This window comes from Coffea arabica, chromosome 6c (assembly GCF_036785885.1).
Source record: "Coffea arabica cultivar ET-39 chromosome 6c, Coffea Arabica ET-39 HiFi, whole genome shotgun sequence".
Classification (NCBI taxonomy): Eukaryota; Viridiplantae; Streptophyta; class Magnoliopsida; order Gentianales; family Rubiaceae; genus Coffea; species Coffea arabica.
Window position 1 is genome coordinate 59,622,462 of NC_092320.1, and position 144,179 is coordinate 59,766,640.

The following is a 144,179-nucleotide window of genomic DNA, read 5'->3' on the forward strand; positions in this document are numbered from 1 at the left end:
TAAGCAGCAAGGTAGAAGTTTCTCGTGTTATTGGTCAAAACAAAGAGACCAATGAGCTTAAAACTGCATCGAGACACTGATAAACTACAAAGATGCAATGCTACTGATATTACATAAGTTAATAGAAAACTAATGGTTGGGGGCAGTGCACAGCAACTAGCAAGGATCAAGGTCATAATGTACAGAAACATTCTACTTACTAGCTTCTATACCATTATAGCTATATACACATTCAAAAAAGAACTCCTCAATTAATGACAAGGAAAAGATGAATTCCTAACTACCAACGTCGACTAAAGCCTGAAGCACCATTCATCAATTGCCAATCAAGAACCATAAGAAAGAAACAGCGACAACAATTTTTAGGAGATAAACTGCAACATTCACTCATTCACAATTGCCTAAAATGACATCACATTTACCAATACATGCAATTCTCCATACCTTACAATGTTCAGGTAATAACAATCAAAAAGCACATCGAGCCACTAGCTAGAGTGCAAGAAGATTTTACGAACACAATTAAAGAGTAGCAAGTGTCTCCATGTGTCTGTAGGTGTCCCTCCAACGAAAACAACTATCCCACCAGTCACCATCAGTATCCTTGGGCACTACTTCAGCAAGCTCCTTGACAATCTTATCGTTGATGTCATACAATATTATCTTGCCACAGAGAGATATCAGCAGCCTCATTCTGTTCTCTTTCTCATCCTCAAGAAAATAAAGTATATGAAAATTAAATCTAAAATCGGTTGCGGGATTACAGTCTGCATCAATCATTGACGGATATAAAGTAGTCACAGGAGTAAGATCCACATGACACTTCAAAACCCATTGAGAATAGTCCCTTGCCATCTCAAAAATATCAAACAACATTGCTTCAGGGTCATTTATCTCAATGCCATACAAACACCCACCAGACTCCCCAAAGGACCAAAAATACCATCGGGCTAGAGGCATTGTCAAGTTAAAGAACTCTTTATCTGGATCAAAGCATAAACAATACTCAAAATCACTAACCCAGTGAAAATTACCATTCCACAGCACCCCGTTCCTAAAATAATTAGGTAAATATAAATCTTCCATCTCTAGTATATCCTCACTGTCCCTCCAACTCCCCTTTTCGGATGCATACACAGAAAAACCATGAAAGTCACTAGGCACCAACTGTCCAAAATTATTCGTGATCATTTCTTGTTCGCACCATGCACACACTAATTTGTAATGTTCAGATTTTAGAGGATCAAACACGATATTCAGAGCCAGAAATTCGCGGCCTCCTTCCTGAAAATCGAGCCGCGGAACAAGCCTATGCTGTCGAGTAGTCGGGTTACACACAACGAATTCCCTAGCATAGTCATCTAACATAAATGCAAGAGCTAAAAGGCCATTGCATGAATGTATATCAGTGAACTTGCCATAATTACTCAAGTGGCAAACGATGTTACCCATGGAATTAACATAATCTTCGGAGAAAGAGATGAAATTGAGATCGGGGATATCCGTCCACGTCCGGCGGCGGAACAAAAAGAGGCCTTTTGTGGCGGCGGAACTGCTGGTGGTGGTGGGATAAACTCGCGAATGTAAACTGCGGAAAGAGGGGCTGGAAATGATAGAGAGCCATCCTTTCGAGACACACTGGAAGCGAAGGAGTGATTTTGGGGGTAAATAAAGTAAAATCTGAGTCAACAGATCTTCATTGTTGGCTATAACAAACGCTGCTGCTGATGGAGCTGACGATAGAGAGGTGGAGGAGGAGGAGGAGGAGGAGGTTTCATGGCGCGGATTCTTGTGCGGTTGATTTGTTTCCTCTGGACTTGATTGTGACGGTGGGAGGTTGTTGAATCTTGATTTTCCGGCTAGTGGCTGAGCTGTTGCAGCAGGGGAGCAGACGGAAATCACTCTAGCTTTTGTAAGGTGTTTGATAGAGGGCCCATTAGCTGTAGATTTTTGAGCTGAGGATTCGGCTGAAGACATTTGCCGGGATGAGTCGCCGGGGAAGCGTTCCGATTTGCGGGCGACTGAAAATTAGGAGCTTTGCCCTACAATGAAGCGCCATGGGAAGGACAGATATGTATTGAATAAAAGGCTTAATTATAAATTGCCCCTTGTAATCACATCTCAGTACCAAATCACCCGCTGTATTCTAAAAATTTACAACTTGCCCCCTGATAAGTAAAGCCAGATGCAAATACATAGGGAAAAGCCAAATGCATGTTTACATCTTTTTCTTCCCTTTCTTCGTTCCTAAGGCTAAGTTTGGGAGTTTAGGATAGAAAAGAAAAGAAGGGAAAACTTAAGTTATGAGAGAAGAGAAGAGAAGAGAAGGGATTGTTATGTTGTTTGGGAGTTTTGAGAATTAGTGGAATGATTTTGGATATGAAAGTCATTAAATATTTGTTCAAAACATTTTTAAGGATAAAATGGGTATTTTAAAAAACTTTCATAAGCTTCCTCCAACTTTCTCTCCATTTCTCTCCAATTTGGAAGGAAAAATTTTGCATACTATTCATCCTCTTAAATCATTCCATTTCCCTTCTTTTCTTTCCTACTAAAAACTAACAAATGAAAGAAAAGCTAACTTTCTCTTCTTTCCCTTTCTTTTCTGTCCGAATCCTCCACTCCCAAACGAAGCCTAACTCTGTATACCAATTTTAATAATAATATATTAAAGAATTGAATAAATCTTTCTATGCACACTGACAGGTTGGATAAATATGACAACATTCAAATTTGACTTTAAACATCAAATTTTTATATATGTCATGCATCTAGATTCACTAGTGTATACACTATCAGTGTATAAAAGGTTTATCCGAAAGAATTTTGTTTTATAGTCAAATATATAGTGAGTTTATTTGGACAAAGATAATTTGATTTGCAAAATTTATTCTCACAAATTCCAATCACCTTTTTATCTTCCCAATCACCTTTTTATCTCATATACATCACATCACAAAAAGTGCTACAGTAAATATCTCAAATAAATCATCCAAATAAACTCTTATCCAAACAAACTCAGTGTAACTTGCTTACTAAAAATAGTTGGTCTTGTTAGTTATCACAAGAAATTGAATGGCATATACTAACAAATTTAAGTAGTTTCTATTGATATTAATTACTTATTATGCATTAACTGTTAACTATTATTAGGATGCATCAAATTTTAATAAAAATAGAAATTACGTAAAATTAGGATGCAATGACTATTTTCAGCAACGCAGCACAGATGTCTACGAATAACAGTCTTTACATCCTTATGAGACCACCAAATTATTGACCTTTTTGATCTGCAAAGATCCATTGATATCGAAATCTCCCCTGTGTATAGACACTGGTTCTTGTATTGCCAAGAAACAACAACTTCTCTTTTGAAGGTTACCCTTACAATTTTGTTGTGGTTGGTAAAAATCTGAAGGCATCTTATATTAAAGAAAATTGTACCATCACCAGAAGAGTTCCCATACAGTTGGAGCCCATTCAGTCTTAAAAAGGGGATATTTCATTTCTATATCTCCACAAATATCTGCTGGCAAATGGCTTTAACTTCTCATGGCCTGGACTTGCATTTTACTCCCATGGTTCAAAGTCGCGGTCGTAATCGAGGTTTGGACTTTTGCACATCGGTCTCGGCATATCGGTCACGATCCTGACAAAGCATAAATTTTAAATCATTTAATATTTTAAAAATTGTGAATAATATTCAAAAATAAAAAAAAATAGCAAAAGAAAATCTGTAAAATATAAATTTGCAAGTTAATACGGGATGACTCAAACCGACTCGGCCGAGATTATTCGTATCAGAGATTTCTCGGCGACTCAATCGAATTCTTGGCGAGTCAAGTATCTCGAAGTCGTCTGGTCCCAATATCGTATCGGAGGAATCCGGTCCGGTGACTTTGAACCATGTTTACTCCCCAAAGAAATCGTCATTCTGTAAGTTCATTACTTTCTCTCAGTGCGATTTCTCCAATTGAATGCAACATATTGTGTTCTTTTTGCACGTGGAGTGCTTTCATTTTGTTAACTTATGATTTGTTTGTAATTATTATGTTTTATCTTATCAATTCTCACTTCAATCCCTGATAGTGGTCCAGTTGTTTGCAATTTTTTTGCTGAATTCGACAACTGTGTCATTACGGGAAAGTTTAGCTAATGTCAAATTTCATTCTTGGAGAATGTAGGCCACTTGGTATCGATGTCCTACTACTTATTCGACTTCTTTAATATTTCCAAGCTGCGGAATTCTCCACAGCTTGTGGGTGAGTGGATCAAATGTTAGTATTTGCATACAGTCTTCTAAGTTTGTTTTATACTTTCTTCCTCATCTATATAAATCCTCTGTTGTCTGCAGAAGTTGCGGGAACGGGATTAGGTAAGGAGTTAAATCTGTAAATTGAAATGAAATTCCAATCGTTAATGTATACTACTACTACTACTATAGACATAGTAATTTGTCTTTCTTCTTGATCTATTGCAGAACTAACCATTGTAGCAAGAATTTCATTGGCGTTATACTTTTACTAGGTTTTCTGATTTGTAGGTGGAATCGGAGGCATTTATCAATGTATGATACAATGGAAGAATTCCTACAAACGAACAATGGCCTTGTGCCAATTACGTACTCATACAAAGAAATAAAGGCAATGACCAACAATTTTAAGGAGAAATTAGGTGAAGGCGGCTATGGTTCAGTATACAAAGGAAGACTGCGAAGTGTTCATTTAGCTGCTGTGAAGATGCTAAACAAATCAAAAGCTAATGGACAAGAATTCATAGATGAAGTTGCAACAATTGAAAGAATTCACCATGTGAACGTGGCTCGACTAGTGGGATTTTGTGTGATCGCCTCAAAGGGTGCTCTAGTCTATGATTACATGTCAAATGGCTCCCTAGATAAGTTAATTTTCTCAGATGGTCCAGATGGTTCTCCATTAAGTTGGAAGCAAGCTTGTGAGATTGCAAAGGGTGTTGCTCGTGGGATTGACTACTTGCATCAAGGCTGTAACATGCAAATTCTGCATTTTGACATTAAACCGCACAACATCTTACTCGACGAGAACTTTGTTCCAAAAGTTTCGGACTTTGGACTTGCAAAACTTTACCCGATGCAGAAGAGTGTTTCAACTCTTACTACTGTGAGAGGAATATTAGGTTACATGGCTCCAGAATTGTTCTACAAAAGGGTTGGAAGAGTCTCGCATAAGGCGAACGTTTACAGCTATGGAATGTTACTAATGGAGATGGCAGGAAGGTGAAGAAATGCAAATGAGCATGCTGAGCATTCAAGTCAAATATACTTCCCTTCATGGATATATGATAGATTTGACCAAGGAGAGGACATAGAAATCAGAGATAATGCAACTGAAGATGAAAAAATAGTTACAAGAAAATTGATTTTGATAGCATTGTGGTGCACACAGATGACACTGGATAATCGTCCTTCAATGAGAGGAGTCTTAGAAATGCTTGAAGGTGATCTTAGGAGCCTAAAATTGCCCCCTAAACAGTTGTTTTATCCTCCAGATTCACCCATATCCATGCAAAGAAGCAGTCATACTAGTCCTTCCGTTGAGTCAACAGAACCACTGTGTAGCTCTGTTGCTTTAGAAATAGAGCAGATGGATGACTATACTCCTACATTCACTGAAAGCTTTGTATGGTAGATTTGTATTTCAGACTCCTAATATGCCACCTAGTACCATTTGGCAGTTAACAGGTAAGCCGAACCCTCAAGTTTGGCACCAATAAAAACTGAAAGGTAGCACCATGATAGATGCTTCATATGCAGTAGCAGGACCAACCTTTGTGTCTAACTTGAAAATTTTCCTCCAATAATTTATATAAGTGGGATCGAATATCCGATCTTTCTAAAATAATTATGCTATTTATAACAAGAAGCAGTATATCAGTCTTTTTCCAGTAGTGTTGGTGTTACTGGGCAAATTTTTGACTTAAACTAGACCTGTAGCCTTTCTATTACTTTGATCCTTGGAGTTTTCCTTAAAACCAGTCTTTCCTCAATGTGCCCCAGCAACACATTTTATGTTTAATGCATGCTAGCATTGACAGTGGAGGTGAACAATCCATGGCATACCTGATAGACTTTTCAACAAATCATGAAGAAGAAACAGACTAATGTTCGTTGATGGTGCCTTATTCTTTATTGTTCATGTATTTATGTTGTGTTTAATCTAAGGAATTTGACACTTCAGATTATTGAAGTAACCAAGAATTTCTGTTATATCCAATCTTAGATCTAAAGAATATGAATGCCGTATGATTTGCAGTAAATGTAACTTGATCTACTAGCTAGTAGACAATTGTTCTACAGAAGGAAAACTTAGCTATAATGTGGACTTACCAAGATCTCTAACTTTGTTATCCAACAAGACTGCTTACAAGAAAAGAAAAAGCCTGATATGACAACCCATCCAATTCAGGGGGTGAATGACTTTATAATTGGTCAAATTATGACAAGTGAATAATCTCATTAACTTTTCATAGCCAGGCACTCTCAGAAAGTTCAATTCCCATCACAAAACAGAACTAATATGCTATCTCATGTGCAAATTGAAAATATCAAGAATGTAGTAGTTCATTGATGAGGGTATGTGAACCCTACAAACATATGAGGATGGATTTTATCAAAAAGGGATACATCGCAATAACATCACATCCACTACATTTGACAACTAGAGTGCAAAGGCTTTACACTCGAGAATGTCACCTAAGAAACAAGAATCACCAATATGATGCCAACAAATTTCTTAACTGATACATGGAAAATTACAATTGAGCTCCATATATATTTTCCAAAATTAAGTCTCCATAGAGCATGATTGCATGAACGGTTTCAAGAACTCTATCTTTCTCCATCAACTCAATGAAACAACATCTTCTGCATATTAGAATGCAAATGTTCTAGTTTCTTTTGTTTCTTTAAGCTAATAATCTACCTCCACAAAACACCAAGTACAAAATGTAAGCAATTTATAGAAGAATTTTGATGTAAAGAGTCAACCATGTATAAGAAGAGAGCTTATGAGCTTAAGAGCTCATGGAAATGAATCTGTTGATTCAATTATTATGAACGGATGCATCAGGATACAGGATATGAAGTTTTAACTCCCTTACTCAGCCTTCAACTATGCGCAGAGTGCCTAATTCATTGAAACATTATGACTAAATAAGCAAACGACACAACATTTTCTGAACATTCGTCCCCAAAGAGGAAAAAGAAAAGCAAATCAGAAGCTCCTTAATATGTTCAGGATAAGATGAAATGCAGCTTCCTTTAGATTTGCTTGGACCCCCTTTCTGATTTAGTAACTACTGGTACATTCTCTAATGTTAGCAAAAACTTCATTGAATTCCACATCTATCCTCATTAATAGGACAAAGAAGCAATGTCATTGTTAGTAAAACATGGTAGAAGAATAGAGAAGACAGACAAATTTCAGAAAGCTGAAGGGGAAGTTAGTATAATCTCCAAGTCAGCGAGAAAAAGGTCAAAATAATTTACTTCCAAGCATATAGTCTGTTAGTTCACCTTTCATGTGTTCCACGACATTACAGCTCCATGTTGAAAAAACTTCCAATTAGATTAGAACCTCACAATGAATGAAGGTTTGCTTCTAAGAAAATACTCAAGAAAAGCTTCAGGTTTCTACTTTACTAAACATCCTGAGAAAAGAAGCAATGCTGGCTGAAGCTGATTCCTACAGGAGACAGCACAAGGAGGCATGTTGTGAACATGATTTCTAGTACATGTGTAAATATCCACTATGATATCTAGTACATGTTAAAATTAGCTTCCAAACTCAGCCAGTCAACACAATTTATTCTCATCCCACTAGTCTCTGGGGTTTCTACTCTTCTCTTCCAAAAGACTAGCGCAGATGATACCGTCACCGCTCTCCCTCTGCTTTCTTGCTCTTCCTGTTGGTGATCAAATTTCCAAACTCACGCCAGTCCTCTCATCCTCTTTAAGTCTCTTTTTCTTTGTATTCTGAATTCTTCTCTTTTTTTCTCATTCTCTCGTTCAATTGCTAATTTATTTGAACCACTTTTTCCCTTCGGAATCTCTTAAAACTTCAAAACCTAAAGACGATTGAAGAACCGCACAAGTGTAGATTCGTAGTTCATTCTGGAATCTCATTACTTGATTCAAGGCCACCCTGATTTTGTTTCTCTCAACTTTTGCAGTTGATTCTCCTTTTTCCCTTTGATTTTACTTTTCTTGCTAGCTTGTGAAAGTCACCGAATTTCTCATTTTCTCTTAAATGTGCTTTGATTGAGGTTTTCAGTGAAAATATAGGTTTTAGCAGAACAGAAATGTTAACGTCATGATTTTCTCGTGGCTACAACAGATACAGGAATCATCTTGTAAAAGCAGAATTTGCAATTCATAGGATTGACTACGTAGGCCATGGAAAGTCATTGGTTTTGTTAATTACTGCTTGGATCACTTCACCAATATCTGCGGTAAAAATGAAACAAATCCACTATTTCTTATTTATCAGAGGAGGATCCTATGGCTGAATCTCCTACTTTATCCGAGAGACAAGAAAGAAAACAGGAAGAAGATGAGAATATTACTGGGAGAAATCAATAGGAGGAGCAGTGGTTCTCCTCTTAAGCAAGAAAAAGTGGTTCAAGGGTTAGCCCAAGCAATTTTTGGACCAAAATCCACTGGTCCAAAATGGTTAATCTAAATCACTATGTAGTCTATGCACCCAAGTCCTTGAACCATTCTTTTGTGGGATACTATATTCTTCCCACTTGGTCCACTTGGTCATACTCGGATTCTAAAGGTGACTCATACGGGTTCTAGGGCACACTTAGATCTTTACATTCCTTTACATAGTCAGATCCATAACCCATTGACCCAGACTCACCCCATGCAGAAACAACTGTCACAACCCGAATCCAAGAGCTGGCCCAAACAATTTTTAGATCGAAATCCACTAGGCCAAAATGGTTAACTCAAATTACTATGTAGTCCAAGCACCCAAGTTCTTAAAGCATTCTTTTCTCCTTCATTCTACCGATGTAGGATGTTACAATTGGGATGGTAGCTCCAATATGTTTGTTTATCCAGATTGGCAGCAAAGCAGTTTTCTTGTTGCAGTGACAGGGTGTCGAGCCTATGCAATAATAATTACCTACTCGAGGAAAATACATATTTTGTATATAGTGGTGAGTAGGGTCGAATCCACAGGGATTGGGAAATAATTCGTTTCTTCTAAAGTTCAGTGCATGGGGGATTTTTGGAAAATATAAAATTAGTAATTAACTAACTAATGAGACAACTAAGAGAAATAAATAGGAAATAATCAATAACCAATACGACTCTAGCCAAAGGTGCAACTTTTCAGACACGGTCCATTCAACTGATCATCGATGCAAAGATAATTCAATTACTCATTAATAGATTGGTTATAGTTGTCGTAAACGCGATGAACAACCAGCTTTTCCTTAATTTCTCGATAGCTAAGGTACGACCGTTAATTATTTCTCTAACCAAGAAATAACCCTAGGTACAACCGTAGGATTTAATTACTTGATTGCATTAATAATTAGAAAAGCCCAACCCTAACCAACAAACACGTTACGAGGGTTTGTTTAAATTAGATCATACGTCTCCCTAACATGAAACCAATCACGCTAGTCGCCACTAGTATTAATCAATTGAATAATTACGGATTCAATCAATTAATTTGGCATTAGATCATTAAGTTAATTCGAATATCGGGCCCTTGACATTCAAATAACATAACAAGCATAAATAATTAAATCAGGAAACGTACAAATACCAGTGAATAAAAGAAATAAATAAAATTAATTCGATCTCACATATATCTGAAAGCGCGCCTTCAAGTTGGCCTTCGACTAGATGAGAGGCTTAGTTAATTTACATGGAGGAAACCCCATTTGAAATTGCAGAAGTAATTATTCTAAAACAAAGCTATGTTTCCCCATCGTCCCCATAGAAAAAAACGGCAAAGCTATATAAAAAGTAATGAATACGGAGGAACTAGCTAGAAGCAAAAACAAAACGAAGCTCTCGTATTCTAAAACAAAAACTACTTGTCTACTTATTTGTGTCCCTTGTCCATTCCTAATCAGTCCCTAATGGAAATGAAAAGAAAATGCACTCCCTCTGCCGCACTCTGTGGGCCAAGTTGTTGAAGCTCTTTGGAGTCTCCCATGTGTGGAGCAATTTTCTTCAACAGGTCCCCCTTTTTAGCATATTTTAATTCCATTTTCTGTAGATAGGTCCAAATACCAAATATAAGTATATATTAACAATTTAAAACAATATTTAGTAAGGACAAAGGGGAAATTAATAATAAAATAACTAACAATTAACACCCTATCATGCAGTATCCTTGGAGTTGATATTGATCGTGGTGAGTTTTACCAATTTAATCTTAGTGCCCCTCTATTGACTGTTGCATGCATTTTTGCTTCTAAATGTGAATGAGGAAGAGTTTACCACAATGCATGAAATTAAATTTCCGTAGGTAGTAGCTTATCATGATGTATTTGGCATTTCTTTATTTGATTAAGCTTTTCTTTTTGTAGAATCTTCCAGCAATTTGGTAAGAAATATAAATTTGATTGTTCTTTTAGTTGTTTTGAGGGAAAGATATAGCTTCTGAAGTATCTTTTGTGTGTAGATCCAAAATGTGTCGTTTAATTTCTTTAACTGATTGGTGCAGTCTAAATTCCAATTGGAATTTTTTTTTGGGTTGATTTATGCTATTTATCTCCTCTCTAAGGCTTCTGGCCTATGACTAGATTCCTTTCGAATTGAAAAATTAGATTTCCAGATGTATATCATTGAGCATGTACTTTTGTTTAGCTGTAGTGAACCTTCTGTTTGTTTGGTATGGCATTGAGATGAAACTTTAGTGATGTCTAGATGAGCCTCCTTTTGTCTCCGCCATGAGTTGGACAAAAAAATCAGCCACATTTAGTAGTTCGATGCTAGGCACCATTACCTTTTTATGCTTAACGTATTACCCATTAAGTAAGGTTGTAAATAAGTAGCGTATTTTTAAGAGTGGCATAGTTCTTGAAATGACTATGAATATCCAGTGTGCAATGGGAAAAGGATAGATTTGGTTATATGCTGGTCATGATTCACCGAGCCAAACAGCAGTAGTTAAAGGCACTTGAACATGTAGATCTCTTTGCTATGATTATGTTGTTATGTCTTTCTGAGTTGGTAACCTATTGTACAAACAATTTACTCCTCTGCAATTACAGATTTGTTGACAGTGATAGTGTGGATTGGTGGAGAAACATCAAGAACAGAACGAGTCTTAATCTTATCCTATTAGTGGGAACTCCCTCGTCTTTAACATCTCAGGCTTTGCAAACTATACCGGAAAGAAAAGTGTAGTTCACCATGTTGGAATCGTCATATTTGCACATGAATTTGATCACTGCAAGAACAGATGGTAATATTAGCTTGTGTAGAAGATTCAGTTTGTTTTGTTGCATCTTCTGCTCCTGACTTTTATGTCACCTAATAGGTACCCTAGAGTTCTTATGCTCATGATATTATATCTTTTACTGTAGACACAAGAAATTTGTCTCTGAAAGAACTGACTGATATCCTTGTTGAAAATGAGAACTATCTGGGGAATAGACTGATAGAGAAGATTAGTTCTGCATTGGCTGCTTGTATTTCCTAAGACGAGCTTATTGTTATTTTGGATGTAGCTGGATTATTCATGAGAACTACCCAAGCAACAATCTCTTTGCTAGGAGCAAATGGAGGCAGCACTTTTCTTGGATGAAAAGGAGAGCTCTTCGGTGATCTGGTGGACTAAATGGTGAAAGAATTAGGGGGCTCTTGGTTCATGCTCTGAAATTGGAAAGGGAAATGGAGTAATGGATAGAAAATCAGTATGGGTTTGAATGGGCGCTATCATTCCCACAGCCAATGCTTGGTGTGGGATGCGTATTAAAATTTATTCTTGCTTCTTCTTTTTTTCTCCTTTGGATTTTTTGTCTTCTTGGCTCGATGCCTCACAACCGCTACCAATCAAAACTTCTTCTTTTGTTCACTGTTGGAATTAAAATGAAGGTTTTGGTCAATTCCTCCCAATTTGGTTAGGAATCATGAATGGCCAAATTTTAAGACATAATTTCAATATTTCAATTCTCATTGCACTGGACCAAATGCGCAGTATTGAAATTATTGTAATTCCAAGTACCAAAACCCCTAAACCATGCGACCCCTTAGTATAGAAGAAAGCTAAATGATCATCTACAGCAGCAGCAAGAAGGGTCACTTTAGTCAAACATATACCCATTATGCAGACGGTCAATATCTAATGCCATCTTTTGCGTTGAAGAATTAATCTCCTTATGTAACTTATTTTTAATGATAGTCGTCAAATTTGCAAATCATTTTGTACTTTAAATTATTACAGTCTCTAATCTATTATCTATCTATATCTATATCTATATAAAAAGTATGATGTGCCTTTAGTGTGAGTGTAAATAAAAATTGATCTTAGTTTTTGTAATACCAATATTGCCCTTGATACTAATAAATGGACAGATTACATTGAGTTTGTTTAGATAAGAGTTTATTTGCATGATTTATTTGAGATAATTACTATAGCACTTTTTGTGATGTGATGTATGTAAGATAAAAAGGTGGTTGGAAAGATAAAAAAAAATGGTTGAAATTTGTAAAGTAAATTTTTTAATTTGAAATTAAGCCAATCCAAACAAACCCATTGTATTTCCTTAATAATTAATAAGAATTATGCTAACAATTACAAAAAAGCATTTATTGAATTGTGGTGATTCTGGTGAACTAAACCGAAAAAAGAACAACCAATTCATTGCATCTCATCCATAATTAATATCAATTATGCCAACAATTACAAGAATGAAAAACATTCCCTTGAGTTATAGTGAATTAAATCAAACAAAGAACAAATTTTATTTATAAATTATAAAAAAATGGTGAATCTTAGTAGTTAATAGTGTAAGCAAAAAATGATATTAGTTTTTGTGATGCCAAAATTACAATCCTCTCTAATAAATGGATAAATTGCATTGCATTTCATTATTAATAAATAATATCAAATATACTAACAGTTACTAAAATGAAAGATTCCTTACTTTTTTTATTTACCAAAAGAAAGAAGAACAAATTTTATTTACAAAATCCAAATTTCGAAAGTACTTCAAACATGAAACAAAACATAATAAATTGGTACTATGAGTCTCTTAAAAGGTATCATGAGTCTTTTTATTTTTTGGATACAAGTAAATTAAACCTTACGAGTACCTTTTTAATATGAGTATATTAGTATTGAGTAAAAAAATTTAATACAAAATATAATAGGAATGGAGTACCAACATAGGCAAAGAGTTTTATGTTGGGAATTTATTTATTTAAATTGCAATAAAAATTAAATTTAGGGAACTTTATAAATCATAATCTTGTAACAACTAATAGTATTAAACTACAATTAATGAATATTATATTCATTAATGCTAATCATAATAATAATTACAAAGGTGAAACATCCCTTTGAATTATGATGAATTAAGCTGAAAAAATATTTTTGTAATAAAATATCAATTTCAAGGAGTACTTCAAAGGTGAATAAAAATATATCCAAGTTCAGTTTGACTATTATATAATAAATAATCTTAATATCTTACAATTTTTAATCATATAAACTGTATAATCATAAAGCATATCATCAATGAGAAATACAAATAAGTTTCACCAAATCAAAACATTTCTCTTCAAAATTAAGCTATTTAAATTCAAAAAATAGAATTTCAATACATTTAGATACTATTATAATTAGGGTAAAATACAAAAAAAAAACCCCTTGTGGTAGACCTAATATACAAAAAAGCCCCTATGATTTCAAAATATACAACACGACACCCCATATTTTGAACTAAATTGTAAAGGTGATGGAATCCGCTAAATTTAACGGAAATGACTTATTGGAACCTAAAAAATTTTTTTTATACCTAATTTTTAACAAAAATACCTGTTCTATCCCTTACCCTTCAATTCTCTCTATCTAGAGAATAAAATAAATGATTTTTTTGAGTTGTCTTTTGTTTAATTATATCAGGGCATTTTGGTCATTTCCCCCATTTCCGTTAAGTTTAACGGATTTCGTCACCTTTACAATTTAGTTCAAAGTATGGGGTATTGTGTTGTATATTTTGAAACTATGGGGGGTTTTCTGTATATTAGATTTACTACACGAGGTTTTTTTTTTTTTTTTTTTTTACCCTTATAATTACAATAGCACCATAGATCATTTTGCAATCTATCGTTAACAAAAAAAAAATAATTAGAAAATCTCACTATAAATGATAAACAATTCATAGAATGACTTAAAGGGGAGCAAGAAATTGTTCAAAAAATAAAAAATTTAAATTCAAATGGCATAAAAAAGAACATTTAGGTAAACTAAATTTAACCAAATGACAAAAATATTGTGCTTTTGAGACAAAGAATGATTTATTACTTGTGCATTTGTATTGGTTATGACTAACAAAGTTCAAAAAAAAATATATGTATATATAATAATATAAATATTAAATATCAAATTTCTTTGTCTCAAATACATTTATTCCTTCGAAATAATAGATCTAGTAAAAACTTCAAAGGAAATAAAAATCTAAAAGCATCATTATACCTCACAATTGGGCGGATTGGACGGGTTGATATTGGATTTTCATTTAAATGGGTTACATCCAACCCGCACAAGTTTAGATTGGATTAATTTTGGGTTGGGTCATATTGGGTTATCTCAAAGCCATGACCCAAATATGACCCAATATATTAAATAATAGATTTTGATACATAAACTCTCTCAAATATATTTTCACATACAAAAAAAAAAAAATCACACACATAAATACATTTTCACATAGATAGATATATTTTCACACATTCACTTTTTAAGTTCTTTTGAAATACATTGTTATTTTTACACATACAAACACACTAAAATACACACTAATAGACTTTCACAAATACACACACATACTAACTGTTTAAAGTATTTGGACCCAATCACACTTTAAAGAAAGTTATAAACTGAAATTTTGACCCAAAAAATAAACACAAAAGAATCATGCATGATAACACATCTGAGTCGTTGTAAAATGGAGAAATGAGTAGTTGTAAAATGGAGAAATTAGAAACATCTAAACAATACATACATTAAGGCGCCTGTATCTCACCTTGGGCTGCCATTGGATTTGTATTGTGTAGCAATTGGACACCGTTATGATCTTATGTTCCCAGTGCACACAACTCACAAACACCAACATTTAATAGTCATTAGGTTGCATCCCATTGAGTCGTTACAAGACTTTAGCTAAAACTAAGAGCCGACATACGGATATGATCTTGTTTGGATGGTCAAGATTTCGTGCACTGGGGTTATACCTGATCATACGATCTGTGGGGCCCCACATATTGGGAAAGTCATTGACCTAATAGATCAACTCCTGTGTGCGTGATCATGCATTTTGTATTTAATTTGTTTATTTGTTTTTTAATTTAAGTTGGGCAATGGGTACCCAACATAAATACTCAAATTGTCCAAAATATGTATGAGTTTTTATTACCCAATCCAAAATTGACCCAATACCCAACTTACCCAAAATAGATCAACTGCTAGGGGCATATATGAGTTTAATCAAGTTAATATCCTATTATTCAAGTTTGTTTGATTATTTTAACGAGTTTGAAATTTTGTTTAAATATATCTTATTTATTTATCGAATCAAATTTTGATGAGTTTTTTTTATCAAGTTTGAATATTATAAAATATAAAACGCTGTTTAAATTTAATTTGACTAGCTAGACATCCAAGATTTAACGAGTTTTTATCAAGCCCAACTCAATTTGAGTATCAAACTCATCTTTTAGCCCTAATCACTATTCATTTTTGTTAGGAATTTTATATTTTGATGACTAACATTCTTAGTTTAAATACTTAATTCTTACGGGTTTACCAAATTTGATCCCAACTATTGAATTCGGACAATACCCAATTTCGGCCCCGAACACTACTCTTATTTCTTAGCAATTTGACTTTAGCTCCAATTAGATCCAAAACCAATACTCTGTATTTGCAACTCTTTTGAGGGGATACTACTTAGTCTGAACTACCTTAAAAGCCTAGTCAACTGATGATGTTCTCCTCCGGTGGCAACGACGGGGCCGGACCCAGCTCATCTTCTTCTGCCCCAGAAATCTCCGGGAACAACAAGAAGAACAAAGGGATCGCTACAGCTCCAAACAGAACCTCACTCCTATCATTGAATGACCTCATGACCTTCCGACCGCTTATTTCACCATCAAAATCAAACTCCCAAAACGGCGTCTGCTCTGATGACGACGATGATAACAGCCGCCCACCAGCTGTTCGACGTTATGCCTCCACGTCTTCTGCGGCTTTCATAAGCAATCATGAAGATCTCTTACTTCAGATTTTACTACCTTTACCCCCAAAGTCTCTTATTCGCTTCCAATGTGTCTCCAGACAATGGTTTTCTCTCATTTCCAGCTCCCATTTCTGTCGTCTTCATTCGGGGATGTATCGAGTATTTTCTCCGGAGGTCGGTCTGTTCTTGTTCCGAAGAATATATGGGACTTCAGAGTTCAAAGCTCTCTCTCTTCTTCAGCATGACAGCTCACATTCAATAGGTATTCTCGCGTCCCGTTTTGCTCATTTTCTTAATGCAGATGGGCAAGTTCTCGGTTTACATTGTTGTAATGGGTTGATGTGGGTTGATTTTTACTGGAATTATGAAGTAAGGAGGTATTATGTGTATAACCCGACTACCAATCAGTATAGGCAAATTCCCATACCCGAGATTGATAGATATTCAAGAAGGATTGAAGCTGTAAATATTGTTTTTGATCCTTTGACATACGACCAGTACAAACTTGTTTGTGTATTTGCAAAACAAATAGCTGGGGAGGAAGGGTGGGATGAATTTATCTTCTGGCAGTATTCATCTGAAACTCAGGCTTGGAAGGATTGTGGTGGTATTGATACTTGGGATGAATCGAATTACAGCTACTATTTCGAGGAGGGAGTGTTTTGGGATGGTAATTGGGATGAATCGAATGACAGTTACTATTTCGAGAAGGGAGTGTTTTGGGATGGTAATCTTTATTGGGTAAATTCTGCCAGGTCTTTACTTTGTTTTGATTTGGAGCTGGAATGTGTTAGAAGCTTGAATGTTATGAATACTTATCCACCATCACCTGATGGGGTTGTTTTCTACTTCGGCAATTCTGGGGGAAGTTTGTATCTCATTGATCTCTATAAGCCAAGAGATGATTTTCTTAATGTATTTGAATTGGAAGTGGATATGGGTTTGGGGAGATACCATTCAAGATGGTTGCTCAAGTATCGTGTTGATCTTGGTCTTTTGACAGCACGGTATCCATTAATGTCTGATGAGAAGTTTCTTAATTATCGGGAAAAGGAATTTCCCTTTGGTGTACTATGTTTTCAGGTGGATAAGAAAACAAATAAGGCAAAGCTTATAATTTCTTTACCAGGTAAAATTATTTCCTATGAGATTAGTGACATGATTTTTGAAGAGCTTGTTGAAATAGACCCTGCATATGTTAAATTTGTAAGGTATAATATGTCAATATACACATGGAAGGATGCCTTCAATCATTTTGAGACCCTTTCTTGTGTTTGATAACTGTTATCTATTGTTATTTTTCATTTTGAGACCCTTTCTCGTGTTTGATAACTGTTATCTATTGTTATTTTGTGCATTTGCCAAATGACTTGATCAATTGCTTCTTCATTACGGCATGAAGACTCGCTTTCTTGTGTGCTTTTCGTTATCCATTTTCTTGTTTGTTGAGGCCTAAAGACTCACTTGCCTGCTATTATGCTTCTTATTTTCTTTTGGGTTGACGGAGAACTTAGGAAGGCAAACCAACTTATCTTACCAACGTCATGATGAAGTAAGAGTTGGATGACCAGAACTGGGGAAAATCCACTTTTCGTCCCTAAACTTTGATGTTAGGACACATTTCGTTCCCAGACTTTTAGATGCACCACATTTAGTATATGAATTAATTATTTTTTACCACATTTAGTCTAAAACGGTAAATTGCTTAATTTGGATGGAGAAAGTCACGTGTTTGGCACGTGGCCTTTAAACAAAAAGAATTTTTCAGTCAAAATCAACGGTCACGTCAACCTTCTTCATCCAAATTGAATATTTTACCCGTTTTGGATTAAATGTAGCCCAAAATAATTAATTCATGTATTATATGTGGTGCGTCTAAAAGTTGGGGGTCGAAATGTGTCCCAAACTCAAAGTATAAGAATGAAAAGTGGATTTTTCCCTCCAGACTGGATAGCATGGAATAGAAGGGTCGAGAATTAAATCTGCTTCCTTGCACTACAGATTTGTGTTGCCCTCTGCCACTGGGTTACATTTGCAAGGAAGCCTTACTTTTTAAAGCTCTAAGGAGCATTGCAATTTCCCAGATCAATTTTTGATTAATTGAGCATTATTTTTCAATTTTCTTTTTCTTCTATGGCCTCTTGGATACAGAAGCAGTGATTTCATTTGATACTAATGAAACTCACATGGAGGAGAGTATTAGAAGTAAACTATAATAAGATAGTTGAGCGTGGTATGTTCTAAGTCTGTGGATATCAAAGCATAATTTTTTAGTAGGTTAAAAAAATGGTGTAAAAGTTCATAAATAGGAAAACTAATGTTGGTTATACGATGTATATTTACCTGAATATACACTTGATGCATAGAGCTTAAGTAAATACGATAAGAACCTTCAAAGTCTTATTATTAGTTGTTTGTTGAACTATAATGAGGCAATTCTGGGTAATCTGTCAAGCATGGCAATGTTGTGTGCTGCATTCTTGAGGCCTAATGGGGCCTTAAAAGCGGGGTTGGAGCTTGGATGGGGAAAAAATTCATGATTGTGCTAAATAAAGCAGGGGCTGGGGAAAGGTCCTCCTGCCTTCTGTTTATATGTTTACCATAAATATCCTGTATTTCATGTATTTTGAAGTTCTTATCTGATCGTGCATAAGTTAGTTATTTGAATTCTAGAATCCATCAGCCTAACATGCTGGCACACTGAGGAATCAATCATGGTAAGGTGCTTAGTTGCTGCGTTTTAGTTAATGACCTAACTAGAGACAAGTTCATTCAACTTGCATGCAGTATGATGCTAAATGGAATTATCCACAGAGCGGAAGGTGTTCAATTATATATAATTAATCAGTTGATCTCCAGAATCCTAGACTCGGTTTTGATACTTTAAACAACTAAAGCTTATGAGTAAATTAATTGGCAGATGATCGGAAGTTATGGAGCTTTGTTTTATTTGTTCTGATACCATCGTGAATAAGGTTACCTGCAGCAGTTTCTTTTCTCAATGGTTGTTTTCAAGTCTATCTTCATAAAACCCAAGTTCTATTTTGCCTCGTTGAGCTTTAAGAGTGAAGTCATGGCGAAGAAAATAGCTGTATGTGGTTCTTTCTGGGAATTGGATAGGGATAGGGATAAATATCCGAGCATTACCTAAAGAAATTCGGTTTGTCTTTTTAGTCATAATGCTTTTAGTGAGAAGAAAACTTCGGCCAATTGAAATGTTAAGATTTCAAATTAAGTACTCGTACTTTAATAGGTGAGTAAGACTATATAAGTCCTTTATTTTCTCCTCTATGGTTAAGCTATAACCATAATTAGTATGAATATTTTAGAAAAATCAAAAAAGTGAGAAACACCAAAATGTAAATCTTTAAGGGTACTTTTATTTATACTAGTAATAGTTCAAGTGCTTTACACGTGATTGTAATATCTTAAAATATGTTATTCTTTAGATACTAAATATTTTTTATGAAATTTTGATCATCAACATCATAATATAGTTTTTTTCATGTTATTTATTTTTTTAATCTAGTTACTTTTAAAATTTTTATTAAATGAAAAGAGACAGAAACCATTCCAATGTAATTGACATGTCCCTTAGGATTAAATTTGAAATCATGAATCAAACACTTTTTGATTTATAGCTTGAACTCTAACATATCAAATATTAATAATATCATGTTTTACCAAAATTATTGTATATTCATGATTCTATTGCATATAAACCATGACCATCACAATTTTTTACAAATGAAGAATATGATTATGTTAGTAAAATAAAAATACATGTAATTTGAATTCTTTGTATTATGTTAATTTTATTTTTGTCAATAATGGAGCAAAATGATTCATCACGTAAAGTTTTTTTGACTTGTACATTTTGACAATTGAAATTTTATAAATGGAGATAGTTGGAGTTTTTCTATTTTCCTTTTCTTTTATTCATATTTTTAGCACAATCCAATGCGAAGCAAAAGTAACAAGTCTACTTTTTTCATATGAGCACAATATTTTTGGTTTTAGTATCAGTTTTTTTTTTAAGATCATGGAATTGCAATGAGAATGGTGACTAATTAACAATCTTAATATTGATTGTTTGTATATTGCCGTGTTTTATTTTTTAATTACCAACTTTTAATCCATAATTGCTATTATTATTATTATTATCAATTATTGGAATGTACTAAATTCGTCTAATTACAATTGTCACCAGAAATGAAATTTACTTAATTTTAAAGCTTTTCATTTCATAATCGCTTCCATTATTCACTAATATTGCAATACAATAAATATATGTAATTATTAGAAAAATAAGGGTATTTTGGACATCACAAAAAATAATTTGGATATCTTTTTCATTTTATCATTCTTCATGTTAAATTTACTCTTATTAGAATTCTTATTTTATCATTGGAGATGGCTTCTAATTTGATGGATGGATTTGGTTTGCTCAAACTAATACAAATAAAACATTACTACATTATTATCAATAACAATGTTTGTCTTCCTCTGGATATCAGTGATTTGGATGTTGTTTTTGGAATTATTTGAATTGTATTCTAGTTTTTTAATTCATTTGCTACTTACTTTATGTCATTTTATAATTAGTTTTCAATTTTTTTTTTAGTTTTTCTTGTTTTGATTAGTTGTTATTAATGATAATAGTGGTTTGTATGGTATTATTTCAGATTTCTTTTTTCCAGTTTAATATGCTATTTTTGTTATAAATGTGTCATCATTTTTTCTGTGTTGAAATTCCATAAAGTGCAACATGAAAAATTCTTCTTATTGGTAAAAAGTGCATAATTGTAAAATTTACTCGTGATATTTGAATGAAGATATACAAATAAATAAGGGTTCTCTTCTCCTTATATGTTTCTTTGTTTTCCAGAGAATATCTATTTTTTGAATTTTTTTTTTTTTTACAATCTCAACTAATAACTATTGAGAAATTTTTCATGCTTCAATTAAGAAATTTTGATACGTATAATAATTGGAGATGGAGTCTAATAGGTAAATAGTTTTTAATGATTATACTATTAAGATGCAATCAATTGGAGTGTTTTACTTCTTTTAATTAGTGCTACATTAAAATGCAATAACTTTAATTAAAAGATATGAGGTTAATTTAGGACTAACAAAAATTAAGATAAAAAAGTGCTTACAGATACCCTCCAAATACCAAAATTTATACTTTTTGTATAGTAATGATAATGATAGAGTATAGATAATTATAGAGAAAATTGTATTAATTGTGAATATAACAATAATAAATATTGCTCAAACTTTTAGAGGTCAGTTATCAAATTTAATTGCAGCCAATGAACTCAAAAATTGTAATGGTATATACTATACATAAAGATAATAATTTATAAGTAAATCTTATATATACAGATAATGTATGCACTATCATCATTTGATTTATGATGTGTGTAAAATTTGAATTTTAAACTCAAATTTTACATAATTATCATTCGCTGACGATATATATACTGTCAATATAAAAAAAAGATTGATCCATTAATTAATGCCCTGTACGGTATGATGCAAAACAATAACAATCTTTTGGCTAAGTACCTTTTGCTTTGTTAGTTTATTTTTTACAAGCAGTGCCCAATTTCCGCCCTGAAGGCTACTCTTTCTTAGCAATTGGACTATAAACTCCGATCAGAACCAAAATCAGTACTCTGTATTTCCAACTCTTGAGGGGATACTACTTAGTACATAACTACTCTTTCTTAGTACAGAACTACCTTAAAAGCACAACCCTTAATCAACTGATTATGCTGTCCGCCGGTGGCAACGACGGGGCCGGACCCAGCTCATCTTCTTCTGCCCCAGAAATCTCCGGGAACAACAAGAAGAACAAAGGGATCGCTACAGCTCGAAACAGAACGTCACTCCTATCATTGAATGACCTCGTGACCTTCCGACCGCTTATTTCACCGTCAAAATCAAACTCCCAAAACGGCGTCTGCTCTGATGACGACGATGATAACAGCCGCCCGCCAGCTGTTCGACGTTATGCCTCCACGTCGTCTGGGGCTTGCATAAGCAATCATGAAGATCTCTTACTTCAGATTTTACTCCCTTTACCCCCAAAGTCTCTTGTTCGCTTCCAATGTGTCTCCAGACAATGGTTTTCTCTCATTTCTAGCTCCCATTTCTGTCGTCTTCATTCGGGGATGTATCAAGTATTTTCTCCGGAAGTCGGTCTGTTCTTGTACCGAAGAATATATGGGACTTCAGAGTTCAAAGCTATCTCTCTTCTTCAAGATGACAGCTCACATTCAATAGGTATTCTCGCGTCCCGTTTTGCTCATTTTCTTAATGCAGATGGCCAAGTTCTCGGTTTACATTGTTGTAATGGGTTGATGTGGGTTGATTTTTACTGGAATTATGAAGTAAGGAGGTATTATGTGTATAACCCGACTACCAATCAGTATAGGCAAATTCCCATACCCGAGATTGATAGATATTCAAGAAGGATTGAAGCTGTAAATATTGTTTTCGATCCTTTGACATACGACCAGTACAAACTTGTTTGTGTGTTTGCGAAATTGATAGCTGGGGAGGATGCGTGGGGAGAATTTATCTTCTGGCAGTATTCATCTGAAACTCAGGCTTGGAAGGATTGTGGTGGTATTGATATTTGGGATGAATCGAATTACAGTTACTATTTCAAGAAGGGAGTGTTTTGGGATGGAAATCTTTATTGGGTAAATTCTGCCAGGCGTTTGCTTTGTTTTGATTTGGATCTCGAATGTGTTAGAAGCTTGAATGTTATGAATACTTATCCAGCATCACCTGATGGGGTTGTTTTCTACTTCGGTAATTCTGGGGGAAGTTTGCATCTCATTGATCTCTATAAGCCAAGAGATGATTTTCTTAATGTATTTGAATTGGAAGTGGATATGGGGTTGGGGAGATATCATTCAAGATGGTTGCTCAAGTATCGTGTTGATCTTGGTCTTTTGACTGCACGGTATCCATTAATGTCCAATGAGCAGTTTGTTAATTATCGGGAAAAGGAATTTCCCTTTGGTATACTATGTTTTCGGGTGGATAAGAAAGCAAATAAGCCAAAGCTTATAATTTCTTTACCAGGTAAAATTATTTCCTATGAGATTAGTGACATGATTTTTGAAGACCTTGTTGAAATAGAGCCTGCATATGTTAAATTTGTGAGGTATAATATGTCAATATACACATGGAAGGATGCCTTCAATCATTTTGAGATCCTTTCTTGTGTCTGATAACTGCTATCTATTGTTATTTTTCATTTTGAGACCCTTTCTCGTGTTTGATAATTGTTATCTGTTATTATTTTGTGCATTTGTCAAATGACTTGATCAATTGCTTCTTCATTTGGGCATGAAGACTCACTCTCTTGTGTGCTTTTCATTAACCATTTTCTTGTTTGTTGAGGCATAAAGACTCGACTTGCCTGCCATTATGCTTCTTATTTTCTTTTTGGTTGACGGAGAACTTAGGAAGGCAAACCAACTTATCTTACCAACGTCTGGATGAAGAGTTGGATGACCAGAACTGGATAGCATGGAATAAAAGGATTGAGAATTAAATCTTCTTCCCTGCACTACAGATTTGTGTTGCCCTCTGCCACTAGGTTACCTTTTAAAGCTTTAAGGAGCGTTGCAATTTCCCAGATCAATTTTTGATTAATTGAGCATTATTTTTCAATTTTCTTTCCTTCTATGGCCTCTTGGATTCAGAAACAGTGATTTCATTTGATACTAATGAAACTCACCTGGGGGAAAGTATTAGAAGTAAACTATAATCAGATAGTTGAGTGTGGTATGTTCCAAGTCTGTGGATATCAAAGCAAAATTTTTTAAAAGGTTAAAAAAAACTGTGTAAAAGTTTGTAAATAGGAAAACTAATGTTGGTTATGGGATGTATATTTTCCTCAATATACCCATGATGCATGGAGCTCAAGTAAATACGATAAGAACCTTCAAAGTCTTATTATTAGTTGTTTGTTGAAATGTAACGAGGCAATCCTGGGTAATCTGTCTAGGATTGCAATGTTGTGTGCTTGCATTCTTGAGGCCTAGTGGGGCCTTAGAAGTTGGGGTTGGAGCTTGGATGGGGAAAAATTCACGATTGTGCTAAATAAAGCAGGGGCTGGGGAAAGGTTCTCCTGCCTCCTGTTTATATGTTTACCATAATATGTATTTCATGTATTTTGAAGTTCTTATCTGATCGTGCATAAGTTAGTTATTTGAATTCTAGAATCCATCAACCTAACATGCTGGTACGCTGAGGAATCAATCATGGTAAGGTGCTTAGTTGCTGCGTTTTAGTTAGTGAACTAACTAGAGATGAGTTCATTCAACTTGCATGCAGTATGATACTAAGTGGAATCATCCACAGAGCGGAAGGTGTTCAATTATATATAATTAATCAGTTGATTTCCAGAATCCTAGACTCGGTTTTGATACTTTAAATAACTAAAGCTTATCAGTAAATTAATTGGCAGATGATCGGAAGTTATGGAGCTTTGTTTTATTTGTTCTGATACCATCGTGAATAAGGTTACCTGCATAAGTTTCTTTTCTCAATGGTTGTTATCAAGTCTATCTTCATCAAACCCAAGTTCTATTTTTCCTCATTGAGCTTTAAGAGTGAAGTCATGACGAAGTAAATAGCTGTATGTGGTTCTTTTTGGGAATTGGATAGGAATAGGGATAAAGATGCGAGCATTACCTAAAGAAGTTCGGCTTTGTTTTTTTTAGTGAATGGATATGCTTTCAATCATTTCTAGGCGCTGAATTGTGTTTAATCTTCTGATATGTTTCCTTTGCCTATTTGTGAAATGACTTGATGGTGGGGTGATGTGGATGGTGTAGCAAAATTTCCCTGGGCTTTTTGGGTTTTCTCTTTTTTTTTTTTTGGGGGGGTGGGGGGGCATGGGGGTGTTTGGTGGAGTGTTGTCTCTAATTCCAAGCACTGGGGGTTGGGTAGGCTAGTGGCAGAGGGATGAAGGGAAGGGATGGAGGAAAAGGAAGAAGAAGAGAAAGTAAAATGTTAAACAAAACAATATATGGTCATTTAATTGTTGCCTAATCAGAGGAGGATTGGACACTAATCACACAGTTTTAGGGGATTATTACAAGAGAAATTAGCAGCCCAAATATAGACTTCAAAGCTAGTGGAGTTTACTGGAAATGACATGGAAAAATAGCGAAGGAAAGAGCATATTGCTTTAACGGGAGACCTGAGTTGTTTGGTGTAATGGAAATTGGCATATTGCCTTGGCAGTATCGCCATCCCAGCATCTGAATAAGAACATTTGATTGGGGCAATTACTTTAGCCAAATGGGAAAATCTGCTGAAATTTACCTTATTTGCGACCATCTCTGAAAACAAGCTCCCTCAGTCCCTGTGGCTCCTGCTTCGCCAAGCATCCTATGCAATGCAACCCTGGAAATCACTTTCACTCAATAATAGCAAAAGAGTAATACAAGAAAGGCTCGTGATGACGCTTCGTCTTTCAGGCTAAAAAGTCCGATCCCCGTTGTTCTTCATCAACTTCAAAACTTGCCCTAACTGATACGAACAAAGATATTGGTTAGACCTCCAAGCACGACTTCATTTTAATCACTTGCATACCTCCTCACTTTCAAATGAGAATGTCAAAAGGGTCGGGCGAGTCTGAAGTCTGAACTTGACCTGTCCCATTCAAAAAATGCTCATTGAGTTAAAACTTTAGTTGGGTCGGACAGAATCTGAACCTAAGTATTAGGCTCGAACTAAATGTGAGTTGAGATTGGGTTATATTAGGCTCAAACCTGATTAAAGTTCGGTCCATACATGAGTATAATTATATATGTAATATATATATATATATATATAATTTATAATTATACATATTACGACATAAAATGTTAATAATTTATATAAATTTGTATTAATTCATAAATATAAAATATATATTATATATAAGGGTTAAATGTATAAATCCCAATGAACTATTGTACTAGTTGCACTTTACATCCTAAAGTATTTTAATAGGCACTTTACATCCTTGGCCAACTAAAAAATAATTTAAAAATTAATTTTATCCAAGTAATTGATGAATGACCAATTTATTCTCCATTAAAAGCTTAAGGAACAAAAATACCATTTTGGTGGGAAAGATTACTATTTTAAATAGACTAATTTTCACTTTGCATCAAAAAGGCTAATTGTTAACATATTAAAAAAGAATACTGTTTTGCTTTGAATGAGAATTAAGACTATTGAGATCAAAATGGGTGCAAAATATGGAAATATTAAGCGACTATTGTGGTAATTTTAAAATATCATAATTTTCTTCAATGCATTATAATGCCATAACTTCATATAATCAGCAAAATTTCACTTGAAATCTTTACAAGAACAAAATTGGAGTAGAATCCAAAAATTTTCATATAAATTTAGCACAATAACTGCAATAAAGTTGCAATACTGAACTAAAATTGAAAACCACATATTAGTAACAAAATAGTGTACTCAGAAATTTCAATAAAACTCCTAAATTATTTACATTTCCTTGATAACAAACTTTTCTTACCTAGGCTAACTTGAAATATGTAGTAAAATAGGGTTACTGAGATTTTTGAATTGAATTTATTCCCTTTCTTCTTCTTTTTTTTTTCCCTTCGTCTTTTGTTTTAGTTGTCATTCAAATTGATCATATATTTTATTATTTTATGTTTTCAATTAGAATTTTATTATGAAGTGAAAATGAATCCATTTAAGGTGACAACTTTTTCCACCAAAGAAGTACTTTTGTCACTTTCAAGCTTTTAATGGAGGATAAATTGGTCATTTCATCAATTATTTGGATATGGAGTTAATTTTCTTACTATTTTCTAATTAATTGAGGGTGTAAAGTGCCTATTAAAATAGTTTAGGATGCAAAATGTAACTAGTGCAATAATTCGTGAGGGTTTTCTACATTTAACCCTCTATACAATTATGTATTTAATTATGAGTGTGGGCCAAATTCAATTTGAGTTCGAAACTCATATAATAGTGTGAGTTGAATTTGAACCTTTTAATATGAGCCAGAAATCCAAAAATTTGAAATCCAAAAATTCATATAATTTGTGAGTTGAGGTTGGACTTGTTAAAACTCAACTAAAAAAGCTTAATTGACATCCCTACTTTCAAATCTTGTACATGTGTCATGCCCATAAAACACACCCTACTTCATAGATTTAACTAACTAAGTACACAAGGCATCCAATATCAAAATAACTAGTAAAACCGTTTCAAACCATATATAAATCATGCAATTTACAATCAACTAATAATATGGGCAAATTTTTAAGGTACTCGAAGCTAAGAAAAGAGTATCCAAAAATATAAAATCGATATTTTAACGATAAAATCAGTATTTCTTTATGGCGAAAGCTCATGTAGACCCTCACCCACAGGTACTGCCCCTTAGCTTGCAATTATAGACCCTTACATGCCCCACTGCTAGGTAACTTTACGAGAAGGTGTTGGGTAATAAACCGGAGTGCACTAATACGGGTCAAGGAGATTTTTTTTTTTTTTTAAATACAGAAAGGGTCGTCGCGGGATGTTGGTCCGACGACTGACAAAATTTTTTGGGATAATTGCAGAAACCTCCCCTGAGATTTCTGACATTTGCACTGACCTCCCCTCTAGGTTTAAAAATTGCATTCACCTCCCCTAAACAGTAACAATTCATTGCAGAAACCTCCCTGACAGCTTTTGTAGAAGTGAGATAAGAAATTTCTTCCAATTTTGCCCTCTTCTTGCTTGACAATTATTATTTGCTTGACAATTGCTTAACTAATTAACTAATTAGTTAATAGTTAAACTAATTAACTATTAACTATGTGAGGACCAGTAAATTTTTCTTATTTTTATATTATTTTATTTTATTTTCTCGTATGCATTTTCTTCATTATACCTTATTATATTGATTTTTTTCAGATATTTTATAAGTGAATAGAGTTTTTAAATCATTTTCCTAGTTTAAGCTAGTTCATATTAAGTTTGAAGCGCATTATGGATGTGGGGCCCGCTAGTGTGCTAAGTGCGATAAAGTTTTGCCGATTAATTGAAGTTTTGTATAAAGAAATATTACTTTATAATAGCTTTACTACTCAATCACCCCGCAATAAGTGTAATGAACCCCACAATAAGTGTAAATGAACATAGAATTCAGGGTTTTCCCTTTTGTTTTCAAGATAGTGCGAATTAGGGTTTTTACGTCTATCCGTAGTGTGACTATCCGGTACGGAGTGTGGATCAAATTTGGTGATTAAGAGTGAATTTTAGATGATATTAAGTGTGTGATTAGAAGTGATAATAATAAGTTAGTGAATTATAAGTAAAAATCCTAATATACGCGATTTAAGGAAAATCGGGTTGAACCGACGGGTACCGTTTGTTACTGAATAAGTGCACCACTTGAGCACCACTTTATTACCTTAATCCCTTTGGTATTAATTGAACAAAATTAGCCCTAAATATCTTCTCCTTTTAGTCGAAAATGTGGAACAAAAAAACAAGAGAGAAAAGAAAATTTTGACTTCCAATTAAATTGTGACACTTGTCAAACCTTTGACCAAATTAACTCCAACCTTCTTATCTTTTCTAGAGCTTTGTTTCTTCTTCATTTCTGCATATTGCTGGCCGAAACTTGAGAGGGGGAAAGGGAGAGAAAACTTCATTTTTGCACTTCAATTTCAAGCCTCAATCTTGAGTTTCAACCGATAATCTTGCAAATTCCTCCACAAAAGTTAATCTCCAAGGAAGCTTAAGGGTTTTGGTGGAGTGATTTGGGAAGAGGAAGGTCTTGGCAGCTTCTTGACATAGGGATTAAGGTGAATTTGGTAAGAAACTTCCCTCTACTTCTTATATGTGTAAACTAGAAGCTTAAAGTTGTAGTTTTGATGGATTTATGGGGAAAATCTCATGGGTTAAAAGATATGTTGGGATGTTTAGCTAGGGTTTATATTGTCAGCCTTGATTATGGTTATCTACCTCTTAATTGATGTTATTGAGCTAGTAATTGGTGGGTTTGATGATAGAGCACTTGTTAGATATGAATTTATAGAGTAAAGGTGCAAATTTCAGAATTTGGAAACCAAGCTACCCTGTTCTGCCCGGTTCTGGTTGACCATGATGGAGGCCGAATTAGTCTTAGCACAAAACATAAAAGTTGTAGGAAATGATGTTTTATAGTTTCCTGTAAAATTTCAGCTCGATCGGAGCACTGTAGCATGTGAAATGACCGAAATACCCTTGACTGCCCATAAGCCCTGTTTCGCGGACAGTTTTCTGTCTTCGTGGATATTTCAATTTTTGACTCTAAAAATGCATGATTTAGCTTTGGAAGCCTTCATAAGAAATATAGGTACATGTCTTGGCTTCGAAACGCCATAAGATACACCTCAATCGGACTTCGGTACCCTCAGTTATTGTCGTTTAACCATAGTGCGGTTAGCTAACCTGTTTGTGAGATTCTGGTTTCGTATATTGCAATGTTGACCTAGCTACACTACGAACTGGACTGAGTGGTCTTCATCAAAGTTGTAGGCCTTTGTCTTAGCTTCGAAACAGTATAAATTGCATCCCAATCCGATAAGCGTAGCCTCAGTTGTGTCTGTTACGCAAAACAACGTCAAATCTGTCTCTTGTTTTCTGATTTAAACTTCATTTCCGGACATTTTCCTAGCTTGAATTTGTACTTGTACCACTTTGAGCCTATTGAACAGCTATTGAAATGAGATTATTTTGTGTGTGACTTTGGGATTGATTGAGAAAAACAATGAAGCTATAAATGGCTGGAAAATATGTAAATACAGAGGGCATGTTGCCCAAAATTTTAGGGCTATGCGATTCCTTCAAATTGTGTTGATCTTGGTAAAAATGATGGATTTTGGGAGTTGTTTGTAACCCTAGAACCAACTGTTATCTTTTTGCTCAAAAGTCATATTTTATTCTTTTGTACTAGTACTTAACTTGGGAAGGCATACGACTTGTAGTCCAGCCTCATTGATGCATTCCATTTACTAGGTTTGTGGATGTGCGAACTATAATTGTTTTATTTTGGTTATTTTAGGGTTTCTTAGCGATTAAAGCCACTTTGGGTAAAAACTTTTGAAGTATCTGTACTGGAACTGGTGAGTGTACTACTTCCCTAATTTGTTACTATCTGGCTATCTGTGACTTCTGTATATTCTGTATGAAACGAGGGTGTACTTTATCGCTCTCGTTTCTCTCATCTGTTACTTGTTTCTTGCATACTGTATAAGTCTGTATTTGCTCTCTGTATCTGTTATCTGTATCTGTTCTCTGTATAAGTCTGCGATCTCTGAGCTCAAAATCTGTGGCTAGTTACTCGAGTCGAGTCGACAAGAGTCTGGTCGATTAGATAACAAACCATGGTAGTCTGTTTCTGGGAATCTTTGGGTATTGAGACTCTTGATTCCGGTATAATCGAATATTACCATTTCTGTTTCTGTTGAGGTGTTCGGGCCCGGTAGGGGGTATGTTCGGTGGACGGAATCTGGTGTAAAGTGAGGTCTACGGACATGTTGGTTCAGTATACGTTGACGGAGAGTCAACGGGTTGGGATCAAACTCTGCAACGAAAATTTGGTTCCTGAGAGCCACCCGTATCCTTTCTATCTGCGGTGTTTGTTCATTTCCTTACTTGATTTGCATATGTGACTATTTGAATATGAAGTTCCATGATTCTTACCTGCTATTATTTTGGTACCTCATTGAGCGTAAGCTCACCTCCTTGCTGTTATCTTTGTTTTCCTTGCAGGAAACCAAACTTTGAATCCATGATTTTGGAAGAAAGGGTCGAGCTAGTGTAATTAGTATTTTGTTAAGCTCTTTTGCAACCGAAACCTGAATCGTATTTTTATGTGTATGAATACCTTGGCTTGTATTTTAGTTTAGTTAATTTGCCAAAGACTCTGATGTAAATATATGTATAAGTGTAAGGATCGAAAACAACCAAGTGAAAGAGATAAGCAGTGTAAAGATCACAAACGTAATAATAAATAAATAAAAAGGAAAGAATTGCAAACCAATTAACTACCCAACTCCTCTTGAGCTTGTAGATTAATTCAAATAAGTTTCTTCAAGTTGATGAATTACAATCACTCTTACGTACAAAGGAAGGTTCACCTCCTCCTTGCCCCAAACACCACTCGGTCAAGTCAGGAAGTTTTTACTATCCCTCAGGACAACCCTCACAGAGCTACACTTATAAAATATTCACTCACAAATGAAAAGTTTACAATGAACCTCACACCACTAAGACTACAAATCTTCTTCGAAGAGTATTTTCTCACTAAAATCACTTTAGATCTTTTGTATCTTCAGTGTGCAAAAGTTATTTTAAATATTTGACCAACCACTATTTATATAGGATCAAGAAAGTGGCTCATTAATGCTTCCAACGGATAGAAAGTAGTTGAACAGTCAACTAGCCGTTGGAGTATCGGACATCCGGTACTCCTGTTTTTTGTGTCCGACAGCAGGCAATGAGTTTGAGAAATTTTCTTCAATTCTATTGGACGTCCAGTGCAAACTCTTTGTGCGTCCGACAGTAAACAAAGAGATTTGAGAAATCATCTTGTTTCTATCGGACATCCGGTGGAGACATATTCAGCGTCCGATGGTTTCGTCGATTTTGAAGGATCCTATCGGACGTCCGATGCTTGCGTCCGATCGAGGTCAGTGATCCAGGGAGAATGTCTTATTTCCTTCGGACGTCCGGTGGTGGAGTTCTTCATACATCCGAAATTGCGCAATGATTATCGAACGTCCGATCCAAGCGTCCGACAGCTTTCAGCAGCTTTTGTCCCTTTCAATTGCACTTGATCTTTGAATTTGATTTGCTTCACAACTGAAAATATTTCTTGAAGAGATATTAGAATTATCCATTGTTTTGTAAATATCAAAAGCTAGGGACCAATGTCAACAATAAGTGTATAACCTGGTCTATTAAGTGTATTCAGTTGAGATCATGATTTTATGGTTTGGTAAGTATGTTCTCACCTTAGTAGTCTCCGATTGTTCGTTTTCTTTGGGTCCTATCACGCGCGTACCATATCGGGTTTGTGTGATTCAACTCCGTAATTCTGGCGAGAGTTGGGCAGGCGGTCCGCCGAACCATTTGGTTCGCCTTAGGGTGAGGTGGGGCTGTCACAAACTAATTATCTGATTAATTATTAACTAATTAACTAATTATCTAATTATCTAGTTATCTAATTAACTAATTAACTAATTAATTAATTAACTAATTAACTAATTTCTATTTATCTAATTAATTGCTTAACTAATTAACTAAACCTGTTGTCTGTCCGAAACTAACAAACTATTTGCATGTTAAACTCATTAACTAATTAACTGCCTAACTAATCAACTAATTAACTAACTAATTAACAGACTATTTGCATGTTAAACTATATGCAGTACGCATTACCTATTTAAAGTATCGGCTCTTTATGGGTATTTTACTTTCAAACATTTAATTTATAATAAAAACATCAATGTTTGTAAGTAAAATTCAAAAAGTGTTACAGTAATATTCTTACAAAAAGGGAGGGGCATAGGGCCATAAATTAAATGTTTGAAAGTAATATTCTTACAAAAAGGGATGGGCATAGGGCCATAAATTAAATGTTTGAAAGTAAAAATATTGATATTGTTTGTAACACTTTTTGAATTTTACTTACAAATATTGATATTTTCATCATTAATTAAATGTTTGAAAGTAAAATACCTATAGAGAGTCGATACTTTAAATAGGTAATACGTACTGCATATAGTTTAACATGCAAATAGTTTGTTAATTAGTTATTTAATTAATTAGTTAATTAGTTAAGCAGTTAATTAGTTAATTAGTTTAACATGCAAATAGTTTGTTAGTTTCGGACAGACAATAACTTTAGTTAATTAGTTAATTAGATAAATAGAAATTAGTTGATTAATTAATTAGATAATTAGTTAGTTAATTAGTTAAGCAGTTAATTAGTTAATTAGTTTAACATGCAAATAGTTTGTTAGTTTCGGATAGACAACAGCTTTAGTTAATTAGTTAATTAGATAAATAGAAATTAGTTAATTAGTTAATTAATTAATTAGATAATTAGTTAGTTAATTAGTTAAGTAGTTAATTAGTTAATTAGTTTAACATGCAAATAGTTCGTTAGTTTCGGACAAACAACAGCTTTAGTTAATTAGTTAATTAGTTAAGCAGTTAATTAATTAATTAGTTTAACATGCAAATAGTTTGTTAGTTTTGGATAGACAACAACTTTAGTTAATTAGTTAATTAGTTAATTAGATAAGCAAAAATTAGTTAATTAATTAATTGGATAATTAGTTAGTTAATTAGTTAAGCAGTTAATTAGTTTAACATGCAAATAGTTTGTTAGTTTAGGATAGACAACAACTTTAGTTAATTAGTTAATTAGTTAAGCAGTTAATTAGTTTAACATGCAAATAGTTTGTTAGTTTCGGATAGACAACAACTTTAGTTAATTAGATAAATAAAAATTTGTTAATTAATTAATTAATTAATTAGATAATTAGGTAGTTAATTAGTTAAGCAGCTAATTAGTTAATTAGTTTAACATGCAAATAGTTTATTAGTTTCGGACAGACAACAGCTTTAGTTAATTAGTTAATTAGATAATTAGTTAATTAATTAATTAATTAATTAGATAATTAGTTAATTAGATAAATAGAGATTAGTTAATTAGATAAACAGAAATTAGTTAATTAGTTAATTAATTAATTAGATAATTAGTTAATAGTTAATTAGTTTAATTATGTAGAAATAGTTTGATTAGTTAATAACTATTAACAATTAGATAATTAGTTAATAGTTAATTAGATAATTAGTTATTAATTAATTAGATTATTAGTTAATTAGTTAATTAGTTAAACTATTCAGAAATAGTTAATTTAGTGTAATTTTTATTAACAAATGTTTTGTTGGGTTTGATGAAAGTACTCATCACATTCATTTGGTAAAATTAAATCATGTTAGGGGTACTTTAGTAAATTGACCCACTTTTGCCTATTAAATTGCCTCCAACTTTTGATAGGGGAGGTCAGTGCTATTTCAAAATTGATAGGGGAGGTCAATGCTATTACTATAAAAGTCAGGGAAGGTTTCTGCAATTATCCCAAATTTTTTTTGAAAAGCAAACCTACCCAAAAAGTTAAAATTTTTTAAAGAACCGTGGCACTAGCATCTAGTTTGTTAATATGTCGTGTTTACTACCAACTTCTGTTTGTTAGTATTTCGTGTACGTATAATAGAGTTTTAAATTTGTTCTAATTACATTCTTTTACTTTTCTCTAACTTGTTTTCATTTTATTATTAATAATTCTTCATCAATATTATAATACAATAAATTTTATGTCTCTTAATTACATTTTCAAGCATAATATAATCTAACATCCAATAATTTAAATGCATAGAATATTGCAACTTACAATAAAGCAGATATGAATAGTAAAAGTGTTAAATAAGTTGTGACAAAAATAAGTTTCAATCAATTAGTAGCATTAAAAAGTATAAAGTAAACGAATTGTTTTAGCTAATCTATTTAAATGTACAATTTATTATCTAAAATTCACAATACAAGCAATATACAATATTATTCTATTTATGATGTGTTTCCAAGAAGATTAAAAAGTGAGTGTGTTAGTGTGTTAGTGTGTAAAAATATATTTATGTATGTGAAAATATATTTATGTGTGTGAAAAAAATCCTTTTGTGTGTTAAAATGTATGTAAGAAAGTTTATGTATCAAAATGTATTAATTAATATGTTGGATCATGGGTTTGAAATGACCCAAATATGACCCAACCCAAAATCAACCCAATTTAAAGTTGAATGGATTAAATATAAGTATAACCCAATATCAACTCGTCCATCGTCTGCCCAACCTGTCCAATTGCCAAGTATAAGAAAACCTCAGGGAGGTTTCTAAAACTATCCTTAAGATAAAAAGATAAGTATCCCAATTATAAACTGTCCTAATAAGCTAACGGACTTCACTAAAAATAATTAAGAGATAAACAAAGGAAAGGAAAGAGCATTTCACTATAGCGGGAGATTTTAGTTGTTTCGATGTGACGGGAATTGGCATATTGCTCTGGCAGTATTGCCATCCAGCATATGAATAAGAAAGTCCGCCGGAATTCATCGTACTTGCCAGCATTTTTAAAAGTAAGCTCCCTATTGATCCTGTCTCTCGTTGCATCTCGTGCAATGCTTTCACTGCATAGTAGTAACATCAGAAAGACTCGTGATGATGCTCTCTGCCTTCGGCGACAAGTCCGATCTCTGTTGTTCTTCATCAGCTTCAAATCTTCCTCTTAGTGATAAGAAGAAAGACATTGTTAGACCTCCAAACACAACTTCACTTCGATCGCTTGCAGAGCTCCTCAGTTTCAAATCCCTTATCTCATCATCAACAAAATCAATCCACCAAAACCTCCTGCCTCACGACGATGCTCTAGTGGCTCCACGTCGTGCCCCTTCCTCATCGTCATCCCCCTTCTCAGCTACAGTCATCAGCAACAATGAAGATCTCTTAATTCAGATTTTACTTTTCCTGCCACCAAAATCGCTTATTCGCTTTCAGTGCATTTCAAAGCAATGGCGTGCACTCATCTCAAGCCCCCGATTCTGTCGCCTTCACTTGCAGAAGAGTCGCACCACCTCATCTAGTGCTTCAGAAGCCGGTCTCTTCTTGTATCGAAGAATATACAAGAACTTTGAGCTGAATGCTATCTCTCTATGTCATGACAGATCAACTGCAATGGGTATGATATCTTCACGCTTCGTTAATTTTCTTGGCATGGAGGGTGAAATTTTAGGTTTTCATTCTTGTAACGGGCTAATCTTCATTGATTTTTGGTGGAATTATGATATTCGAAGATACTATGTCTATAATCCAACGACCAATCAATATCGGCTTATTCCACAGCCAGATATTGATGGAAAATTTCGAACAACCACAGCTGTGAACATTGTTTTTGATCCGCTCATGTCTGATGAGTACAGGTTAGTATGTGTGCTGTCAAAAGTAATAGACGAAGAAATGGAAATAGGTGAGTTTTATTTCTTGGTCTATTCCTCCGAAACTGCGGTTTGGAAGGAATGTACTGATGTCAAAACTGAGGGAACGGATTACTACCATTTCAAGCAGGGAGTCTATTGGAATGGTAATCTTTATTGGAATAATGCAATCAGTTCTTTACTATGTTTTGATTTCGAGCATAATTGCGTAAGGAAAATGAAAATGACAAGGACTCCATCACCACGGCCACCACCACCATATTTGATAAATTATTACTTCGGTGAATCAGGAGGGAACTTGCATCTGATCCATCAATTTGAGCCTCAACCTAATTTTTTTCATATAAGGGAGTTGGAATTGGAGCTGGGGTTAGGGAGATACAATTCAAGATGGTTGCTGAAGTATCGAGTTGATATTGGAGCTTTGACAGCAAGGTATCCATTACTTGTGAATGAGAGGTTTGCTGCTTATGGGAACCAATTTGTATTTGGGATACCATATTTTCTTGTGGACAAGAAAGAAAACAAGGCAAAGGTAATGATCTCTTTACGAGGTAAAATCATTCTTCATGAGATTATTAGTGGAAGTATTGAAGAGCTGGTTGAAATTGAGCCGGCTAATCTTCAATTTTTAGGGTATCACATGTCATTTTACGATTGGAATGCTGCATTCAAGCATTTCGAGACACTAGCTTGCGTTTAATGACTATATTTTGTGTTAAGAATATTCAGCAAAAGTTCAATTAGAGTATTGGGGGACTGGTTGTTATTCAAAGCCAGCAACAAGCTGTCGGATATCGTCCTAGAACAAGACCTTTTCGAGGATCGATCACTCGTGTTATAATTTTATGTAAAATAACTGTTTGCCTAATTATGATTTACCATTGCAATTTTTTTTTATCTTGCAGTGACATTAAGCGCACAAACTTTTATGGGAGGTTTCTAGCAATTACAAAGAGCTCTCCTCAAGTTTCAAAAATTACACCTACCTCTCTTGCTTTTCTAGTTTCAAAAATTACACATACCTTTTTTGCTTTTAAGGTTTATGTAACAATATAAACCCAATAGCCTATAATTTTTCACAAATATCTTAAACTGCCCTTCTTCTGAAAAACAAAACAAAATAAGATTTTAATTTTTAACTTCTTGTACGTGGCATACTCACTAAAGCAAACAGAGTCCAGTGACTCCAACTCATCTCAAAATTTATTACTTGCTCATTCTTACTTAATGCAACTCACTACCACCACTACCAATACTGAACAAAAAAAATGCCCCTAAGTCCCTAAGAACATAATTCATCATTGCTCTAGCACTCTTAAAAGTAGAGACAAAATTCTATCTTCATAGTTAAACCACAATCAATCGGTAAATTAAAGAGAAAACCAATGTGTTTTTTAATTGCTAGACTTTTTTGCTTAACAAACATAATAGTCACTTCTTTATCTTTCAACTCTCAATTTCATTTTTTTTCCCTATATTACTGCCACCTCTTTCATCTTCCCCTAATTTGACAATAAAATTCACAGTCTGTACCTAGTTAATTTGGTAACTTCAATTGGCTTACATTTGTAAAGAGTAAAACTATTGAAAAAAAAAAAAAGAAAGGGTCTAAAATTTTAATAGTAAGAAAGAGACAGGAAAACAAAAATATACAAATAAATTTTGAAAATAATAAAAAATTAATAGTGGTGTGGTTGGTAATAATGGAGTGCAGTATTTGGTGAGAGGGAAAAGCGATTGTAGGGGAAAAAAAGAGAAGAGTATGAAAGAGAGAGGGAGGAATGGAGGAAGAAATGAAAATTAGAAAATTGATGGAGATTGTTCTTTGAGATTAGGAAATTGCAAGTAGAATAATAAGAAGTAATTTTTGGCTTTAAATGTCCCTTTATGAATTAACTATCTAGTGGAGGACAATTTAGTCATTTGATTGGACCAAGGGATGTCTATGTAATTATTGAAACTTCAAGGGAGCTGAGTAAAATTGTCAAAACCTCAAGAAAGGTTTTTGAAATTATCCCAAATTTTATTTATGTACGTGTGTAAAAGGATTTGGATCTCTTCTCGAAATTTGTTTCGACCAAGATCAACAGTATATTTCACACACCACTGGGAATAACCCCTATCCATTTTCAAGACATCAAACTTCATGGCCCGAGGACCATATATCTCAATAAGATGTAAATGTCTCCCTACTACCCAAAATACTGAATATTTCGTTTATGTTGCCTCTCACCTATTAAACTACTAGGCATTGGTCAAAAACATTGGTGATCCAAACTAAAACACAAGAAATGCTCCCTTATTTAACTAACCTAATGAAGATTTCCACTCCAAAAAACCCCTTGCTTAAAGAAATAATCCCCTGACTCAATCAACATCGAGTCGCTAGATTCTTTCCACACACCAAATTTAGATAAATATACAAAAAATCGACAGCAATTTTCTCGTAATAAATCCACCCCTACGCACACAACCTTGTAATCGTCCGATTTTATTGGATCAAAAGCAATGCTCACTTCTCTAATATTGCAAGTCCTTTCAAGTATAGTAAGCTTACTTAGAAGAACTTAGAGGAGCCTGTGATGAAGAGACTAATAAGTTTTTTAAGTTGCTGAAGCATGCCGAAACAGAGTTATACCCTGGATGTAAAAATTTTACTCTTCTATCATTTGTCATCAAGTTGTTGCATGTCAAGTCTCTTTGTCGATGGAGCAACAACTCAATGACAATATTACTGGAGCTTCTCAAGGAAGTTTTTCCTGAGAATGAATTATTTCCAAGCTCTTATCGTGATGCTTGGAAAATTGTTAAAGACTTGGGTCTTAGCTACCATAAAATTCATGCATGCCCCAATGATTGCTTGATTTATTGGAAGGAGACAGAACATGAAACCTTTTGCAGAAAGTGTGGAACTCCTAGGTATAAGCAAATTGTAAAACAATCTGATGATTCAAGTGAACAAGCTAACAAAGTTCCAGCAAAGCTTGTTCGCTATTTTCCTTTGAAACCACGTCTCCAAAGGCTGTTCATGTCATCAAAGACTGCTTCATTAATGAGATGGCATGAAGAGGAGCGCATCAAGGATGGAAAATTGAGACATCCGGCAGACTCTTTAGCTTGGAAGCATTTTAATGACCGGCACCCAAGCTTTGCTAGTGATCCTCGCAATGTTCGTGTTGGACTTGCAGCGGATGGATTTAACCCATTCAAAGCAATGAACAATAAATACAGCACCTGGCCAGTGATTTTAGTGCCATATAATTTACCCTCATGGATGTGCATGAAGCAAACATCATTTATGTTGTGTTTGCTAATTGATGGGCCTAAAGCTCCAGGTAATGATATTCACGTATATCTTCAACCAGTAATTGATGAATTGAATGAGTTTTGGGATCCAGGGGTGCCTACTTATGATGCAGCTAGTAAGCAAATGTTTTACTTACGTGCTGCACTACTTTGGACTATCAATGATTTTCCAGCTTATGGAAATCTATCTGGTTGGAGTACCAAAGGGAAGTATGCATGCCCTTGTTGTAATAAAGATGTTCGAAGTCAATGGTTGATGCATAGCAAAAAACATTGCTATTTGGGTCATCGTCGATTTCTAGCTATTGATCATCCTTATCGTCTAAATCGAGCGCAGTTTGATGGGACAATTGAGAAACATTCTAGACCTGTTCGATTATATGGGTTTGAGATTTTAGAACAACTAAGAGATTTTAGAAATGAATTTGGAAAGGATCAACCAGTTTCCTCAGCTAGGAAAAGGAAAAGGAGGACTAAAGATAATAATGACTTTGAACAAAGTCCCATATGTAGGTATAATTGGAAAAGATTGAATGTATTCTTTCAGTTACCGTATTGGGTGGATAATTTGCTTCCACATAATCTGGATATAATGCATATTGAGAAGAATTTCTTGGAGAATCTCTTGTGGACACTGTTGGGGATGGGCAAGACAAATGATGACATTAATGCTCGATATGATCTAAAAGAAATGGGGATAAGAAAGGCACTTCACCCACAATCTAAGGGTGACAAAGTGTTTCTTCCACCTGCATGCTTCACAATGAGCAAAGATGAAAAAGAAATTTTTTGTAATGTGCTAAAAACTGTCAAGGTCCCTGATGGTTATGCATCAAACATTTCAAGGTGTGTGAATATTAAAGAACGACAAATCTCTGGGTTAAAGAGTCATGATTGTCACATATTAATGCAACAATTGTTATCCATTGCTGTGAGAAGAATATTGCCTAAACATGTTTGCAGAATTATCATTGAGTTACGAGATATATTTAGGCAATTATACTCGAAAGTGCTTACTGTAGCAGATTGTGAAACTTTGGAGGACCGTACTCCACTGGCCCTTTGTGAACTTGAGAAGATGTTTCCACCTCCATTTTTCAATATCATGGAGCATTTGCTTGTTCACTTGCTTGAAGAGGCGAAACTTGGTGGACCATTTCAATTTCGGTCTATGTATCCTATTGAGAGGTAAAAGATTATCAACTTAATCTATGTACATTGAAAAATCACCACCGATATTAATATAAATTCTATGCATAGGTATCTGTGTACTTTGAAAAATTATGTACGGAGTCGAAGTCACCCTGAAGGTTCAATAGCAGAGGGCTACTTGGCGGAAGAATGTATGACATTCTGTTCCATGTACTTGGACAATATTGAATCAAAGTTGAATCGCCCACCTAGGAACTATGAAGGTGAATATTTAAATAGACAGATTGGCCGTCCCTTAGGAAAAGAAGAGGTCATCTATTTAGATGATGTCTCTTGGGTTCAAGCTCATCGTTATGTTCTTGGAAATCTTGAAACTATTGATCCTTTTCGCAGGTAAGTTCACAGTTTATCAAACTTAATCAATAACTCATGAATTATTGCTTTCATTAAAGTATTTAATGACTAATGTAGGGACCATAAGCATTTGCTAAAACTAGAAAAACCACGCATGTCAAACTATGAAAGGGAGAAAATTCATAGTGAAACATTTTACAAGTGGTTTAAGAAGCATGTAAGTTTTAAATTCAGTAGTGAATTTAATTGAGCTTCATTTTCATATATTTAATATTCTCTAGAGTTAACATACAATAACAGTTTTTGTTCAAAACTTGTAGGTTGCAGATTTGGAAAAATCTAATAGTTGCCATGATTATTATAAAGAAATTGCTTATTTGGCTGCTGGTCCTGATAAGTGGGCAAAAAACTATTCTGGTTACATTGTTAATGGTTTTCGTTTCCATACTAAGAAGCGTGAGATGAGAAGGCAAACTCAAAATAGTGGTGTATTTGTGAATGCTAGTGCCAATAGTTTCGCTAGTACAAAGGATAAGAACCCTATATCTGGAATTTTAGAATACTATGGGGTCTTAGTGGATATTGTTGAGTTGAGATACTCAAATGACATTAAATTTGTGATGTTCAAGTGTGATTGGGTTGATAATGTCACTGGAATGAAACAAGATGAACACAACTTCACACTTGTTAACTTTGATCATATATTGTACAAGCAAAACACGAAGAATGATGAGCCTTTCATCCTGGCCTCTCAAGCACAGCAAGCTTGGTATGTTCGGGATGCATTGGAACCTGAATGGAATATAGTTGTCAAGATGACCCCTCGAGATCTTTTCATTATTGATCCAGAAATTAACATATGTGAAGATATCCAGGATGAGCATTCTGGATGGCAACATGTTAATAACAATAATTCTAAGGATAGTAACGTTTCATGGGTTAGGGAAGGTGTTGATGGAGTTATACTTGATGCACAAACTACAAAATCCAAGGCACACGTTGCTGAAGTTGATGATGGATTCTTCTCTGATGAGGATAATCTTGGGATTGACAATACGATTGATGATACAAGTGATGATGATGATTTTTTTGATAAAGCCCAACAAGGAGACAAGGCTGATGATTGACTCTAATTTTGGAATATAATCCTAACATTTTGTTATATGAAGTTTAGATATGCCAATATTAGATGAAGTTACTGATTAGTATGAAAAATATTAATTGTGGGATCATTTTCACTGCCTTGGATGTCAATTTATAATTCCTTATGTTCATATTAGTCTCCTTGATAACCTGCATTCTACTTCTTTTTTTAGCAGGTTGGTAATGCTGGATTTACCTTATGTTCAATTTATGATTCCTTATGTTCATATTAGCAAGTTGGTAATGTTGGTTTCATTGGGTTATAGTTCCTTAATATGTATATGTTCTTTGTGTTTGCAGATTTTAGAAACTTAAACTCCAAAAGTAAGATGATACAACACTCTCTTGCTGAATTATGTGATTGGTTTCTGAAAAAAGCCAGTAAAATTAATCATCTTACTTAACTTTGCCTTCAAAAATCAGAAGCTGCTTTTATAGGTTTTCCATGGCACCAAGTAAGAAGGGGCCCCGCAAAGTTGTTGGGCTAATGTCCGGAGCGCATATTGAGTCCACTAATAGTTTGAACCCTGCACTACAGTCAAGCTCTCAATCTTATCAGACTTGCCCCAGTCATTATTCAAAGCCTCCAGCACATAAATTCATTAGGGCAATGCCTGGAATACGCATAGACCCTACATCTAGCTCAAACTCTGTTTCTCGACCTAATTGTCAAGCGAAATGACATGACTGCAATTCAAATTCAAACTCAGCTTCTAGCTTTATTGCTGCTTCTCAGTTCAACTCTAAAGCCAATTCACATCAGTTGAACTCCAAGGCTGATTCTCAACTAAATTCCCATCCTAATTCACATATCGGTCAAGGCTTTCATTCTCAACCACTAGTAGACCATCGTGAGCAACCAGATTCCTTTGATAACAATGATTCTGAAGCTGGATCAGGTTCTTCATATGATTCAGAAGACATAGAGGATGTCTTTGATGGTACTTTTGATGATGATGATTCTAGTGAAGAAGGTCGGTTGGAAAAGAAAAGATTACCACAAATAGTTTTGAGTCTAGCATTCCTTATTATAAGCTTTGTATAATATTCATAAAAAAAATTATATGAATCACAATTTCTTCTTTTGTATGTGTATGTGTTTTTTGTACACAGGAGACAATAGTGGTAGAGGACTAGCCAGACGAAGTGCTGGTTGGGGTGGTGGAAAGAAATTGGAGTTAGTTTGGAATGCACGGGGCCAAGTAATTGGTCCTAATGCTACACAGTATATAAGTCAAGTAGGAATCTTAGTAAAGGATGGTAATAAATTACCACTCACATACACAGATTGGAGGGCCATGCCTGAAGGATCTAAGGAGAGATTTTGGGAAGATATTAAGGTATTTTGACTCACTATCAAAGTTAGCAACATTTTTTTTCTTTTTATTTCATACAATCTTGTAGCTTGTGAATGTTTAAACTTTTGTTTTGTAATTTTTGATAGAGAAATACAAATATTGATGATACATGCAAGAAAGTACAAATGATAAGGGTCAGCAAATTGTGGAGAAATTGGAAATCAAAAGTCAAGAGCATGTATTTCACTCCTTATAGGAGGCACAGGTCATGGCTATTAGCACACTGTCCTGCAAGAGTTGAGGAGGATCAATGGCCTATTTTGGTTGATTATTGGAGCTTAGAAGATGTCAAGGCATGTATTTATTGTCACATCTCTTTTGCTTTTGAATTAAATTCTAGTGCTATTATGATTTTGATGTGTTGTTAACTAACTTTTTCTGTTTTGTACATAATTAGAAGCAAAGCAAGATTAATAGCAAGAATCGAAAAAAACAAAAGATGCCACATCGAACAGGGCGAAAAGATCATGTGAACCTCAGGGAAGAGGTATATTAAATTCTAATGCTTATGTTTCTAGCAATTTTTTCTGGAACATAGTCTTATTTAGAAATATTAACACTTTAGTTTGTACATTGAATATGTGGCAGCTTCGGATTAAAACTGGAAAAGAGCCTTCGAAACTAGACGTTTTTATTCATTCAAGACAAGGAAAACAAATGGATGAGTTGACTTCACAAACAATTGTAAGAATAGCTTTTAGTCACTTTTTATTGGTTTTACTTCATAAATAATTCTTTCTTCTGTCTGTTTTTCAATTTAGGCAACTATGAATGAGGAAATACAAAAACTGCCAGAGACATCCAGGGATGATAATTTTGTAAAAGATATACTCTATGAAAATATTCTTGGACCTGAAAAACCAGGTCGTCTTCGAACTTATGGGGTAGGTGCGACTCCAAAAGACGTGTATAGGATGTCAGATAACATGAATGATGGACAAAAGAAAGCATTTGAGGATGCAGTGAATGAGAAAGTGGAAATCATACGTGGTGAACTACGAGAAGAAATGAATTCGAAATTGGCAGATTTTAAGGAGGAGTTGATTGCTCAATTTGAAGCAAGAATGGTTTGGGATAACTATTTTGTTAAATATTATAGTTTTTCTAATTTTTTTATTACTTTAGTTACTATTGGTCTTTGTTCTTCCAGAGGGCATCCACATGTGACTTGGCATCACTCCAAAGAAGAGAAATGAATGCAGCAAAACAATCTCAAATTTCGGACTCATTAGAGGTTGTATATTAATTCATATAATTCGATTTTGTGTTCAAACTCTCTGAAATATCAGCAGCTATGGCCTGATTTTCTTTTCTTCACACTTTGTTGATAATGTAACAGGTTGGTGATAGAATGAACAGGGAAGTTGGAACAAATGATGCTGAAATGTACAAGGAAGTTGGAACAAATGATGCTGAAATAAACAAGTGTGAAATGAATAAAAAAGTTTCTTCAATTGCTGATATTCTTGAGGTATAGTATGCGTACTTTGAGTTGGTCCTTCTATAGAAGACCAATTTTGTTGAGTTCCTTGTTGATATTGAATTGTGCATGACTTCCTTGTTGATGACTATTTGTGCATGAGCTCCTTGTTGATATTTAATTGACTAGTCTTTTGTTATACCAGAACCATCATACAAAGAAGAAAAGGAGCAGGACTACTTGCAAACGACTTGCTTGAGGTACTGGAAAAGTTTCTGGAAATAACTCTATTCTGTCAAGTTTTCCAAATGTTGAACAATTTGATGGATTGGTATGAACTACGAAGAATCCCCCATGTTTCCTTAGGGAACTTTTTAGCGTACGAGTGGCCTAAGACTTTCTGGTACACTAGCATACTCAGGCAGCCAGCTAGCGTAGCTACCAAGCTAGGCAGTGTCTTGGTAATTCAAGATATCAATGTCCAAGAGTGGGGAAAATGGGATAATGACTGTCTAAACTTTGTACCAAGAGTTCTGTCCACTCAGGCATTTAAATGGAAATGAATATGCCTGTTAACTTGATTAAGTGGAATTACATTTGGACATTTCTACTGAGGAACTAGATTTTGGTTCCTTCTTCGTTTGTCTTTTATGGCCCCTTGTGATCACTTGGGGTCACAGCCTTGAATGTAGAAAGACTACTGGTCCATTTGGAATAAGTGTTTTTGAAATGTATTTTGAGGAGGGAGGAAAGAGGGAAGGGAGAGGAAAGGAGAGAATGAAGCAGGAGGAGGGGGAGGGGGTGGCAGCGTTGAGGAGAAAGGAAGATCGGGGATGACGGTGGCGGGTGTAAGAAGAAAGAGATAATAGTTTTTTTTTTAGTGAATTTGAAATTGTGTAAATTTGAAATGTGTTATTGTACACTCCAAAAACAAAAATAACTATCTGGAAAACTCCATAATCCAAGCAGAGCCATATAATCAAAGACAAATACATTGCAAAAGTAAAATTGCTGACCTTTATAATCCACCATAAAAGCTGAGTTAAAAGGGTGCAATAGATTCTTGAGTTAGTCTCGAGTGGAAAGTGATCATTGTTAGGAATATGTCATTTTCACGAGAAAAACTTTTGCTCCTGTTCGTGTCTTTCCAACTAAGAAAATGATCAGTGCTGTTAACTAAAAACCTGCTTTTTATGTTGCATCTACGAAAAGAACAGAGCCATTATGGACTTTGAGTTTGAGTTACACACAGTTAATCAGAGACAGCATGGTTATTGGTTTGGCAAGTCAAGGTGTCTCGGAAATCCTGGCTTGGCTAGTACTGATCAAGAACAGATTTGATTGCTGAATTTCTTGGATCTCCACCAAGATTTTGTGAAAGCAACTCTCACTCTTGTGCATGTGTTCGTGAGCCTACTTTTTTGCCTTAATTAACATATTAAACTTGGCAAGTCGCACATATGAATGATGCCATGGATTGCTGCCTTTATTCCATTCACAGTTCTTGAAAGCAACTCTCATGGTTCTGCATCTGTGTTTGTGACCATACACTTTTTTGGGTCTTCCACATACTTAAATTAGTTGTACTTCTTTAATTCAGCATGTACTTTATAATAGTAACTGTTTGCCCCTTTTCAGTGTCTGTGAAAAGGTTGAATTACAAATTCCGTTTCAGTATCTATTGTTATATTAACGTTTTCTTCATGCTTAATGGGTTGGGGTTATATGAGCAGGGGACTAATAGAATACACTTTGCAGCCCTGGACTTGATGGTACATTGGAAGCATGCGGATTGGGAGATATGAAGATGTTTTTGAGAGATGTATGATGAAGTGTTGTACTTTTGAAGACAAGCACATTTTGGAATATATGAAATATCTTGTAATTGGAGCGAACAATATTAAATGATAAAGTTTGTAGAATTTGACTAAAACAATGTATGGTACTTTATTCTAGTGTATTGTGGAACTATATTTTGTTATAATATTCGATTTTAGGATATTTGAGCATGATAATTATTGTACCATGAAAAATTTGATTTCTGGTCTTTATATTGGTGACTTTTTTGCGACACACAATTTAAAATTATTAAAGTAATCAAGCTTGCTTGAATATTAGAATAATCACTTGATTAGCACAAGTTTGTTTGCACCCCTAGCGGATTCTAAATACACATTCTTTTAAAGCAAATCAAGCTAGTGCCCCTAATTATTGGTCGGTTCCATTCCCCTAACGTTTGGAGTAGTTTACAGGATAAATCCTAAGATCATTAAAAACATAATTGGACGCTAGAACTAGCAATTATGCCCAAAACCCAATAACCCACCCAACTCACCCACTAATTTGAGAGATTGGGTTGGGGTAAATTGGGTGTTGGGTCAAATTTGGGTTGGGTAATAAAAACCCACATATATTTTGGATGGTTTGGGTATTTGTGTTGAACACCTATTACCCAACTTAAGTTTAAAAAAAAATTAAACAAATTAATTTTTTTGCTCAATGAAGGTCATTAGGAAGTTGTCGACCTGTAGAATTTAAATCTAGTTTTTTATTATTTGTTTGTTAGTTGCTAAATATAGTATTTCGTAGCCAAATAATTAATTAATGTCTATTCGTTTCCTGTTTTTACGAAGTACTACTGTCATTGCGGGGGAATTGGTCCCGTATATTCTTAAAAAAAAAGGGAAAAAGAAACAAATTTTCAAAGTTTGGAAGCGGTCAATGTATGGAAGCAGGCTATGCTGCTGCTTTTGGTCCAATTTGCCATCGTTTTTATATGGCGTAATTCCAAAAACCTCTCTTGAGATGAGATTTCTAATAATTTCACTAACCTTTTTAGAGTTTAGACAGTTAGTATGTGCGTGTATTTGTAAAAGTATATTAGGATGTATTGTAGTGTGTTTGTATGCGTAAAAATAGTGTGTTTGAAATACATATTATTTACACCTTATTTACACACACTGATTTGCTTGTATCATTTACACATTTTTCAATCACCTTTCTATGTCACATACATCACATAAAAAAATGTTATAGTATTTTTTTCACAAAATTATCTCAAATAATTTACTATCCAAACACACTAATGTATTTCAAATGAATTTAAGAAGTGAGTGTGTGTTTGTATCGTGAGTGTTTTAGTGTGTGAAAATATGTCTTTCTATATAAAAATGTATTTATGTGTATGAAATTTTTTTGGTGTATGTGAAAATGTATTTGAGAGAGTTTATGTATCAAAATCTATTAAATTAATATATTGGGTCATATTTGGATCATGGTTTTGTGATAACCCAATATGGCCCAATCCAAAATAAACCCAAATTTAAGTTGAACGGATTGGGTATAACCCATTTAAATGAAAATTCAATATTAACCCACCCAAAACCCGTCTAATTACCAGGTATATTGGACGCTAATACATCGGTTTTGGTGGTGTACTAAAAGAACAAATATAACCAGGCCAAATCGAAACTTCCCAAGATTAATAGACTTCATTGAAGATGACAAGAAAAAAAATAAATAAAGCAAAAGACAGAGCATACACTATATCGGGGGATTTGAGTTGTTTTGATGTAATGGGAATTGGCATATTCTTACTTTGGCAGTATCGTCATCCCACGGCTTTGAATAAGCAAATTTGATTAGGACAATCAAAATAGTTCTATGCCACCTTAGACATCATTCCATTTGGTTGCCCATGATGTGTCTAGTAATCAATGTTTTCAAATCCGAATTATTAAGTAAGTCGGATGAATTTTCGATTTGCAATTCAACTCGATTCAACTAGTCAATTTGGTCCAATGTTCTTCTTCTTCTTTTTAAAAAAATTCTTAATTTATTATGCAAGTTGGATCACTTTAAAATTTAAAAAATTGTATAAACCAATTCAAAAGCTCAGTTTTTTTTACCTAATTTAACTGATTAAATTAAATTATTTGGATTTATTAATGAACCGAATTAGTACCATGACTAATTCACAATTTGCCCAAACCAATCGATTCGATTCAATTTTCAAAATTTCAAAACATTGCTAGCAGTTATATTAGAACTCAAAAAGTTGTAAAAACAAGTCTTCTTTCCCTCATATGATACTCCTTATGAAAAATTCTCTAGTTTTTATGCATATATATGACGATAATAGAGAAATTGGTACCACAGACGAATAAACAATTAATACGCATAATCCTTCTCCTACATCCGTCAGAACTGCAGAGTATCAACAGGACTCGCGATGAATGTCTCTGTCTCCGGTGACAAGTCCGATCCCCGTTGTTCTTCATCAGCTTCAAAAGCTGCCCTCAATGCTAAGAACAAAGGCATCATTAGACCGCCGAACATAACTTCACTCCGAACACTCGCAGAGCTCGTCACTTTCAGAACACTTATCTCATCATCAACAAAATCAGACCACCAGAGCCTCCTGCCTCATGAGGATGCTCAGGCTGCTCCACGCGGTTCCTCTTTCTCATCATCATCCCCCTTCTCGGCTATTGTCATCAGCAACAATGAAGACCTCTTAATTCAGATTTTACTTTTTCTTCCACCGAAATCGCTTATTCGCTTTCACTGCGTTTCAAAACAGTGGCGTGCACTCGTTTCGAGTCCCCTTTTCTGTCGCCTTCACTTGCAGAAGAACCGCACCATTTCATCTACTACTGCAGAAGCCGGTCTCGTCTTGTACCGAAGAAAATACGAGAACTCTGAGCTGCATGCTATCCCTCTATGTCATGACAGCTCAACTGCGATGGGTATGATAACTTCGCGCATCGTTAATTTTCTTGACATGGAGGGTGAAATTTTAGCTTTTGATTCTTGTAATGGGCTAACCTTCATTGATTTTTATTTGAATAATGAGATACGGAGATATTACATCTATAATCCGACAACCAATCACTACAGGCTAATTCCACAGCCACAAATTGGTGCAGAATCGCGAACTATTACAGCTGTGAATATTGTGTTTGATCCGCTTAAGTCTGATGAGTATAGATTAGTATGTGTGCTGTCAAAAGCAGCACTCCATGTAAGGGAAGGGAAAGAATATTATTTCTTGGTATATTCATCAGAAGCTGGAGTCTGGAAGGAATGTATGGATGTCGATACTGAGGGAATACATTATTACCATTTCAATCAAGGGAATGGTAATCTTTATTGGAAGACCTCAAACAGATCTTTACTATGTTTTGATTTGGAGCATGATTGTGTTAGAAAAATGAAAATGACAACAACTGACCAATCATCAAGCCCACCACCTCACACTCTGGTAATTTTGTACTTTGGTGAATCAGGAGGAAACTTGCATCTAATAGATCAGTTTGAGCCTCAAGATAGTTTTATTCATATATGGGAGCTGGAATTGGAGTTGGGGTTAGGGAGATACCATTCAAGATGGTTATTGAAGCATCAAGTTGATATTGGATTTTTGACAGCAAGGTATCCATTAATGGTGAATAAGAGGTTTCCTGCTCATAATGGGAACCAATTTGTATTTAGGGTCCGTTTGGTTGGATTGAAAATGTTTTTCTAGGGAAAATATTTTCCATCGAAGTCATTTTCTTGGAAAATCATTTCATTCCCCATAATTTTCCAGTGTTTGGTTATTTAGTGAAAATATTTTCTAATATGTTTGTTGATAGGTTGCAAATGTTTTTCTACTCTCAAAACATTCATTTCATTACAAGTTATTTTTAGTTTCTATCCATTATAATCATATTATCATTTTTATAAAATATTTATTCATATTACACCATGAATTCTTAAATGGAATTATTAATGAAGCTAATGAATTGGCTTTTCATCTTTCTTTAAAAAAAATCATTAAGGGGTGAAGGGTCTCTTTTATCAAATTGGATGCTGCAACATTTTCTTTGTTGTTTCAAATTAGTGATACTAGAAAAAATTTGATAACCTCTGCACTAGAGGCAACATCTTTCGTGAAATGAACTAAACACATTTTTTGGTTCATTTTTCATTATTGCACTAGGGCTGGGTTTCTTATTCATTGTACAGACCCTTACAAAGTGTACTGGTGTCGATTTCCTACAAGTGTTGGGTTTCTTGGATTTGAGTTTGGGAAGAATTATCAGAGATGGAGCAAGAGAAGACAAAGGGACGAGATAAGAAGAGGGAGGAAAGGTGATGTGTTCAATGGTGGACCTTCTAGAGATATCTCATCTACAAGCACTTTATTTATCCTTCGCTCTTATTTCTCCTAATCTGAAGAGGACTTAGCTCATTGCAGGACGAGCCTTTAAGCCAGGGAAAACAACTTCAGTAATATCTCAATGGAAGTTGTTTTCCGTTGGCGGGAGGAAATCATTTTACCTGTGAAAATATTTTCATTGCTTTCAATCTCACCAAACACTGGAAGTTAGAAAAATCTTTTTCCAGAAAATATTTTACGGCAAAACAAACAGACCCTTAAGATACCATGTTTTCTTGTGGGCAAGAAGGAAAACAAGGCAAAGATGGTGATCTCTTTACGAGGTAAAATCATTTTTTATGAGATCAATGGTGGAAGTATTGAAGAGCTTGTTGAAATTGAGCCTGCAAATCTTCAATTTTTAGGGCATTACATGTCTCTTTACAGTTGGAACATGCATTCAAGCATTTTGAGACCCTAGCTTGTGTTTAATCACTGCTCTGTATTTGTATCAACTATCCATGTATTATGTTTCTGTGTAGGCCATAATTGGTCATTGTTGCAAATTGCAACTCCTGCTGGAAATAGCTGATTATTTACTGATCATATGATTTTATGTTAAACGACTATTTGCTCACTTTATGATTTTATGTTTCGATTTTGTACACAAATTCTTAGATCGAGTCCATTTTGACGATTCGATTTTGCACCTTAGGTTTTTAAATTCTTTCTACCATTTGGTTAATTAAGCAAAAAAGATTGATAGGTATATGGACAGTTAGCTAGTTGCTCAATTTTAACTTTGCTTCTCTTAGAAATTAATTGCTCATCCTAAACCTCCAATTTTTGGATACATTATTCTCGTAGTTTGGTTATAATGTATTCTTACAAATTTATACTTTAGCATTTGACCCACCTTGCTATTGTTAGAATTATAATATCATTTTTGTAATTTTTAATATATATATATACACACACACACACACACACATAATTATAAATTAAATAACAAAAGAATAGATACAAATGTATAAATAAGGAATAAGGGATAGTTTTAAATTAGGTGTTATTGAAAGTAAAAGGGAATAAATTTGTTCATGAATAATTATTTGCCATCAGGTAAGCGTACTTAACTTATTGCAAATACTTGGACACAATATGTCATAGTTCAAGTGTTTCAACCAAGTTAATTATATTAACAAAGGTTAATTATGAAAAGCATAGTTCATTAGTTAAAAGCACAATGCATAGGATATTTAGATTCAGTGATTTAATGCAAAAATCTAACTTTTTAAATTTAAAGGTGAAGAAGCATGCTAAATATAAAAAAAAAATTGTTAATTTTTATTAGCAACATTAATAATTTGACAAAACTGTGACAAATATGAAAGTTTAGGTAACAATTTGTTGAAAACGAAGTTGATGGTGCAATGTAAGAGTCAGTTCTAAGTTGGTGGATGCAAAGTGTAATTAGTCCTAATAAATTTAAGAGGAAACTTAATTATTATGATGTAAAATTTTGGCCATACATTTATATATCAAGAATTTGAGAGGAAAACCATTTTGAATAATTTCTATGATATAAATTGGATCCGAAAAAGTGGATTTCATGTAGACCTCGCATATGGGGCGACAATATATATGATATAATCCACACACAGACCATGTTCTATGACAAAAGGTCTCAATTTATTGGAAATTGTTGGAATAGGAGCAAAGAGAATACTATGAAATGACTGCAAAACCAACAAGAAATCATTTTTCTTAAAACTTTATTCGTCTACTATATTGTGTAAAAAATCAAGAATGAATATCCTTTTGGTTGCAAGCAAATGGTTGCAAAACTCTGCACTAAGTTGTTATAACCCTCAAAGAACAAAGAAGAGAAAAACAAAAATTTTTCTAAAGTTTGTAGGTCTTTTTGTCTGCGGTCAAAAGACCACAAATTGATCCAAATATATAATTTCGTATCCCTTAGACGGTTATTGAATGGTAGAAACTTGTGATGCATCCCTTCAAATGGCGGTTGAATCATTTGAAACTCGCAAAGGTGCAAGCAAAATTGTAGAAAACTACTACGTGCGACCTTTGAAAATTTCTTCAACGGAAACTACACTGAAACCACTCCGTAGTGGTATACGTGGGATATTTTCTTTCTTAGCAACCAGCAAATTGTAGTTTAGTTTAAATGCCAATATGTGGAGACATTTTTCTGATCGAAATTAAGTACTAGATTAGCGCTGCCGGAAGTAGAAACTAGTACAATAATAGATTGATTAGGATAATTCTTAGGGTTAATCACATTTTATCCCCTTAAAGAATACCCCATTTATCAATTTACCCCAAACCTTTAATTTTGCTCACTTAACCTCCTTTAGGACAAAATTGCCCTTGCATTATTTTGACTTTTCATTTTCTTGTTTTCCTTTCTTTTATTTCTTTTTCCCTTTCTTCTTTATTTAATTCTTCCTCTTTCCCACAAAAATCTTCACCTTAATGATTGAAATTAAAAAAGAGAAATTGCAAAGATCTATCTTCTCCTTAAATGATTAAAAAAATATTCAAATCACTTTCCTAAAATACAATTTTTTTAGTCTTTCAATTCTTTTAATTTTGGATATTCCTCTTTCCTTTCTAGTTTCTCATTTTATTCCCAAGAAAATATCTTAAGATGAAATTGTGACCTGATTAATAATCATCAATTGAAATTTGTGACACGTGGCATCATATCATAGAAAAAATCAAAATTAGTTTTTGATGCCTTTTAAACCTTCACCCAGAAATATGCAATTACAAACTCAAAAAAAAAAAAATTCGTTGAAATGAAATTTCTATTGGAAAGGATGAAAGAGAGAAGAAAGAGAAAAAGAAATAAAAGAAAGGAAAACAATTTCATCTTATGATATTTTCTTGAGAATAAAATGAGAAACTAGAAAGGAAAGAGGAAAATCCAAAATTAGAAGAATTGATAGGCTAAAAAATTGTATTTTAGAAAAGCGATTTGAATTTTTTTTTAATCATTTAAGGAGAAGATAGATCTCTGCAATTCCTTTTTGTTAATTTTAATCATTAAGGTGAAGATTTTTGTGAGAAAGAGGAAGAATTAAATAAAGAAAAAAAGAGAAAAAGAAATAAAAGAAAGGAAAACAAGGTAAATACAAAGTCAAAATAATACAAGGGCAATTTTGTCATAAAGGGGGTTAAGTGAGCAAAATTAAAGGTTAGGGGGTAAACTGAAAAATGGGGTATTCTTTAAGGGGATAAAATGTGATTAACCTAATTCTTAACAGCTTATTGATTCGCATGGAATCTAGACAATCTTTGCTATAACATTTTGATTGTGTTTATTGACCTGGGAACTTGTAAGGAACAGCAATGAAAATATAAGGTCCAAACTCTGCTGGAGGCTTGAAAGTCTGGCTACTAAGCTCAAACCCCATTCTCTGAATCTCTGAGCTATTGAAAAAGTTCCTCGTAGTTGGGAAGAGTCCCAATCCCACCTGAAGATAGTCATCAATATTGAAGTGGGGATTCAGCAGAACAACTGCACCAGGTGCAAGTCCAAACTTCATCTCAAGGCTGATTTGCAGGTCATGGAACCTACTACAGTTTGCGGTGTCCATGAACCTTGGTGCTCTAAAAATGATAGTCCCTTCGTATGGATAAGCACATGCACAGGTTTGTGGGCTGAGTTTTTGATCCGAAGGGCATGTTATGTTTCTGCAGTTAGCAAGGCTGGTTGAACAATTTGTTGCAGATCGTTTCTGTGGCTGACAGTAAGATGTGCTTGCGATTGAACTTGCGCATACTGGATTCCCCATCAAGCTGGAGTAAAGAGAAAATATTCAGCAGTTTGGTCAGGAAAGAGAATTGGCAACGTGTGGTATTTTATGTATATCAGTGGAAGTTTTTTGAATTGTATCACTCACAGTAATGTCTTGCTGTATCCGGAACTGAGTGTTACTGAAGATATATCATTATTCTGCAAATCAACAAGTTGCAGTTGTTGGCTAATGTTGTTACCCATATCCAATGTATCATTGAATGCGTTCTTCCTCAGGATCCTGTTAAAAGTTAATGCTATCAAAATAAGTTCTTTCACTTCTCCAGGTAGCAGCCAAATGCTTTCTTTCTTCGAGATTGCTTATTTTTTAACTTACACTATTTGGATCTGAGGTAAACTAAAAAGTTGCTGGGGTACTTGTCCCTGGAGTGGACCATTTTCCAAAGCCCTGATCACCATTCCAGAAATTTTAATAAGAAAAAGGCACATTTCTGGAAGGAGTTGCTTAGTATTGAATTATTGATTCCATAGTGATTAATACTCACAAAGTGGTTAGTGACTTTAAGGTTGAGAACCATGCTGGAGCTTGTGACGGCTGAAAAGAGTTGTTGCTCAGGTTCCTACGAAGAGAATCAATGTTGGTGACCACGTTCATCCTTGAGATTCGCATATAGAGATCTCAATGGAAATTTAAGTTTTAGATCCTTACACATAATTGAGGTAATTCATCCCAGTTAAGTCAGGTAAAGGGCCAGAGAAGTTGTTACTTGCTAAATTTCTGCAAGGTCAGAGTGTTTTGCAAGGGAGGACAGTCAACTAAATGATGCTTCAGTATCAAATAATCAATTCAGCTGTCTCTAATACCCACAGTTCAATGAGATTTGTGAGGTTTTGGAGGTTGACAACTCCACCACCAAGTGCATTATTATCCAGCCGTCTAAACAAATTAAGAACAGGAAGGCCAAAATTCAGGAGTGGCAACATTGAAAAAGATGAAGACAATCAGCAGGGCAGAGGAAGGTTGATGCTTGGACAGTACTTACAGAATCTCAAGTGTCTGAACATTTCCTAAAGTAAGTGGAATTTCTCCGGTGAGTAGATTTCCATCAAGTAGTCTATCACCCAAAATTGCAAACTGTCATGTTGCATCGTCAAGTAGACGTTACTATATACTTGTTTCAAGATAGCATCATAACTTACAAGTGTGATAGGACCATGCCAGAGCTGAATAGAGATGCAGGAATTTCACCTGAGAGCTGGTTTTTGCTAAAATGGCTGTAAACATACATATAATTGGACACGTTATACAAGGGGAAGAAGACTAAAAGAGTGGTTTTGGAGTCAAAATTATACTCACAAGTGTTTTGCTTTCTTAAGTAGGTCAAGTCCTGGACCTGTTGATGTTGAAACAGGGATAGATCCGCTCAATCGATTATTAGACAGGTCAAGCCAGTATAGATTCGTGAGATTTCCCAGGGAAGCCGGTATCTCACCAGTGAAGTTATTTGAGTTAAGTGCTCTGTTCAATGCGAATAGCAGAGGTTGATGCAAATGCAATTCATGCAGAGAAAATAAATTGAGTTGTAGTTTGTTGAGTTCTTACAGAAATGAAAGCTGAGCAAGATTCCCAAGTTCTCTTGGTATTGTGCCACTGAGGCCGCATCCAGCGAGAATTCTGAGGAACACAAAAGAGAATTAACAGAAAGCACTCTGCCTCAAGTATTTCATCTGATAAGGATTTCATCTTTATGCTGGAGATGCTGAAATCAAACATAGGGAGACAATCTTAAATGATCTTACAACACGTTTAGCTTTCGCAAATCCCCCAGCCGTGAAGAGACGGAACCTGTGAGGTCCGGGTTAAACGAGAGATCCCTGTAAAGATATTTGACATCTTAAGCTAAATGAATATAGTTATACACAGTAATTGAGCACAGAATTGAAGGCTCTGCGCTTGGTCAAAAACTACTGTAATTTCCCAAGAATCAAAGCTAATATCTAATGCTCAAGGGTTCTGGACTGTTGAGATTAGACTTGATCTTAATTTGGATAATGTGCAGAGCTTGCATGAGAAATCTTGATTTTGTGGTGAGAAAGAGTAAGAAAAAACTCACAAGGATGTCAACTCTGTGAGTCCTCCAATGTCATCACTAAGTTCTCCAGAGAGTCTCATGCTTGACAGTGCCCTGCAATTTCAAACATCTCTACAATTATTATCAATATGGATCCAAATCTAGCAGCACTTGTTCAACAGGACAAAAGAAATTTGGCATGAAATGGTGAAGATAAGTTGAAAAGATGGATTTACATACAGTGCTTTCACCCTTGAGTTGCTGCAGGTGACTCCTTCCCAGGGTGTTCCACAGGGATCATTAGAATTGTTCCAACTTGGTGGTAGATTTTTCCATTGTTGTTTGATGGACTGGAGTACAGTAGCTGTGAATGCCATCAAAGTTAGGTAATTCTTGTCAAGACATTTTTAAAGAACAAAAAGAAAAATCAAATGCTACATTATCCTGCCTGCCGATGGCAAATATAGAGGATTTTATTGACTACAAAAAACTTTAGAAGCTTCAGTTCTATAAATCAAGTTCAACAAATTGTAAATTTGTCACTTGGCAGCAATGGGAGAAAGATAAATTTGTCTTTATTCAATATATAAAACGTTGTGCAAACCGAAAACTTATAGTACATAAGAATCTAGAATAGTCGTGTGTACATAAATTTCACGCTCATAGTATAAGAAAGATTAATCCAAAAGGCGCTCGGCATTTGATTTACTCATTTTATTGGTCTCTTGGAAACGCAAAGCCTGGAAATGTTACAAAACGAATTGTGTGTGCAACTGCCAAAGAAAATATGGACACTTTACCATCTTGGGGGTCAGTAAAAGAGAAAACCAGATGACATGCCATGGAAACAATGAGGTAGCATAGCAGCAACTTCATCATTGCCATGGCTAACACTGATCTGAGAACTCGGAACTGCCAAGCACTGGATGACTAGTGCATTTTTCGTACAAATGTGCGATAAATTTATAGGGATTCATCACCTCGAAGAAATCTAGGATAACTTCATTGTAACAATTTGGCTCTCATATATTTGTAACATATGGCATTCACACAAAATTTTTCAGTTTTCTCCGCCCTCAAAATTTTTGTTGAAATAAATAAGTAATAGAAATGACGAGACAGAACCCTCAAGCACTAGACGACTGAGCACGACCGGCCTGCATCCTTTTAGCCTGTTCTGAGATGAACAAGAAGACAATGGCAGAAGTTTGATGAGAATACTCGTGTGTTTAAACTTTCTTGTACAAGAATAGCATGTTTAAGTTAGTCTGTTACTGTACAATCCAACCAAAAAAGAGGGGAACAAAAAACACACTACATTTTCCTGAGATGAAAACTTCAAATTAAAAGTAATATATATATATATATATATAGATACATGTATTATTTATTTCAATTGAACACTTTATAAAAAGAAATTCTCTTTGGTTTGCTCTTAGAAGTTCAATTAACCGATATGTTTTGGGTTCTTAGATTTTCTATTGCCTTCCAAAGAGAAAATAGGACATCCAAGAGTCCTCATTTTGGCTTTTTTCGAAGATTGTGCTTAATTATACTAATATTGTGTATTGTATATGTTACTTCTCAAATAGACCACACATTATTAGTGACTAAAATAGGAAAGCAAAGCAAACTTCAGGAAAAAAGAAATCCCTCAAAAGTTTGTCAATCACAATTGAGTTTGTAGTTTAATCTATAGCTTAGTAAAACATTAAAGTAAATCAATTTTGTGTTAAATAATATCTTACTAAAAAGTTTAAATCATAAATCAAGCAAGTAGTGATCACACACTTGCCCATTGTTAAGTAGTATCTCCTAACCACTGGGGCCAACCTAGTGTCAGGTTCCAAATTCGAATCTTGTGCCCGATAATTAGGGGTAGGAAGAGTGCGGGGAGGGGTTGGAGGGTTAAAAAAGTAATAAAAAAATAGTATTTCCTTAGTTACAAACCAAGTGATTATATAGTGATTCCAGTTTTTTTTTTTTCCTTTTTAATTTTTCCATTGCTCAGAAATTCTAAGTCCCAAAACAAGCCAAAGTGCAGAAATTAGGATGAAGTTAATTCCCTTCAAGAGTGTCTTGTTCCAAACGGCATAACAACTAGCTTGATGTTTTCTTCTTAGTTATTAAATCTATTCTGCCACTATCTGACACTTTTCTTCTTCAATTATATACATGGGATTGTTGGATGCATTGCAGGCCATCAATGCATTCCAAGTTGCTTGGACATTACTGCTTGGCTGAATGAAAAGGTTTACATGCATGATTACAAGGAAATAGCTCGCTATCTGATACACAAACTTACTGAGATAAGTGAATTTCTGGATCACTTACATGTCGAGTACCAAAAGTTTTGACCATTTCCACAGTAGATGTTCAAGAGGAATAATTTCTTGCTGAATTGGTAGATTATTGTACGAAAGAAAATTAGGAATCTTTCCAGAAAAAAAAAAAAGTTAACTCAAGCAGAGGTAACTAAAACACATGTTATTGAGTTGAAAAACTAATCTGCCTGAGCACAATAATCCACGCAATGAATCAAGGAAGTAGAAATATCAAGCAAACAGGGAAAAAAAAAACAAGAAAAAACAGAAGTATGCAGGAGAGAACATAAACGAATTTTGGCCAAAAAAAGATAGGAAGTAACAAGTTCAAAACTTAATAATACCGAAAAATCAAAACGGGCAATTCACTGAAATCTATATTATACAGGAAAATGAAACTACAAGTAGCCAAACAGCATGAAAGGCAAGCTTGCCATCAGCCAAAACAGATACGAGGCATGCTAAGCTCCATTACCAGATCCCAATTTGCTTTTATTAATGGAAATCTATTGCCATCCAGCAAAAACCTCCTTGACAAAGTCCAAGACAGCAGCTACAATAGTAATAGCAGAATTACGAGCTTTGTGGAACACTGCCAGTATAGCTGATAGACGACAGCAGCCAGAAAAAGCCTTCAGTGAGCACCCAACCTCCACAGCTCTGCATGACAAGATAGCTTCCCTCTAAAGATCAGAAAAGGTGCTCCATGAACTCCACAGCATCTCGCCTGGCTCACAATGTTCAGAGTCAAGTTGAACTCCCCAATGTCTCAGTCTATCTCTATTGGACAATCTACGTTTGCATTATAGCCAAATAACAAAAGAGAATCAAGGAACAGAGCCCTTCTCCACACCAGTCTTGTACCAATCTACTCTGACTAGTGCAGGGGTACGGCTGTTATTTTGTAAAAGGATTGTTGTTGCATTAAGATATCATCTCTGGTAATATCATTTGCCATTGCTTTGGTTGAAGATTTTGAATTTATTAATTTTGCAAGAGAGTGAAACAAGAAGTTCAATTTTCCTCCTGTTGCATGCTTTGGTTATTAGCACATAATTCCCCGTGCAATTAATTCCATCAATCTGGGAAATCATGTCATCAAGTATCCTAACTTGGGAAATTACGCCACTCATTGAGACAAACTCGAGCAATGGGACTATAACCAAAATTTGAATTAGTTTTTGATTAACTAAATGCTCATTAACCTTTTTGATTCCTCTTCTCATATTCAGAAGCTACAATATGCATCCATGCAACTTCCTAGAGATATCCCAAACAAGAGGAAAGGTGAAGAAAAGAATGAAACAATTCAAAGTTGAGAAGAAAGTACTAATCTTTTGAATAAAAATGCCAAGAACTACTTGAGGGCAGGCAACTATGGAGTCCACCGATCCACTAGATATCTTTAGGAACATGTTACAAACTAATCAACCGCTTGCAACTATCATATCATGGGAATTGTAAACTTCGTTCCACTGGCTGCAGCACGACCCATGGCGCAGCACACATCCTATTGTAGAGCGCTTCTTGATAGTCATATCATTAATGTCATACAAGATTAGTTCACCCGGTACTAATAACAAAACCCTCGATTTGTTTTCTCTATCACCAACCATAAAAGAAAGTATAGACCATTCATCATAATTCTTCTTGTCTAGCATCATGGCTGTAAGATCAATATGATACTTAAAATCCCATTTAGTACACTCCTCCTCTTCATCCTCCATGACCTCATCAATCTTACGATTCCTTACCTCAATAAACTCAAAAACATCAAACGATTCTGGACTAGTGTTTAATTCCACAATGTATAAACGCCCTTTAGACTCCCCAAAATACATTAGTTTCTGCTTGCTACAGAGTGCAGGCATCTTCAAATAAAATTGGTATTTGTTCAAATCAAGCCATACAAATGTCTTCGGACAACCGTCACCATCACCGTCACCAGCACCAATCCAATGAAGACGATCTCTCCATAACACTCCCTTTTTGAAACAAAATTTCCTTTTATGCACCTCTTGTGAGGCCTTAATCTTCCTCCAACTTCTAGTTTGTGATGAATAGACTGTGAATCCATATTTCTTTTTCTCTTGCAACCACCAGATACACATAAGTTTATAGTGACCAGATATCAAAGGATCAAATACGATACTCAGACCAAGAATTTCAGATGCTTTAGCCTGTGGTGTGTCCTGGAACATCGGGATAAGCCTAAGCCTGCGAGCAATAAGGTTATAGACGCGAAACTCCATGTGTCCATCATAGGAGTCAAGCACAGCAGTGGCTAAAAGCCCATTGCATGAATCCACCCCAACAATTTCACCACGGAGCCCACCAAAGTTGCGTAGCACGAGATCCAAATCACACCAAGAGTCACTATGCTCGCTGATCGTGATAGAATCGAACCGGCTTTTGTTTCCTGTACGCAGAAGTACAAGAAGGAGGCCAGGGCAGCAGATGAGGAGGACGCACGGCACTGGAAGAGGCGGCGGAAAGTAGGGCTGGAAATAATTGAATGCCATAATTTAGAAACGCATTGGAAGCGGAGGAGGGAGGTAACGGGTAACCGATGTAAAATATGGGTCGAGAGTTCTTCATTGTTGGCTATGATAAAATTAGCGCCGGACTGATTTTGAGGGCGAGAGTTCGAAAAACGATCTTCCTGCATCATCATCACAGGGAGAAGAAAGAGGCCAGCAAAATTCTCTTGATTTCTTGCTTGCCTTGGAGTTGGAACAATTTTGTGTTTTGGGTGATCAAAGAATTTTGTCCTGGGAGAAGGCAGCCTTCAAGTCTGCAAAGCGAGTAGCTGCTGGTAGGATTATGCATCCGGTGAGAGCCGGAGCCCTATGCTGACTTAAAAAGAATATTTGCTTACTTGACAGTTGGCACTCCATTGGTTAGATGCATAAAATAATGGCTTTAGTACTGAATGACCCCGAACATGATTCAGGTGTGCCAAAACCAACTTGCAAATTTGTTGCAACCACGGAACTGTGGTTCTGGTTATAGATTTTTTTTTTTATTTTTCGGGCAAAGTACACTTTATCTCCAGTGATTTAGTATTTTTATATATAATTCTCTATAATTTTAAAAACTATACATAACCCCTCATAGTTTGGATTAAATTATCAAAGTAACGAAATTTGCAATCCATAATAGGGTCACCTAAAATATCAAAAATACCCCTGTATAAAGTTGAAAATTATTTATTAACCATGGGAGGGTTGTGTGTATATTTTGAAAACTATAAGAGAGTTATATGGTAAAGTATTAAACCATAAGGGGGTTATATGGTAAAAAAATAAAACTATACTAGGTTAGTGCCTCATTATGTTTATATATTTTGGTCATTTCAGTCATTTTCATTTTAACAAGGGTAATTTTGATATTTTCAAAGGTTCCGTTATCAATGATCATTTCCGTCACTTTGACACTTTAATCTAAATCATGAAGGGATTATGTATAACTTTGAAACTATAGGAAGATTATGTACAAAAAAACACTAAACTATAGGGGGTAAAATGTAATTTGCCCTTATTTTTATTATTATTATTTTTTGTTTACTTCTCTTCCTTCTCTAGTTGCCTAATCCTCTTTTTTTTTTTTCATTTTTTTAAGCAGTACCTTATGGCATCAAGTTTGGTGGCTTTCTTTTGAGGCACTAAAAAGTTTTAATTGTTCCATTGCTTTTTTCCCTTTTTTTAGGGTTATTATCACTTTACCCTCTTAACGTTCAGTGTCACTATCAATTTTCTCCTTAATGTTATATTTTAGTCACTTTACCCCCAAGACTAACAGTCAAATTTAACGGAATTTGTTAATTAAAGTAAAAAAGACAAGTTTAGTCCTTAAAGTTATTATCATTTAACCCTCATAAATTATAGTTTCATTATCAATTTATCCCATAGGGTTATTTTTTAGGTAATTTATCCCACTATTAAACCAACTTGGTAAGTTAAAAAACTTTAAAAGAAAGTACCATCCTCTTTGTATAATAAAAACGATAAAAAAATTTAGTGCAACTCTTCTCCTCTTTAGTATTAAGAAAAAAAGTCAAAGTATTAATTTCTTTCTTCTTGGCAATCTTATTAATATTAAAAAAAAAAAAGATGGGGAGGGGGAGGGAGAGGGGGAGAGAGAAAGAGAGCTCAATTCTTTTTTTAGAAAATACAAATAAGAAAGAATTATATACTTTTATTATTTTAAAATTATTTTACTTTACTGTTTACCACCAGATTTCAATTCTAATCCCAATAACCTTAAATTAATACGATAATGTTAGACTTTTTTAATTTTTTTCTTTGCAAAATCTAATTTTTTGTCTCCTTCTTTCTTATCTCCTTTTCTTTTCCTAGTATTAATAAGTGTAAAAAAAGAAATTTGAGAAAACTCTTTTATTTTTATATTTTTGGATCTCTTAATGTCAAAAAAAAAGAAGAATAATCGCTCTAAATTTTTTATTTTTACTCTTATATATAAGGGTAAGTATATTTAAAAATGTTTTACCATACTAGTTAGATTAACGATGAAATAAAATGCCAAGAAAATAATGTTAGGAATTAAATCGATTCTATCACTATAATTTAAAGGAACAAAGTAATAAGGGTAAAATACACGGAATCCCCTTGTGATTTCGCGAAAAGACACCTTACCCCCCTATCGTTTAGAAACCTACACATAAACACTCTAAACTTTATAACTAAAGTGGAAATTGACCTATAACCGACTGAGTTACCAGTAACTTGATCGATTCAGAGTTAGAAGAGGCGGAGAAAGGCCGAAAACGAAAGAGATGGAGGGTGGTTCCAATAGTAATCCAAGTTCGGCGGCGTGGTTAGCACCTTAGCTTCCCACTGACCAAAAATTCAGACGCATGAAACTCTATTGGCGTGCTGCTTTAATTTTCTTTCTGCTTGTCGAGCAGTCTCACTTCATTCATGCATGGGCATTCCACAACAAATGACCAGGAAATCCACAGATTTGAGAGAATGGTCCAGCAAACTGACGAAGTCCTATTTCTCAGCAGCAACATCCGCTGCAACAAGTTACGAAAGCTTTCCTTCTGCTCACTTCGACCTCTGTCTCTGCTAGTACCTACTTTCCATAGTTATTGGTCGAGTAATCTGCCTTCCTCTCAGTTGTTGAGTGAGTACCAGAATCTTACCTACTGCTTATTCTGGTTGAGGTGGAATCTCTCTTTTAAGATCTTTCCAGCTACCTGGTTTGAGTTCACAGCTTCAGCCCCCCAAACCTTTGGTTAAGTTAGCATCTGCTTTCTCTTTCTCCTCTCTTTCGAGGCTTAGCGGCGCTTGATAAGTTCTTAGTTACATCTGTCACCGGTTGTTTACTTATTTTCGTAGTTCACTAGATGGCAAGGTTTAGTTCCTTTCAGCTGTCACAGGTTTACTTACTGACTTATGTCACAAAGCTAAGACGCCTATGAAAAGAATCGACGAGAGTTACTTCAGAAGAGTTCATCGGTAGGGCAACTCCTTAGAGGACCAAACTCTCATAGCATCTTTCGCTTGTAACCTCAGACTTTCTGCTTCCATCTGCATCTTCCTTCGGTTGCCTGTACGGCAGAAATGATTCCTCGCTGTCCAGGCATGATGAACTACCTGCTGAAATGTAAATTGTCAGCCTTCACTCTCATGCTTCCCTATCTGAGCTCCTCCAATATTCCAGTCCACCCAGCTTTCCAGTTCTTTTGCTTTCAATTTTGACCATTTACAGGGATCTACTACCTTCGGCTGCTTTTTGGCCCCAGAAGGTTGGAGGAAAGGGAGGTGGGAATATTGGCAGTAGGGGAATGGTTGCCTATGTTCTGTTTGATTTAATGATAGGATGTCACATTGTGCTGACACTTAAATGTTGAATGATCAAGGCAGCATAATCCCACGCCATTTTCAACTCAGATTCACGATCTTACCGATAACTCAGAAATAAGTAGCGCGAGCGCAAGAATACATACGCACTTTAGTTAAAAAATCGGTAAAAAGTCAATGATCAGGTCAGCACCTATCCACCACGCCGTATTCGATCTACAACCGGTAACTCAGCCAGTTAAAAAGTCAATTTCCACTTTAGTTATGAAGTTTAGGGTATTTATATGTACGTTTCTAAACGATAGGGGGGTAAGGTGTCTTTTCGCGAAACCATAAGGGGGTTCCATGTATTTTACCCAAGTAATAATAACAATGTAGTAATGCTATAGAATAAAAGGGTATTTTTGTCCAAAATTTCTTAACATGTTAAGTTGAATTACTTATGGGGTGGAGTGACTAAAAGATAACATTATGGGGTAAACTGATAGTAGTGATATAGTTTAAGGGGGTAAAGTGATAATAACCCTTTTTTTATAATTTGGATGTCTTAGGATTTGTCACCTCATTATCTTTCTTTCTTTATCTATTTTTTTTTATTTTTATAGTGTCTGTTTAGATGAGTTTAAGTGTAAATTTACCTGTTTATTAGTCGAGCACAAGCAAGGATGATTATGACTTTCCTGTGTTGCTTGAGTCGGACTAATACTCTGGTTCTAAGGAATCATCTATAGAAGAAGATAATGGCGATCACAGCAATGACTATCACTTTGATTGTGACAGGTACTAGCTTTACATTTGCTAGATTATTATCCGCTTGCCATTGTATCATTTCCTTTTCTTTGTTAATTTCCTTTTCTTTTAGGATCAAAAGGCACGAGATTGAGATTCCGATGCATGCTTCAGGTAATGGCTTACTCCAGATAGTTTTGAACTTGATAATCTATCCAGTTAAAAATTGAATCCAAGAAACCTTGCTGAAATCGCATTTGAGTCTCCATGTATTGTTTATTTTGATACTAAGGATTTCCCCTGACAATCCAAGTTTGGTGAGAAGTTTAACTTGGAACTTAACTAACATGAGAATTTGTTTCGTGAAATTGTAGTTTGTGCAGGAACTTCTTCGGAGAATTTGTTTCGTGAAATTTGTTATTTTTGTGGGCAGAAGATGGATAATGAGTCTCGTCCTCCATTCCACTACATACATAAGGTTACCATCAATGAAATTTTCTGTTTTCATGCCAAGTGCAAACCTAGTTATATCTATTGCTTTTGAGATTTGGCAGTTCAAAATTGAATCCATTTGTTTATTGACTTCAAACATTAAGTTCTTCTCTGAACATTCTAATACCATCCTTTATTTTCCCCCCATTTTGAATGTAAAGTTCTGTTTGGAATTAATTCCTATTTGCTTTTTCTGTCAATTACAAGCAATTGGTGAGTACCAGGGCATAACTTCTTAGAATTGTCGGCGGCCTTAAGATTGATGTGAAGATGCTAACTAGGCCTTAAGATTGACGTGATGATGCTAACTAAATCTTGTCTTTAGTCTTCTTCTATGTCAATGAAAAATGCAGTCAATTGCTGATCATTTACTGGCATCCTTTCTCTGCTATTTTGTCATATTTGGTTGTAGCTTCTGATTCAGAAGTATATACTTTGGCGAAACATGCAATTAGTTAGGTAGTTATGCCAACTCATTTTGCATGCAGAATCTAAGGATCGCTAATGATGAGATTGCTCAATTGCTTGACCAAGAGTTGAAGAAACCTTATTCGCCAGAAAAAGCTTTGCTTGATTCTTGATTTAGATCACACACTGCTGAATTCAAATTACAGACATTCCAGCAGAGGAGAGACGCGTAATGGTCGCCAGAGATGATGTACCAGGTATGTGCTGCTGCTGTCTTTTGGTTTTCTTCTTTCCATTGGTCATTTGTGTAACTTCTGTTTTGACTGGATTTGTTTGTGTTTTATACCTTATAATATGTTTGACTTTTTTCCGATGTGTAACCTATTAGACTAGGATTTTTTATGAGAAAATGCTAGGAATCCTTTTATCCTTCCCTAGTTCCCATGACCAAAAAGCAGTAAGAATACAATGCTTCATATAAGCTTCTCACCCACGTGCGTGTATGACAGGTGTTGAACCTGTGTAATAATAATTACCTACTCAAAAAAAATATAAATTTTGTATATAGCGGTGAGTAGTGTCAATTCCACAAGAATTGGGCGTTTCTTCTAAAGTTCAAGTTATGGGGGATTTTATAAAAATTAACGATAAGCTATGCTAATCGAATATTGCAATTAAATAGAAATTATATGTCAAATTATAAAAACTCAAATAGTATTGGACAAGTTCTAGTCAAGAAGCAACTTCTAAAATGGTTCTCCAAATTGATCATCGATGCAAGAACAATTCCACTTATAAACTAATAAATAAGTTAAAATTGCCAAACAAGCGCTGACAATCAATTTCTCTTTAATTATCGATAGCCAAGGTACGATCGTTAGCTATTACCCTAATTGTGAAATAACCATAGGTACGACCGTAGGACTCAATTTCTCAATTGCCTTACGAATTAGAGAAACTCTGTTCTAATCAAACAACACGCTACGAGAGTTGTTTCAAATTAGTCCGTATATTTCCCTGACATGAATCCAATCATGCCAGTTACCACTAATTTAAAATAATTAAACAATTATGGATGTAATTACTCTAATTGGTTTTAGGTTATCGAATTAATCTAAAATCTGACCACAGGATAATTGAATAATACAACAACCATAAGAACATAAAGCTGGAAATATACGAATACTAGAAAATAATAGGAAAAGGTAAGGTAAATCAGTTCGATCTCACAATTTAAGTTGAACTCAGTCCTCCGTTGTTCCTTGACTAGAAATAAAAGTTTAGTTCATCTCCGTTGAGAAAATCCCACATAAAATTGCAGAAACAATCGTGGCGTACATCGTCTCTTCAATTCAGATGATTAAGTCCGATGGAATAAGAATAAGGAAAAACTACAAAGTCAAAAGAATGACTAATGTTTCTTCATTGGGATTGTCCACCCGAAGGAACAAGAATCCAACAAGAAAAAGTCAAAAAAAAATTGTTTTTCTTATGGCCCTCTAATTCCTTTTTTGAAAAGCTACCAAAAGAAGAAAAAGGAAGTGTCCTAATTTGACTTCAAGTCTGCCGCACTTTTTCCACTAGATAAGGAAACAGAATTAACTTAGTCTCCTGCTTCATTTTTTTTTTTGCCGGAGACGATAAACCTAATCTATCATATACTAAGGGGACGATAAACCTAATCTATCATATACTAAGGGGAAGGGGGCAGACCTAAGGAGGCCCAGGGATAAGCCGGAGGGGACTGAACCACCACTGGACTAGACGGGTGCACAGCACACCCGCTTGGATTTTTTGAAGACAAGCCACTGAAATGTGGCATTTTTTGTAGGAGGCAAGGTTCGAACCCTTGCCTCCCACCTCCACCAAGTAGGTGGTGGCCACTGAGCCAAAGGCCCAGTGGTTTAGTTTCCTGCTTCCTACTACCACTTAAACTCTTTTACTAATTGCCACAAGGATTTATCCTGCAGATCCCATGTTGACCGAAAACATATAGTCTGGCAATCCCATCGATTGTCAGATTTTGTGGCCCCACTTTGCAAAGCTGGATATCCCGCATCAACTAGGGAATCAAGTGAAGAATTTGCACCTTTTTACCATATTTTATTCCAACTCCCTGCGATAAACACAAATGCCAAAAGTGAATAGAATCCGTCAATTAATGCACATTTGATAAGATAATAGGAGGGAATTAATTATAAAATAAATGATAAAATTACGCCCTATCAGTGCATATACACACATAGAGCGAGAGGGAGAGGGAGAGGGAGAGCAGCAAATGGAATCATCAAAGAGGCTTTCTCAATTACACTAATGTTTGGTTCCCCATGGAATTGGGGTTTAGAATTGGAATTGGGCCCCAAATTCCAAATCTGCTGTTTGAATACTGCTTCACTCAAAGAATTAGAATTGAATTTGAATTCTATGGGGTCCAATTCCATGAGTTGAATTCTTTACTGGACCAAAAGAATTCTAATTCTAATTCCACAACTAAATCTTGAGAAACGGGTCTACACGCTGATCTTGTGGGTAAAAAATTAAAAACGGGTCAACTATGTAAGCAGCCCTCTCTCCCGATCTAATTAATCATTTTTCCTCAGCCGCAAGTGCTTCTGCTCTCCGCCTTCACCTCCACCCTAACATTTTGCCTCTTCCACCACCGTCTCCCGCATCGCCTTTTGCTTCTCCAGCCATCCCTCTACCCTTTGCCACTCCTGCCACGCATCTACCCATCACCTCACCAATCACAAGACTGCTCCGACTGCTCTCTACTTACCCTTGCCTAATTTTCTCGAACTAGGTTCTTCAGTCCGGAAGGTAACAACTAAAAGCTCACTCTTTTTTTCCTTTGCCTTCGATTTTTAACTTTGCAGCATTGAATATTGAATTATGAATATCTCTGACTGGCAAAATCTTTGTACAAGAGAGTGATTTGATGTCTTTCTTCAAGAGAGTTTGGTTAATTAATAGGCTCTAGTGCTTAATTACAAACCACTGGTTGAAACTATCTTGACTCTCCACAAACGGCAGGTCTCATCGTACTTAGCTGATTGCACACACTCATTGAATTGAGGGTTGTTATCAAAGTGGGTGGCATATGATTCTAGGTAGTCAATGAATTGTTTCTTGGTGGCGTACTCAGGGTAATGATCAGGGAAGGGGAACTTATTAGCTATCCCCAATAATAAGACACAAAAGAACAAGCAAATATAGTAGATAAATACTCCAAGAATATAGGAGAAAAGCATGTAATCATGACCAGACCTAAAGATACATTTGCCATTGCTCAAGATTCATTTGTCTGAATTATACTACTGGTTCATTTGTCATGATTTTGAATTGCAGAATTTGGATATTGGCATGGATAAAGAAGGAGACGAGCAAAAGGCAAAAAAGAGAAAAGTGGTAGTTGCAAATTATATGGTAATAGTAGCCACATTAGTAGTCTGGTGGCATGAGAAACATATAGTAAAGGAGCCTTATTTTGACTTTAAAGTAGCACATGAAATATATCTAAGGCGTCTTTACTATGGAAACAACAGAGTTTGTGTAGAGCAACTTACTGTTTTATGTACAAATTTAAGAGAGTATTGTAGGTTGAGGGATACTATAAATATTACTATTGAAGAAGCAGTTGCAATGTTTCTCTATGTTCTTGCTCATAGCTTTAAGAATCGCACTGTCAATTTTAATTTCATAAGATCAGGTGAGACAGTTAGTCGATACTTTAATATAGTTCTACGTGCTATCATAAAACTGGAGAGACACTACCTTATCCAACCTGAAACGGAAATGGAAGGTTAGGAGCATGAAAAGTGGGAATGGTTCCAGGTAATCAATATTTTTTTATATTTGTTAATGAAGATAATATTTAAAAGATTCATCAACTTATGATATATTGTTTGTAATACAGGATTGCCTTAGAGCGTTAGACGTTACTTATGTTAAAGTACATACTCTTCTTAGAGATCAAGAAAGATACAGGAATAAGAAGAATGAGATAGCAACAAATGTTTTAAGTGTATGCTCCCGTGACATGAGATTTACATATGTATTGCCTAGATGGGAAGGTTCTACAGCAGATAGTAGGGTTCTACGTGATGCATTAGTTAGATCAGATCCATTAATTGTTCCCAAGGGTATGTGACAATTAGACTTATTGAGTGTTTTTTTTAACTATAAATGAGTAACAATTTGTTGTCCAACATTACAGGCAAGTACTTTCTTGTTGATGCGGGTTATGCAAATAGCCCCGATTTCTTAGCTCCATATAGGGGAGTTAGATATCATCTTAGTGAGTGGTCTGCTAGTGGGAACAAGCCTCAAAATTTCAAAGAGTTATTCAACCTTCGGCATTCAATTGCTCGAAATGTGATTGAAAGGACATTTGGGTTGTTCAAGAAGCGATGAGCCATTTTGAGAGATGCATCTTTTTTTGATGTTAAGACTCATGTCATGATAATTAATGCATGTGCATGATCCTTACTTGGACGAAGTTGATCCTGAGATGCGAAGAGTACAGCATGAGGTTGATGATGAAGATGAAATGGAAGATGAAGATGAGAAAAATGGATTGGAAGATGATGGTCCAAATAATGATGGTGGTGTAAATACTATTAATGAGAATCGAATTCGAATAGTACAACCAACTAGCGAGTGGACACAATTTAGGAATGCTTTAGCACGAGCAATGTTTATTGACTATCAAATTAGACAAGGCCATCATGGAAGTTGAAATTTGATAGGAACTTATTCGAACTTAATTTAATATTAGAATGGCCATTTATTGAAAAATAGTAGGAATGTATAATTGTGCTTTTCTTTCTCTCTTTTTTTTTTTGGCTAAAATCACTTTGTTTGCATGTTCATCTATTGGAATTTCTTGTAAGATACAAAACTCAAACATTTATAATAGGTACAAGTTGTGACTTTCCTCCCTAATTCATATCATAGAGTAGGCTTTTCATTTTCTACAATTTAAAGTTCTTAACTTTAAAAAAATATCAAGGTTTTAACTTGATAAATATAAACTACTTTTAGAGTTAGAATATACAATTATTTTTTATTTAATATAATTTAATTAAGAAAAAAAAAGAATAATTTTTTTTTTGCAGAAAAGGAACTAATTTATTTTTTCCCTTTAAAGCTTTAGTAACAATTAGTTAAATGCAAGAAAAAATAAATTAGTGCCTTTAACAATTAGTGCCTTTAGCTATAAAAAAGAATTCACTTTGTTTGCATGTTCATCAATTCCAATTCTGTAGAACCAAACGCACCCTAATATATTGACAATCACTACTCCCTTACTTCTAATTTTAACTAAGATCTGGGGGGAGAGATTTCTATTCAGGTTTATTGGCATTGCAATTTCGGCGCCATGCTACCTTTCTACAATGTAGTGATGACAATCAAAGCTGCGTTAGGTATGGTGACCTGGATTTCCTTTTTGAATACTTGGGAATGTTATATGTGAGGACAACGTTGAGTACATATATTTCTTTGCATATTGGTGGCGGCGTGCACTGTGTAGCTGGTACAATGTTGGGTTTGCCTTTGGATTATTCACTGCTAAGATTGCAGGACTCTTGTTGGACAAAGAGAAATCGATCTTAAGGGCACAATTGTTGGGTTTGTGGATTGCAGGACTCTTGTTGGACCAAGAGAAATCAATCTCAGGTGTACAATTGTGAATTTATGAATATTCTCTACCTCGAACAGCCTGTAATTTGGCCTTTTGATTAGTGTTTGGCTAATATCAATGTACTTCTATTAAGAATACCAGATGTGGATTCCGTTGATCCCATTTTCTACAAACCTAAGTATCTTTTTGTTGGACTCAGATTGTTATTTCTTTATTAGAAGTTGGTGCTGATAGTGGAATTCTATGAATGGGTTAGAATTTTGCCTCTGATTCTTTTTCACAATTTTTCTTCATATCTGTTAACTTAAGAAAGAGAAGGCTTTCATCTTTTGCGGTTATAAATGTTCGTATTCTAACTAAATCGTTGTAGTTTAACATCTTATTTCATATTACCAGATGCTGTGAAGAGCAGCTTGCATTGGCTAGATTCAATGGCCATGCTAACCAAGTTGAGGCCTTCTGTACATGCTTTCCTTGAAGAAGCAACTTGTTTGAGATGTACGTAGGAACGATGGGTACATGTCCCTACAAATTGAAAATGGTAGAGCTGCTTGACCCTAAAAAGATGTACTTCAGTTCTAGAGTGATAGCTCAGGAGGATTGGACCCAGAAGAATAAGAAACGCCTTGATGTTATTCCGGGGAAAGAAAGTGCTATTTTAATACTTGATGACAAGGAAAAGGTGCTTCAACTCACTCTTCCTCCACTCATCACTAAGCTTAGATTTTTGTTTTGTACCCCGCCTCTTATGATTCCAATGAAATTGTATTCTTTCCTCTATTATCATGCACATATTCTGTGTTGGTAGGCAGATTTGTTTCCAATTAGAAGTAACAGTTGCATGGGGCAAACCATCTCTGAGTGCTCTTTAGTCTTTATGTCTATGGTCTACCTAGTATCAGGATTCGGACAATTTGCTTAAGCTTTCCTCAGTCTCAGTCTCATATCACAAACTTCGATCATGAACAATAAACTTTCACATTTAAGAAACTCTGGGAAGTTTATATCTGTCTACATTTGCTGCAAAGCTGACAATCTGTCTCATTGTCAATGGTTTAGGCCTGGAAGAAGCATAAGGAGAATTTGATATTGATGGCAGGATACCAATTCTTCGCTTCAAGCAGACATCGATCTGGTTTAAATCTCAAACCGCTTTCTTAACTTCAACATGATGAAAGTGTTGGAAAAATGGAAAAATCCATTGTAGAGTGAATGAGAAAGTCATTCTCATAATGGCACTCTTGATAGAATCCAAGGATAATTATCTATCATTCATGTACCTGAAGATTCATGTACCTAGGATTCATGTACTTAGGAATTAAGTATTTATGTACGTAATTGTTAATACATGAATTTGGAGTTTTCTTATCGAGAATACATGTATGTACATGAATGTGGTACTTAATGTGAAGATAATTAAATGGAATTAACATTTGTTTCCAATTTCTACAGTCACCCTTGGCCAGCATCTATAAATAACTCTCTTTTTATTTTGTTTTGAAACAGAGCTCTCTCTCCAATTTTTTTTATTCTTTTGCATCTTCATCTTTTATAGTATTCCATATTGCACTAGTTCGAGTTCGCTGTGGTGAAGAAGTTTGATGCTAACATATTCACCTTTAATCCGTTGTATCCTGGGAGACAGACGCCTACTTAACCTCGAGCACTCTACCTGTAGAGGGCGAATCTGTTTTAAGAAAATTGTACTCACAAGTCTCGGATTGTTTTTTTCAATCTCCACCCATTTCTTTCTTTTCAGTTTAGATTATTCTTTCCTATATTGTACCAGCCTAATTTTAATAACAGTCTTAAAATAGATTCTATTCTCAATGGCTGACAATACAGATTGTTATTAAAATTAGGCTGGTACAATATAGGAAAGAATAAATATAAACTGAAAAGAAAGAAATGGGTGGAGATTGAAAATAACAATCCGAGACTTGTGAGCACAATTTCCTTAAAACAGATTCGCCCCCTACAGGTAGAGTGCTCGAGATTAAGTAGGCGTCTATTTCTCAGGATACAACGAATTAAAGGTGAATATGTTAGCACCAAACTTCTTCACCACAGCAAACTCGAACTAGAGCAATATGAAACACTATAAGAGATGAAGATGCAAAAGAATAAAAAAAATTGGAGAGAGAGCTCTGTTTCAAAACAAAATAAAAAGAGAGTTATTTATAGATGCTGGCCAAGGGTGATTATAGAAATTGGAAACAAATGTTAAATTCCATTTAATTATCTTCACATTTATCAAGTATCACATTCATGTACATACATGTGTTCTCGATAAGAAAACTCCAAATTCATGTATCAACAATTATGTACATAAATACTTAATTCCTAAGTACATGAATCCTAGGTACATGAATCTTCAGGTACATGAATGATAGATAATTATCCTTGGATTCTATCAAGAGTGCCATTATGAGAACGATTTTATCATTCACTCTACAATGGATTTTTTCATTTTTCCAACAATCCCCCACATGAATGAAAAAATTGTTTTGAATTTGACTGTTATTAAAATTAGGCTGGTACAATATAGGAAAGAATAAATCTAAATTGAAAAGAAAGAAATGGGTGGAGATTGACAAAAACAATTCGAGGCTTATGAGCACAATTTCCTTAAAACAGATTCGCCCCCTACCGGTAGAGTGCTCGAGATTAAGTAGGTGTCTGCCTCCCAGGATACAACGGATTAAAGGTGAATATGTTAGCACCAAACTTCTTCACCACAGCAAACTCGAACTAGAGCAATATGAAACACAATAAAAGATGAAGATGCAAAAGAATAAAAAAAAATTGGAGAGAGAGCTCTGTTTCAAAACAAAATAAAAAGAGAGTTATTTATAGATGCTGGCTAAGGGTGATTGTAGAAATTGGAAACAAATGTTAAATTCCATTTAATTATCTTCACATTTATCAAAATACCACATTCATGTACATACATGTATTCTCGATAAGAAAACTCCAAATTCATGTATTAACAATTACGTACATAAATACTTAATTCCTAAGTACATGAATCCTAGGTACATGAATCTTCAGGTACATGAATGATAGATAATTATTCTTGGATTCTATCAAGAATGCCATTATGAGAACGATTTTCTCATTCACTCTACAATGGATTTTTCCATTTTTCCAACAATCCCCTACATGAATGAAAAAATTGTTTTGAATTTGACTCTGCAGTAGTGTTCCACAACTGAAACCTGCATAAGATAGGTTGGTGTTACTTTTTGAACCTCCTCTCGTGAAATACACTTACTTTACTAGCAATCCAGTAGACATGATGTCTTTGAACTGTCCTGCTTTTCAGTGTAAATGAACCATATATTTCACACAGGAATCATGCTCCATTTGTTCAGTTCTCATAGTTATGTTCGTTTTGGCCATAAACATCAACCTGATTCAGCAAGAGTTTTTAGAATTGAGCCCTAAACAATTCTCTTTTGAAGCGGCCCCACTTCACTCTCACATAGGTGATTTACTTAAGTCTCTAGTAATTAATTACTTCACTTAAGAATCATTAAAGCACACCATTGTGCTATCCAATTCTCCTTTACGTCATTGTTTCATTATGGAATGGGTCTAGGGATATCTCCCCCCCCCCACAATGACTATGCTAAGTCCTTATAATTAGATTGTCCCTTTGAACCTAGATATTGGGATCTCCAGTCAGCTAGGTTGGGTTTCCTTTATAACACTTAGCCTTCCATGGGCTTTAGTCCCATTCCCTTTGCCATTTTTGCAACCAACTCTCTATTCAATCCTTTGGTTAGCGGATCCGCTATGTTATCCTTTGATTTCATATAATCAATAGAGATAACTCCTGTTGAGATTTAATGGTATTGTGCCTACGATGTATATGTCTAGACTTACCATTATATATGTGATTATGTGCTCTTCCAATTGCTGATTTACTATCACAATGAATACATATTGGTGGCACAGGTTTTCCCCATTTTGGAATGTCCTCAAGGAAATGGTGTAGCCATTTAAGTACTTAGGAATTAAGTATTTATGTACGTAATTGTTAATACATGAATTTGGAGTTTTCTTATCGAGAATACATGTATGTAAATGAATGTAGTACTTTGATAAATGTGAAGATAATTAAATGGAATTTAACATTTGTTTCCAATTTCTACAATCACCCTTGGCCAGCATCTATAAATAACTCTCTTTTTATTTTGTTTTGAAACAAAGCTCTCTCTCAATTTTTTTTTGTATTCTTTTGCATCTTCATCTTTTATAGTGTTCCATATTACTCTAGTTCGAGTTCGTTGTGGTGAAGAAGTTTGGTGCTAACATATTCACCTTTAATCCGTTGTATCCTGGGAGACAGACGCCTACTTAACCTCGAGCACTTTACCTGTAAGGGGCGAATCTGTTTTAAGGAAATTGTGCTCACAAGTCTCGGATTGTTATTTTCAATCTCCACCCATTTCTTTCTTTTCAATTTATATTTATTCTTTTCTATATTGTACCAGCCTAATTTTAATAACAGTCTCTATTCTCAATGGCTGACAATACAGGAAGAGAAACCAAGAATTCTACTTCTGATGCCTCTGCCTCTGGCACTATTGTGAAACGACCTAAAGGAATGGTTACTTCTATGGTTTCTACCAACCATAGTGAGAAACCTGAGAAGTTCCATGGCTGAACTTCAAGACATGGCAACAAAAGATGTTGTTCTATTTGACAACATTGAATCTCTCGAGATTCTTAAGTGAGGATGCTCCAAAACTGCCTGAGGGCTTAAGTAATGCACAAGCTGTCAGTGCTATTGATGCTTGGAAGCACTCTGATTTCCTTTGTCGAAATTATATCATGAACTGCTTGCATGACTCGCTATATAACGTGTATCAAGTACACAAGATGGCGAAGGCATTGTGGGAATCCTTGGATCGGAAATATAAAACCGAAGATGCTGGGGCAAAGAAATTTGTCGTCGGAAAATTTCTAGACTATAAAATGGTGGATTCCAAGACTCTTATCAGTCAGGTGCAAGAAATTCAGATTATCTTGCATGAGATTCTAGCTGAAGGCATGATTTTGAGTGAAACCTTTCAAGTCGCTGTTGTTATTAAAAAGCTACCTCCTGGGTGGAAGGATTTCAAGAACTATCTCAAGCACAAGCACAAAGAGATGAGTATGGAGGACCTTATTGTTAGACTTCAAATTGAAGAAGACAACAGGGGTTCCGATTGCAAGGCATTAAATTCATTTGATGCTAAAACAAATATTGTGGAGTATAAGCAAGAGCAAAACTCCAAAGGCAAAAAGTCAAATCGAAATCTTGGGGCAAAAGGGAAAATCTCTAAGCAGAAATTCCAAGGGAAGTGCTTCAACTGTGACAAAAAAGGTCACAAGTCCACTGAATGTAAGCTTCCAAAGAAGAAGAAGCATGAAGCGAACTTGCTTGATAGAATCGAGGGAGACATGGAAAACATGAACCTGACTGCTGTGGTTTCTGAAGTGAATATGATGGGGTCAAATCCAAAAGAATGGTGGATTGACACTGGAGCTACAAGACATGTTTGCACAAACAAAGACCTGTTCACTACCTTCGAAAAAAATGTTCATGGGGAACTCTGCCTCATCTGCTATTGAAGATCAAGGTAAGGTGTTGCTAAAGATGACTTCTAGCAAAACATTGACTTTGAATGATGTTCTGTATGTGCCAGAAATCCGCAAGAACCTTGTTTCTGGATTATTGCTGAACAAGCATGGCTTTCGCATGGTTTTTGAATCGGATAAAGTTATATTATCCAAATCTGGAATGTATGTAGGGAAAGGATATACAACCGATGGGTTGTTCAAATTGAATGTAATGACTATTGTGAATAATAAGAATAAGTCTTCTGCTTATTTGCTTGAGTCTTCCAATTTATGGCATGGTAGACTAGGTCGTGTTAATTATGATACTTTGCGTAGACTAATTAACTTGGATCATATTCCTTCCTTTCAAATCAATTCAAACCATAAATGTGAGATTTGCATAGAAGCAAAATTAACAAGGTCATCTTTTCAAACAATTGAAAGAAACACGGATCCCCTTGAATTGATTCACACAGACATCTGTGATTTGAAATTTGTTCAAACAAGAGGTGGTAATAAATATTTTATCACTTTCATTGATGATTGCACAAAATACTGTTATGTGTTTTTACTCAAAAGTAAAGATGAAGCCTTGGAAAAATTCATTCTCTACAAGAATGAAGTTGAAAATCAACTTAATCGGAGTATTAAAAGGTTAAGAAGTGATAGAGGTGGTGAATATGAAACACCTATTGGTGATTATTGTGCAAAATATGGAATTGTTCATGAAGTAACTGCACCTTACTCACCACAATCAAATGGTGTTACTGAACGGAAAAATCACACATTAAAAGAAATGATGAATGCGATGTTACTAAGTTCAGGATTACCTCAAAATATATGGGGTGAAACTATTTTGTCAAGCAATTACCTTTTAAATAGGGTACCCCAGAAAAAACAAGATAAAACTCCTTATGAGTTATGGAAACGTAGGAGACCATCCTGCAAATACTTAAAAGCGTGGGGGTGTCTTGCAAAAGTGGCTATTCCAACACCAAAGAAAATAAAGTTAGGTCCTAGAACTATGGACTGTATCTTTATAGGCTATGCACATAATAGTGCTGCTTATCGGTTTCTTGTGTATAATTCAGAAATTTCGGATATACACAAAAATACGATAATGGAATCAAGGAATGCTTCATTCTTTGAAGATGTGTTTCCTTGTAAATCAAATGGTGCATCAAGTTCATCAAAACGAACACATGAAGTCATGAATCAAGAAAATCATGATCATAACTTGATTCAACAAGATGAACCGAGACGTAGCAAAAGGGCTAGAGAGGAAAAATCATTTGGAGATTATTTTACAACTTTTCTATTAGAAAAGGAACCACAAACCTATACAGAAGCTGTAAGTTCTTCTGAAGGATTTTTGTGAAAAGAAGCAATAAAAAGTGAGATTGATTCTATTTTACAGAATCACACATGGGAGTTAGTGGATCTTCCTCCTGGTTGTAAACCTTTAGGATCCAAATGGATCTTTAAAAGGAAAATGAAACCTGATGGCTCTATCGATAAGTACAAAGCTAGACTTGTAATCAAAGGATACAAGCAACAAGAAGATTTGGATTATTTTGATACTTATTCTCCTGTTACGAGAATAAATTCTATCAGAATGATTCTTGCTACCGCTAACCAAAGGATTGAATAGAGAGTTGGTTGCAAAGGGAATGGGACTAAAGCCCATGGAAGGGAATGGCAAAGGGAATAGGACTAAAGCCCATGGAAGGCTAAGTGTTATAAAGGAAACCCAACCTAGCTGACTGGAGATCCCAATATCTAGGTTCAAAGGGACAACCTAATTATAAGGACTTAGCATAGTCATTGTGGGGGGGATATCCCTAGACCCATTCCATAATGAAACAATGACGCAAAGGAGAATTAAGGATAGCACAATGGTGTGCTTTAATGATTCTTAAGTGAAGTAATTAATTACTAGAGACTTAAGTAAATCACATATGTGAGAGTGAAGTGGGACCGCTTCAAAAGAGAATTGTTTAGGGCTCAATTCTAAAAACTCTTGCTGAACCAGGTTGTTGTTCATGGCCAAAACGAACATAACTATGAGAACTGAACAAATGGAGCATGATTCCTGTGTGAAATATATGGTTCATTTACACTGAAAAGCAGGACAGTTCAAAGACATCATGTCTACTGTATTGCTAGTAAAGTAAGTGTATTTCACGAGAGGAGGTTCAAAAAGTAACACCAACCTATCTTATGCAGGTTTCAGTTGTGGAACACTACTGCAGAGTCAAATTCAAAACAATTTTTTCATTCATGTGGGAGATTGTTGGAAAAATGGAAAAATCCATTGTAGAGTGAATGAGAAAATCGTTCTCATAATTGCACTCTTGATAGAATCCAAGGATAATTATCTATCATTCATGTACCTAAAGATTCATGTACCTAGAATTCATATACTTAGGAATTAAGTATTTATGTACGTAATTGTTAATACATGAATTTGGAGTTTTCTTATCGAGAATACATGTATGTACATGAATGTGGTACTTTGATAAATGTGAAGATAATTAAATGGAATTAACATTTGTTTCCAATTTCTACAGTCACCCTTAGCCAGCATCTATAAATAACTCTCTTTTTATTTTGTTTTGAAACAGAGCTCTCTCTCCAATTTTTTTTTATTCTTTTGCATCTTCATCTTTTATTGTGTTCCATATTGCTCTAGTTCGAGTTCGCTGTGGTGAAGAAGTTTGGTGCTAACATATTCACCTTTAATTCGTTGTATCCTGGAAGACAGACGCCTATTTAACCTCGAGCACTCTACCTGTAGAGGGCGAATCTGTTTTAAAGAAATTGTGCTCACAAGTCTCGGATTGTTTTTTTCAATCTCCACCCATTTCTTTCTTTTCAGTTTAGATTTATTCTTTCCTATATTGTACCAGCCTAATTTTAATAACAATAAGTTATCCTGATGCAGAAAGCGACAAAAGTTTTCCCTCTCTAAAATGAGAGCTCTCTCTCTCTAGTAGAGACCCTCTCTCCGGTGTGAGAGCAAAAAAGATTTTCAAACACTCAAAAACACTCAAAATTTCAAAATTCAAAGCGAACAACCCACATTTCAAAACACAAGCCCCAGCACCGAACCAAAAACCACCAATCAATTGTGTCCGGGTTATCCAAAGCACAAACTACCAATCTTCTAGCAAACTACCAAAATCTAGTTATCAGTTCTAAGCTTTAGTGGAGGCTGTCTCAGAAAGGGGATGCAAGTCCCTACTCTGTTCTCTTTATTGATCGCAAGAAGCATTGATATGTCGGTCGTGGGGTCATAAAGGCAGCTCAACCCCACCTTGTGTTTTAAAAAGCTTACCTTCTGGCTAGGGCTTTTATTTTTTTACGTACTTGTTTTTACTTGCTTGTTTCTTCTATCCTCTATTTTTCTTGTGGTAAACTCAGGTGGCACTAACTCAGATACCCCCAAGGAGTGGTTAAATCTGATTATAGCAGCTGAAATTGATACAGGCACCATTGAACAGCACCACAGTATGGCGGAGAACCTTACAAAGGCTTTCTATAGGTTCAATCTTAGCAGCAAAGAGATGGAAGAAATAGATTTGGAAACAGAGGATGTGTTAGCTGGAGTCGAGGAATGTAAGCTAACCTTGGTAGGAAGAATCATGGGAGAGAAAGTTGCAAATTTTACAGGGGTTAAAAACTACACATCACATGTGTGGGGCTACCCCAGAAACCTACAAGTCAGTGAGCTCGGCCCAAATGTCTTCCAGTTTAACTTTGCAGATGAAAAAGACAAGGAGAAAGCTCTGAATGGGAGACCATGGGTCATTGATAACCAGTTACTAGTTGTAAAGCCATGGTCACCGGGAATAGAGAGGAGTACGGAAGCATTCCATGAATCTCACGTATGGATACAAGTGTGGAATCTCCCAATCCACTGGTTGAGTAAAGCGGTGGGTTTTAAACTTGGACAAATGTTCTCCGTAGTAAAGGAAGTAATCATCCCACCAGGAGGAGGAAAGGAGGGGAGGCATATGAAAATTTTGGCAGAAGTGGATATATCACAGCCACTGGCGAGAGGCACTACTATAAAGTTTAATGGGAACCCAATATGGGTTGAATTTAGATACGAAAAGTGCTCAGATTTCTGCTACAAATGCGGAATAATAGGATGTGGAAAGAGAGTATAACCAGAGAGAAGAACAATTTGGGGCATGGATGAGAGCAGGGAACATCATGGCTTCTCCTTTAAGAGCTAGTAGAACGTTAGAAGGAAGTACCCTAGAAAAGGTTGAACCACAGAAACAAAAAAAGAGGGGGATGTTAGAGGGAGTAGGGGTAAGGAATCAGGAGGTTAGGATGAATATAATAAAAGTGGGTACAGTTGGAGATATGAAAAAAGAGGAGAAGAGTAAGGAGCAAAAGGAGGTGCAAAAATCAAAGGAAGATGAAGAAAAAAAAAGGAAAAATGAGGGAGTAGTGAGGGAGGTATAAAGGGACGGAATGTGAAGGAGAATGTAGAACCAGAGGAAAAAAAAAGATGAAAACAAAATAGCACTTGCAATAGTCCAGGTTATGGAGACGGATGAAGGAGAAGAGGAAAGGGATTTGAGTAAAAATGTGGGACAAGGGGTTGAGGAGAACCAACTGCACACAGTGCATGGCCAAGACAGAAATGCAAGGGGATGAGTACAAGCTAGGAGAAGGCCATGCGTCACTAGAAAACCGCTGGCTGATATCACAACTGAAATGGGAAAACCCAAGATGAGAGGTAAGAGGAAACTGGAAAGTGACAATCAGGTAGACAGTATGATGGAGATTGATGAGGTAGAGGAGCAGAAACCAAAAATGATGAAACTGGGGGAGATTTTGCATATACAACTAGGGGCAATGGAGGCAAGCCCAAGAAAGCCTTCACAGTGTAAATGAGAGTTGTGGCGTGGAACTGTCGAGGTGCCGGGAGCCCCTTGACAGTTCCCAACTCAAGGAGGTATTACGCCTCCACTCTCCAGAGGTAGTGTTTTTATCAGAAACAAAAAATCAAAAAAGAGTTATTGAAGGTATCATGAAGCAGATTCGTTTTGATCATAATGTAGTAGTAGAACCAGCAGGAAGAGCTGGGGATCTAGCTATGATGTAGAAAAAGGAAGTAAAAGTACTACAGATCCATACTTCAGAATGCTCAATCGAGCTGAGGGTCTATGATAAGGAAGTAAAAGAAGAATGGTGGTGCATTGGAATTTATGCAACTACGGATGATGCAACCAGAAGAGTGCAATGGGAAGGGCTGGTGGAAAGAATGAAGTTGTTGGGGAATAAATGGATTTTGTTGGGACACTTCAATGATATTCTATCAAATGAAGAAAAATGAGGGGGTAGGAAAAGAAGTGAGGGTAGCTTTAGATGCTTCAGAAACTTTATACAGAAAGCTAGCCTGGTAGACATACATTTCGAAGGCAACCCATGGACATGGAGCAACCAATGGGAGAATGGGGGGGAGATTAAACAAAGGTTGGATAGATGCCTGAGTAGCACAGAGTGGTTCCAAATTTTTTGGGATGCAACTTGCAAACATGTGGAAAATGAGGCTTCAGACCACTCAATGTTGGTGCTGTCTACTATACCAGCTCAAAAGAAAATGAAAAAAAGATTTGTCTTCAACCAAGTCTGGGCTCAGAGCCAAGAAGCAGAAGGGGTAGTGAGACAGGCCTGGGCAAGACCACAGGTGGGCTCAAAAATGTTCAAGATTACTAGGAATTAGAGAGTGTCGGATAGCACTTCTAAGTTGGAATAGACTGAATAAAAAAAAATGCAGCTACACAGATTAATGAGATTAAAAGGAAGATACAGGAGCTCAAAGAATCTGTAGTTCAAGGGAAAAGTAGGGAAATGGCTGAATTGAAACTAAAGTTGAGTAGTGCCAATAAAGCTGAGGAAATCTTCTAGGCACAAAAGGCAAGGAGCAAATGGCTGAAGGAAGGGGACAAGAATACAGCCTATTTTCATGCTTGTGTGAAGACAAGAAGGAAACGAAATCAGATAACAAAGTTGCAGAAAGGAAATGGAGAATGGTGTTCAGATAATCAACAAATCATCTAGGAGATTTGCAGGTACTATGAAGACCTGTACACCACATCTCAGCCACGAGACATGGAAGAAGTGTTGGAAGGGGTGCCTGTATCAATTACTAGCAGACTAAATCAGACTTTGATACAACCTGTGGAGGAAGCTGAGGTTAGAGCAGCCGTGTTCTCCATGCACCCAAATAAAGCACCTGGACCTGATGGTATGACACCCTTATTTTTTCAAAGATACTGGAATGATATTAAAACTGATGTGGTGTCTGCTATTCAAAGTTTTTTGAGCAATGGCCACCTTTTAAAGAGCATAAATGAGACTAGCACAACCCTCATTCCTAAGGTTGAAAACCCTATAGCTCTGGCAAACTATAGGCCTATCAGTCTTTGTAATGTGCTCTATAGAATTTTAGCAAAACTTTTGGCCAACAGACTAAAAAAAATTATCGCTTTGTGCATTAGCTCTTCTCAATCTGCCTTCGTTCCGGGAAGACAGATTGTAGACAACATCATTTTGGCCCATGAGATCATGCATTTTTTAAAAAGCAAAAGAAAGGGTAACACTGCTTTTATGACCCTAAAACTTGACATGGCAAAGGCTTATGACCGAGTGGAATGGAAATTTGTGGGCAGAATGATGTTAAAAATGGGGTTCTGTCCTATTGTTGTAAGATGGATTATGAGTTGTATGTCCTCCGTGTCCTATTCTTTCAACTTTAATGGGGAAAGGGTGGGGTATGTGAAACCTAGTAGGGGTATTAGACAGGGGGATCCCTTATCCCCCTATCTTTTCTTGTTCTGCTCGGAAGGTCTGTCTAATCTCATGGCAAGGGCAATTGAAGATAGGCAGATTACAGGCCTCAAACTGAGTAGAAATGGACCAGTGCTATCTCATTTATTCTTTGCAAACAACTCTTTATTTTGTTGTAAAGCGCACCTACAAGAAGCTAGAACCATGCAAAGGATACTTGCAAAATATGAACTAGCCTCAGGACAGTGCATTAACTATGACAAATCTGCTGCTTTCTTTAGCAGAAATTGTAGCAGACAACATAGGAGGCAGACATGTGAAGAGATGAACAACATCAAGGAGGCAAACAGTGGCAAATACTTGGGACTTCCCCTGGTGATAACAGCATCAAAAAAGCAAGTTTTTGCCTACATTGTTGATAAAGCAAAATCCAAAATGAAGGGATGGAAGCACAACTTACTCAGCTATGCAGGAAAAGAGGTACTTCTTAAGTCAGTCATAATGGCATTACCAAATTATACAATGTCATGCTGTAGGTTGCCTAAAGGACTTTGTAATGAAATATGTGGTCAAATGGCAAAATTTTGGAGAGGCCAAAATGAAGAGGATAGGAAGATGCAATGGGTGAGTTGGGAGAAAATTACACAGGTGAAGGGAAATGGAGGTCTGGGTTTTAGGGATCTAGAGCACTTTAATAGTGCTTTGTTAGCAAAGCAACTATGGAGGATATTGATGCAATCAGACCTATTAGTGAGCAGAGTGCTAGGAGCAAAGTACAAAATAGCACAAACAGGCTGGGATGGAGAAGCTCCAAAGAACGCATCATGGGTGTGGAAAAGTATATACAGCTCTGGACAGGTGCTAAAAAAAGGAATGTGGAAGAGAGTGGGAGATGGGACTACTATCAACATATGGAGGGACAAATGGATCATGGCATCACCAACCGGGAGAATAGCAACTCAGAAACCTCCAGCTTGTAACTTGCAAACTGTGGCAAACTTGTTGATAGAGAGGGAATGGAATACGAAGCTGATTGAGGAGACGTTCTCAGAGCAGGAAGCTTCACAAATATTACAGGTGCCATTAAGTCTGTTTCCCAAAAAGGATGCGGTCTATTGGAAATACTCAAAATCAGGAAATTACACTGTGAAGTCGGGATATGCAGTAGAAAAGGAAGAGGTCAACCAAAGAAACAAGGAGAATCATGGAGAGGAAGGAACCAGCTACGCACAGCATAAAGGAAAAGTGTGGAAGAGCTTGTGGGGATTAAGGATGAAGCCAAAGATAAAACATTTCATATGGAGATGCCTACACAACAGCATTCCTGTAAATGCGTTGATACACAAAAGAACAGGAAAAGGCTCTCCATTATGCAAATGTTGTGAGGAGGGGGAGGAGACAGTGGAACATATGATTTTCTTTTGCAATAATGCTGAACCTATATGGAAGCTGGCCCGAATACAGTGGGACGGATTATTGCAATGGAGATCAAATTTCTGGAGATGGTGGGAAGGTATATTAGAGGCAAGGAGCAGACAAAGAGGAGAAGACCACATCACCTTATCAGCAAACATCATCTGGCAAAATTTGGAAGGCAAGGAATGCTCGACAGTTTGAAGGGAAACGTGGAGAGCATATGGCCATACTAGAAACTGCTAAAAATGGCTGGAGTTCCAAGAGGAGTAGGTGGAAAATGAAAAAAAGCACAGGACAAGAACGAGTCACCAAATGCAAAACCATCAATGGAGGCCACCAGACGCAGGGGTAATGAAGATAAACACTGATGCTGCGATTCCTACTAAATCAGCAGGAGCTGGGTTAGGAATGATAGCGAGAGATAGTGATGGAAACATTGTCCAAGCAAGAGGCATCAGGAAGTATAGCAGTAGTGGTGCAGAAATGGAAGAGGCAGATGCACTCCGACAAGGCCTGCTAATGGCTAGAGAAGCTGGATGGCGAAGAATTGAAATGCAAACTGATTGCAAAGCTGCCATTGAAACAATATGCAAGACAGGCTTGGGTGAAACACCAATTGGCATGATCATAGAAGATATTAGACATTTGAGTGACATGTTCCAAGACTGTACTTTTTCTTTTGTGTATAGAGATGGAAATAGAAGTGCTCATAAAATGGCACAATTTGCAACCAACCTTGTTTCCAAGGTAATATGGAAACAAAGTTTCCCCCTGTGGCTCAAAGAGAGTATACAGGAGGATAATAGGACCAATGTCCTCTTATGTAACTAAAATCTTGTATTATCAAGTTTATATATGTATAAGAAGAATACCGTTTGAGAAAAAAAAAAGTTATCCTGATGCAGCCCTTGCTTCAGTTCTCAGAGTTCTTAACAGGATACATAGCACCTTTTTCGATACAGTACATTCGGTTCTTATGATTGTTTCAATTTCTTAAACATTTCATTAATTCTCAGTTATTCTTAGTGAACCTTTTTTTTTTTTTTGCTAAACAGGAAAATTGTTCAAGTCTTCTTGACCGAGATGTTAGAAAGGTAATAGTTAAAGCGCTTTACTCATAAGTCATAGGTCCTCTCTCTCAGTGTTAACATTTTTATTCTCTGCTCTTTCCATAGGTGTTTAAACCACCCTGATAAATTTTGTCATTAAGGTTATCATCCTTGACGTTATTACTATCGATTGGAATTAATGTGAACTGCATTCACTCTCTTTTAAAACCATGGCAGGTGCTGAAAACAGTTAGGAAGTGAGTCTTGATGGGTTGCAAGATTGTCTTTAGTGGGGTTGGCTCTATACAACATCATGCAGAAATTGATCACCTGTGGAAAATTGCCGAGCAATTGGGAGCTGCATCTTCATCTGATCTGAAGTTGGCCCATCAATATCACGTGGTCACCAGGAATGCTGGAACAGAACAATCTCTTTGGACAACACAGGAGAGAAAATTTTTGGCCCATCCAAGGTGGATTAAAGCTGCCAACTACTTGTGGCAAAAGCATCCTGAATACAAGTATTGCGTTTGTTTGGATGGAGAGAAAATGAAAGAAAAGAAAAGATTAGATTGCCTTGGGATGTTGGTGCAGAAAATGATAAGAGCAGGCGATATTAGATTCAGGTCATACCACTCAATAGATAGAAACTCTACAGACTACAACTACTTGTCTAAGCAAAACCAAGGCCATTAGAAGAATAGCTACCATCATCCCTGACTGGGACTCTAAACAAGTCAGAATTCTAAAATTCTGTTCAACTGGATTTAGCTCAAGTTGGAATTTGATTTTGAATTTAAATCCAGTCCAGCTTAATCCTATATTCTTCTCCCTATGTGCCATTACAATTTGTAGCATATCCCCTCCTAAAGGATCCATTTACGTGCAAGCGATCATTTTGTCTTCTTCAAAATATTTTTCTGTGTCCTCTTTGCTACTATAGCTCTGCATTGCTGGTACTTATGTGCATTCCAGACCACTGAGCATAGAAGACAGCTATATATTATGTTTCTGCTATTTCTTAGATAATTGATTTTGCTCATTTACTTTGCCTTTAAGGGGTGGTTATGCTTTATACATAACAAGCCATAGTTCTAGAAAAGCGTACAAGAAGTTCATATAATATAATTGTAATCATATACATTTCTAAACTTAGTGCTTGACTGATATGAAGAACCCTGTTTTATGATCTGTGATACTCGTATTTTTGGTTATCATGGCATAGGATTTCTGTTTGCTCTATTGGCTATTGAAATTAGTTTATAGTGTAAAGTGGATGTATTATTTCATGCATCAAATGTTAAACTTTGAAAGAGAGAAAAAAAAAAAAAACAAGTTAATGAGCATTATCGTACCAAAGATAATATAGGAGCTGAAATTTTGCATTACAAATTAGCAGGTAAAAAATTTCAAATATTAGTAGGTCAAAAATTTCACACATATTTTGAGTTGGGAAAATCAGCATCTGATCCCTCTGCTGCTAAATCGTTGAGAAAAAGATCGATCAATTTTTAGCACATCAAAGTTGAGAAATGAGGCAAAAAGAAAAAACTGCTATAAGCATTTTGTATTTGATAAAATTTCAAGTTCAGTTTGATCCCAACTCGATTAGCATAAAAATAAAATTATACATGTAAAATATTCAAACAATTTGAACTTGACTTGAGCTCGATTCAATAAAAGTTCATTCGAGCTCGGCTTGAGAAGTAAACTAGATAAGCTTAAGTATAATTTCAAGTTCGTTAAAATAATCAAACAAGTTTGAACACAAGGGTGTTTGATTTAGTTAACCTTGTTTATACTCCTACCTTTAGTAGTGAATCAAAATTTTCCTTACCAAATTGAAGGTAATATTTGCTTGCTAAAACTGCTGAGTTTTAGAAACAGTTGCTAATTAGATTTTCTTCATACCAGAAGATTGTATGAAAAATTGTAAATGCTAAACTTCAAGGATGTTAGCTCGTACAAAATAATCAAGACTCTAAGATACACTAGTGATGCAACACTGATACACAAGGACAAAATCCAATGTCAATGTGGTATTTCCAAGGGTACTATCACAATGAAGCTAATCAAGAATATGGTCTTGTTATCCAGGATTCCCTGTCACTATCAACATACATATGCTCCACAGAAAAACAACATCAACATGATTAAGAACAGAGGACATTGATAAATGAAAACTTCCAGCTTCAACACATTACTAACAGATTTAAACAACATATCATTTTGCTATACTAAAAGCACGTGTTGGAGTTGCTACAGTGCCCATGGACCGATTATCTAGTAATTATGAGCAACTTTGGTAGCTTTTGTATTTGTGCTTCAGGTGTGTATTTGGTTTCTCCAACTAAGACCGTCCATCTCGTTTGTAATTGTCGTTGCTTCAGCTCTACTGGTGAGTGGGCGGTGGGCGGTGGGCGGTGGGCGGTGGGTGGTGTGCGAAGCGGTCTATGGGAGCCGCACAAAGCTCTCTTGCCTAGGTAATCTTGTGAGCAAGGCATCTCAAAAGCAGCACATTGGATTTGTTTCTTTCTTCAATTGAAGGCTTGGGTTTGGCGGTATTGTAATGTGAATTCTTCACTCTTTTGCCTCGCTAATCTTCTGAGCAAGCCATCTCAAAAGCAACTTCCTTTTTCAATTGAAAGCTTCAGTTTCCTAATTTTGCAAATTGAACTCTTCGCTTTGTTTCTGCCTTTTGGTGGTTTTGCAGGGTGAGCCCTTCACTCCATTTCCGCCTTGATCATATTTTTCTTGGCTGCACTGTTATTTTCGTGTCACGAGACACGATTTGCTTGTTCTGCTCTTCATGTTTCTCCCTTTATAGTTAAGGGCTGTATTTAACATAAATAATTGAGGTTACTAATTTTTGCTCAGTTATGATTGTAAGAATATTGATAAAAGCTTAGTTTTGGTGCTTTTGCAAGGTTAACTCCTTGCTCTACTTTTGCCTTGATTTTATTTTGTTTGCTGTACTGCTGTTTTCTTGCTGCTTGTCAATTGTATCTGGCTATTAAATTTGTTGGTTTGTAACTAGATTCTGTGTGCGAGGTTGATTATAAACTATTGGTGTTAAAATTTCTTGACCTGCCTTTAGAAAAGCAGCTGGATTTGTTTGCCTGAATTGGAGGATCGGATAAGCATTTGTTCATAGCTGGTGCGAAGGTAGTAGTAAATGTAGCTGTTATATTTAAACGCCTAAACGCCTAATTGCTCTGAGGTACTTCAAGCAAAGCAAATTCAGGATATTGGAGTTGTGGATCAAGAAACTGCAGAGCATGTGTATCTTCTTTTTTTCCTCTGAATTTAGTTACTGATGGTAGCTAACACTAACATGCATTTACTAAGTGGCAGCTACTCAAATTACTAGACACTTTTTTAGAGTTTCAAGGTTGACATTTTTTTGTATTTATTTTAGTGCACTAATAGATTGATTCTGTTTCAAGATGCATTGGACAGGGATCGTCGAGGTCTTATGAAGACTGCTCACGGAGTATAGCTGTCAACCGAAAAAAGGAGAAACAAATAGTGACTCTGCCAATACACTGAAAGATGTAGTATCTTGCCTAACCAAAAATAAAGAAAGCTGAAAGAACACCAAAAAGAGCAATTACTTAACATATATAGACAACAAATCAAGCATTTGGTGCTTTGTTCATCATCAACGTTATTATCTACAAGTTATGATTAGTATGCCAAATTGTTCTACATTTCTGCTTCCCTAGGCTAGAAGCCTACTTACTACCTTCCTGGTCATTTTACTCCTGACTATTTCACAAGTACATTGATCACCACAAATGGAGTATAGTTCTTTCCCGGCAATTCTATGAATGCCAAGTACCACACAGAAGTTTGAACCACCACAAAACAGTCAAGCCAAGCAATTCTGCATTGCTGCAGCACCAATGTCCACCAACCATTATTGGCACTGATAGGCAGCATTTCTATGTGGTTACACTAGGATTATATACTTGCAAATTATCTGCTGATGTGTGGAGCGTGATTGGTGGAATGATGATGAACCATCACTTGAAATTTGCTTTTTTACCCAAAATTTTCATTGGAAGACTTCATTGCTATATTGTGTGTACTTATTTAGGAGTGTTAAGATGAATCTTTGATTCATCTAAATGCCTCTGTTGCATGTCCTCATGTAGGGTTAATTTGATACTTAATTACTTGACTGCAGGAATTGATTGGTATTCAAGTTTGAATCTTAACCAAGTGGTTGATAAAATGACTAATCATGTATTTTTCCTAATAATAATTTGAGTTAGCTTTGCTCAATGAACTTTGAATATAATCATTTGAATGAGTAGGGAATGACCAAATTTCCTTTCAGGATATGTAAACTTTTACACATAGAGCAGGGAATAGTCACAAGCAGAAAAATTCTGCATCTTACAAAGCAAAAGGAAAGAAACTTTAACTAAATAAAACAAAACTACTGAGTCATAACTACATCTATATAATTGTTCAGAAGAGTACTCGATGTGGGATTATTTTGTGTGAAAACCCCATCAGAAGTGACTCAAATTGAACAGACCAAGTGAACTCGATTGACAAGATAAAGTCCAATGAGTCCAGAACAAATCCTACAAAAAGCCAAGTTGAACGAATGATTAGCGTTGTAGAAATCTATAAAGCCAATCCACAGAACTGGACGACTTATATATAGAAAAAAATTGTGTAATCAAAACATAAACAAAGCTAAAAACTGACAATATGCGACTATCAAGCTACTGAAGTGATCCAAAATTATTAAAGGCAGGTCAACGTCTCCTTATGTTGGTAGGCCTCCGTCCAATTGTATGCTGACATGCCGAGTGGCCGGCGGCAACCTTGATTATCGACCTGCTTTACATCAGTCACAGTCATACTTTTAGTATCATAATAGATGATTGTTTCATCCAGGCATATAACAAGTGTTGCACTTTTGTCTTCCTTGTCCACAAGCATGCAAAGTATTTGCCACCTTTCGTCCATTAGAGAAGGATACAAAGCACCGAGAGAACAAAGACAACAATACTTCACGTTCCACTTAGAATAGTCCCTCTCCAATTCATAAACATCAAGATCCAATGTTCCAAGCTTCTTATCCCCGATTACACATAAATTCTCTCCTGATACCCCAAAAAACAAGATATGCGTCCTGGCGTGCTCTGGTCTTTCAAGGACAGGAGGCATGTTTTGCCGAAGGGTCGCATTGTCCAGATCAAAGCATAAAGTATGCCCCAGATGAGTCATCCAATGAAGATCTCCATTCCATACCACTCCCTTCTCAAAATATGCACCGTCCCATCCGATCTTAGTGCCTTCACTTCGCCGCCAAACCCCAGTTTGGGATGCATACACATGGTATATATATTTATCTAGACCATACCAATAATCTTCTACACGCCTTACCAAGACCAATTTGAAGTGATCGGATTTCAAAGGATCAAACACTATGTTCATACCTTCAATATATCCATCTTTTATTTCTAGAGGAATAACCCTATGCTGACGAGTGGAAGGGTTATACACGACAACTTGATCGTGGCGGCATTGTGATTTCAAGATACTTAACCTCATAGCACATAACCCATTGCATGAATCAAAATTCCAGATTTTACCTTTCGAGAAGTCACTGAAGTTAGATATGATGTGATGCATTGAGTTTTTATAGTCTTCATGGAAAGAGATGAAATTGAACGAGTATGTTTCGAGCCATGGCAATCTAACGTGCAAAATCAGGCCGGTAGTGGCGGAAGAGGAGGAAGTGGTGGCGGGATATGTCCGAGCGTGGAGGATGCGGAAAGCGGGGTCGGATATTATCGAGAGCCATTGCCTAGAAACGCATTGGAAGCGAAGGAGTGACTTCGGAGACAAGTAAGGGAAAATTTGCCATAAGAGATCTTCGTTGTTGCCCACAAGCGAACCTCCTGCTGCTGCTGCTTCGGCCATTGATGATTCCACGGAGGAGGAGGAAGAATACGAGGCAGAGGAGGTGGTGGTAGCAGCGTTGATCGGTAGTGCTTTGTTTGCTGGTTTGGTTTCCTTTTTCTTGTCCTTCTGATTTTCAGAGTGAGAGGCCGGCTCTTTGATGCGTTTATTTGTGACACTATTCGCCATTCTTTTGGGGACGGAAGGTTTTTGGGATGCTTAAACGCTGATCTTGAGGAGATTGGTAAATAAACTCCTCTTAGAAAGGAAAATCCTGAAAAACAGAAAAATAAAATAAACTCAATAGGAAAAGGAATCTTTTCTTTTGAAACAGGAAAAAAGAAAAAAAAATAGAGTTAGGAAAGCAGAAGCCTAGTTAACTCGGTTTTCTCAATTTCATATCAACAGACAAAAATCTCCACAATTTAAACTAGTGATTCACGTATTTTTGGCACATCTATATGGTTATATTCGATGGCACCGACTCTAAAATTCTTTTGAAAACACACACACATACACAATTCTTTTAAAAACACACACACACTTATACATATTGACAGGTATTGAACTTGTACAATAATATATACCTACTTGAAAAAAATATAAATTTTGTATATACGGTGAGTAGGGTCAAATCCACAGGAATTCAGGATAATTCGTTTCTTCTAGAGCTTAAAGTTTGGTGAATTTTTATATAATTGAAGATAATTAAAAATTTTAGATAAATTAAATAAAATAAAAACTAAATGACAATTTAACAAAATTAAATCAATAATGAATAATCCCTAGCCAAGAAATAACTTCGAAGATAGTTTACTCAATTGATCATCGATGCAATGATAATTTCATTTACTCATTGATAAACAAGTTATAACTGCCAAACACGCGATGACAATCAACTTCTGCTTACTGTATTAATGATCAAGGTACGACCGTTAATCACTTCTCTAGTCAAGAAATAACCCTAATCACTTCCCTAATCAAGAAATAACTCTAGGTATAACCGTAAAGTTCAAATTTTCAATTGTCTTAAGAATTAGAGAAGCCATGTTCTAACCAAATAACACGCTACGAGAGTTATTTTAAGTTAACCCATATGCTCCCCTGACACAAACCCAATCATACCAGTCATCACTAATGTAGAACAATTAAACAATTACGGATTTAACTGCTCTAATTGGTTTTAGGTTATTAGATTAAATTAAATATGGGACCTTTGATATTCAAATAAAATAATAACCATAAGAAATTAAATTAGAGAACATACAAATACCAGTAAATAAAATAAATAAAATAATCAATTCGATCTCACAATTTTAGATGAACCAAATTCTCTGTTGTTTCCTGACTAGAAAAAAAAAAAAGTCTAGTTCATCGTCATGGAAAAAGCCATGCACAAAATATTTGGATTAATCCCTGCAGCCATTCTCCAATTGTGATGAAGAAGAAAAGAAAAGTTACGTCCTACTCTTACTGGTCTCCCGCCTGGAGAAAAGAAAGAATAAAGAAAACCTACTTCCTCGTCCTGTTCCGTTTCCTAATACTACTAAACTACTTCTACTAATCGAAATCAAATTTTCACTAGATAAGAGATTCTTTCCACAAAGTTAAGAAAAATGAATTAGACTAGTGTCCCAAGAGAGATGGGAGACCAATCGTCAGGTGAAGAGTCTGACTTTAATTTAAGATTGGAATTCACGTGTCAAATCCCGAGTTTTTCGGATGTGCAGAGTTTAAATTTTGACGTGCCCACGTTGATTAGAATAACAATTCAACAAAAATCACGTCTTTAATCCCTTTTTCCTCCAAATCCCTATAAATAACACCAATTACCAAATATAAGTAGAATCCATCAATTAATGCAATATTTGGTAAAATAAAAGAGAGAAACAATCATAAAATTAATGATAAAAATGTAACCTATCAATTTTCTCCACACTTAAACCATGCTTGTTCTCAAGCATGATAACAGCTAATGAAACACTACTAAGTCATTGAGTTCAAACAATGGCTATTACTCAAATCATCTATTGTCAATTAATGTATAATTAAAATACATGTCAAGTATTAGTGGCTAATTTTCAAGAAATATCTTTCCAGTTAGTTTTTAAAACTATGGACTCTTCCAGTTCTTGACTAACTAAGCTAAGAACATAAAATATTCAACCAACATTCTTCAGCAAATGGTTCGACTATTAAGCAAAATTTCAACATTAAAACTCTTGGATCAACAAGCTAATGTAACCACCCACATTCTCGTACATTATTTTCATTTTTTTTCACTCTTAGCACAACTTTCTTTTTTTTTCTTTTTCCAATAAAATGTTTAGTTCTTAGCCATTCAAACCTTTTGACACGAATTCCGACATCTACTAAATAAAGGAGTCCAGTTACTCAACCCTCATTGTTTAAAAATCACATACTCATAGCTATTGTTACTTTTCGACACGAAAGTCTACATTTTCGGTGAAAACTTCCGATTACTAGGTAATGATAACTAGTGGAGTATAGCCAAATACTATTCATAAATAAGTACCAAATTAAAATTAAAAATCACACAAACTCGCTTCATTTCCTAAACATGAAAAATTAAGATTAATAGATAAACCAATTTGCACAAAAAATACTAGCTAAATATTTACAATACTTAGAAAAGTTAACCAAAAAATGCAAAAGTCACAAAATCTCAAATATTTACTAAAGAGACATTGATAGGGTGTTAATTGTTAGTAATTTTATTGTTAATTTTCCTTTTTATCCTTGCCAAATATTGCTTTAAATTGCTTTAATTGTCAATATATATTTATATTTGGTATTTGGATATAATTTCAGAAATTGGAGCAGAAACCTCTTGAGAAGATTATTGTGAAGCTTTACACAATTTTGGTGCAAACCAAGGAAGAAGAATGGAATTGCATTTGGGAATTCAATTTGGCTAGACAACCTATCAAAATTGGTGGGGACCGCAAATAAGTTGTATTGTCTAAAGTGTGCTTTCTTTGCACATTTGTGGTTTTGCTTTCTTGTTGGTGAACGTGTGCACCTGGTCAAAAAGAAAACCGACAATTGCTTTTGTTTTGAGTGGAATGGAATTGATTGTGTAGAGAAATGATGACCTCTTTGGAGGACGTGGGGTGATGTCTCCATTTTGGCTGTTTTTTTTTATGTATAAAGATATGGGACGTGAAAAGAAGCTATTAGACTAGTTTTAGTTTTCTCTCCAGAGAAGCTCCGTAGGAGGATAGAGGTAGTTTTTGGTTTTCAGAGGAGGAGTTCTTCCTTCTCTTGTTGTGTGGTGTGCAACTTTTCTTAAAAGAGTCTACCGAGACTCAAGTTTCTTCCTAAATTCTTAGTTAGTTATTTATGTCTATGAATTCAATTGAATTGCGTGGGAATTTTCTTATGAGGCGTGGCTAATTTTCTTGTCTAGTCAAGGATCAATGTGAAGACGCAGTCCCAAATATCTGTGAGATCTAATTAATTTTACGTGTTCCTTAATTTATTAATATTTGCATGTTTTCTATTTTAATTTCCATGAGATTATTTTGTTAATTGGATATCAAGGGCCCGATGTGCAAATTGACTTGTTAATCTCTTGTCAAATTAATCAATTAAATCCGTAATTATTTAGTTGGTTAATATTAGTGACAACTAGTATTTTCACATACTAGGGGGACATGCAATCTGATTTAAATAACCCTCGTAGCGTGTTATTAATTTGGGTTAGGCTTTTCTAGTTTTTAATGCAATTAGGAAATTAATTCCTGCGGTCGTACCTAGGAGTATTTCCTGGTTAGGGGTAATCAACGGTCGTACCTTGGTTATCAATAAATTAAGGAAAAGCTGGTCGTTAGAGCTTATCGGCGACTATAACTAACCTATTAATAAAATTAAGTGAACCTTCTTTGCATCAATGATCGGATGAATGGACTGTGTCTGCGTAGTTGTATCCTTGGCTAGAATTTATTTATCATTTATTTAATTGCTATTTACAATTGTATTAATTAATTATTTATTTTTGGTTAATTATTTTTAGTTAAATTGTTTAATTATTTATTTTTAGTTTTATCTGATAAAAATCCCCCGTGTCTCGAATTTAAAAAGAATCAAATTTTTTCCAGTCCCTGTGGATTCGACCCTGCTTACTACTATACACAGAAAATTTATTTTTCTTAAGCAGGTATTTATTATTGCACAGGCACGACACCTGTCAGACATCTTTAAATTTAACCATGTCATATTTAACACCTTAAAATATAAAACCTTAGCAATAGAAAATTTTGACAATCTAACCATCGTTTATCAAGAATAACCACAAATATTCACAAAGATAGGCAAAAATACGATAAATTTTAAAAAAATCGAACAAAAAAATTCCAACAAAAATGTCTACATTTGAACTTTTCTAATATACTACTCCCCCCCCCCCAAAACACCTAAATCTTACATTGTTTCCAATGTAAGAAATAAAGAACAAAATATGAAATAAAAGGGACAGCGAAACTTTTCTGAATGTGGAGTAGATAACAAACGATTAAGTCGGGCGCAAAAGGTGGGTTGAATCCTACGTGATGAAAGAATGCTGCCAGATTCTGCATCATCTTGAAAATATAGAGCTCGTGCGGTGAAGAGGAGTAAAGAAAGAAAGAAAGAAGGAAGACAGAAAAAGAAAGGAAAGAAGGAAGGGAGAAAGAAAGAAAAAGAAAAAGGGACAGAAGAAAGGAAAAGAAAGAGAGAAAAAGAAAATGGAAAAAGAAAAGGAAAAGGAAAGAGAAAAAATCTTCTTTTTTTCTTACCACCCTTCTCACTGAAACAAGATGCGGGCACATTAAAAAGTGAAAGAGTTTCTTGATCATAAATTTGAAAAATTTCTTCCTAGCACGTGACTAGAAGGCATGGGCACGTCATAAAGACTGGAAGTTTTCTGACCTTGCATCGTGAAGTTTTTTTCTTAGCACGCGACCAGAAAGTGTGGACACGCCAAAATCATAAAGAGTTTTCTGAAAAATTGTAATGGACATAGAAATATCCAACATTCAATTCTGGCTTGAGCACGTCTTCTAACGAACTACTTCCTGACACAAATAAACAAAATCACTTAAATTGCACCTAAAAATAAAACAAGAAATATGAAATAACTAAAATTAAAAATTCTTGAGTTGCCTCTCAAGTAGCCCCTTTCTTTGATGTCTTGGACTAGACATTGCCATGTCTGTTTAAGGAAGATAAAATCGTGTAGCTTGTTTCATTGTTTCATCCTCTATGTAATTCTAATAATTCTCGTAAATCGAGTGATCTTTAAGCACACAAGTTGCTTTCTTTCATTGATTAGTAGATGGCACCAAACAATTAAACAGTGATCTTAATTCTTCACTCGCTCCTCCATCACAAGCACTTACCGGTTCAAGATATTTGACCATAACAACTCCTAACTTATTCCTGCCATAAGAGTCAAAATTTCTGGTATAATAAAATCAATTATACTAGCAGAAATTATAGAATAAAAGTCAGGGTGATATTGGCTAAAGAATGGAGTAGGTGTCACCACATTTGGAAATTGTTCACTAAATTCATTCACTTAAATGATTTGATATTGGGGTTTTATTTCTTCACTCTCAACTTCCTTTTCAACTGCATCTGCAGATCCCTCTCCTTGGAACTCTTACAACTCCTCGCTACATATCAAGGTAATTGTACTCTCATCTTCCTCAAAGCGAAAATGATCTATGAAGGCAATTTTTCATAAATTTGAGAAGCCAATTGCGTTATTCTAGATATCAATAGACATATTTGATCTGCCAGGTCACGAATGCTCATTGTAGAAGCAAATAGATGCCTTTGATCCTCTATCCTTCTAATTCTCATTTGTGTCTCCTATTAAAAATGATATATCATTTCTTCAAGAGACATACCTGATGTAGATAATGGTTGTTGACGCATTCCATCCTCCGTCCCCCTAATTCTCATTTGTGTCTTCCGTTGAAATCGATATGTATTAGCAGTTAGTAATTCCATCATTTTTTCAAGAGATACACCTGACATGGATGATGGTTCTTGACGCATTTCATCTCCGTCCATCTAATTCTCATTTGTGTCTCCTGTTGAAATCGATGTGTATTAACAGTTGGTAATTTTATCATTTTTCAAGAGACATATCTGACATGGATAATGGTTCTTCAGACTCTTGCTATTGATATTGATGTTGAAAATCGATTGGTTCTGTTACATAATTAAAGCTGGAGTTGTCCCACTATCTTTGATCATACTCGTTTGAATAAGAGTCATACCACGTTCGAAATTAAAGTGAAAAATTTTCAAAAGTATTGATTGGGTTACTCAAGTCATTTGAAATACGGGGCATATGTTGATTGAATGATCTGAGACATAACAAATTTTACAAGTTGCAACAGCCAATTGATCATTAGAAAAAACATGAGCCGTATTATTCCTTCTAAGAATAAAATTTAGTCTATTACCAAAATATTGAATATTAGCAGTCATAAACTAGTAAAGAAAATAAGAGGAAAATAAAAATAAAAATAAGATGAATTCAAAAAAAAAACAAATTAATCAGGCACCAGTTCCCGACAACGACGCCAAAATTGACAGGTGTCAAATCTATACAATAATAAATACCTATTCGAGAAAAATATAAATTTTGTATATAGGGTGAGCAGGGTCGAATCCACTGGAACTGGGGATAATTCGTTTCTTCTAGAGTCCAAAGTTCGGGGATTTTTTATATAATTGAGGATAATTAAACAATTCAGATAAATTAAATAAAATAAAAACTAAATGACAACTTAATAAAATTAAATCAATAATGAATAATCTCTAGCCAAGAAATAACTTTGAAGATGGTTCACTCAATTGATCTTCGATGCAATGATAAATTCATTTACTAACTGATAAACAAGTTATAACTGCCAAACACGCGATGACAATCAACTTCTTATTACTGTATCAATGATCAATGTACGACCGTTAATTACTTCCTTAATCAAGAAATAACCCTAGGTACGACTGTAGAGTTCAATTTTTCAATTGCCTTAAGATTTAAAGAAACTCTATTCTAACCAAATAACACGCTATAAGGGTTATTTAAGTTAGCGTATATGTTTCCCTAACACAAATACAATCATGTCAGTCACCACTATTTTAGAGCAATTAAATAATTACGAATTTAACTGCTTTAACTGGCTTTAGATTATTAGATTAAATTAAATACCGTGTCCTTGATATTCAAATAAAATAATAACTATAAGAAATTAAATCAGAGAATATGCGAATACCAGTAAATAAAATAAATAAAATAATCAATTCGATTTCACAATTTTAGATGAATCAAATTTTCCGTTGTTTCTTAACTAGAAAAAGAAGTCTAGTTCATCGTTATGGTACAAGCCAAGCACAAAATATTTGGATTAATCCCTGCAGCCATTCTCCAATTGCGATGAAGAAGAAAAGAAAAGCTACGTCCTACTCCTACTGGTCTCCCGCCTGCAGAAAGGAAAGAATAAAGAAAACCTACTTCCTCCTACTGTTCCGTTTCCTAATACTACTAAACTACTTCTACTAATCAAAATCAAATTCCCACTAGATAAGAGATTCTTTCCACAAAGTTAAACTAGTGTCTCAATGGAGATAGGAGACCAATCGTCAGGTGAAGTGTCTGACTTTAATTTAAGATTGGAATTCACGTGTCAAATCCCGAGTTTTCTAGATGTGCAGAGTTTAAACTTTGATATGCCCAGGTTGATTAGCATAAAAATTCAATGAAAATCACGTCTTTAATCCCTTTTTGCTCCAAATCCCTACAACCAATACCAATTACCAAATATAAATAGAATCCATCAATTAATGCAATATTTGGTATAATAAAAGAGAGAAACAATCATAAAATTAATGATAAAAATGCAACATATTACAAATATATTTTAAGTAGTACTTTCTTAGAAAAGAAGGAATGAGATTTAAAAATCAGAGATGGAAGCAAGGGAATTTGAACCCAACACTTCTAAATCTTAGGAGATATGTAATTTTTTCACGTTGAGTTTAATATATGAGCTAACAATACCACGTTGGATGCGAATCAGATTCTTCATAGCAAGTGAAGGTTTCTTCTATTTAATTAGTGACTATATGTCTTAAAATAATTTGAAGAATTTCCTCTTTAGTTTTGCAAAAATTACCAGTGAATAGGAGGGCTTCATAAAACAGCTGGCCAGGTTCTCTAGAAGATTTCTCTGGGGTTCCTCAGAAGATAAACAAAAAATTCATTTGATCAGCTGGGAAAATATCACCAAAGACAAGCATCTCAGGGGACTTGGACTCAAACAGACGGCCTTGCTTAACAAGGCTACAAAAGTCAAACTCTGCTGGAATATCATCCAAGAGAGTAACAAACCTTGGGTGAAAGTCCTCAGGCACTGTTATGTGGATAAAATTAATTCCACTAACACCCATATGCTCCATCTCAACAATGTAAATGGCTCCATAAATAAAAAAAAGCCTAAACATTGGGATCAAAACCTTCAACAAAGGTTTAATTTGGTCTATCGGAAATGGGCATACAGTCAGATTTTGGGGAGATAAATGGCTCCATTCCAGTTCTATTAGAAGCCAAATCCAGGGGCCTCTAACTGAGGGGGAAGAGGACTTAAGAGTCTGTCAACTCTTTTACCCCCCACTAGTTGGAACCTAGATAAAATCTCCTTCCAGCTTCCCCTCCAGCTATTGAAGGAAATCAAAGGTACACCAAGACAAGTACTCAATCCATCTCATGACTTTCTTAGGTGGAATCACTCCAACAAATGGGGCTTTCAACTCTAAATCAGCCTATAATTTGTGCAAAAATCCTTCCTCATGTCCAGTGGATAATAGAGCTCCATCCCACTTCCGCTGGATTTGGAAAGTCAATACCTCTTCAAAAGTCAAGCATTTCCTTTGGCTAGCTTCCCAGGACAAACTACCTACAAAAAGCCTTCTTGCCCACCGTACAATTCTATCCGAAGCCTCTTGCCCTTTTTGTGCAGCCCCTTCTGAGAATTCGGACCACGTTCTAAGGCTTTGTAACCAAGCAACTTCCTTTTGGCTTAAACTTACCCAAACCTCTCAAACCTGTCCCCAAACCAACTCGGATTTTTATTCTTGGATCAAGGATGGATGCTCCTCCACCATTCCTTCCCCTTTCAACCTTATTCCCTGGGGAACCATCTTTAGCTTTGGTTGTTGGAGCCTTTGGCAAGCTCGTAATGCTAAGATCTTTCAGAAAAATTTTTCTGATCCTATCAAGTTTTGCCTTCACCATGCCCATGAATTTTACCTTTTAGGACCTGGTTCTCATATCACCAGATCCCCTAGACAGGAAAAATTCATTAGATGGATCCCCCCGGCTATAGGTTTTGCCAAACTCAACACTGACGGTTCGGTATCTGGACCTTCAAACCAGGCAGGAGCTGGTGGCATAATTCGTGACTTGAATGGGTTATGGATTGCAGGCTTTGCAAGAAATTTAGGCTCCTGTTCTGTTCCTTACGCAGAATGCTGGGCTCTTAGAGATGGTTTACAACTTGCAAAAAACCTCAACATCCACTCTCTCGAAGTGGAGATAGACTCTTCCAGTATCATCTCCTTGTGTAAGTCAAATAATCTTATTTCTCATGAACTTTCGCCTATTATTCTTGACTGCAGGGAGCTGTTGACTACGTTCCAGCAAACATGTTTCTACCATAACTATCGCGAAGCAAACAAATGTGCAGACATCCTAGCAAAATGGGGAAGAAGCAGCACTCAAGACTTCACTTCTTTTGAATCATGTCCTAATTTTGTCCTCCCCTTACTTTTTCAAGACTTCAAGGTTGTTACCACCCCACGGATGACTGTACTTTAACTTCCATTTTGTAGACTTGACTTTTACTTTAATGCATCTTTATTTACCAAAAAAAAAAAAAAAGAATGATACAGTTGGAGGTAGCAAATAAGTCAAGCACGCAAGTAAAGAAGTGGCACTTGCCTAGGTTGGAGCACATGTATATTTTGTCCAGGGGTTTAAGTGATGAAGTGGCACTTGCCTGGATTTGTCCCCTTTGGTCGTCCAGAAGGGGAACTCTGCTTTGGTCAGCAATGACTCTTCTGTGAGGGATGGCATCTTTCTTTAGTCTTGGTGGCAGACCGAAGTATGCCAAGAAGTTTGGTTTGTGTTGGATCAGGTGCATCAAGAGTTTGTCAACGGGTCCAATTAGTGTTAGATCAAGGAGCCAAGGGTTGGTAGGTATCAAGAATTGGGTTTGGATTTTGAAGAAGAGTAGGTCCATGAGTTGAAAACTCTAATCCATGGTGGGATATGGTTACACCAAGTAAAACAGGAACGACTGATTCAATTTGACTTGGTGTGAATGACATTCTTCCAAAGCTCTGCTTAACATCAAGAGCTCTGTGTTTCGATGTATGATACTCATCTTTTGAGTGTTAACTGTTAAGGCACAGAATTTCTATTTAGTTCAGTTTCGTTGGGCAACTAGATTAAAGTGTCAGGCAGTTTTTGTTTATCTAACAATGCCAAAAGGTTTGGTAAACTGCAGCACATGGCCAAGAAAAATATGATTAGCTTGCGCCAAAGGATAAAGAGAAACTTCCTGGATCTAGTCTAAGATACAGCGGTGATTACAACACAATTGCTGCAATAGAAGAATATCCAGTATTAATGTCTTTCAAATGCTAATCAAACTGATGCTAATCAAGAATATGGTCCACTTATCAAGGATTGCCTGTGATTATCAACATATATGCTCCACAGGAAAACAACATTTAACATGACTAGGAGCAGAGGATGCTGATAAATCAAGACTTCAACTTCCGGCTTCAGTACGTAACGGACAGATTTAGATAGCATGTTTAGCAGTGAACCTTTCAACATCAAGCTGCAAAAACTTGAAATAATAGTTGAGATACCAGTGGCCTAAATTGAATTCTGCAATTTAAAGAAAAGGAAGATATATACTCTGAAAAATTCTGTCCGATAAAAAAGGTGAAGAAAAACAATCAATGATGCTTTCCTGTCAATCTAAACAAATAAAATTTCCCACATTAGTAATCCTAACATAGCTGGAAGAATCAATCCAGGAATTTCTGTACTCAGGAATCATAAAAATCATTTTGCACCTCAATAATCTTATGAGTAAGCTAATGACTGCATCCAATACGGTTATGGTACTTGATAAGTCATGATTTGTTGTTAAATTTATAATTATTCTTCCCTTGATTTTAACCAAATATTATTTTAATTGATTGATTCTACTTATATTTGGTATTTGGTACAAATTGTAGGAAGGTGGAGCAAAAAGAGATAAAAGATGTGATTTTTCAAGAGTTTTCTAATTCAAAAGGGAGTCTACGTGGATTATTAACGGAAGATTGGGAGGAAGTCTATTTGGTTTCAAAAAGCTAAAAATTAGGAAAATCAAATTCCTTCAATTTCGTGGCTACCAAAAGGAAAAAAGAGGCTAGTCTATTTGTATTCCTTCTTTCACGTTTGGAAAGGAACAATGAGTAGTAGAAGCTGAATAGGAAACAAAACAAACGAGAAGAGGAAAGAAAGCCGGATTCCGCGGGATTGCTACTTGGCTTGGATGTATTTTCGTTTGGCTTTGGGGATGCTTTAAAAGCAATGAGGAGAAGAAAAAAGAACAGCTTGTCTTTGTATTATTTCCTTTTTACCGATTTTTGGAGAAAAAACAATGAAAAAGCTTGGAACAATTGTTTGCATGGTTGTTCTCCATTAATGGAGGACTAACCTCCTACTTCTAGTCAAGGGGACAACTAACGAATTGGTTCGGCAATTACTGTGAGATCTAAACCGCTTTTAATTGTTTCCTTCATTTATTGGTATTTATATGTTTCCTGCTTTTAATTGCTATAGCTCGTGTGAGTGATTGAATAGATGCGCAATATTTAATTATTCACGTAGGCTATTTTGCTAAATAGAGGTAATTGAATCCGTAATTATTCGTTATCTCTATCTTAGTAGCAACTGGCGTAATTGGGTTTATGTCAGGGGAGTGTACGATCTAATTTAAACAAACCCTCGTAGCGTGTTTGTTAGTTAGGATTGGGCCTTTCTAATTATTAATGCAATCTAGAAATTAAATCCTACGGTCGTACCTAGGGTTGTTTTTGGGTTAGAGAAATAGCTAACGGTCGTACCTTAGCTATCGATAAATTAAGGAAGGGCTGGTTGTTTAGCGCGTGCGAGACAACTATAACCAATCTATTAATATTTGTTGGAATTATCTGTGAATCGATGATCAATTGCATGAACCATTTCTGAAGTGTACCCTTGGCTAGAGTTTCTCTTAGTTATTCCTTTTAATTAATTATTTTCTGCATTTAGTTTGTTTAGTTGGCATTTGACACCAAAACCCCCCATTAATCTTGATTTGAAAAGAAACAAAATATCTTGCTAGTCCCTGAGGAGACGACCCTGCTTACCATTGTCTACTAGTTAGGGAATTCAGTTAAATAATTTATTCAGGTATATCGGATTAAGCAAACTCTTCGGGAACATGGTGAATCAAGTAACCCATTGCACACCTAGAGTCCCTGCTCCAATACTCGAATTGATTATTGACTGTTTTAAGTGGTAGTTAGGTTTTATTTATTATTATTGCACAAGTTCGACACCTGTCAGTACTCGTAATGGCATATTGCTATTTTAGACAAAGTTTTTCCTTTATATTCTCATGGGGGAATATGGCAATTGCAAGGCACTTCACCAAAAAAGGTTTTCCTTTTTCTACATTTTCATCTTAATTTTCTGTGTCCAATGTTTCATAAATACGAGTAACCGGCAATTATTCCTAGCAAAGAAGATTGCTTGCAGGAAGTAACGAAGAAAATATTCCATCATCTAGTCAAGATACCTGGAAGAATATCAACATTACATTTGCCTAACATTACTGTTATTCATAACTTCCACCTACCATGGTTGATTTTGCAACAGAATAATCACTAATATGATTTTCTTAAGCCTATTTGTTACATCTAGCATCCCATGTAGCTATTTTTCAACCATTCATCATGATCAGAAAACATGGCTGTGATCAATCAAGATAATCCACCATCAACAAAAAGGTATAGAAACTAACAGGTTTAGGCTGACTTTTTGCTGCATCATGGTTTAAATGCTCCAACAACTGGATGGAATTAAACTTACAACGCTGAAAACAGCATATAACCGTCCAACTATTTATGCTATTCAACTAACTTATTAAATGGTATACTTTCAAACAATGAATGAGAAGTAAAGAGCAGAAAAGAAGTTCCCAAACTACTAATGCGCACTGATAAGCCTAGAAGCATCTGTTGAGAAATTCCTATAATCAGAATTAATAAGAAAAACTATAACTGTCCCTATAAAAATCAGATTACTAAGCTGCTAAATTAATTCACATTTTTTAAACACAAGCTAATGTCTCCCTGTGGTGGTAAGCATCCATCCATTCGTGCGTCCAGCGATCTTAGTATCAGCAATCTCCTTCAGAGTCGTATCTTTAATACCATAAGAGATGACTTTATCACGTAGTGATATAATCAGTATTGCTTTTTGCTCTTTGTCGTCCACGATAATATATGTAGTATATGCCACACTTTATCCACCATCCAAGGATACGAAGTAGTGAGAGGAGAAAGACAACAATACTTCACATTCCACTTAGAATAGTCCCTCTCAAGTTCAAAATATCAAGATCCATTGTTCCAGGGCCTCTTTTCCTTGATAACACATAAATTCTCTCCTGAAACACCAAAAAACTGAAGATCTGGCCGCCTTGGCCAGTCGTACGCTGGTGTTTTTAGGAGAGAAGGTATGTCTTGACGAAGGCGCTCATTTTCCATATCAAAGCACAAAACGTACTAGTTGATACTTATCCGGTAAAGATCACCATTCCATAAGATTCCCTTCTCAAAATATACAGTCATAATCTATTTTCAAAACGCTTATACTCTCCCTCCAAACCCCAATTTCGGATGAAATATACACAGAATCCACATTCATCTCGAAATTGCTTGTATCCCAATGAAGCCCATATGTGAACCAATTTAAAGTGACAAGATTTTAAAGGATCAAACACAACATCCAATGCCAGCAGAAAACGTTTTCGTGCCAAAATATTATTCCGGGGAATAAGCCTATGTAAACGAGTAGCAGGGTTATACCCAATAATTTCTTCATGATTCTATTTTGAATTTAACACAATAGCTAACAACCCGTTGCTTGAATGTAAAGTTACAACTTCTCCACGGCAGTTGGAAACCATGCCAACCATTAAGTTCGTATATTCATGGTTGAAAGACATGAAATTGAGCTCGTTGGTTTCATCCATCCCAGGGGCAAAAACAGGGCGGATGTGCTGCGAGGATATCTCGAGCAATGAAGGCGGCGAAAGGCGAGCTTGGATATTATCGATTCCTATTGTTTGGTAACGCGTTGGAAGCACAGCAGAGACTTGGGCTGCAATTAAAGTAATATTTGACTCGAGATATCCTCGTTGTAGCCTATGAGAGAAGCTGTTGCTGCTGCTGCTGCTGCTGCTGCTAATGATGGTGATGATGGGGTTTGGTGAATAGGGTTTTTGTCGTTATTTGATTTCCTGTTCCTTGGGTTTTGAATTTGACTGCGAGAGGCTGCTGATCGTTGATGCTGTCTCTGTTGCTTGATGAAGAGCGGGAGAGCGGATGGAGATTTCTCTTGGGGTTTCTGTGTGTTTGACTAAAGTCCCCTTCGCCACTGTTTCAGAGGTGGAAGAGATACTTTAGATGCAAAGGTTTGGCGAGCTCGAAGATCTTGGAAATTATAAGCACCCCGATAAGAGTAAGACGATGCTAGAAAGCTTGGCTACAACACACACACACACAAGGGTAATAGGCATTGTACTTCGTGAATCTTCTTATTTAGGGATGAGAGCAAATCACATTCTTCATGGGCATTGAAAGTCATATTTTAACCATAGAGAGTGTAGGGGTAACACTTGTAACTTATTCAAGTAGCTGAAGTCCTCGTACCTCTTCAACAGTTTCGGCTTAATTTTCCATGTGCCCAAAGTTTCAAGTAAAATTAGCTCATAGGAAAAGCTCAAGAAAATCTTTCATGATTTAGTCTAAGATACATGGAACAATACAAACATTAAGAAAACAATCAGTAGAATGGTTGTCTTAAGAGTATGTGAAATTTTATTCCTTACATCTAGTGTTCCATTTAGTTATCTATAAAATAATTAGCATGACCAGTCGGGGTCTTCCACCTTCAACAGAAAGTATAGAGAGCAACAGAACACTGGAATACATGACTTCCATGTATCTGATAGATATTCAACCAAGTAAATATATGGTCTATTAAGTTGTGAACAGAAAAGAAAGTTTCCCAAACTACTAATGCTGATAAGGCTAGAAGCATCTGTTACAGAAATTTCTATAATCAAGAATAACATACAAAAACTAAAATTCTACCTATAAAATCATATGATTAAGCTGCTGAATGGATCCAAATTAAAAATTTCAAACACAGGCCAATGTTTCCATATGTTGGCAGGCATCCATCCATCCGTATGGTGACTCATCCAACCGTCAATTTTGATAATCCACCTGCACTGCGTCAGCAATCTCCTTCACAATCATATTTTCAATATCATAGGAGATGACTTTACCAGGTAGAGATATAACCAGTGTTGCTTTCTTTTCTTTCTTGTCCACAGGAATACTGAGTATTTGCCACATTTCACCCACCATTGAAAGATCAAAAGTATTGAGAGGAGAAAGATCATAATACTTCACATTTCACTTAGAGGAATCCCTTTCCAGTTCGAAAACATTACAGCACATTGTTCTGGGATTTTTTTTTTTCTGCAATAACACAAATTCTCTCCTGACACCCCGAAAAACAAAACATCGGCTGGCTAGTTTTTGGCAGAGAGGGCAGGTTATTGCGAAGACACTCATTTTCAAAGTCAAAGCATGGAGTATACCCGTTTTTACTTAACCAACGAAGATCACCATTCCACAAAACTCCCTTTCTAAAATTTACATCTTCATCATCTGTGGAGGATAGGCCCTTACTCTCCCTCCAAACCCCAGTTTCCGATGAATAAACTTCGAATTTACATGTATCTACATACTCAATCCAACCCCATGCTGACCATACATGGACCAATTTATAGTGATCAAACTTGGAAGGATCGAACACTATATTCAGATTTTGCAAAGAACAAGACTTTGGCAGAGTATCAACATGAGGGATAAGCCTATGCTGACGAGTAGTCGGGCTGTACACAACAACTTTTTCATCGTAATCTTGTGATCCCAAGATTCCCACCGTGATGGCTAATAGCCCGTTGCACGAATGTAAATCCACGATTTCACCTTTCAAAGAGTTTCTCAAGTTGGAAATACTGGCACTCATGGAGTTTGCACATTCTTGCCTAAAAGAGATGAAATTGATATCAGTGATTTCAAAGTGTCTCCGGAACAAAAAGAGGCCGGTAGTTGCGGCAGAGGAGGAGGTGGTGGTGGAATAATTCCGAGAATGGAGGAGACGGAAACCCGGGTCTATCATCCAGAGCCATTGCTTGGATACACATCCGAACCGAAGGAGAGAACTGGAGGCAAGTTAAGATCAACCATAAGAGGTCTTCGTTATTACCCACAAGAGAACTTGCTGCAGCTTCTTGGCCTCTCGATTTTGACAAAGCCAAGCCTTTTGATGCCTTTTGATGCTACTGCTATGGCTTCTGCATGATAATCAGCAGAATAAGAGCCCAAGGAGATTTCTCTTGGGTTTTCTACGTGTCTAATTAAGATCCCTTTCGCCATTGCTTCTGGAGCAGAGAGAATTTTGGGATGCATATTTTTCTGCGTTAGTTCAAGTTGTAGTCAATCTAAATATAAGCTTGCAAATGAAAAATCCTATACTAAACGACTTAGGTGACAAAAATAAATTCTTCTTCGGCTCAACTCCTTGATTTTAAGGATTTCTATGCCCATGTTTATTGTTAAGAACTGTCGTGATGTTCAATAGTGTTTTTTTTTTTTTTGGATGAACTCGCTTGCAAATACAAACCAAACTTATATTAGTGTTTTTTCTTTCCTTGTGTGACACTATGAGTGATAATTGGATGGGATTGTGATCTAACATTTTGATCTGACATAATGTGTCGGATAAAAGCTTACATACCAATCCTTAATTGTGCTTGTCGAAGTTGGATGGGATAAGCACAGTAATTCTACTTATCATAGGATTGAGTATATAATTTCATCATATTTACTCTTGAACTTGAATATATAGAGTTTTTATATAGATCAACTTTTGTTCCAAAATCACAATATATTATTTTACAGGAGATTGTCTCAACTTAATAAATTTTACTACTAAGTACTACCTTTTTTAGTATATGCATTAGATTATAACTCAATTTATAATAGGATATAGATACAAAAATATTGTTGAATTATGACTTACAAAATAACAACGGATAGGACTAGGTAGTGGAAGCTCCAATTCCAGACATTAACCGGTCAACTTTTTTCTTTTTTTGGGCCGAATTTGAGAGGAGTCAAAAAGAAGTTGGCAAGCAAGAATATATTTTTGGGAAACTAGAATTCACTGCAGTAGTTACCTAAGGATTTCCCAACCAAGAACTAATGACAACACTAGGGTAAACTATTAAAAGTTAAGAGGTTATTTGGATTGCATTTTCTAGAGAAATTTTGGGGGAAAATTACTATGGCATTTTTTTTAAAAAAAAATATGTGATATATATAAGATAAAAAGATAATTGAAAAATATGTAAATATATATATTTACAAAAATCAAAAAATTTTGATTATCTATTTTTTTATTATTACTATTCTTGAAAATTCGCTTTTCTTTTCATTCTACAAAAAAAAAAAAAAAAAAAGTTTTTCCTTGCTTCGTACTTTTCTTTTCCGTTTTCTTTTGGTTAAGTTGATTACTTTTATTGGTCATCTATGAAGCACTTGCAAGAGAGTTTTTTCGAGGAGAAAAGTCACAAAAGAGCATTGGAAGTGTTTATTGAAATTGACAAGTTTTTACAAATCACCCACTAACACATTTCTCATATCAGCAGCAATTTGAACGCACGACCTTTTATTTTGAAGAAGTGGCACATTTTTACCAATAGCAGTTTTTTATAATATGATGTATGTGAAATAAAAAGGTGATTAAGAAGATAAAAAAGCGTGTTGAAAAATGTGTTACAAGCAAATAATTTTTTTGTAAATACTCCCTCCATTCTATTGAAAATGTCATATTTTCTTTTTTGGAATGTACCAAAATGTTTGTCATCTTACTAAATTCAAACTAATTTTGATTTCTTTTTCTAATATTACCTTCACCTTTATCTATATTTCATGCTAAATTTAAATTTTAGAGGGTAACTTTGGAAACAAATTCATTAACATCATTATCTAGCCACTATTCTTAAAAGTGTAAAATACCAAAAAAAAAAACTCTTTGTGGTTTGCTAAATGTTTAATATAACTCCTTTGGTTTGAAAACCTATACTATAATTCCCTGTGGTTTCAACTAAATTGAAAATTAGATAAAAAAGCACCAAATCTGACAATTATGTGTGAAATATCAATATTGCCCCTATTATACGTAAGATGCTTTCCATTCAATTTTCAATTTAGTCGAAATCATAGAGAGTCATAGTATAATTTTTCAAATCAGAAGTTAAATTGAACATTCAACAAACCATAGGGAGTTCATTGTAGTAGTCGAAACTGCGGATTCCCCTACTATATTACAATATCTCACTCCTTATACAGGAGCAGCTCTCGTCGAATATTTTATATACCGTGACCGACATACTTCAATTATTTACAATGATCCCTCCAAACGAGCGCAAGCTTATCTCTAATATTTGGGAAAAAAAACAGAAGAAAAGGATTTCAGGGGAAAGTTAAGGATAACTTAATAGTTCTAAGCACTAGAAACTGATATATATATATATATATATATATACTAGGGGGAGTGCCCGCACATCGCACGGGTGTTTGGTCCTTGTGGGGAAAGAGGTTTTTTTGTTGAACAAACAAAAATACATTGTAAGAAGAAATAAAACTTAGTATAAAAAGATAAACGATATAATCAATCAATTCACATAGCGTTACAATAAAACTGTGTCAAATTGAAGGTTGTTGATAATGCAGAAAAGTAGAGCAACACAGAAAGCTAACCTTATTCCAGAATCTCCATCGAGAGCTCTTACTTGCTATTCCTGCAAACTTATAAGATTATAACCAACCCAGACCAATTGGGGTTAGGCAATGCGATAAGAGCCGCTAATTGTAGGTACTAAGAACACACCGACAAAATTAAGGGAGGAACTGAAAAATTTGGGAGGGTGAAATCTAACATCACGCTGAACCACCAGGAGTAGTTGGGACTGAAGAGCATTCTGAGCTGGTTAGTATGAACCCAGGTAGAATTATTCCAATCCTAGAATGCGAACTGGGAGAAACTGATAATCAACCGTTTAGGCATTAACATTAGGGGTGACAATTTTCGACATGACCTGAAAACATGACACGAACCTGACACAAAATTAATAGATTTGGGTTGAGGTTTCGTGGGTTTGGGTCAAAATCGGGTCGAATCCGATGGACCCGAAAAGAAAATAGGTCAAATTCAGGTCAACCCGTGGGTGATCTAATATGACCCGATAACCAGTTTTATGAATTAAAAATAATTTAATAAACATAAAAATTATTTTATCTAACTAAACTAAGTTATTCTTTTTTTTCCAAAGGCATTAATCACTTAGTCCTAAATGAATTTATTTAACTTGTGTGAAATTGAAATTATTATATTTGGACAAATAATATATTATTTTATTTTTTACTTTTATACTCTTTAAATTTATTTTATATTTGGTTTGGGATAAAACACTTTTACAGTGTTTTAATTTATTTTAGATTTGGTTTGGGATTATTTATTTAAATTTTTATTACTTGATTATGTAATTAATCTTGTACAAAATTGATTTTATTAAAAATTACAGTGATGAATTAATAATTTAAAATTAAGTTTCGGATAATTTCAGGTTGACCCGTCAATCCGAAATTTTCGGATTCGTATCAGGTATTCTGACTCGTTTCGGGTTGACGGGTCAGGTTCAGGTTAGCGAATTTTCTGTTATACACGGGTATCAACCCGAAACGGACCCAATTGCCACCCCTAATTAACATACCAACGGTTGGGCAATTAAATTGAGTGTAATTAATGACGAAATAATAGGTAATTTCAGAGTTGATTTCGGATGGAAGAGAAAATGATGAGGCAAATCGTTGTAGACAAAGGCAAAAAGGAAAAACTTAACTCCTGAAACTGAAAGGGAATAAACTGACCAACGTTTGTGCCTCATAAATGCAGATTATAAATGATAGAGAAATGGGTTCCTACCATTGATAGAGAAAACGTTGGCTCATTTCCTAAATCCGATTGTCATTCAAACGCTTCGGACAAAGCAAAATCTCAAATGGTTATTTGCAGCTGAAAAGGGGAATCATTGGTAGTTAAGGAATATTCCGATAGTTACACCAACACACAAGCATATATGAGTTGTACAAAATGCAAAAACGGTTGCACACTAATTAAACATTCCATCAATACCCAGATGGTTCATTAATGACAACTTTAAATATATTAAAATGGGGTCATTTCAATAAACATACCCAAATACATGCTTCCTTAACTTCTACCTAAAGTTTTTAAACTAATACACAATATTTCACATTCCCAGAAAACCCCCACCTATACGATTGAAATTCAATCTATTCTTTGATCAAAACTCAATCTTATATAATATAAGGATAAGGATATATATATATATATATATATATTATTTTGGTGGGGCGGATTGGAAGTTACTTATTTTTGTGTATTTGCATCTCTAGACTACAAAAAAAGAAGGCTCCTCAACAGCCCCTCGTTAGACGAAAGGAAGGTTGCCTGAACTCCGCCTCTGCCCACAGCCACCATCCGCCGGTGTCCTATTGGAACCATTTCTGCCCAACACGTAGACCACCCAAAGCCCGGTTTTCTGGTGCCACTGCTTAATAATATTAATAATTCAAATACCAGATGAAGCCCAAACAGCACTTGGAGCCTTCCTCTCATTCTCCTCTCAAACTTCCACTCCATCACTGCCATTACCTAGTAGCCCTTGCTCGGGAGGAGGTAACATTTGCCAGCCAAGAGAGATTGATAGCCAACTGTATGACCCTTTTTTCAGGCACTCTTTCGTTTTGAACCCAATGTCCTCGCTCTTTCTCGCCAATTTCCAACTGTCACTATCGCTTTGTTCTACTCCATGTCGCCTTCACCTCTTCCCCAAAAAGCCTAAGGTTAGGTTTCAGATCAATTTTATGATCTATAATTTTGAAAATAAACAGCCCAAATGTTTAAATAGAAAAAAAAAAATCAAGATCTTGGGGGTTTTGAGGATTTTTTTGTTATCTTTTTTTTTTTTAATTTTGGGTAGGGAGATCTTAATACAACGATAAGATGGAGTTTTGGGGGGAAAAAAAAGGAAGAAGAAAATTCTGGAACATTTATTAAAACTAGTTATTGATTTGTATGTATATGGCTATGGGTAGTAGCCATTGTTTGGAATGATTATGGCTAAAAAATGTTAGAAGATACCTTTGAAAAATAGACTGGTTGATATCTCATTTATTGATAACTTTGTGGACTGGTTCAAATCTATACGCTGCTCAGGGAGGAATGGATTAAATTTTGACTTTGTTGAAAATCAAATTTAGATGGCAAACAAAGTGCTCAAAAATGCGCAACGGATTTTTTGTCCAAATATTTGGTTCACTCTCCGTTTTGCTTTTTATTATATTATTATTTCTTTTTTATAAATATTATTATTTTTTGTTTCATTAGAATCAAATAACTATTAACTGAATAATACACAAAATTTAACAAACTAAAAAAAATTAAAATGCATAAAAAATGAGATTTTTTATGAATTTTTTTACTATATTTTTTAATTTTCTATTATATATTGCTTTTGAGATTGTTGTATTTATTTTTTGCTAAGTTAATAGTTAATGAATCTTAAAGAAACAAAATAGAAATAAAGCATGATGTCTGTGAATAAGAAATAACAATGATTTATTTGGATAGAGTATTATTTGAAATATTATTTAGAATAATTATTGTAGCATATTTTGTGATATGACGTATTTAAGGTAAAAAGATGATTAAAAATATAAAAAAATTAATTAAAAATATGTTTATAATATAAGTAAAATATTATTTAAAATAATTTGCAATCCAAACACTCCTAATATAATAAAAAGTGAGAGAGAATATCGATTACATGTAGGGTCGTGGATCAGGTTCAGACCAAATTTTTGCCTTGGGTTTTTAGGAACATAGGCCATTCTCGGTGGCGCGTAGACACCAGGCTCCTTATTTGCCACTTTGCATTCGTAACGGGCATGCCCGTGTCAGTCTGCAAGGCGTGCAGAACTTTTAATCGGTATTCAAAAAGAAAGGATTTATTGCTGGCGATCCAGTGGCTAGAAGGCTTGCAAACAGTGCAATGGCCAATCTCGCAAGCTTCAGCTTTCCTGTATAGTTCTTCGTTTGGTAAAGTTAACGCTTTGAGAATAAAGTCTGTTACCTGGTTGCCATCACTTTAAAATGCAAGCTCCTAGCTTTTCATTTAATTTTTAATTTAATCAAAATCATGAGAAGTCATGATGTAATTTTTCAAATAAAAAAAAGGTCATTTATATAGAGATAATATTGATATTTCATATATAACCTCTACGTTGGATGCTTTCTGTTCAATTTTCAATTGAGTAAAATACAGAAAACCTCTTTGTGATTTGACTAATTGACACGCTACCTCCTCATTAATTATTTAAAAACACTCACACTACTCCCTCGTGCTTTGGACTAGAGTGGAATTACGCTTTTTGACCTGCTGTGAACCGGTAGTCTGTCTATTACTTATTTTTTAATTTTATTTTCCTTTCCTTTCCTTTTTTTTGTCTTTTCTTTTCTATTCTTCCTCTCCTTCTTCTTCCATTTCACATTCTCCACAACTCACAATATCGAAGCATGCTTGGGAGGTCTCCGACGAGTCTTTTCAGGTGGTGGTTTCCCAAAAGCACTGCAAGTGCAAAACCCACATGCCAAAACCTTCGCAGATGGCGGCTCTATCGCCGGAGACACCCTACCAATGCGATAACGGGGTCCGCCGCCATTGGATCGGCTCCTCTCAATGGATCCAACAACGGTTCTTGGTGACACCTGGGAGGCGGCGACCTCTTCTTTGGCTTCTTGCTAGCCTTGGGGTTGGGTTCTTGCTGGCCCTATATAATTGCAGGCAAAATTGCTGCATCAATTGCATTAGAGAGTCATTGGCAGGTAGTCCTCGCCTTTATTTGTAGGTTTTTGGGGGATCGGAGATTTTAATTTAGAATTTTCTTTCAATTCTTTGCTAAGATGAAGCTCTCTTTCAAAGCCCCAAAATTCGACCCTCAAGAAACCCTTTGCCACTGCCACCGACGGCGGAGAGTCAAAAGAATTCGTTACCAAATTCGACTCCTCCAAGGCCCTAACCGCAAAAAATAGGGATAATCGGGTAATTCCTCCTAAGCCTAACAAATAGAGGCCGACTAAGAAGATGAAGAATCTTGAGCTCCCACTCCAATCTGATGCTCTAGAGGAACCGATGCTCCAATTTGAAGTTGTTGAATCTAGCCCGTCTGACCCAACTTCTGAGAGTATGTCCTACAACCTTAATCTGCATAATTCGGGTAATAGGGCGCTGCTATTGCCACACTGCGTAATTCTTTTCTTCTTTTTCCTTTCGCCGCTATTGCTGCCATTGCCGCTGCCACTTTGTTAGCCATTACTACCACCATCACCATACCACGAAACTTTCAGCTACCCAAGAGACATAAATAGACAACCCAAGAGACATAAATTGTCGCTGCCACTTTGTTAGCCATTGCAACGAAGTTCCAAATTCAACAATGCTAGAGAGTTGCGTGAATGATGGAGATCAAGGTTTACGAACCCCTGATAAAATTGGATGAAGATGAATTGATTTATCAGATCAAGGCAGACTGAATTGACAGTGGAAGTGCCCAGATTTTTGGGATTCTTTGGGCAGCAAGATTCACCTAGATTCTGCGAGGTGCTATGGTAGATTTTGGCGATGAAGATTTTGGATCGAGTAAAGGAGGAAAAGGAAAGGAAAGTGGAAGGGAAAAGCAAAATAGAAAAAATGAAAACTGAAGGAAAAAAAAAGGAAGGAGCAAGATTTCTCCTATAAAATTTGTAAAGATACCTATGATAGTTAAGTCAAAGCACCAAAATTGAAAGAAAAAATGACAATAAAATAAAAAATATTAAAAAAATAATAATACATCACTTTCAGGTAGCATACAAGTTACCGGTTAAATTTCACTCTAGTCCAAAGCACGAAGGGGGTAGTGTAGGTGTTTTTAAATAATGAGGAGGTCAAATAGCCAAACCACAATGAGGTTTTCTGTATTTTACCTTTTTCAATTTAATTGAAAGCATAGGGAGTTATAGTGTAGGTTTCCAAATGACAAGGAGTTAAATTGAACATTTATTAAATCACAGGAAATTTTTTGATATTTTATCCTTTTTAAAAAATTTGAAATCTCGAAATGTTATAAGTAATTTGGAACGGAAAGAGTAAGAATTATCCAAACACATAGAGAGTGAGAATTAAGCCATTGGGATAGTTGTACACTAAGGAAAGTGTAAGAAAACTCTTGTACAAGTATCCGATTCTCGATAACTCTTAGCACATAGATAACTCTAAGCTTTTTGGTTAGTGTTTGTTTGTACGATAAAATAGGAGTAGTTGGCGACAAGGAGAGTTCTAAAACTTTTGTTGGATATAGGTCAAAAAATCAAATCTTATAACTTGTATTCTAAATATTCATGATTCTCGATTGATCCAGTGGTGATTTATTTTCCTCCTAATTTTCCTTGTATGGAAAAAAAATGTGAGATGGTGGAGGAAAATTATTTACTGTTTCCTTTATGTATGATTTTGATTAATGGGAAAATTTCGTTGCTCTTTCCAGTATCTCAAGTCCTGCATGCCAATTTGATAAGCTATGAAGAAAAAAAGGTTATTAGACACCAATAATTTTTAATAATTGCCATTAAGTAATACTAAATTTTATATTCTTACAAAATTTTGCTTAAATTGCATATATTATATTTCCATATTCTTTTAAAATCATTTCCTTTTACCTTACTTTCTTGCACATTTATTCTTTCTCTGTTCAGTTCAAATAGCACCTTGATATTTCTTTTTTTTTTTCCCCTTTGATATTTATTAGGTTATAACTTCGGAAAAAGAAACTGTTGTGTCCATGATTGGTCAGTTTATTACTAGGTTTAATCCAACCTCCGCCCTTTTGATAACTTTTAATTACCCCATTCAAGAATCCCATCCCCATCAACAAGAAATTTAGGCCTGTTTGGATTGTAATTTTTATATTTTTGTGGATATTTAATTATTTTTTATTCTACGCATATTAAATTGTTATAGTAATTAAAAAAAAAAATCCAAACAAATCATAAGAACTCTACCCAAAATTTGAAATTTGAAAGAGGACTCTACCCAACCATAAAAGCCCACTTCTCTCACCCTCCCATCCGTCATCAAACCAATTCATCTCCATCCCCGAGAGGTCCAACCCTTCCAACTTCTTCCCATCAAACATGCTTCCCGGCGGCAACGATTCCATAGCCATGAAAGCAAAACTCTCCCGCTTCCAACCCATAACGAACCCAAGGCAAATCTTCCTTCACCCCTCTGCTTCTTCACCCACAAAACCAACCCAAGAACAAGAAGAAAACCTTCACCTCAACATCCCAGTTGATGATGCCTTTTCTCCCTCCTCTCCATCAGCAGTTGCAGTAGCCAGCGAAGAAAGTCTTGTAACAAAAATTCTACTTAAACTACCCCCAAAGCCTCTCCTACGCTCCCAGTGCGTCTCCAAGCAATGGCTCTCACTTATCTCCGACCCTGCCTTCCGCCGGCAACATGCACGGGCTATCCGGACACATCCCACCTCTGATCTCCTCTTTTTCAGCCCAGATAGTGAACGCAATGAGATCGATCTCATATCGCTTTCCCCAGAGGGTGTTGACTCGGTTGGTAACGTCTCATCCCCTATAACTGATGGGATTCTGAAAAAAGGAGATGAGATTCATAGCCTGCATTCTTGCAATGGGTTGCTCTGCATGCAGATTAAACTCAAAAACAATCGCCTCCAGCTGATTGTTTACAATCCCACAACTTGCAAGCACAGGGTTATTCCCTGGTTCAGTGGTGACTATAATATGCCAATATTTCGCTATGCAAATATTGCTTTTGACCCTTCAAAATCTGATCATTACAAGCTTGTTTGCTTCGGTTTAGACCGTGACAGTGACTGTAACAACTATAGATTCTTGATATATTCATCAGAGACTGGGGCATGGAGGGTGACTGAAGATGCAGTTGGGACGTTGCCTGTTCGTTATTACTATGACAGAGGGGTTTTATGGAACGGAGACTTTCACTGGTTTGGTACTAATTATTGTACTCTGTGTTTTGATGTGCAAAAAGAACGGCTTAAACCCTCAACTCCTCAAATTCCTGCTAGTTTTGGGGTTAGAAACAAGTATGATATCTGGTATTTTGGGGAAGCAGGTGGGGATCTGTCTGTTATGTGTGTGAACAAGCTTGAAGCCATGTTGTTTGATGTTTTTGCACTGAAGAGGGATTATTCTCAGTGGATTCTGAAGCATCGTGTTGATTTTGCTCCTTTGACTCGGTATTACCCAAAGATGAAGGGCCCTGGATTTCATACACCTTGTTTGGTTGTGGATGAGGAGGGGAAGAAAGCCAGGATTGTGATTTCTGTGGAGGATAAGTTTCTTTCTTATGATATTACTGATATGGTTGTGAAGGAGCTTGTTGAAGTAGGGCCTGTGTATGCTGAAGTTGCTGGATGGGGTGATAGCACTTGGTACAGGTGGTACGAGGCTTTCCAGCATGTTGATACACTTGCTTCAGTTTAAAGTCTGCAGATCAGTGATAAATCTCCAAACAAAATTCTCTTTGATGCTTGGTTACTGCAGTTTTATATTATGAACAAATGTTAGTATCATCTTTTGTTTACTTGTGTGTTTAGCTTTGGTATCTAAAGCTAATAGCTTTATGGTGGTTATGTACAAGTTTTAGAGCTTAATTCCTGGTTTTCAGGGTGTGTTCCCAGTCCTGTTTCTCACGGTTTTTGGTTTGTAATAGTTTTCTTGAACTGGTGCTTCAAGCTTTATCATTATTGTATTCAGGAAACAACTTGTTTTGATGGGGGAGACTCTTTTTTATTTGAAGAGTTAATTTATTGTTGTGGGAAAATGAAGTCAGGTTTGTAGAATGCAGGCAGATTAGTAGTGACAGTTGTTCTTTCTGTCATCTCCGTCAACATCAACATGTACATCAAAAGGATTATTAGTTTGGCTTGGATTTTGGCACAAGTGAAATTCGAAAAGATGCAGTAGCAACAGGCTGAAGGCTGAAGCACCAGTGAACTTTGCAATAGCTAGTACAAATTGCAATCGCCATATTTTCTGTCCTTTACAACAGTATATGAAGGACAAAACTAGCTCAACAAATCTATCAAATTATCTGTACGAGCATCTAAATTTGAGGTTAAAACAATTGATCTTTTTGTTGTAGTTGGCAAGGCGAAAGTAAAGTGTTTGATAAAAAATTGATCTTTTAGTTGTAGTTGGCAAGGTAAAAGTGAGGGTAAAGTATTGGTGCAGAAAGTACATGGGTCTATTCAACAGATTAACAACAAAGGTATGAATCAGTTTTATGTAAACACAAGATTCAACAAAACAAGTCTGTTATCTCTAAAATGTATTATTTATCTCTTAAACTAAATAAGTTTTTGATAATTGCATAAATCATAAAAATACATAATAGACAAAACATCAAGTGTACCCTCAAACCAAAATTCAATAAACATTAGGACTTAATTATCAAACCTCTATATTATTCAATCAGATTGTGTAAGGTTGTCTATCCTTGTTATTGTCAAGTAATATCGATCACAAAAATGACACCATCTTAGAGTAGCAATTGGTGCCATTTTTTGATTGTCATTTTTTGATTGTGGTGATGGTTGTTAATTTGAGATGAAATCATTGTTAAGCTGATTTAATTAGTTAATCTCATTTATTTAATGCCCAAACATTTCTTTTATCAAATATCCATTTGTTATAAAGTATAACGTCTTAAGATAGAATAGTACTTTCACCACATGTCATATAAGTAATGGGATCTAAATTTCTAATAAGGGAGATTAGTATAATTTTTGAAATTTTAAAAGAAGTCGTTGAAAGTGTCAAAAATCTCCAGGGAAATTTCTTTAATCATCCCTTAAAAGAAAGATTAGTTAACAATTAGATAAGTTTTACTAGTTGCATGCTCATTCCTAGGTGCTTCTGGGTCCTTTGGTTTTTTTGTTTTTTATGTTTTTTATCCCCTCAGCCCTTTCCTGGCACCCGAACCAAAATTTCCATCATCATGTCAATGGGAAAGTAACTTTGGCCAACTCTTTGCAGGTCATAATTGTCTGTTGACAAGACAACTCTAGCCTATGATACATTTTTCGAACAAATTTTTATCAAGCGAATCTTCGAAAGAAAGAAACATCGCGTCTAGGGGTTGGGTTCCAGTTGGGCATAGCAGCAGCCCCCGTCGTGGAGGTTTGGGGTGTCATTCCCTTGATGTATCCCACGTTAGAGTTGGTGGGATTTGAGTCGGTAGTTATAAGTTTTCTGTAAGACCTCAAAGAATATTGATTTCTGGGATTCTCTCGAAATTTAGGTTTATAAAAATTGATTCAAGTTCTTTGAGTTTTGAAAGAAAGAAACATCGCCTCTGGAGGGGTTGGGTTCCAGTTGGGCTTAGCAGCAGCCCCCCGTCGTGGAGGTTTGGAGTGTCATCCCCTTTGATGTATCCCACATCGGGATTGGGGGGATTTGGGTTGGTAGTTATAAGTCTCCTGTGGGACTTCAAAGAATACCGGCTTTTGAGATTCTCTCGGGGTTTAGGTTTGTAAAAATTGATTCAAGCTCTTTGGACTTTGAAAGAAAAAAAAAAAATCTTCGAGAGAAAGAAAAAAAAAAAAAAAATCTTCGGTTGTTTAACCCACAGAATTGGACTGTTGGCACCGTCAAAGATTTAAGGGAGATCAAGGTTCAAACTGGTCACCCATCACTTGTTTCAATATGTTGTGCTTTTAAATTTATTCGAGTGCTTAGTGCACCTATTTAATTTAATAATAATTTTGTTTCAATCAATTTTCAGTTAGATCTCTCCCCTTAAATTAGATTAAAAATAGAAGTAGATATAATAAACATAATTGATGAATGACAAAAAAAAAATTCTTATGTTGTTTAACAAAAGGTTACAGTTAAAACAAGGGATATAATACATTATGATATATAAACTCTTTCTTATATATTTAAACACACAAAAAGATTTTTTTTGCATATATAAACACATTTTTACATACATAAATATATTTTCACATACTAACACACAAACCTACACTCACTTCTTAAACTTCTTGAAAACACATCATAAATAAAATAATATTTTATATTGTTTGTATTGCGAATTTTAGATAATAAATTGTACATTAAAAAAATTTTGTTTACTTTATACTTTTTAATACCACTAATTGATTGAAACTTATTTTTATCACAACTTATTTAACACTTTTACTATTCATATCTGCTCTATTATAAGTTGTAATATTCTGTGTATTTAAATTATTGAATGCTAGATTATATTATACTCGAAAATGTAACTAAGAGACATATATAATTTGTTGTATTATACTATTGATGAGGAATTATTAACAATGAAATAAAACAAGTTAGAGAAAAGTAAAATAATGTAATTAGAACAAATATAAAATTCTATTCTAAGGTACACGAATATTAACAAACATAAGTAAGGAGTAATCTAAGAACAACAATTAAAAAAACAAGAAAAAAAGGGAGGAAAACAACATACTCTTAAAAGGCTTAATAAATTATTATAGATGCTGAGCAAGTTTAACTATTGTTGCAAAAGTAAAATAAGCATGAATTTTTATTTTAAATTTCTTTTTCTTTTAAATAAAAATTAAAAATTTGACTGAAAACATATATATGTCAATTTTGTATACAAATTGGTCAATTAATTGTTAACACATGTCTAAATACAAGTGGTTGGGTAGATGTGTATTAAATCTTATATTTATTGTTTTGAATTATTTTTAAATAAGTTGGGTATTGAGTGGCCAAATAAAAAATCCAACCAATCTAATAAATAAGTTGACTTGTTCTTACCCAATTCAACAAAATTCATTACCCAACTGACCAAATCCATCCTTCAAAATTAATGGACGGGTTTATTGGATTTTGGATTTTTTGGCCAACTCTAGGTCAATCCCATTGATAGCTGTACTCTGGACTGTTGGTAGCGCTTACAGGGATCTTAGAAATTGTCCATCAACATAGCTCACAGTCCTCACGTCTAAAGCTGCAAACGAATCGAGCTACTCGCGAGCCAATCGCGAGCAACTCGAATACGAGCTCGACTCGAGCTCCAGTCAAGTTCGAACTAATCAAGTTGATCTCGAGCTCAAAAATATTAAGTTCGCTCGCGAGTTCGATTATATATATATATATATTTTTTTTTTATTTTTTATTTAATAGCAAAATTACATATATATCCCTAATATTTTATATTATTCTTTTAAAAAATATTTTTTTATTTATTTTTAAAAATAAAATAATTATTATTTTTTATTTTGTAAAATAAATTAATAATAAATTTTTTATTTTTTAAACTCAAGCTCGAGTTTGACATTTTGAGTTCATCGAACTCAAGCTCGAGTTCAAGTTTCATAAATTTAGTTAGAGACTCAACTCGATTAGGCAAAAATTCGACTCGTTTGCAATCCTACTCACATCCCAATCCGAACATACATTTTCCATTTATGGTAATGAGTACCTACGGGCACTCGTTGAAACAAAAACATTTACTAAAAAAAATTTATGAAGGGATCTTTTACTTGGCCATAAAATCATTTTTTTTTAAAAAATAATAATTTGAGAAGGAATTTTTAGCAACAAGGTTTCACACACCTTCCCACTCTCAATTCCATTTTTTTAGTATTTTACATTTTATTTATTTTGTAAAATACATCATGTCCACGTTTTCAATAAACTACCACGCTTTCATCAAATAAGAATACCATTCCAACTAGCACTTCTCGTCTCACACACTTTCTTACTCCAATTAATACTCCTCCAATTAACAATTCCATTCTGATTAAAACTCCTCCAACCCAAGAATAAGAGATAACAACATAATCTTACAAAAAACTGCAATTTACCATCTCTTTCAACTTTCTTCTAGAGAGAATGAGGAACGGGGCACTGAATTATGGAGATATGGAGAGGGAATGAGTCAAATAATACTATAAAAATCTATATCTATATGTATTGTGGGGAGGGTTGTTTGGATGATTAAATCAAAATGCTTATAACTCCTCATTATTTTTTTATAAAATTTTAAATTTTTTTAATTGTTACATATTTTTTCATTTCTTTTGAATTTAAAAGTAAAAAGTGGCTCACTTATATAGGAATTTGATTTGAAATCTATTAATGTTAGGGTAAATAAAGAGGAAAACCACCAATCTTACTAAAAGTAGAAAAGTAAATAGCAATATTTTACTCCTCAACTCAGTAATCCTAATTAAAAGGGCAAATTATATAGAAAACAAAAAGAACATATTATTCACTGGTCATGGATTTAAAATATCAATAATAGTACCATTTGTGAATCCTAAATTATGAAATTACTAAATGGAAAACAAAGTACCACTAGCCTAAAAACAAATTATGAATTTATAGGGTTTGAGAGAATGGTGAAGGGAAAAGAATAGAAAGTTGGGTAACAAAAATAGAAAGTTAGAGATTAGCTATAAACAAGAGAAAGAGAATAATAAGAAGTTAAAGAGTGGTGGGAAAAGTTGAAAAATAAAGATAAATTACTACAAGAATGGACGAAGAGAGGGGAGAAAAAAGAATGAGATTGTATAGATATGACAGGAAAGATGGCACCGTGATAAAAGATCTGAAAGTCATAGAAGGCAGCGAATAGCTAATTAGCGGGTAAGAGAGAATATAAAGGGTGATAGTTTTTAATAATTTTGAAATTTTTGAAACACATCTTACAAAGATTATTTTAAATATATATTAAAATTTATGAAGAACATTATTATATAAGCACTCAACAATTTTAGGATTATAAAATGAGAGAAAAATTTTCTAAAATGAAGGAAAATGAATTAGTTATACTTTATATTTTTAAGGGTAAACTACAAAAAAACCCTTGTGATAAATCTAATATATAGAAAAGCCTCCCATAGTTTCAAAATATACAACATGACACTCCGTATTTTGAACTAAATTGTATAGGTAATGGAATCCATTAAACTTGACGCAAATGACTTATTGGAATCTAAAAAAAAAATGTATATTTAATTTTTAACAAATATACCTATTATATCCCTTAACCCTTAATTCTCTCTATTTAGAGAATAAAACAAATAATTTTTTTATCTGTCTTTTGTTTAATTATATCAGGACATTCTGATCATTTCATCCATTTCCGTTAAGTTTAACGGATTCCGTCACTTTTACAATTTAGTTCAAAGTACTGTGTATCGTGTTGTATATTTTAAAGCTATGGAGGATTTTTTTGTATATTAGATTTACCACAGTGGGCTTTTTTGTTTTTTATCCTATTTTTAATGTTGAAAATTTTGATATATGGGTATAACATGATATATTGATAAATAAGTTTACAATTGCTCTATCATATAAATCAGTATAAATTAAATTATTTTATTAAAATTATTATCATATATTGACAAACAATAGGTTAACAAAATTTGGTTTCAACTTATTTAAGATATTAAAATTAAGAAAGTCCACTTTGTACTTAAAAAATAAATTTTTTTTAACATGTTAAGCATGTCGCGCCTCATTTTTCGCGATGAAAAAGAAATTGTTTATAAAAAGGTGTGATTGTATTTAAAAATAAGTAAAAAAGAGCCTAGAATGAGACTTAAAAAATGCAACAATTTGGATCCAAAAAATTTAGTCTAAAAGGGCTTTTTTAAAAAAAATAGGAGTCGCCACTTGGTATGGAATTTTGGTGTACCAAATCACCCAAAAAATATTTTTGACAAAAAATAAAATAAATCAAAACCCTTTTTGACAACTCCAGGTCTTTGAAAACAATAGAAAATGGGTTCGGAAGTCACGGTTGAAAAAAGGAAATGCAAATGTTCAATTGACTCAACCTAAGACACCCTTTCAACCTAGTCTAAGCTAGTTGTTTAGTCACAATTTTCCTAATCTAACCCTTAATTTTATCATATTTGGATATTTCCTACATGGATACAAATCTAAATTTATAAAATATCGAAAGGGTCAAAATATCCATTCAAGGGTTTAATCGAACCAATCGCATTAATTGCGAAGGCCAAAATGATTCCTTGAAAGTGTCACGAGAATGCAAATGATGAAATTAAAATAAAAGAAAAAAAATTAAATTATATACATATATATAAATGATCAAAGAAAAAGGAAATGCTACATAAAGGATACAGGAGGCAAAAACTCGTGACATAATTTTCTTATACATAGATTAATAGGATATTTAAACTAAAAAATTATAATCACCCATTTTCCATGTTTGAAAATTAATTATCCTAACATGAACAAGCAAATGAACTAGTTTAAATGAGATGCAATTCTAAATGATATGATTAACACATATAGAGGGTAGGAGATATAAGATAATATAATAAGGAATATCATGCAAATGAGAAAAGATCCTAAAAATGAAAATATGCATGAAAATGTAGTGAATAGCATACAAAGATGAATCTAGCGCAAGACGACTTAAAGGGTCTAGCGTTGGATTAACCCATTTCTAAAAATCCTTACTAGCGTTAGACTAACAAGTAAGCGGAGGGAGAAGCCACAACTAGCGTTGGACCAGTGTGGTGACGTCATGCATTAACAATTCATAGTGAAACAAATAAAGTATAAATTAAAACAAATAAACACATAAGAGCACGTAGCACATAACACGTAAACATGATATCTAGATGTCAAAATCCTAAGAAAAGCGGATAAAACACATAACACATAAGCCACATAAACACGCAACCTATCTATTACATCGGGGAGTGCCCAACTACAATCTAAAAGGGAAAAATATAATAAAACAAATTTAATTATCCTATCTATTACATTTTTGAGGTATTTAAATGCCTCTCAAATCATTATAAAAATTAACTAAAACATATATAAGAAAATTTGAATGAATATTTAAATCAAATAAATAAAGCATATAAAAATATATAAACACATAGGAGCATATAAGAGCACATAATTGACATTAAAATAATAAAAATAGGAGTATCTCCCGTTTGAAGTGGTGACTAAATGGAGTCAAATTATCCTATTTATACTCACAATGAACAAGAGGATCATAGCACCAATTTAATTGAAAAAGAAAATAATAATACAAGTACTAAATTCACACTAATATGTCAGACGTAAAGAAATTTAAGCAAATCTAAAAATTCCAAGTTAAGTATATTCAAAAGTAGCATAATTAGCTATTAAAGAAAAGAAACAATCATAATAAAGAGAGTCAAAATTCATCAGGGATTGAATTGCAAAAATTGAAAAACTTTTGGGGACAATAAATATATTTTCCAAAGTTCAGAGGTCAAAATTAAATAAAAGATAAAATTCAGGGACCAAAGTAAAATTATTATAAGGACCTACATGAAAGAAATTTAAAATGTTATGGGCCACAGTAAAACTACTCCAAAGATCAGGGGCCAAAGTGCAAATCATAACCAGATCTTCTTAAGAAAACAGGCCACTGGGCCATTATTTATTTCTTTGGGCCACAAACTACCTAAGCCCAGCCGAAAGTCCAAGCCGAAACACACAGGCCAGCCGGTCTTCAAACCCAACCAAAAATAAAGCATGGGTCTGGCCTTCTAGCCCAAATAGAAACCCAAAAGAAATAAACCAAAACCATTTCCAAAACCCAACCAAAACTAACTCTTTGCCCAACCGAAGATAAAACATTAGCCCAAGCCATTTTTCTTTCTTTTCTTTCTCCTCTTCTTCTTCTTTTCTTTCTTCTTCTTCCACTGAGACGCTGAAGTTTCTCCCTCTGGCGGCCATGGTTGCCTCCGGCGGCACCACCACCGGAACGCCGCCGGCGATCTCTCCGGTCACCAAATTTTCTCAAAATACACCCCATCACTCGATTTTTCGCGTAGGTTCCATTTCCTGAGTTATTTTTTACAAAAAAGGAAAGAAAAGTGGTCAAATGGCCAAAAAACAGTCACGGTTTTATTTTTTTTTAACCCCTTAAACCTTCACCAAAAATCATGAAAATTATACTACAACACTCTTACAACTTCTACAATACAACCATGATTTTTATTTGATAAGAAACAACATAAAAAGGCTAAATTAAAGCAAAAACAGCCCCTAAATGAAGAAAAATACTTCCATGCCTTTAAAGCTCAAAACTCCAAAATATTTAGATAACCCAACATTTTCAGATCTTTGCTAGCTAATGGTCATCCATTTGAGCAAAACATACACGCCAAATTCACTCCTTTGATTCGTTTTTCATTTAGACATTTTTTCAAACATTTGGCATGCATTCACAGCACCGTTTCTTTTTTCCTTAATTTTATGCAGGCTTGTCCCAAGAACTTCAACAACACCACAATAACAACAAAATCAATGAAAGAAAGAGACAAATAGGTAACCAAACATGCATTTAATCTAATTAATTAAAAAAAAAAGCTGGAAAAAATACCTCAATGAGGGTTATGGTCCCTTGACCAAAATTTGAGGAAGTTCCAAGCTCTAATTGTCCAACCGATAGCTGTCCCTCTTTTTTTTGTTCTTGTTTGAAGTTGTGTGTGAGTGTGTTGGGAACCAAAGAAAGGGCCGAGAGTGGGGAGTGGAGAATGCTTTTTTTGTTTATTTCCTCTTTTGAGGGAGAGAGCCGAGATGGATGGAGATTTTCTTTTTTCTTTGTGGCTTCTCTGATGATGGAGAGAGCTGAGAGTCAGAGTGAGGGAGATTGAGTGCTTTTTTTCTTCTTGTCTGTTCCGTTTTTTTTAGCCCAGAGAGAGCCGAGAGAGTGAGTATTGGGAGAGAAAAAGAGGAGTTTGTGTGTTGGATTTGCCAAAATGACGATTTCTTAGCTAATGAAAAGAAAAGTGCATGACAATTTAGCGTGGAATGGGTTAATAGTTGTTTTGGTAGGGGAAATGATGAAAATAATTTTTGATTTCTTGATTTTTTTCTTTTGTTTTGTGTTTTTTTTTTTAAAACAAATCTATAAAAATGAGAAAATCACATATTAATATATATTAAAAAAAATAATAATAATAATTTATCAAATAGATAAAATTTTAAGAAAATATTAAAAATTGATAAAAATTTGATGTTTACAAAAATATACACTTCTTTAAATTTTTTAATATTTTTTATATATTTTATCTTATACTAAAATATATATCCAACAAAGCAACTAAATCCCCTACCACTACTGCTGCTCCAAAATGCTTCCTGGAGGCAAAACAGCAAAAACCTCCCGCTTTAAACCCATACAAAACCCAAAAAGAATCTCCCTCAATTCCTCCGCTTCCCCGTCAACTCGCCTCCCTTCTTCACCATCAAAAGAACCGATCCAGGAAAATCAAGAAAACGTCCTAAAAATCCCACTTGACCCATCGTCATCAGCGATCACCATAGCCGACAGTGAAGATCTCGTAACCAACAATGAAGATCTCTTAACCAACATCTTACTCAAGCTACCCGCAAAATCCCTCCTCTGCTTTCGATGCGTCTCCAGGCAATGGCGAACCATCATCTCCGACCCCGAATTCCGCCGCCGCCATATACGTAGTATCAGGTGCTGCCCGACGTCTGATTTCCTCTTTTTCAGTCCTTATATCAAGCCGAACGAGATCGATTTGCTTTCACTTTCCGGAGATGGGTTGGATTCGGTGGGTAATTTAAGTTCCCGTTTACGACGTTCCCTCGAAGGTCGGATTATAAGTTTACAGGCTTGCAATGGATTGCTATGCATTCAGTTTATGGTGAATTATATTCGAATAGAACTAATTGTGTACAACCCCACAACCTCTGAGCATAGGACTATCCCCTGGCCAAATGAGGGAAGTCATTCGCCGCCTATAGTTCGATACACTAGTATAGCTTTTGACCCTTTAAGATCTGACTACTACAAACTTCTTGGTGTCAGTTTTGACTGTGGTCTCCAATTTTTTATTTACTCATCTGAATCTGGGGTTTGGAGGGTTGGTGGCGCTGCAGTTGCCGGGACTTTTGATAGTGACTGTTATTTTGATAAAGGCGTGTTTTGGAATGGGGACGTCCATTTTATGGGAAAAAAATTTTGTACTCTATGCTTTGATGTCGAAAATGAGTGCCTTCGACCATCCATGCCTAGAATTCCGATTAGGATGGAGGTTATGGGCAAATGGGATATTAAGTATTTTGGGGAAACAGGGGGGAATCTGTATGCAATTTATCTAAACAGAATTAACACTGCTGTGTTGTCCGATGTTTTTGAGCTGAAGAGGGATTATTCTCAATGGGTTGTAAAGTATCGGTTTGATTTTTCTCATTTGGTTACGTATTATCCGGAGATGAAGAGTTGTGGTTGTTGTACACCCTGTTTTATTGCGGATGAAGAAGGGAAGAATGCAAGGATTGTGATTTCACTAAAGGGTAAATTCATCTTGTATGATATTAATCGTGTGTTTGTGAAGGAGCTTGTTGAAGTAGGGCCTGTGTGTTCTAACGTTGATGAGCGGGGCAATAGCAAGTGGTACAGATGGTATGAGGCTTACCAACATGTTGGTACTTTTGCTTCAGTTTAAGGTCTGAAGTTGTTTACGCAACTGTCAAGCATTTTCTTTCTGACAATCGACCTCCATAGGAGTTGGTAATAGCTTGGTTTTTTTGATCCGTGTAAAATGTTAAACTTATGACTGCATATGTTTTAGCCACTGTGGACTACCGTGATTATTATCTTCATGCCATTCTAGTAGAATCATGTAAGAATGCTGCTATGCTGTAATGATGGTTATGTTTTATACTTTTATAGCTTACTTCGGCCATTTTGAAGCTGTGTTTTCATTATGTTTTTTGACGGTTCTGGATTCTGGAAATTGTCATAAGTAGGTGCTTCAACTTTGATGTAGGATTCTTGGCAGGGAAAAACTATTATTTGATCAATGGGATGCATTGAATGCTTTTTGTTTTTCCTTCTTGTTCCTTTGCATTTGCATTGCAAGAATTCCAGTAGATTGCCTCTTCTTATTTTGGCAAATGGCGAGCCTTTAGTCCGATGATATGTAATCCTTTTTCGTGCCTAAACAGAGTTGCTTACGAGCAATCCATATTAGTGATGTACTCATTTTGTTCATCGAAGCTGAAATTAATTGGATTCATTTTCGATTATTCCATGATATGAAATCTGCATTAGTCAGGATAACATGTTAGTTTGGAGTTGATTTTGGATCATAATAGTCATACGGAATAGCAATCTGTAAAAAGAACACGTTTGCATCTGGAGGAATCCTGGGTTTTAGCTTTCTGCTGCAAAATACTTGATCTGAAGTAAAACAGTTTGATTAGCACAATTTATTTGCAATCAACCAATGAATTTTAACCCTTGCTTCTCAAGTTTAGAGCAAAACGAGGAGCTGAATGCAACTGTAGATTCATCTTCTCCTTTGATTGTTTTCTTACATGTCAACTTGGGGGGTTCAAATGGTTAGCAGCTGCAGAAATTTTGCAAGAACATTCTGAGTTTGAGACATTGGTTTGGCTCATTGGTTGAAGTGACATAGCTACAATAAGAGAGAATGTGTTTGTGAATTGTGATTGTGTTAGGATTAAACATGATGCTTGGTAGGCAATAGTTGCATGTAAGATAATTACAATTGGATTGTGCTTTTCTAATCAATGCTCTGGATTCTAAGAAAGTCATCTACAAGCAGAGAGATTATTTGGACATTCTAGCAAGATCTAAACCAAATGTTGGAGATATGAATCTTGGAAACATAATTAAAATATAGAGGGAATATGATACCAATCGTCCCTCACACATTTTACTGATATTAAAATTTGAGTAAATTTTATATACACTGATATGTGTGTAAAAGTTGAATTTTAAATTCAAATTTTACATATTTGTCATTCATCCAACGCTGACAGTGTATATGTAAAAAGATTAATCCTTAAAATAAATTTTAGTTCTTTACATACAAAATGAAGTATTTTAGTCCCTCACAAATTTTAAGACGTGCTCTTTTTTGTCCTTCGCACATTTTACTGATGTTAAAATTTTAGTTCCTTAAATACAAAATTAAATATTTTAATCCCTCAAAAATTTAAAACGTACTTTTTTAAAAAAAGATTCCGAGCACATTTTACTGATGTTAAAATTTTAGTTCCTTAAATACAAAATTAAATATTTTAATCCCTCAAAAATTTAAAACGTACTTTTTTAAAAAAAGATTCCGAACACATTTTCTAGAAAAATCATCAAAGAACTTAATTGGTAGCAAACGGTTACAAGTTAGGTTCTTCATCCATATATTGAGTCCCTGCAATTTTTCAACAGGGAAAGCTCTAATCCGCATTCCATATATGCAATGCTCTTAAGCTGCAAATTTATATCCAAGTAAATTGTTTCAGTCCTGCCAAGTTCATACTACAAGAAACGATTCATAAAAAAGAAAAAGAAAACAAAAGATACGATTCATTTCACCAGGGAGCAAAAACATAAACACTATGGGAAAGAATAAGCAAAAGGACACACTGAGAATTTCTGGGATACTTTGGAGAGAGGAAAACTTTTTGGCTACGGCCTCCAGAGGTAATTGGACTTGAAAGAGCTATATCCACAATTATTCGGGCTTGTCTTGTCCTGCAAGTAATTTTTAGAAGAGGTGTGACAGAGGCTAACTATTTTTCTGTACCACGAAACTGATTCACAAAGAAAATTGAAGGTGGAAAAAAAAGTAAAAAAAATGCTTCTCTTAACTTGTTCAAGTTAAATTTTAGTATCCACTTGTTCAAGTAAGACTCTAAACATTAGAGGTGAAGCATTATGAGGTGAGATTGAGATTAGAATAAGTGTTCGTTTGAGATTGTGATAACTTATTAAAAAAACACTTAATCTTATCAAAGTACTTGTGAAATGCTTAATCACATTGTTTGGATACATACTTGCATAAGTACTTTTCCGATTTGATAATGTGAAATTTTGAATTTTTAAAACATATTTATCTCTTCATTTAGCTCAAAATTTATACTCCCTCCGTCCCACTTTGATAGTCCTGTTTTTCTTTTTCGTCTGTCCCAAATTATAGTCCACTTTTCAATTGAAGAATGTAGTTATTTTTTAATTTATCTAAAATATTCTTATTCAATGTAGGTTGTTATTAGTATGAACTACCTTATTTAATATAGATTGTTGATCTACCCCATTTAATACATTTAGATTTAATGTAAAATAATATAAAATGAGATTGATTCTTTCTTGACCATCAATTCAAGTTCCTATAAACCATCAATTCAAGTTTTATGAATAATTAATATAAAGTTGTACTCTATTTAATGTAAGGGTATTTTAGGAAAATAGCAATCTAAATTTGTTTTTCTAACAAAGTTAACTACTGTTTTCTTAAACTGTGTGAAAAAACTAGAACTATCAAAATGAGACAGATGGAATAATAACATTGTTAAAGTTAATTTTTTATTTTTTTTTGGAATATAAAAGTTGCTCTAAAAGCACCAATTTTTAACTTATGCCAAAAGTGCTTTATTGGTCAAAAACTCTGCTCCTAAATTCAAGAAACGATACTTGCTAGTCATTTAAAAATACTTTTGTCTTTTAAAAGCACTTTTTTAGTAAAAGCATCGCAACCCCAAAGGGTATATAAGATAACTCATGTTAATTAAGCTAATGTCACCGCAAGTTTAGTTTCTTTTTCAAAGAAGTAAATGCTATTAATCGTTCCTAGTTTGTCACAACATGGACGAAATTGCGTTGGCCCAAAACTGTGTTCGGCCCTTTTTTTTTTTTTTTTTTAGTGTAAGTGAGTAATTTTAAATTTGGGATCTCTCATCTATATTCTCTTCCTTTTACCATCCAACCCATCCTTTTAAACAATGTCTGTTGGACTTCAAATCTTAATTTGGAGTAATCCAGTTTGTAATTCTTGGCAGCTAGTTATCTTTCCTCGTTCATCTTTCTTTGATGAATGATCGAATCCATTCAAACCTTTTTTGATAAAAAAAAATGATATAGATGAATTAGAGAGCATTAGAGATTTGAAGCACATAGGTAGCAAAGGGGTGGGCACGGGTCGAGTATCACGCTCCCCATTCATCATTTGGCTGATCCGACCCACACCTTACGGGTCAGTCATTTTCTAACCCTTATGCGCCCCGCATATTAGCGGGTATCCGGTTATAGGGTACCCGCTGAGATAGGGTCGGGTCAGCAGGTACCCATTCCGCCTTATATGTCATTTAATTTAAAAAAATAATTTATACTAATTTAATTTTATATTTTACACATTCATCTAAGATTTAATGAATTTTTTTCTAAAAAAAGGTTTCCCACCAAAAAATAAGCATGTGAAGAGAATATAAGATAAAGGAAAAAAATTAAAAGAATTCAAAATCAATAAAAGTTTGAAACAAGTAGTACAATTTTTAATATATATGTTCCATATTAATTAAACTCTTTTCTAAAAAATATAAGATCATGACCTCTACAAATGAATCTTATAAATAAACTATAGTTTCTCATATTTGTAATGAAATTTGTTCAATAAAGTTACATATTTAGTTGTAAATTATTATTTTATAGTGTGTGTATACAAATAAAAAAAATATATGTGTGGGATGGATCGGGTACCCGCGAATTTTTAATTATGTGACCCTAACCCGCCCCACATTTTAGCGGATACCCGACCCTCTTTTGACCCGATCAAATAGTAAAAATCGGATATGCTAATTTTCGGATTGGATATGACGGGTTTTTAGGTTAACGGATAATTTTGCCCACCCCTAGATAGCATTGCGCTCTACCTTGTCCTCGCTAGTCCAACTCTTCTCTTGAAACGATTTTTCCATTAGATAGTGTTTGTTTATAGGGAAAAGTATAGGAAAATGAAAGAAAGTTATTTTTTGCTTCATTCAAGATTTTAGTTAGCAGGAATGTTGAAAAATTTTATTGCATTTTCTGCTATTTTGTGTCCTGCAAAGTTTGTAGGATTTTGAAGGAAAATAGTTAGTTAGTCACAAAAGTTTCAATAACGCCTACTAATTGTCATTAATTTCTCATATTCTCTCAATATTTTTCTTAATAACCAAACGTGTATGGAATACTTTTCATTTTCTTTTACCTCATTTTTCTTCACTGCACTTTTCCATATAACTTTTCTTCTATTCAAACAGTGCCTTTTAAGGTTGCTTAGAATACAAGAAGAAATCGAAGAGATTTTTTCTTTTTTCTTTTTGTCATTGTCTTATTTTTGCTTGTGTCACAGCAAGAGTGAATACAACCATTATAAACTAAAAAGGGTTTTTAATTGTATTTCATGCTGGATGGGCAATTGCATGCTTGGAATCAACAATATGCCAATATATAATTAAAAATAATAATTGTATGACTGAGTTTGGGACTCCAGATTTGCAAATTGAACTTGTCACTGATAGTCCTTTGTAAAAATTATATTCTTTAAAATCAATCGACTGCGAATTAATAATATATTCTTAATTTAACTTGTACTAGGAGAGGACTCACCTTTAAACGAAACAAATAAGTGTATTTCTGATCTTCAAAATGTTTGAACCCCTAATTTGCACGTAAAATTGATTTTCTAATTTTTTTTATGAAAAAATATACTATAACAATTTGATGTATATAAGATAAAAAAATATAATAATAATTTGATATATATAAAATAAAAAAGTGATTGAAAAATATATTCGGTAAAGGCATAAAACTTTTTCCACCCCAAATCCATCATCATGAATTCCCGTGCCGTTTCTGGGGCTGGCCCCGGCCGCCGTCACTTGTCCTTGACTTTCTTGCGCGATTTACTCGTTTACTCCACTGCCGGAACTGGCACTGCTTTAGTACTAGGTAATAACAAAACCAGTATATTACTTTAGTCTTTAGTAGTAGTATATCTTCTTTTTTTTTTCCTTTTCTGTTTATATTTGTCAAAATTTATGGTATATCTACTGCTCCATACAGGCGGGCGCCTGAATCATCCTCCCTCAGTGGGAGCTGCAGCTGCGTTTGTTGCCGGGTGTTGCTGTGGCTACATTTACATGGTTTACAAGGGGGTACTAATTCATTAGATTCAGTGCCCAATTTGGTAAACAAGCAAGAGAATTTATTGTTCTTACAAGAGAATTTTTTTTCCCAGTGGTGATTCTTGAAATTAGTCATATATACTAGAAACAGAAGACAATATATGTAGGATGTTCAATCAGGGTGGAGGGGCTTAGCCAAAAAGTTTTAAGTATTTGAGCTAGACTTCGGTTAACTGTTCGAGAAGCTCTACCAAATACTAATTTAGTTGTAGACTTCAAACCAACATCCTGTAGACATGTATTTGTTAAATTAATGGTGGAAGCAACAGAAAAGAAAAAAAAAACATCACCTTCATTCTATTTTTCGATGTTTAAGATTTAAGTTTCACTTGATTGCGGCATTGATACCAAGAATCCATGCCATATTGCCATAGATTTTACTTATATAGCTTTAGTTGTGCTATCATTTGCTTGTATATCTGATCCCCTGCTTACCAGCCATCTAGGATTTCTCATCGTGTTTGAGTTGTGGCGTTTTCTCATGATTGATTTGATTACCAGTACTAGTTTCATCATCCCGTGGTGGACTTGTGCTGAATGAGTTTCTGGTTCTGTTCGATGCCGTTGTTAGAGATTGAACTTCATTATGTGAATTCCTTGATACTTCAAATGATCATTTGCTTTGTTCATCTGGGATCTGCAACTTTCTTTTTTGTGTTTAATGTAATGGATTTTCTGGCATTCACTTACGAAGTAAAGCAGAAGCCTGTTGAGAAATAATCATGCCACGGATTTGGTGCTTGAATTTGGATACTACATGTTTTTAGCAGTTCTACTGTTCTTCATGCTTCTTTGTCCTGGTGTTTTATTTTTTCTAGTTTATCTTTCTTCATTCTTGCCGTCTAAGGCGACCATGCCAATTGTTGTTGCCATTATTGATTCTTTGTTTGGGGGATGGGGAGCGCAACGGATCTTCTGTCTCACATCCTGTGTCATTCTCTATCCTATTTTTTATTATATTGCTATTTTTCTTACATAAACACCATGTTTTAGTTTTTTTCTTAAGATCCAATAACTATTAATTGAATAATATACAAAATTTAACAAACTCAAAAAATCAAAATGCATAAAAAAAATGAGATTTTTTATGAATGATCCGCTGTCTCACACCTGTGCCATTCTCTGTCACATTTTTTATTATATTGTTATTTTTCCTACATAAACACCATATTTTAGTTTTTTTTTTCTTAAGATCCAATAACTATTAATTGAATAATATACAAAATTTAACAAACTCAAAAAATCAAAATGCATAAAAAAATGAGATTTTTTATGAATGATCCGCTGTCTCATACCATGTGCCATTCTCTGTCCCATTTTTTATTATATTGCTATTTTTCCTACATAAACACCATGTTTTAGTTTTTTTTTCCTTAAGATCCATTAACTATTAATTGAATAAAAAATAAATACAACAATTTCAAAAAGCAATAAATATAATAGAAAATTTAAAAATACAGCAGAAAATTCATTAAAAAAATCTCATTTTTTATGCATTTTGATTTTTTGAGTTTATTAAAATTTGTATATTATTCAGTTAATAATTATTGGATCTTAAGGGAAAAAAAAACTAAAACATGGTGTTTATGTAGGAAAAATAGCAATATAATAAAAATGGAACAGAGAATGCCAAGGTATGAGACAGAAGATCTGTTGCGAAATTGTTTATTGAGAACTTGGCATCATGCATGTATGTGTAAATCTGAAAGCTAAGCAAATTATGGACATCTTCCCCTGTTTGGTTAAAACTTAAAACCTGTCTGACCATGTGACTTTCTGAGTTGTTTCCATGGTTTGAGGCCCTCTTTTTCGTTCTTTCTTTCTGTTTTTTGGAATTTCCTCTCTTTGGCTCATTGTATCCTCTGCTCTAGATCTCTAATTGGGTTTAATGTCTCTCTTCTTTTCGTTTCTGTGATTTTGATCTGACCAGGATAAGCGTGAAAAAACAGCTGGAGGTTGTCTTGTCATTGTGATTGATGAAGGCGAAGCGTCTGGGGGGAAACCTTTATAGTAGGAACCTGTCTATGGTAGGAATGCCGACAGAGAGCGACACGTGTTGGGGGCAAAACGGTCCAAACGGAGACGTTAAATTGTTGGAGAGCGCGTGCATAAGGAATCAAGTAGAAGCGTGTACGGATAGAAGCAAACAGGAGACTGACTTCCGTGCTATGTTATTGCAAGTCTTTCCTTTGTACCAAATATTTGGTGACCCCACTTCTTCCTCGTGGCGTCTGAAGTAAGCTTCAACTTTGGCTTTCCATTATTGAAGTTCGGCTTCCACTATGGACCCGAATACCGGATGACACAATGTAACTACATTTATTTTATATTCATTTTTACATTACATATGCCTGTCATTCTTTTTAGTGGTTGCACCTTATATTCGTGAACTATCTGCAGAAAAAAAATAAAATTTTAGACTATACTAAATTTGTTATACCAAATATGTTATTCTTATTATTGTATTATTTGTTACGCTACTTTTCTCATTTTGTTAGGTCTACATTAATGCAAGTTTAATTCTTATTATGTCTCGTGTATCAGAAAATACATATTATCTTATTGACGTTGATACGTCCAATAGGTAATCAAATTGATGCTAAAATTTTAGAATGAATAAGTTGCTTTTGCATAACGGTTGTAAAGGTTTCTTGAGATTTTATGAATTATTCTTCTTGCGTTTGCAAAAACAATTGCAGAAGATTTTTTGTAGTGGAAACGGAGTTAAAACTTGCTATAGGTTACTTTCCCGTATTTCAATTTTATTCTAAAGGGTAATTTGCTGTTCAACCTAATTTTATTCCAATTTTATCCAACTAGTAAATTAACTTATGAAAAATAGTGAAGTGGATAATTTATGGAGGCAAGCCGTAAATAGTGGGTGGTTAACTGTAAAACGTCTTTATGTTTATTTTATTCCGATAAATAAATTTGTTTTTGAGAAAATGAGTACTCTTTCCTTATAAAGCAGGAAAGCCATAAACAGCGACTGTTTTATTAGAAAACGGGCTTATTTTCTTTTTTTTTTGAAAAGAAAATTTGTTTTTGGAAAAATGAGTGTTAAAATAAATTTTCTTTTAATCTGATCAATAAATTTTATCTAGACATCCATACAAAAATTTATTTATCGGATAAAATAAAAATAAACCTGTTTTTGAATACAACACTAGCTCTTTATGGCTTTCCGCCATTATAAGAATAGAGACACATTTTTCCATAAAAAAAAATTTATGGATAAAATAAAATTCTGCATAAACCCATTTTCCAATAAAACACTAGCTCTTTATGATTTTCCTCCATTATAAGAATACAGTGCCCGTTTTTCTCATAAAAAATTTTATATATCGGATCAAATAAAAATAAATCCGCTTTCCAATAAAACACTAGCTCTTTATGACTTTTTTCCATTATAAGAACAGCGTACCCATTTTTCTAAAAATAAAAAATTTTATTTATCGGCTAAACTAAAAATAAACACATTTTTCTATAAAATACTAGCTCTTCCTGACTTTCCTCCATTATAAGAATAGAGTACCCATTGTTGCATACAAAAATTTTATTTATCGGATAAAATAAAAATAGATCTTTTTTGAATAAAACACTAGCTCTTTATGGTTTTCCTCCATTATAAGAACAGAGTACCCATTTTTCATAAACTAATTTATTTATTGGATAAAATAAAAATAAATCTATTTTTCAAAATAAGCACCAGCTACTTATAGCTTTCCTCCATAAATTATCTATTTTCTTAAGTTAATTTATTAGTTAGATATAATCAGAAAAAAAAATTAGGTTCAACAGCAAATTACCCTTTACGATAAGATTGAAATACAGGAAAGTAACCTATAGCAAGTTTTAACTCCATTTCCAATACAAAAAATCTTCTGAAATTCTTTTTGCAAACGCAAGACACCTAATTCATAAAGTCTCAAGAAACCTTTACAACCGTTATGCAAAAGCAACTTATTCATTCTAAATTTTTACTATCAATTTGATTATCTGTTGCACGTACCCACCTGAATAGGATATTATGTATTTTCTGGGACACGAGACATAATAACAATTACACTTGTATTATTGTAGACCCAACAAAATGAGAGAAATAGCGTAACAATTAATACACTAATAAGAATAACAGAGTTGGTATAACAAAATTAGTATAGTCCAGAATTTTTTTTTTCTGCAGATAGTTCACGAATATAAGATTGAACCACTAAAAAAAAGAATCTGTATCTATCTATATCTATATAAATTTGAGAAAGAATTTTTAGCAACAAACCTTCACACGTCTTCCCACTACCAATTCTATTTTTCTAGCATTTCACATTTAATTTAATTTATAAAATATATTTCTCTTAACTTCCACATCTACTCTTCACATTTGAAATTGTTAGTTATTTTTAAAATCATTTCATTTCAAATTGTTGTTTAATGTGCATGTTATCTTATTTGTACTTCAACCTACGTTTTCGATTACCTTGCGTTATTTATGATTCTACTCCAATTAAAACTTCTATAAGACCATAACACGAGATAACAAATATGACATCCTTTCATGCTTTCTTATTAATTTAAATAAGTAAGATTATTTACACTATATTTTTGTTATTCACACTTCAATAATCATTTTGATCATATAGTTTTCATTAATTAGATTATATGATAAAACAAATGGTGGAATTACAAATAATAAAAAATGGAGTGCAAATAACATTTTTCTAAGTAAGAAGTGCCTTCCATGCCTTTCTAATTTAAATAAGTAAGAAGTGGCTCCACTTATATAGGAATTTGGTTTGAAATTTATTAGTGGGAAGGTAAATAAAGAGAAAACATTATCAAAATTAGTAAAAGTAAAAAAGTAAATAATAATATTTTATCTTTTAACTTAGTAATCCTAAGTAAAATAGCAAAATTATATAGAAAACAAAAGAAAATAATGTCGTGGATTTAAAAAATCAAGAATGGTACCATTCATGAAATCTAAATTATGAAATCACTAAATAAAAAAAAAAGTATTACTGGCCTTTTAACGTGAAAATTTTTTTTTGATAAATATGATAATAACAACACCAATTCTACCAAAAATTTTAAAAAAAGTAACATTATAGTTTAAGAAAAAAATATAGAACATTCGACCCTAAAATACTACTTAATTTGTATATATCTAACCCAAATTTGACCCTGATTAGATTTGAATAAGAATGTAAAACTCAAACACTAAGAATAACTTTTGGTATCATTAATTATTTTATATATTCTTATTACCGTCTTCATATGTAAATATGTATTTGCTATGTTAAATATATATATATATATATATATATATATATATATATTGATTGTAGTACTTGAGAATATTATAGATATTATCAGTTTTTCATTTTTATTTTTAGATACTAATAATTGCAACCATTGGAATCAATTTTCAATTTTATATTTTCATTATGATAGGTAAAGTTAAATATATTGGGTGCATAGATATGAATTTAGAAGTTGGGTATAGGGGGAGAAGGGAGGGAAGAAAATGGTGAGGAGTTGAAAAGTGGCGAGAAAAGTTGAAGAAGAAATGTGGGTTACAAGGATGGACAGAGTAGGGAGAGAAGAAGAAAGGGGATTGCAGGGATATGACAGAGATGACAAAAAAAAAAAAAATAGAGAGAGTGGTACCATGATAGAAGATACGAAAGTCGTAGAAGGTATCTTATGACTAGCTGACGGATAAGAAAAGAGAGATATGATGGTGATTTTTAATAATTTTGAGAACTCTAAAATATATATTACAGAGATTTTTTTTGTTAGGATCCAAACACGGAATAAATAACTATTGAGATATCAAGTGCACAACAATTTAATGGCAAATAAGCCACAAGCATGAAAGATAAACGACACACAATATTTAACGTGGTTCGGCTCCACCATTGAGCCTACGTCCACGGAGAGAAACCTGTTCTTTATTATGAGAGAAAAACCCTATACAAGAATACAACTTGAACCAAGCCCAACCCTTGTATACCATCTCTCATCTCCCAAGAACTCTCTCTCACACCCCATGTATAAGGCTATATGATGTCTCTTGTGTCTTCTTGTGTGTTTCTTTTGTGTGTTTCTCTGTGTAGTATGCCAACTCATCTATTTATAGGGAACATTACTGCCAAAAAACCAAATAACAATTGGAAACCAATACTATTTCCTAAACTTACATAGAATAACTTCTAATTCTAAACTAAATAGAATATTTCTTGGCTACTATTTCAAGTAACTAAAACCAATTAGAAAACTAGTTACTTCCACACAAAATAAGAATTCTACCTAAAAGAAATTAAACCAATTTCCTAACATTTTTAAATATACGTTAAAGTTTATAAAAAAAATGCTAATCTAAATGCAGTCAACAATTTTAGAGATACAAGACAGGAGAAAGATTTTTTTTTCTAAAAATGGAAGAAAACAAATTGGTTATAATTTATTTTTTTATATTATAAGTTTTGATATATGGGTATAACATAACATGTTTTGTTGGGTACTGATAAATTGATTTTTTTTTAGAAAACTTTTCTCACCTTACCACCCAACCTAACTCTCTCCTTAAATGCGTTAACAATTTCTCTATCATGTAAATCATTATAAATTAAAATTTTTTCAACATGTTAAACATACACTTCTTTAAACTTTTTAGTCTATATATATATATTATTATGTACCACAATATATAAATATATATAATATTATTTTAATTTGAAATATAATCCCGTGCATATCACGGGTCAAAATACTAATATATATGTATCGCAGAAGGAATTTTGGATAAGGAGCTTTCCAAATTGTCATGTTATATGAATACTATTTTATTACAATTTTACATTTCTAAAATTAAGAAATGTTTACCTGACAACTAATCCTATAACTGGTCGTACAAATCTTATAATCATGCT

The 144,179-nt window shown here is 34.7% G+C and overlaps 12 protein-coding genes, 3 long non-coding RNA genes and 1 pseudogene across 18 annotated transcripts; 13 read left to right on the plus strand and 3 right to left on the minus strand.

Annotated features, from left to right (window-relative positions):
- Positions 1 to 397: 397 nt before the first annotated feature.
- LOC113691806 (F-box protein At5g07610-like) lies at positions 398 to 2,084 on the minus strand. Its single transcript, XM_072053969.1, has one exon. The coding sequence runs from the start codon at positions 1,975 to 1,977 to the stop codon at positions 523 to 525; it is 1,455 nt and encodes a 484-aa protein (XP_071910070.1). The 5' UTR covers positions 1,978 to 2,084; the 3' UTR covers positions 398 to 522.
- A 1,682-nt stretch (positions 2,085 to 3,766) lies between these two features.
- Positions 3,767 to 5,845, plus strand: LOC113693379 (rust resistance kinase Lr10-like). Its single transcript, XM_072053763.1, has 2 exons — positions 3,767 to 3,936; positions 4,544 to 5,845. The coding sequence occupies exons 1-2, from the start codon at positions 3,767 to 3,769 to the stop codon at positions 5,256 to 5,258; spliced, it is 885 nt and encodes a 294-aa protein (XP_071909864.1). The 3' UTR covers positions 5,259 to 5,845.
- A 4,199-nt stretch (positions 5,846 to 10,044) lies between these two features.
- LOC140008141 (uncharacterized) lies at positions 10,045 to 12,013 on the plus strand. 2 transcript variants are annotated; one of them, XR_011815546.1, is made up of 2 exons: positions 10,045 to 11,471; positions 11,593 to 12,013. It is a non-coding gene; the product is annotated as an uncharacterized lncRNA (long non-coding RNA). The 2 variants fall into 2 exon arrangements; XR_011815545.1 differs by having other exon boundaries at positions 11,737 to 12,013.
- A 3,918-nt stretch (positions 12,014 to 15,931) lies between these two features.
- On the plus strand, positions 15,932 to 23,759 carry LOC113691685 (F-box protein At5g07610-like). Its single transcript, XM_027209948.2, has 2 exons — positions 15,932 to 17,599; positions 22,215 to 23,759. Exons 1-2 carry the CDS (start codon positions 16,216 to 16,218, stop codon positions 22,223 to 22,225), a joined length of 1,395 nt encoding a protein of 464 aa, XP_027065749.1. The 5' UTR covers positions 15,932 to 16,215; the 3' UTR covers positions 22,226 to 23,759.
- On the plus strand, positions 22,251 to 23,723 carry LOC113693380 (F-box protein At5g07610-like). Its single transcript, XM_027211929.1, has one exon. The coding sequence runs from the start codon at positions 22,251 to 22,253 to the stop codon at positions 23,721 to 23,723; it is 1,473 nt and encodes a 490-aa protein (XP_027067730.1).
- A 5,387-nt stretch (positions 23,760 to 29,146) lies between the features above and the next one.
- On the plus strand, positions 29,147 to 31,558 carry LOC113691898 (uncharacterized). Of its 2 annotated transcripts, XR_011815547.1 has the most exons (3): positions 29,147 to 29,345; positions 30,578 to 30,638; positions 31,288 to 31,558. It is a non-coding gene; the product is annotated as an uncharacterized lncRNA (long non-coding RNA). The 2 variants fall into 2 exon arrangements; XR_003448813.2 differs by having other exon boundaries at positions 30,578 to 31,558.
- Positions 31,559 to 35,769: 4,211 nt separating this feature from the next.
- Positions 35,770 to 37,351, plus strand: LOC113693381 (F-box protein At5g07610-like). Its single transcript, XM_027211930.2, has one exon. It carries the CDS (start codon positions 35,804 to 35,806, stop codon positions 37,277 to 37,279), a length of 1,476 nt encoding a protein of 491 aa, XP_027067731.1. The 5' UTR covers positions 35,770 to 35,803; the 3' UTR covers positions 37,280 to 37,351.
- A 1,950-nt stretch (positions 37,352 to 39,301) lies between these two features.
- LOC113693383 (uncharacterized) lies at positions 39,302 to 40,860 on the plus strand. Its single transcript, XM_027211931.2, has 2 exons — positions 39,302 to 40,735; positions 40,849 to 40,860. Exons 1-2 carry the CDS (start codon positions 39,302 to 39,304, stop codon positions 40,858 to 40,860), a joined length of 1,446 nt encoding a protein of 481 aa, XP_027067732.1.
- Positions 40,861 to 41,545: 685 nt separating this feature from the next.
- Positions 41,546 to 42,518, plus strand: LOC140008863 (uncharacterized). The gene is made up of 2 exons (XM_072053764.1): positions 41,546 to 41,608; positions 41,712 to 42,518. The coding sequence occupies exons 1-2, from the start codon at positions 41,546 to 41,548 to the stop codon at positions 42,516 to 42,518; spliced, it is 870 nt and encodes a 289-aa protein (XP_071909865.1).
- Positions 42,519 to 44,264: 1,746 nt separating this feature from the next.
- Positions 44,265 to 47,321, plus strand: LOC113692471 (uncharacterized). 2 transcript variants are annotated; one of them, XM_027210883.2, is made up of 7 exons: positions 44,265 to 44,379; positions 44,481 to 44,576; positions 44,654 to 44,959; positions 45,043 to 45,126; positions 45,232 to 45,363; positions 45,518 to 45,572; positions 47,046 to 47,321. In XM_027210883.2, exons 1-6 carry the CDS (start codon positions 44,332 to 44,334, stop codon positions 45,569 to 45,571), a joined length of 720 nt encoding a protein of 239 aa, XP_027066684.2. In that variant the 5' UTR covers positions 44,265 to 44,331; the 3' UTR covers position 45,572; positions 47,046 to 47,321. The 2 variants fall into 2 exon arrangements, with proteins under 2 accessions (XP_027066684.2, XP_027066685.2); XM_027210884.2 differs by having other exon boundaries at positions 47,071 to 47,321.
- A 2,222-nt stretch (positions 47,322 to 49,543) lies between these two features.
- On the plus strand, positions 49,544 to 50,839 carry LOC113693384 (F-box protein At5g07610-like). Its single transcript, XM_027211932.1, has one exon. It carries the CDS (start codon positions 49,544 to 49,546, stop codon positions 50,837 to 50,839), a length of 1,296 nt encoding a protein of 431 aa, XP_027067733.1.
- Positions 50,840 to 54,623: 3,784 nt separating this feature from the next.
- On the minus strand, positions 54,624 to 58,280 carry LOC113693385 (leucine-rich repeat receptor protein kinase HPCA1-like). The gene is made up of 14 exons (XM_027211933.2): positions 58,111 to 58,280; positions 57,551 to 57,674; positions 57,353 to 57,424; positions 57,039 to 57,113; positions 56,842 to 56,913; positions 56,596 to 56,757; positions 56,439 to 56,513; positions 56,282 to 56,353; positions 56,107 to 56,175; positions 55,948 to 56,016; positions 55,784 to 55,858; positions 55,615 to 55,686; positions 55,384 to 55,518; positions 54,624 to 55,279 (listed from the first exon to the last, which is right to left on the minus strand). The coding sequence occupies exons 1-14, from the start codon at positions 58,193 to 58,195 to the stop codon at positions 54,799 to 54,801; spliced, it is 1,638 nt and encodes a 545-aa protein (XP_027067734.1). The 5' UTR covers positions 58,196 to 58,280; the 3' UTR covers positions 54,624 to 54,798.
- Positions 58,281 to 71,556: 13,276 nt separating this feature from the next.
- LOC113693386 (RNA polymerase II C-terminal domain phosphatase-like 4) lies at positions 71,557 to 90,360 on the plus strand (annotated as a pseudogene).
- Positions 90,361 to 119,349: 28,989 nt separating this feature from the next.
- On the plus strand, positions 119,350 to 120,696 carry LOC113692494 (F-box protein At5g07610-like). The gene has a single exon (XM_027210907.2). The coding sequence runs from the start codon at positions 119,350 to 119,352 to the stop codon at positions 120,694 to 120,696; it is 1,347 nt and encodes a 448-aa protein (XP_027066708.1).
- Positions 120,697 to 128,456: 7,760 nt separating this feature from the next.
- Positions 128,457 to 130,062, minus strand: LOC113694332 (uncharacterized). Its single transcript, XR_003449311.2, has 2 exons — positions 129,623 to 130,062; positions 128,457 to 129,081 (listed from the first exon to the last, which is right to left on the minus strand). It is a non-coding gene; the product is annotated as an uncharacterized lncRNA (long non-coding RNA).
- Positions 130,063 to 130,337: 275 nt separating this feature from the next.
- Positions 130,338 to 132,193, plus strand: LOC113693391 (F-box protein At5g07610-like). The gene has a single exon (XM_027211939.2). The coding sequence runs from the start codon at positions 130,377 to 130,379 to the stop codon at positions 131,718 to 131,720; it is 1,344 nt and encodes a 447-aa protein (XP_027067740.1). The 5' UTR covers positions 130,338 to 130,376; the 3' UTR covers positions 131,721 to 132,193.
- Positions 132,194 to 144,179: the final 11,986 nt, after the last annotated feature.

What these genes read in the sequence shown, in the direction of transcription:
- LOC113691806 (XM_072053969.1), bottom strand. Translation starts at nt 1,977, where the DNA reads ATGTCTTCAGCCGAATCCTCAGCTCAAAAATCTACAGCTAATGGGCCC.
- LOC113693379 (XM_072053763.1), top strand. Translation starts at nt 3,767, where the DNA reads ATGACTCAAACCGACTCGGCCGAGATTATTCGTATCAGAGATTTCTCG. An exon ending in CCCAAAGAAATCGTCATTCT is followed by an intron (nt 3,937 to 4,543) that starts GTAAGTTCATTA and finishes TCTGATTTGTAG; the next exon opens with GTGGAATCGGAGGCATTTAT.
- LOC113691685 (XM_027209948.2), top strand. Translation starts at nt 16,216, where the DNA reads ATGATGTTCTCCTCCGGTGGCAACGACGGGGCCGGACCCAGCTCATCT.
- LOC113693380 (XM_027211929.1), top strand. Translation starts at nt 22,251, where the DNA reads ATGCTGTCCGCCGGTGGCAACGACGGGGCCGGACCCAGCTCATCTTCT.
- LOC113693381 (XM_027211930.2), top strand. Translation starts at nt 35,804, where the DNA reads ATGATGCTCTCTGCCTTCGGCGACAAGTCCGATCTCTGTTGTTCTTCA.
- LOC113693383 (XM_027211931.2), top strand. Translation starts at nt 39,302, where the DNA reads ATGACAATATTACTGGAGCTTCTCAAGGAAGTTTTTCCTGAGAATGAA.
- LOC140008863 (XM_072053764.1), top strand. Translation starts at nt 41,546, where the DNA reads ATGTCAAACTATGAAAGGGAGAAAATTCATAGTGAAACATTTTACAAG. An exon ending in ACAAGTGGTTTAAGAAGCAT is followed by an intron (nt 41,609 to 41,711) that starts GTAAGTTTTAAA and finishes CAAAACTTGTAG; the next exon opens with GTTGCAGATTTGGAAAAATC.
- LOC113692471 (XM_027210883.2), top strand. Translation starts at nt 44,332, where the DNA reads ATGCCACATCGAACAGGGCGAAAAGATCATGTGAACCTCAGGGAAGAG. An exon ending in ATGTGAACCTCAGGGAAGAG is followed by an intron (nt 44,380 to 44,480) that starts GTATATTAAATT and finishes AATATGTGGCAG; the next exon opens with CTTCGGATTAAAACTGGAAA. An exon ending in AGTTGACTTCACAAACAATT is followed by an intron (nt 44,577 to 44,653) that starts GTAAGAATAGCT and finishes TTTTCAATTTAG; the next exon opens with GCAACTATGAATGAGGAAAT.
- LOC113693384 (XM_027211932.1), top strand. Translation starts at nt 49,544, where the DNA reads ATGAATGTCTCTGTCTCCGGTGACAAGTCCGATCCCCGTTGTTCTTCA.
- LOC113693385 (XM_027211933.2), bottom strand. Translation starts at nt 58,195, where the DNA reads ATGGCAATGATGAAGTTGCTGCTATGCTACCTCATTGTTTCCATGGCA. An exon ending in CTCACAAATCTCATTGAACT is followed by an intron (nt 56,017 to 56,106) that starts GTGGGTATTAGA and finishes CTGACCTTGCAG; the next exon opens with AAATTTAGCAAGTAACAACT. An exon ending in GGATACAGCAAGACATTACT is followed by an intron (nt 55,280 to 55,383) that starts GTGAGTGATACA and finishes TCTTTACTCCAG; the next exon opens with CTTGATGGGGAATCCAGTAT.
- LOC113692494 (XM_027210907.2), top strand. Translation starts at nt 119,350, where the DNA reads ATGCTTCCCGGCGGCAACGATTCCATAGCCATGAAAGCAAAACTCTCC.
- LOC113693391 (XM_027211939.2), top strand. Translation starts at nt 130,377, where the DNA reads ATGCTTCCTGGAGGCAAAACAGCAAAAACCTCCCGCTTTAAACCCATA.